The 144,179-nt window shown below is 39.7% G+C and overlaps 2 protein-coding genes across 5 annotated transcripts; one reads left to right on the forward strand and one right to left on the reverse strand.

Moving 5' to 3' along the window:
• Positions 1-8,700: 8,700 nt before the first annotated feature.
• Positions 8,701-94,203, reverse strand: PINX1 (PIN2 (TERF1) interacting telomerase inhibitor 1). Its single transcript, XM_041767650.1, has 7 exons — positions 94,073-94,203; positions 87,500-87,609; positions 85,561-85,653; positions 83,434-83,512; positions 70,026-70,118; positions 63,437-63,513; positions 8,701-9,415 (listed from the first exon to the last, which is right to left on the reverse strand). The coding sequence occupies exons 1-7, from the start codon at positions 94,089-94,091 to the stop codon at positions 8,945-8,947; spliced, it is 942 nt and encodes a 313-aa protein (XP_041623584.1). The 5' UTR covers positions 94,092-94,203; the 3' UTR covers positions 8,701-8,944.
• Positions 93,232-106,258, forward strand: LOC121497892. 4 transcript variants are annotated; one of them, XM_041767652.1, is made up of 3 exons: positions 93,232-94,191; positions 105,199-105,338; positions 105,906-106,258. In XM_041767652.1, exons 1-3 carry the CDS (start codon positions 93,525-93,527, stop codon positions 105,906-105,908), a joined length of 810 nt encoding a protein of 269 aa, XP_041623586.1. In that variant the 5' UTR covers positions 93,232-93,524; the 3' UTR covers positions 105,909-106,258. The 4 variants fall into 4 exon arrangements, 2 of the variants coding, with proteins under 2 accessions (XP_041623586.1, XP_041623585.1); XR_005989556.1 differs by having other exon boundaries at positions 94,099-94,233; XR_005989557.1 differs by lacking the exon at positions 93,232-94,191 and adding an exon at positions 94,282-94,386.
• Positions 106,259-144,179: the final 37,921 nt, after the last annotated feature.

Raw genomic sequence — 144,179 nt, forward strand, 5'->3', positions numbered from 1 at the left:
AAAAAAAAAAAAAAAAAAAGAATCCTCTGTACCTGCTATGGGCAAGGCATTGTCCTGGGTGCTGTAGAGATACAAAGCTTAACCTCACTTCAGAGACCCCAGGCTTGAAGGGAAAATCATACATCCCTAAGTTCTAATACAAGGTAGACTTTGGTAAGTCAGAAAGCAATACGAAAATTCAGAAAAGGGAGGGATTGTTTCTGGGAGCTTTTTGAGTAAAGGCTACAGAAATTATCGACAACACCTGAGGCAGGAGTTGAAGACCAACAGGTAAGAGAAATTTCAATTCAGCTGGGAAGTGAGCTCAGTGAGCATGTCTGTACAGCCTACACACTGTAACCATCCACGTTTTGGCAACCCAAATGCAACTCTGTTCCCATCTACCCTTTTCCTTATGCTGTCTCTCGCTTTCTGGCTCTCCTCAACCCACCCATTTCCCTTTACTGGTCCCATAAAGGCTTTGTGTAGGTTGTTAGTACATCCAATATTTCTTAACTAGTTTACTTTTATGCAAGGAATGTAGTCATCCATTTTCTAGGATATACTAACTTATTCAGTAATAACCGAGCACTATAAAACTACACATCAGAGCACCTGATCTGACCTTTCCATCCCCACATGTGAATACAACAGGCTCCATACTGCAGTGCCTGCAGAACCCACAGGATAAACAGGGTAACAGTAGAAACTTCTTACTTAAATCTAAATACAGCCACTGCTTGCTGGTCCAGGGACTGAGACTGCTTGGGCAAACTGTGCTGAAACATTTCTCTGACAGTTTCTAAAAAAAAGAAAGAAAAAAAAAAAAAAAAGGAAACAAGTCCCAGCTTGCTCCTACTAGAGTCAGCCAACAGGTGAGGGAAGAGAGAAGCAAAGGTATGCACTGTGATCTAAGGCAAATGTTTCATTTTTCAGAAGCATTAATATTTTCTGTAAATTAGAAGAACTTTTTTTTTTAATTGGCAAACAGGTTTTAAGAAGCTGAGTGACTTACTCAATTTCCCAATAACTTGGAAAGGAAAATCCACTGAGAATTTCTAATGTGCAGTGTACCCTAAAATATTTTCTATAGTTCATACTAATAGTAACTCAAACTAACTGTAACTCTTTACGTTGTCAATTGCTTTCAAATATATTCTCATTGTAGATATAAGTTGTTATGTGTAAGCCTCACTGGTAACCACCAAGCAAAAATGTATAGTAAATACACAAAAGATTAAGAGAAATAAATATTTAGAGAAAGCTTAAAGAGAGAGAGAGAGAGAGAGAGAGAGAGAGAGAGAGAAAGCTTACCACTGAAGGGAGTCATCAAACCACAAAGCAAGAAAAGAAAAGAAGAAAGCAACAGGGAAACACTACAAAAACAGCCAAAAAAATAATTAACAAAGTAGCAATAAACATACCTTATCAGTTACTTTAAATATAAATGGATTAAATTCTCCAATTGAAAGACACAGAATGTCTGGGTGAAAAAAAAAAGACCTGTCTATATACTAGCTGCTAGAGATATACCTTTTTTTCCTTCAAATTTTTACTTTAATTCTAGTTAGTTAACATATAGTATAATACTGGTTTCAGGAGTAGAATTCATCACTTACACATAACACTCAATACTCATCTTAATAAGAGATACATTTTAGATATACAGACACACAACACACACAGACTGAAAGTTAAGGGCTGGGAAAAGGTATTCCATGCAAATTAGAAACAAAAAAAGAAAGCTGGAGTAGCTGTACTTCTATCAGACAAAATAGACCTTAAAACAAAGACCTTGTAAGAGACAAAGAAGGGCATCACATGATAAAGGGGTCCATTCAACAAGAGAATATAATTTTGGAAATATTTATGCACCCAGCACAGAAGCACCTAAATATATAAAGCAAATATTAACAGACTTGAAGGGAGAAATAGACAGTAATATAATAATAGTAGAGGACTTTAATACCTCACTTACAACAATGGATATATAATCCACACAGAAAATCAGTAAGGAAATATTAGCCTTAAGTGACCACAAAACAAATCTTCATTCCGTTAAGAGGAATAAAATCATATCAAGCATCTTTTCGAACCACAATGGTATGGAACCATACATTAATTACATTTTTCATGAATGTAACGGAAAAATTCAAATACACGGAGATTATACAACATGTGGCTGAACAAAATGGGTCAAAGAAATTAAAAGAAAAAAAAATATCTTGAGACAAATGTAAATGAAAATGTAACATACCAAAATTTATAGGATGCAGCAAAAGCAATTGAGAGTTCATAATTATGAATGAGCTTACCTCCATAAATAAAAGTCTCAGATAAACAACTTTACCCCTCAAGGAGCTAGAAAAAGAAGAATGAAGCCCAAATTTAGCAGAAGGAAGGAAATAACAAATAGAGCAGAAATAAATTAAATAGAGACTATATTAACAATAGAAAAAAAGATCAATGAAACTAAGAGGTTCTTTGAAAAGATAAAATTGACATAACTTTAGCTAGGCTCACCAAGAAAAAAAGGGAGAAGACTCAAATAAAATCATAAAATTAAAAGGAGATATTACAATTGGTAACAAAGAAATACAAAAGATAAGGGACTACTATGAACAATTATATGACAATAAATGGGACAACTTAAAAAAAATGGATAAATTCCTAGAAACATACAACGTGCCAAGGTTGAATCATCATGAAATAGGAAATTTGAACAGGATGATTACTAGGAGAAAATCTGAACACAAAGGTTACCAGGAGATTGAATCAGTAACAAAAAACCTGGTAACAAACAAAAGTTCAGGACCAGATAGCATCACTGGTGAATGCTACCAAACATTCAAAGAAGAATTAAGACCAATTTTTCTGGGGATCCCTGGGTGGCTCCGCAGTTGAGCACCTGCCTTTGGCCCAGGGAGTGATCCTGGAGACCTGGGATCGAGTCCCACACTGGGCTCCCTGCATGGAGCCTGCTTCTCCAACTCTGCCTGTGTCTCAGCCTCTCTCTGTGTCTCTCATTAATAAATAAATAAAATCTTAAAAAAAAAATTTTTTTTTTAATTTAAAAAGACAATTTTTCTCAAGCTCTTCACAAAATAGAAGATGGCAAAACTCTTTCAAACACATTTTACAAGGCCAGCATTACCCTGATACCAAGATCAGATGAGGATGCCACAAACACAAAAATAATTACTGGCCAATATCCTCAATGATCAGAGATGCAAAAATTCTCAGCAAAATGTGAGCAAACTTAACAACATTAACAGGATCATACACCATGATCAAGGTGGATTTATTGCAGGAATGTGAGGATGGTTCAACAACTGTAGCTCAGGCAATGTGATACTTCATTAACAAAATGAAGGAAAACAAATATAGGATCATTTCAATAGATGCAGGAAAAGCATTTGACAAAACTCAGTATGATAAACTCTCAAAAACTGGGTATAGAGGGAACATAACTCAGCATAATAAAGGACATATTGACAGGGCCACAGCTAACATTAGACTCAACAGTTAAAAGCTGAAAGCTTTTCCTCTGAGATCAGGGACAAGATAAGGATGTCCACTCTCACCACTTTTATCCTACATAGTATTGGAAGTTCTAGCCGGGGAATTAGGCATGAAAAAAAAAAAGCACTCAAAATTGGTAAGAAAGAAGTAAAACTAACTATTTGCAGATGCTGTAATATTACATATAAAACCCCCTAAGGACTCCACCAAAAAGCTTTTAGGGTTAATAAACAAAGTTGGTAAAGTTGCAGAATACAAAATCAATACATAAAAATCTGTTGCATTTCTTTCCACTAATAACAAGTTATCAGAAAGAGAAATTAATAAATAATCCCATTTACAACTGCATCCAAAAGAATAAAATACCTGGAAATAAATTTAACCTAGGTGAAAGGCCTATGTATCAAAAAGTACAGGACATTAACAAAAGAAATAGAAGAAGACACAAATAAATGGAAGGATATTCTATGTTCATGGATTGGAAGAATTATTAAAATAACGTACAGATTCAATGTAGTCCCTATCAAAAGTTCTAGGTATGCTTCACAGAAATAGAACAAACAATTCTAAAATTTGCACGGAACCACCAAAGACTTTGAATAGCCAAGCAATTTTAAGAAAGAAGAACAAAGCTGGAGGCAAAACATTCCCTGATTTTTAAGTCTATTAACAAAGTTACTTTAATTAAAAATGTATGATACTGACATAAAAACAGAAACACATCAACAGAAGAGAGCCCAGAAATAAGCCCACACATATATGGCCAATTTATGAAAGAGGAGCCAAGAATATACAATGGAGAAAGGACAGTGTCCTCAAAAAATGGTTTTGAGGAAACTGGATAGCTACACAGAAGAATGAAACTGGACCACTATCTCACACCATACACAAAAATTAACTCAAAATGGATTAAAGACTTGAACGTAAGACCTGAAATCATAAAGCTCCAGAAGAAAACACAGGCAGTAAGCTCCTTGATGTAGATCTTGGCAATGGTTTTTAAAATCTGATATCGAAACCAAAACAACAAAAGCAAAAGTAAACAAGTGGGAATACATCAAACTAAAAGGAAGCAAAGGAAGCTATCAACAAAATGAAAAGGCAACCTACTGAATGGGAGAAAACAGCTGAAAATCATACATCTGATAAGGGGCTAATATCCAAAACATATAAAGTACTCAATGGCAACTCATACAACTCAATAGAAAAAAAAAATCTAATTAAACAATGGGCAGAAGATCTGAACTGGTATTTTTCCAAAGAAGACATATAGATGGCCAACGGGTATCTCCCAAAAATGTTTGACATCATTAACCAGGGAAATGGAAATCAAAACCACAATGAGATATCACCCCAAACCTGTTAGAATGGCTATGATAAAAAAAAGATTAGAAATAGCACATGTTGGTGAGGAAGTACGGAAAAAGGGGAACACCTGGGCAGTGCTGGTGGAAATATAAACTGGTGAACTACTATGAAAAACAGTATAGAAGTTCCTCAAAAAATTAAAAATATAACTGCCATATGATCCTGCATTTCCATTTCTGAGCATTTATGTAAAGAAAACAAAACACTGCTTTGAAAAGATATACGCACTCCCATGTTCACTACAGCATTATTTACAATGGCTAAAATAGGAGGAAAACCTGTGTCCATCAAGGGATGGATAAAGAAATTTATACAGAGAGGAATATTATTTGGCCATAAAAAAGAATGAAATTTTGCCATTTGCAACAACATGGATGAACCTCAAGATTATTATGTGAAGTGAAAGAAGTCAGAGAAAAACAAATACCATATGATCTCTCTTACATGTGGAATCTAAAAAACATAAGTAAACAAAAAAAGAAAAAACAAAATCAAGCTAATAGATACAGAAAACAGATTGGTGGTTGCAAGATATGGGAGTGTAAAAAAATGGGTGACTGGTGCTATTCTTTTAAAACAGAGAATATATAAATAAAAGTAACAGTGATATGTGAAGTAAGAGCACCAGCAATAGAAAGTTTTGCTAACAACAGGTGAAACTGGATGTGGTAAAGGAGCATGGATTTGTGACCAGGGCAAAAGGTCAGTAGACCCTTGGGCTTTCTAGTTCCTGCTACCCTGTGACCATCTCGGAGTCAGGTGGAGAGACGACTGATTCATCTGGTTCTCTGGGAGCAGCATTAATCTAGCTACACAAATTGAAGGAGGCCCTTTTAAAAACAATTTATCTGTAAAACGGAATTACAATAGCGGTTATCTTACTGAGTGTTGTGAGGACTACATGAATTATTTAAACTGCTTGGAATAGGGGCCAGGCACATAGGATTTCATGTAGTAGTAATTATTATCTATTAAAATTAAAAATTATTATCTATTAAAATTATTATCTATTAAAATCTATTAAAATTATTATCTATTAAAATTATTATCTATTAAAATTATCTATCTATTAAAAGGAAAGAAGGGGACTATAAGACAACATTTATGAATCTCCTTGTTAGATAAATCTTCAATCTACTTGCCCTCTTAAAACCTGCAGAAAGCACTGAATACAAAATCTACTTTTATCCAGATAATATAAAGCAAAAAATAGGATTTATATGTTAACAATTTAAAAATATGCCTAAGAAATGCAGTTCTCAAGAGGATTTATTCCATTGTTCTGACTTCCACTTACATCCAGAAAACTAAGTGTCCTGAAAAAGAGACTTGGGAAAAATAAAAGCTAAGGATGTCCAGAGAAAATAAAGATTTTTTCCTTCAAAGCAAATGGTCACACAGTTTGTTCTTTGCTGATGGTGTGCCTTTTACTCAGGGTAAAATGTACCCACTTGGTCATTAAAATCATTTAGAAGTTCTGCAGCCCATTAAAATAATAATCATCACAAAAAAATAAAAATAATAAAAAATAATAATCATCATCATCATAGTCTACAGGCTTGCTCTATGGAAGCTGCACTTCATCTTGCAGTGTGATTGCCTTGGAATGCCAAAGAATGTCCCTTCAGCACCTCTGGCCTCTGGTCTTCCCAACTGGCCCCTTCACTCCATTTGACCTAGATGCATTGCACCTGCATCCTAAATACCTATGTGTTTCCTCTGCCTACACACAATTCAGTGTATTCTCTGGCACTGATTTTTATCAGTAAAATAAGTTTAATAACATATGTATATGTACAGACACACACATACATATATACACACACATAAAACTATATATATATTTAAAAGATAGCTCCCTTTAGGTTTCATACATTCCAACTCCCTTCTGGAACTCTAGTTTCATTGACGAGACAGGGCAGAGACAACTCAAGCCTCCGAAAAAAAAAATGACTTTAAACATTTTGGGTATTTTGGGGCACCTAGGTAGCTCAGTCGGTTAAGCATCTACCTTCAACTCAGGTCATGATCCCAGGGTCGTGGGTGGAGCCCTGCACTGGGTTTCCTGCTCAGCAGGAAGTTTCCTTCTCCCTCTCCTAAGCTCTGGAAAGAAAGAAAGAAAAGAAAGAAAAGAAAAAAGAAAAGAAAAGAAAGAAAAAGAAAAAAAGAAAGAAAAGAAGAGAAGAGAAGAGAAGAGAAGAGAAGAGAAGAAGGAAGGAAGGAAGGAAGGAAGGAAGGAAGGAAGGAAGGAAGGAGGAAGGAAGGAAGGAAGGAGAAAGAAAGAAAAAGAAAGAAAGAAAGAAAGAAAGAGAGAAAGAAAGAAAGAAAGAAAAAGAAAAAAAAGAAAGAACAAGGAAGGAAGGAAGAAAAGAAAAGAAAAAGAAAGAAAGAAAGAAAGAAAGAAAGAAAGAAAGAAAGAAAGAAAGAAAGAAAGAAAGTTAGTTAAAAAAGAAAAAGAAAAAGAAAAGAAAAACCCTGGGTGTTTTATTAGCCTGGATCAAAGCCTGGGACCTAAATTCTGGGAGCCAAGATAAATCTCAGAAACTAGACCTCAGGCTCTGAATTCCTAAGAATTTTCTCTGTGGGGTGTGTGTGTGTGTGTGTGTGTGTGTGTGTGTGGGTGTGTGTGTGTTTAAACAATTAGCCCTGTTCAGAATCTTTAAGGGACTTAAAAACCAAACATTCTTTATAGATTTTTTTTTTCAATTTTAAGCACCTCCAGGGTTCCTATGTAATGCATGACGAGAGTTAGAATCAAGGGCAAAAGGTCAGCAGACCGTTGTGCGTTCTAGTTCCTGCTACCCCGTGGCCATCTCGGAGTCAGGTGGAGGGGAACACACAGCCTCTAGAGCCCCAGCGCCCCCTACACCTGTGGTCACAGGCCTGGCAGAGTGGGCCAAAATGGCAACCCGCGAGAGCAGTGGGGGGAGCAGGCAGCCAGAAATGGGGTTCAAGAAAGCAGAGGGCTGAAAGTAAAAGGAGGGCAAGGAAAAGGGAGTAGAAGAGGAAAAGGATGGAGAAGGAACAGATGAGTAGAAAGAAGACAGAGGGCAAACAAGCTGCAAATGCAGTAGGGACGGACCTCTAAACTTGAAGCAAGCAAACTTTTTCACTGTGTCCCAAAGAGGGCATGGGGAGGCTTGAGGTAAAGCTGCACAAGGAGATTAACTAGCACACAGGGAGACTGAACTTCGCCAGGGTGTGGCAGAAGGCAGGATGAACACAAAGAGGTGAGACCACTTGGTGTGAGCAGGATGGAAAGAAAACTATTTATACTTTAAAGTGCTTTCATGAGGCAGTCCTAATCTAGAGACTGCCTGATTTCCAGAGGAAATTAACCTCATGCTCTTAGAGCCTCAGCATTTTTGAACCTTCTGAGGACCTCCTCATCACTACAAGTCAGTCAGACCCATGACAGGGGACCATCCCCGAGCACTAGCACATGGGAACAGATCTGACTGCCCACATTCAGTGAGGAACGGCTGGTTGGAGGCCTCCTAGAGAGAAGACCTCCAAACACACAGCCACCACCACTCAGTGGATATTAAAAGTTTCCTCATCAAAACCAAAAACACTCTGATTTGAGAATGTAATCATATAATACCTGCTTGGCAAAAATGTACGGTTGGCTATAGAACAAAAAGAACTATCTGAATCCAAACTATTGCCTCTTAATCCTTTAATTAGACTAAGTCCTTGAGAAGGAAGCACAATTCATTGTTACACAAAGAAATCAAGAGCAAATACAGACTATGACAAACCTACACACACACACACACGTGCATACACACATAACGATGCTTTCATATACAAATGAATCAACACTCATGCTGAAGGGCTTGCAATCTAACAAGAAATATATTTGTTTATGAGAGCCATAATTTGGGACATTACAAAGTTCTCCAGAGATGTGGTAGGAAAACTGTGGTAAGAGGGCGAGACTCGGCAACCCCCGGGCATGTCAAAAGATGTGCACAAACTCTCTCGGGTGAACTCTGCTCTGACTTCAATCCCAAAGGGTTTGCACACAGGGCCCGACAGCTTTAGTGGCTGGAAGGCCCCAGCTCGAGAGAATTTATTCGGAACCTTTCTTCTTTTTCTTCTTTTTCTTCACAGGTGTGTCATGTAATGTAGCGTCCATAGCTACTTCAACTTGGTTTTGTAGCTTTTTCTTTTCTCTCCTTTTCTTGGACTTTAGGGTAATGTCCTGGACATGAGGTGGCCACACACAATCTTCTCCATTTTCGGCAGAAACATCAGAATTCTTGTCCCAACAAGGGTCTCCAAGCTGCCACTCAACTTGGTGTCTCTTCTTCTTGGCCTTGGGTACTGTGTAAGTCTCCACTTTTCTATCTTTTGCCTCTTTCTTTTTCTTTCCCTTTTTTCTTTCCATTTGGGTCTCTGCAAAGTCAGGCCCTGATGCTATGACCTGTGGCTTGTTCTTTAGCTCTGCCATCCGCTTGGCAAAGTACTCCTGGATGGTGAAGGCACTGGTCGTTGTAGTGGAGGATGTGTTCCCATCTGGAGTGGCAGGGCTGGAATCATCCTAAGGTGGGGGAAAAAAGTAAAACCAATTAAGCATCAACTGCCTATTCCTCACAGCATCCCAGAGGATGCACAAGGAGCTACTTACACTCAGGAGGCAGCCAGGCTGACTGCCCAGCTGCCACCTTGTCTCTTTGTCCCTCACTTTGAGAGAGCTGAACTGCAAAGCACAGAACAAGGTGGCTAGACACTGGCTGAATACTACATGTATTCAAACAGAAGCTAACTTTGTAAGTGAGCTGGCAAGTCACCTACATGGAATACTGAGTAAACAGCTCCTTAGCAACAATGTTAGAACTGATGACTAAGTACCCAGAATCTCCCTTAAAAAAACAAGGACATTGAAGTCCTCCGGCTCTTTGATTTTGTTGGATACCTACTTCAGCTCTGTTATGGATTACACAAGTCTCTGTGCATTGACCTAGAAGCAAAGATGACACATGCATATGTTAACCCTTCCTGTAACAGGAGCCCAATGCCAATCCAGAACCTGGTATGTCAGAAACACCTGTCTCCTCACCCAGAAGAGATCACATCAAGGTTTGAAGTCCAAGTGTTCCTTCTCCACCCACCACAGGTTAGCATGGGGAACACTTCTTCTCTCGGCTAGGGGTGGGGAGAAGGGAGATGGCCCCATCCCTACTCTAACATGGACTAGACACTCATGGCTGTATTAGTCTTGTTTCCAAATGTAAGGAATTACTCACTCATTAACAGCTGGGATTGAGTGAGGTTTACATTTTAATTTTAAATAAATGTATTCAGCTATAGGCTTTAGAAGTGAGAAAATTCCTAACTCAACAGGCTGGGATAAAAAATGAAATGCCACTATCATCATATGGGTTGTGGCTGGCTGGCAGTAAGATGATGAAAACCTGTGAGAGAAAAGTAAGTACCTACAAGATGAAGAATACAAAGACTATGCTTTAAGTCAAGTCAATGTCCAGAGTAACTATGCCCACAGAAACCTTTAAACTAATTGAGTCATTAGACAATAATTCTAAGCTTGGTTTTTCATAATTACCTAGCTTCTTCCATCATATTTACTTATTTGCACAGAAGATTGATTGATCCTTTCACATTGGGAGAGTGCGAAATGGGTTTTCTGAATAAATTCGTTACTAAATTAGGATTCTACAAATTATTCTGAACTTGTCAAGTAAAGATCTGCCTATGCAGCTAACTTTATTACAAACCAACATATAAATGGACCATGCATTTTCTTGATACAGAACTCAAAAACCAGGTCAGTGGAATCCATGTAGCATCCTTTCTGAAACCCCAGCAGAATCAATATTCCATCAATGAGCAATTGGGCCTTGAGTGGTCACTGCCCCCAGAGAGTTCTCACCAAAAGGTACCTTGCCAACAACATCACAACGTATCCAATTAACACAAATCACATTTTGGGCTAAAAACACAAAATCATGTGGTCAATTTTTAAAATTTCAAAATGTAAAATGCAGAACATATGGAACAAACCAACTAAGCCTTGGGAAAAAGTTCAAATGTTACCTATCAGCATTAATTCTGGCTACAATCCCAACAGGTAATTTCACACACAAAAAAATTTAAATACCGCTGCCCCAGGAGGGAGGAAAAAAGTCACTTGTCTTTTCACTCTTAAATGTTGAAAAAGCTGAAATTCTGCATAGAATGAAAAATCTCAAGGTCTCTTGGTACTAGCTAATCCCAGTTTGATGGACAAGAATCCTCTTGCCCGCCTTTTAAGGGCACACAGCCACACCCAGACAGCAGACCGTCTGTGAAGGTAAGGTGGCCCATTTATGTAAAACAGGTCTCATTTAGTTTCATGGCATTGAAAGGAGTTTATCTTATGTGGGCCAACTCTTCTGATGTCTGAGGAACTGAAATTTAAATCCTATGGCTCCTTACCTTGCTCATCCTATGTATTTTTACTTCCTGAATTCCCTCTTTGAACAGTTAAATCATAGGAACTAATTGCTCATATTAATCACACTTTTAATTATTAGGAAATATAAAACTATTTTTGAGTCACTTGTTGAATTCAGCAGGCCTCTCTAATCCCAGAAAATAACTATGCTCATAATCAACTCCTTATGGTGATAAGGATTTTAATAACCACGGGCCACTGCACACCAAGCTTAGCAGGGCATGGAGACAATCAAGAGGTGCCAGCACCCAAATCCTATTGATCTCAAAGAAAGTGTAGGCAAAACAATGGCTTGCTGAGGGCCATTTACTGCCAAGGGCAGCCACCCTCCCACATGGTAGGAATGTATGTGTCTGTTTCAAAAACCACGGAAACAGCAGTAATCAGTTGCAGATCTGATAGTTTTAAGAGCAGTGCCCAGGACTCCTACTTCATAAACTCCTATTTTATGATTTTACACAGCATAAACCTAGTTTTACTATAGTGATTGTAATCCCCGTATTCTATATTCTTGGCCATGAATATAAAAGATGTACACCTTTTTAAGAAAATGAAAACTTTTTCATGTTTGGATTTACTTCAACGTGAAAATGTACTGAGAAAAGCAGATGACTTTCTAGTCATTTGAAATAGAGACAACTTGCATTGCTCTACATTTTCATTAATCATATAATACAACCTCAAAAAAAATCTGTAATGCCACATGTGACTTCGTCTATGACTTTGTAAACTTTTGAGAATGCACCAATTTGCTAGCAGTGTTCTAAAAACTAGCCAAATAAATTACAAATAGCTTGAAAACTTCCAGTTCCATACAAAATACTACAAAGGGAGGTATGATTAGCTAATCATCTTACTAAACATTTGATCTAAGCCTAGAAATTCAGGAAAGTTTTTTTTTCTTTCCCTAATTCTTGCTATTAACTAATGTAGGTCCTTAGGTGAATCCCATAGCCTCTCTAGGCCTCAGTTGGCTACCATCAAGTCAAAGTAGGTTAAACAAGGTCACTTCTAAGGTCCCTTGAGGGTCTACAACTTACTCATCTCTGAAATGACATTTATGATGGCCATTCCTGTGATAGAAGAGAGCAGAGAAGGTACAGGGAGGCAGTATAAGCAGCAGAAGAGATGAACTCTGTTCACAGAAAATCACCACCCCAACTGTCAAGCCAAGATACCGCAGTGAGACCAATGTTCCCACAGTGTACTCACAGAAAAAACATTTCTACACCACCTGTAAGAAAGCATGTAGCCGAAAAGTAGATCCAGTAATATCATTTGGAAGAGCTGAAAGAGCCAAATACTATTTGTATTGAAGAGCTGTTCAGAATTTGTTTAAAACAACAGACACTATATAGAGGCTAAAATCAATAAAAGCAAAAAATTGGAGCAACTATTAACTGGAGGATGAATCTATTTTATACCTATATCCCGGAAATCATCCCAAATACCTCTAAGAAAGGTAGTAACAATCTATAACTTTTAAAAATGATAATAAATTCTTTCTGTACTTAACAATTTTGAAGGTTCTTTTTCTATGCCTTGGCTTGAAGATCTCCACTGATCCTTCAACTGATGGGGTTTCAAAGGCACTGATCCTGCCCGATGCAGGATCTCCACTGAGCCTTTACATACCCTAAATTTGTGCTCTCCAAAGGCAGAGAGCATGGGGGATGTGTTAATGATTTTACCTGAGTGGAATCAAAACTGTGGTGGGCTTCTGGAATAAATCATGGGCAACCTCTCTCTTGGCTTTTATGCCTTCACAGATTCTTTAAGTCCCGGCTTGAGTGGGCCAAGAGTTTGAATAGCTGCCTAGTAACGCTAAGTCCAAGGAGAAATGCAGGCTTTCACTTCGGTCTAGTGAAGGATACAGGTAGCACCGTCATCTGTGGGAGCTGGGCTCCGTCATGTGCAATCCCCCCAGCCTTTGTGCTGACCACAGTCTCCTGTCAGTTCACATCGGGCAGGGACGTGTCCGAAGTAACCATGCATGTTCAGGACAAAGCAGGACACCTAAGATGAAGAAGCTTTTCAAAGAAAGAAGTCCGTGAATGAGGAGGGGGGGGGGGGGGGCGGCGGGGGGGAACAGTAAGGGAATAACAAAGCAGTTTTAAAATAAACCTCTCCCTAAATTTGTAATATATCCACCGTAATGCCTTCCTTTTTGTCACTCAGAAAGACCCAAGGGTACATTTAGAGTTTTGAAATATTTTACAAGTATTTTAGAAGCTACTCTTTTGAAAATATAAAGTGAAACAGTTTCTTGAGTTGTTTCATGAGTTAGTATGGTCTGTCCCCAGAAAAACCTCAGTCTTCTCATTTCTCTCAGAGCTTATGAGTATGTGTTTAAAAAAAAAAAAAAAATCTGGTAATCAGTTTTCCCAAATGATGGCTAGGGTCTGAATTTTTACCCAAGCAAGAAATATTCTGTGGGTTAGGCTCAGGAGGCTTGTTCCTCACTTCACAGAACCTCAATGTGTTATTTTATAATTTTTTAAGATTTATTTATTCATGAGAGACACAGAGAGAAAGGCAGAAAAGGCAGAGATATAGGCAGAGGAAGAAGCAGGCTCCCTGTGGGAAGCCAGATGCAGAACTCAATCCCAGGACCCTGGGTTCAAGACCTGAGCCTAAGGCAGACGTTCAACCACCGAGCCACCCAGGTGTCCTGAACCTCAATGCTTTAAAGTCAGAAAGGCACCGTGGGAATGCTCCACTCAATCGCAGAAGGAAAACTTGATGCAATGTGGCCATACCTGGATGTACTGAAGAAAGCAGCCATCATTTCTTACTTAGACACCTTCAACATGCCAGTCACTTATTATCTTAAGTCAGCCCATGTGACCCTCACAGCAACCTGAGGAGCATCATTCTGCAGGTCTTGTGGCAGGACCTGGCAGCAGGAGGACTCAGATCCAAGGCTGCCAGACATGACGTCCTTTCTCTTTCCACCACGGCATTCTAACTTTTAGCCTGTGTCACACAGACTCACTTGTCACTGATTCTCTCCTTAGATTTGTATAGCAGCTGGTCATATAATCCATGGACAAAGATCCATGCTCAACTGACAGAGGGCAGAAAGTGATGCAAAAGCTTCGTGTAGAAAAAAAGATCAGAAATAGGTACCACTTTCTAAACAGAAAAAAACTGCTTATCTAGTTTGCGGTTTATATAAATAAAAAATAGCCCAAAGCCAGGCTGAAGAGTTTTATAATTAGTCAAAGTAGCATGTAAATTCACTTAGCAAAGTCTGAGGGTTTTGAAGCAGGAAGTAAAAGCCAAGTCCAACCTTCCACCTAAGGCAAGACTCCCTCATGGATCGATGTCTTAGGACTTCCACCCAGACACCTCCAATACAGACAGTGATTATTTAGTGAGACGGGCAGTCAGTCCCTCCTATTGTTAACTTGCTTTGTCTCTGTTTTCTCATCAGCAACAATTAGATTCTAGTGATTCAAGCCTATACACTTTGTGCCATCCTGAGAGCTGGAGAATCTTAGGACCTAAACCCATCTTTGACATTCTGAATTACCACTGGGATTGGGGTTTGCAGGGCAGAGGGATGCAAAGGAAACAAGACCTTGTGGAGAGAGATCCTTGGGACATCAATTATAATATTCCACAATCATCTCAGGTGCCTGAAAGATGCCTACAACTATGCATGTCAACTTTTCTTCAATATCCACAGAATTGTGAGTTTGTTGTTTCCCTCTGTTATTTCTCTCCAGAGACTCTGCAGCTCAATGAGCTATCTGCTCAAGCACTTCTTGGTTCAGAATCTTCTGTATCTTTCAAACATGTATAGTAAGATTAACAGCAAAATGCCCAAATAAAGAGGATTCTCTATTGTTCTCTGAAGAATGTTGTTAGTATTTTTCAGGGCAGGAAAACAGAGCAGTTTGGGTTGAGAATTCAGTGAGGTGTCTGGGGCAAACACACTCTAAGTATAAAATCTTAACTTATGATAGCAGATTAGTTCAATGATGGGGTTTCAAAGGCAAAAGCCTTTCAGCTCACAGGCCTTTATCATATGTCACTGCTGACCTTAAGTGACAAGATGGTTGAAGCCTTTTTTTTTTTTTTTTTTTTTTTTTGGTTGAAGCCTTTTGATTTCCATGTTAAAACACAAGAGATCATGCTGTAACAGTAATCCTTCAATGAACCTTCTTTCCTCATTGAAAGAAAAAGTAGACACCCCAGAGCTCAAAAGTAATGGTTTAGCAACTGGAGTTATTAGCTCTGACAGCTGTTGCCTGTGATGAACAAATGCTCGCTTCTACTATCCTCTCTTGTCAGCTTGTGCTGGATTAGTCTGTGAAAAGTTAAGAAAGCCTGGCAAGTGAGTGGTTTGAAAGAACATTTTGTATCTTTTCCAAATTTTTCAGCAGGACAGCTTTGACAAATACAAATTATGTCTTGATGTACTCCTGGGGTGTAGAAATTGCACCCATTCATTTTGGACAGAAATAAAGTCATGAAGTAATTTCATCACTTATCAGGAAGAAGGCACTGCTAGATTTGTATGCACTAAACCCTCTGCCAACAGATGGAGAATGGGCTGATGGAGTCACTCATTATGCGGGCCTATGATATTCCTGCAGATCCTTTATACATAGCCAGGGGCATCACCTTCTTGAAGATGGAGCGTAAAATTCCCTCCTTCAACAAGCCTGATCCCTTGTGGAACATCTTCTCTTGTCTGTCTGTGGCTAGCAATAAATTAGTTACTTCTATTTTCTGATTTTGCACAATTTGCTGTGTTTAAGTGTCTTCCCAAGAAAATGTTAAGTTCCTTGAGGGCAGAGATTGTTTCTATTTCATTTATATTTGGTACACACTCTCCAAGGAGGAACAATCGCATGATAAGTGCTCAAGGAAAGCACATAAGACACCAAGTCCAAGTGGATCAAGGCTGGGAGATACTCCCACTGCTACTCACTGAGCCACAAGCTTTGTGTTTATTGGTATAAATTTGTCTGCATATCAGGCAAGCCTAATGACTAGAAGGTGCTTGGAAGGGTAGGAAGGAGTCTGCATTTTGTAGTATACATTCTTCCCATCCAGATGAAACCATTTCCTTCTCATCAAATGTCACCATGCCTCATGGTACACACAGCTTCTTCAATTACTGCAAGGTACAGTTGAGTGCCTTTTAGAGTGATCACCCAGTTACCCTCTATGGTCCTTAGTGATGCAGAGGAGTTCAGTCAGCCGATGCACACTTCTCCTCTGGTCTATTACTCTACATGTTACCACAGTCACCTCCCAGGAGATAAGTAAATCGGGAAAGAAAAACCATAGGTGCTGTGTTGTATGAGAATTTTCACATGCACTGTGAGACTGGCTGAACAAATTAAATTAAAAGAACAGCCTGCATGGGCTGAATTGCTCTTGTCATCAAAAGAAAAGGTTGGACAGCAAAAAAGTTCTAGGGCCTATCAGCGGCAAAAGTAGGACCTTATTCTGAAAAACAATTGGATGAAAGTTCCACTATAAGCTCCAGTTGCAAGTTATTAAGGGTACAGCCTATGTTGCATCCTGAGCTAAAGATATAACCTGGGAAAGCCTCTGATTCTAGACAGTCATCAAAACGGGTTTGTCTCCAAAGGTTAAGCTAAACAGTGATCAATACTGCTAATCAGAAAGCAGGAATTGTGCCATTGTGCCGGCACTTCTCTTCCTGCTTTCCAAATGTACCTTTGTGGTTTCCATATAATTGAAAACATTTAGTGTTTTACTGACAAAGAACTGTTTCTGCATTCACAAAGTTTATTTAGTGTGAAGTCTTGTGTTTTTTCTTGTTTTTTTTTTTTTTTCTTTTCTTCAATATCTTCATCATTCACATCTGGAGTTAGGCTAAACAAAGTTTCAGTTTTAACCAATATGAGGAATCTGCCAGGGAAACACAACTGCTTTTATTTATTTGTTTTTATTTATAAAATATTTTATTTATTTATTCATGAGAGACACAGAGACAGAGAGAGAGGCAGAGACACAGGCAGAGGGAGAAGCAGGCTCCATGCGGGGAGCCTGACGTGGGACTCAATCCCAGGTCCCCGGGATCAGGCCCTGGGCCGAAGGCAGGCGCTGAACTGCTGAGCCACCCGTCTGCCCCACAACTGCTTTTAGAGTTAAAAACAAAAAAACTCACCCTGACTGAAAAGAAATTTTGATTAAAAGTTGGGTTAAAAATAAAAAATATTGGCAGAATTATGCAGCAACTCAACTGGAAAGCATATACAGACACTGTGTATTTTGGGGGACAGGTTGCCAAGTGTGCAGATACAAACAGGCTCTAGGAACCCATGGCACGTGTTAGAAGCCCACTGTGCAGGGGTTCCAAGAGAGCGCTGTCTGCAAAAGGGTTGGCAAACTATGGCCCACAGGCCAAATCCAGCCTGTTGATCTCTGAACACCTCACAAACTAAAGAAAGATTTTTACAGGGCATTTGGGTGGCTTAGTTGGTTAGGTGTGAGGCTTCAGCTCAGGTCATGGTTTCAGGATCCTGTAATCGAGTCTCACATCAGGCTCCGTACTTGGTGGGGAGCCTGCTTCTCCCTCTCCCACTCTCCCCTGAGGTTGTTCTCTCTTGCTGTCAAATAAATAAAATCTTTAAAAAAAAAAAAAAAGGTTGTTACATTTTAAAGGCACCTGGGTGGCACAGTTAGTTAAGTGTCTGACTCTTGATTTCGGCTCAGGTCATGATTATAAGGTTGGGAGACTGAGCCCTAATTTGCGCTCTGCACTCAGCATGGAGTCTACATCAGATTCTCTTTCTCCCTCTGCACCTTCCCACTCTTCTCTCAATAAATAAATAAAAAAATTTTTTTTTTAAAAAAAAAAGGTTTTTACATCTTATATGGTTAGGGGGAAAAAATCAAAAGACTATCTCATGACTTGTGAAAATTATGTGAATTTTAAATATCAGTGTCCATAAATAATGTTTTGAATTTCATCAGTAAAGAATTTGTGGAAGTTTGTTTTCTCTCTAGTATATAAATAAACATAATAGATGCTAAGCAAGTATTTGCTGGACAAATGAGTCAATTTATTATGAAGTATTTGCTTTTTGAAAGTGTTAGATGCTTTTGAGGTATACACATACATATACACACACATATATATATGGAATTGGGGGGTTTTGAGTTTGATGGTAATTCTCAGTGTCCTTCACTTGCTACCTTCCTGAATTAATGCCAGTGAATGGCAGAGAGGCTGCTTATTGAGGTCTGATTTCAAGCAGCAAAAGATAGTAGACGAGGACAAAGTTTGGTGGTGAAAGTTTTATCATATATCAAAAAAAGTTTGATCATATATCAAAGTGAACTTTCAACACCCTATAGTCTTAAAGAGATATCTTTCTAATAACTTTGCTTGCAATTTACAAACTCAGACAAATTAACTGGACATCTCAGAAAAGACAATGGAGAATCGGAAGGGACAAAATATCTTGTTCTGCACTGGACAACAGTAGAGCAATACAAATAATCCCAAATTCCCCATATTAAGGCCAACGCTAACAAAGCTGTTCATTTCTACTTTTCTCCTTTTGCCTTATCAGCTGCTCCAATTACCATTCATTAAGAAAAGCCAACATAAACATGTTTTAAAAGGATGGTTCTCTATGGCAACACCTTCTCAAGTAACTGACATCAAAACTACTGACAAGAGTCATACAGCCTCTGGGGGAAAAGAGAGGAAAGAAAAAAGGAGCAGGTTTCCTGCCTCCCTGAAAGGTCCTAAGGCTTGGAAAGTTGCAGTGACTCATGTGACAACATTTCACAACATACTAGCCCTTATAAGATAAATGAGGCTCCTCCAAAGTTAGAAATGATCAATGTGACATAGACACCAAGTTCTTTGAATGAAGTCTAAAAATAACCCAAACGGACTATATTTTATAATTCTAGGTCAATTGGTTCTCTTTGCTGTTCACTGGAGGCAGGACAAATAGCTTTTATCCATAGTTGAAAGCTAGTATCTGAATTGTAAAGAACAGAAGCAGAGGCTACCAGAGGATCTGTCTCTTCCATCTTTATGCCACAGAAGACTTGAAAATTGTTTAGAAATCATGAAAACTCAAACTTAGGCTACCTATTATAGAACGCATAGCATTTCCTGAAGAACTCAGAGAACCTAGTATTTTCGAACTGGGATTAGAATAGGAATAGTTATCTGGAATAGTCAAGATTATTTTTAAGAGAAAGATAAATTAAGTAAATGAAGTCACTAACAAAGGTTCTTCCCTTATTTCTTGTGTATTATGTAAAGTTAACCTTTCTATACTCTTTTTAATTGACCAGAAATCAAAATAATAATTAAAAACATATACTTCTTAGGAGTAAATGTGGTAGGGTAAATAATTCTATATTTAAAGGACATTTAAGTTACTAGTAAGACTAAATAAAATTGTAAACTCATGAAGCAAGTAATAAAAGTAAATGACACAAAAATGCAATCTTGAAAGGCTCAGGTCCAATGATTTGGCCATTCTGTCCCTCATGAACAGCCACCGAGCAGCTACTATTTACCTGACCAGGGTTGGTACCCAGATAAGATAGTCTGTCTCCTATTCCAAGGCAGACAGACTAAAAAATAATAATAAAAAATGAGGCAGTGGTAGATCTCAAGTAAGTGGTCTTCCCACCACCAAAAAAATTAAAATAAAAAAAAATACATTGGAAGAATTTGTTTTTAGAAGAAAAACTAAATGATAAGAAAACCAACAACAAAACAACTTTCAACAAACCCCTAACTGATTATATGGAGATCACAATTTTAAAGAGCTCATAGCATGTAAACATTACTACTATTAAATACACAACTCTTCTGTGTTATTATACATATTAAACATATAATCTCTTATTTTTATGTAGGCTATAATAATTATTTTTAGTTGGTAAGGAAGAATGATAATATATTAAAAGTTTAAGCAAAAAAGAACAAGTAATGCCTCCTCCCTACCTGCTTGGAATCTAAAAAGGTTCTATAAAGTAAGACCTGCTTCCTGTTTCTGCCCCGAACTGGCTCCACCTCTGGAAATTCAATGCCCTGTTGCACAGTGCTTCTCAAACTATCAGGGGTGAAGGGCCAACTATTTTTCTTTTTAAAATCTCCAGTCCATTGTGGAAGGAGACTTTTATACATAGACCAGGACTATTTACTAAGTAAATAAAATACAGTATACAGTAACATAGAATACAATAAAATATTTAAGAATACTGGGAAGGTGAAATTTTAAAAAGACATAGGAAACACAAGTTCTTATTTATGAAACGTAGTATCAAGCTATAAAAGTTTCCAGATGCCTACCCTAACTTCTTTTTTATTCCTTAGTAATTATTTTATTGTTTATTTTTTAATTTTTTTATTGGAGTTCAATTTGCCAACATATAGCATAACACCCAGTGCTCATCCCACCAAGTGCCCCCCTCAGTGCCCATCACCCAGTCACCCAACCCCCCCCGCCCAACTCCCCTTCTACTACCCCTTGTTCATTTCCCAGAGTTAGGTGTCTCTCATGTTTTGTCACTCTCACTGATATTTTCACTCATTTTCTCTCCTCCATCTTTATTTATTCCCTTTCACTAATTTGTATATTCCCCAAATGAATGAGACCATGTAATGTTTGTCCTTTTCCGACTGACTCATTTCACTCAGCATAATACCCTCCAGGTCCCTCCACATCAAAGCAAATGATGGGTATTAGTCGTTTCTAATGGCTGAGTAATATTCCATTGTATACATAGACCACAGCTTCTTTATCCATTTATCTTTCGACGGACACCGAGGCTCCTTCCACAGTTTGGCTATTATGGACATTGCTGCTATAAACATCGAAGTGCAGGTGTCCCAGCGTTTTACTGAATCTATATCTTTAACCTACCCTAACTCTGTCCTTGCCATGGGCTGGTCTGTGACCACACTGTGAGGGGCAGCGGTATAAAGTATTAGCTACCAAAAGAAAGAAAGGTGATGACTCAATGTAGGGCAAGTGGCAATCACCTAAGTGTCAAAAATTGGACTCACATCTGACAGAATGTGTGATCTTAGACAAGTCACTGGCCTTTCTGCATCTCACAATAAGTCATTTGCAAATGAGGAAGGATGGCTACTGAGTGACTTTTCTCAAACAGTTTTGCACTGTGTGTCATTCTTCAAATGGAATCTTAAACAAAGGCCAAAAGGTAACACATCAGAACTGTGGCTGAGGCAGGGCTAGGGAAATTCAAAGCTCATGTCCTAAACCTCCTCTCTCCTGGAAAGGCCCCGGACGCATCTCTGGAGAAACTCCGAGGGCTCTATGCGGAATTGGAAAAAAACAGCTATGGTTTTTAAGGTCCATTGAAATTCTAACATTCTACCACATAGCCTTGATAATTTCACAGCACTCAGAGTCAGGAGACTAAGCTTTCAAGAATAAAATCAGACCTTCACTGTTATATAATATACACAATTCTTAAACTTGTCATTAACGTTTAGAATTCCAGCAACTGGCTGTCAGAAGTGTCCAGTGAAAATTTCTTCCAAAAATGGTAACAAAGTATTAAGCCCGGTCTCCTCAATACTGTAAAGTCCTAAGTTGCAAACTGGGTGCTGAGGATCCAGATGATTCAGAATGATGCCATTCTTCCCGCTTCACCTGGTGAGGCTCCAAAGAGGACCCAGAGGGAGATGGTAATGCCCAGATGCACATCACTGGTGCCCCTTCAAACTATAACATGAGAGGCAAAGCATTGCCTTCTCACCAACCATGGCCATGCTCTAACCCAAAGGAAGGTTCCTCTTCATCCTATTTTCATTACATCACAGGATGAAAATCTGGCAGAGAATGTCATTTCTGTTTTCCTGGCAGGACAGAAGGATAGAAGGAAAAATGAGCCAATATTTCACTCTTTTCTTCCAACACTGGGCTATCTGTGTGTCAATTTCTTATTATCACAAAAGCTCTCAAAACCATTTGCTTGATCTGTCAACAAACAAAAAGCCAAATAAATCTAATCCTTTCAGTCCAAACCTATGCCCTGGCAAAAGTCTAACCAAACAAAACAGTCCAGTGACTTACAACTCTTGGGTTGTTCTGGTAGTCCTTCCCTTCACCCTCCACTTTTTTCTTCTTCTTTTTTAATGAGCGTTTTATTCTAAATTAGGTTTGTTAACTATAAGACGATATAAATTTTTACTGCATTAAAACAACTTTCAAAAAAGCAATGACCCACTTTCTCCTTTCTGGCTCATATAGAAAGTAGAGGAAGGCCCCCAATCCCTGTTTGAAGTCCCTGCTGCCAGGAGCTGGTCGGTTTATGTCTCTTGTCCTAGGACAGGAAAAGGATGCACTCTCGGCACCATGTGCTAGAGAGAGATAAGGCCAGAGATTTCTGTCCTCAGCACCTTATCAGCTCTTCCTGCTACTTTCCAGAGCAGACAGCACCAGGACTGGCAATAAACTAAACTAGTCTAAGGCCCGGGGGGTAGAGGTGGGGGTGCGCGGGTGGGTGAGCAGCTTGAGATTGGAGGGTGGGAGGAAGGGGAAGGGGTATAAAATAGAGAAAAGAGTTGAGGTTTTTAATATATCTTAAAATGCTTCAGCCTACATAAAATTGCCCTCTCCCCCACCCCATTTTAAACACATTTGTTTTATATCTCTTTTTGCTAAAACTGCAGTCACAGGGATAAAAGTTTTTATAAGAACTTCCTCTCTGGTTGGAATGCACCACCACTTTCCTTGCTTTGAGCCCTGCCCCTCACTGCCTTGTGCTACTGGCTCCTGGGCACGTAGCACAGGATCCATCTGCCGTTGATGCTCTGACAGGGGCCTATAAACCACAGGCTGCAGAGAGAGTACTTTCTAGCTTTCTATGGGCACCCATGCTTCATTTACACAACTAGCGTTTTCTGGGCCCAATTCCATTTCCATGTTGCAAAGAAACAAGCAGGGCTATGAGACACACCCCCCAATACAGAAGGAGGTCGGTCACTGATGGCCTCTTTCATTCTGCAACAAATCACACCTGCGAATCCAAGAAGGTAGCCATGCATTAGAAATCCTGGTCCTTTTTGGGCTGGGGAACAAATATCACTGCTGGAGAAGAATCTAGACCAAGCAGGGAAATTAAAAATTAGTTATGGCCTCAGTTATTTCTAATAAACTAATATGAAAATAATACAAATTTAGTGGTCTTCTTTTTAAAACTATTACCATGGAAATTTCCAAACATCTAGAAAAGTTGAGAAAACAGTAAAATGAATATAATAATAATATCCAATACCAAGCTTTAACCATTATCAACACATAACCATTAACAACTCTATTCCCATTAATTCAAAGCAAATCAAAGATATACTTCCATCTATTAATGTCTTAGTATATATGTTTAAAAGATAACAGCTCCAAGAAAAATCCACAACTAGAGTACTATTATCACATAAAAAGATTAATAGAAATTCTTTCACATCACTAAATATTTATAGTCTGTGTTCACACTGCTTTTATGGTCTTTTAAGTTATTTCTTATTATGGTTCATTTGTCATCTATTGTGATTAGTTGATGTGTCTCTTGTCTTTTAGGCTATTCGTTCTCATTCCTTTTTTCGTTGTTTCAATTTCTTATTGATGAAACCAACTCATTTGTGCTATAGGCTTCTCCCAGAATCTGAATTTTGCTGACTGGATCCCTGTGGTACAGTATGGGTTAACATGTTCCTGTCTCATGGATGTCCTGTAAAGTTAAATCTAGAGGCATCTTTCTTTTCTAATGCAGTGCTTCTTCAATACAGCATGTTGTTTTATGAAAAACTGGGATGCATTCATGATTAAGTAAGCTTGGGAAAACAAATTCATGCTATTCCTCCCTTTGATTCATAATGTACACTATTATCTGAGATATCTAGCATACAGATATACAGATATATACAGTATACAGATACTGCCATAATCTATTAAGATGAGTAGTTAGTTCTCTCGATTATATCTTACAGCTAAATCTTTGATTTACCTTGTTCCAAGGGGGTGGGCTTTTACCCCCCCCCTTTTATGCGAAACTGGCAGACACCTGGTAGAAAAGTGACAAGAGTACCAGACAAGCATTCTGTTAGGAAAACCAGCTTGCTAAGTGACTTTGGAAGAAGAGGCTAGCTCTTCTCTAGATATCTCATTATTAAAATGGTAGTAACCATTCCCAGATTTAGTCAGAAATATCACTCTTCCATCTTCGAAAGGAAGGCAGCAGAGAAATAACATGTCTTAAATCACACAAGTATGTATATGTCAAGTTTTAAGACTGCCTACAATCTATTTTCTTTTTAGCATTATGTGCAAGCCGTCAGAACTATATATATTCAGAAAGTTGGATAACCAGGGTGAAGAAAGATCTTAGAACCAGGCTCCACTTAAAAGTTTGTGCAGAGTTCAAACTATAGAATGATGAATAATTTCTAATATAATCAAGAGGATGAAAATGGAGAACATAATTAAGAATCAATGAACATATAACAAAATGAAAGTTTTAGAAAGCAATCCCTAAAAATAAAATGAAACATATACATCTGATTATTCATTAGTGTTGAATACCTACACAGAATGGAATTCCAATGACTTTAAAACAGCATAATTTGACTGTACATACCCTAATGGGATACCCTGAGGACAAAAAGAACTGGTAAAACAGAACCAAAAAAAAAAACACCTCAACCTGTTTTGATAATCGAGTTACTGCTGTTATTCTGTAATGGGAAATAAACAAATGAGTAAATAATAGTATAATGGTTTCATTTCTAGAATCCATAGATTTCAAGAATTCTTATTGTGGGGAAATAAAGAAAAAAGAAAAATGATTAATATAATGTTAAGTCCTATGGTTCTGAATTTGAATCAGTAATACAAATATAAATTCATAATATGTTTTATTATTTAAAAATATATATTTCTATCCATGTAACAAGGCCTAGGTACAAAGACCAAACCTAATGGCAATGAGCAAACCTACTGCCCAGACTATAGTCTCTAAACATTATTTACCACAAAAAGGAACCAGGAAGAAATGGATAACTCCAAGTCTGAGGCAGCAAATATAAAATGTAAGCCTGGAAAATCTCTTACAAGGTAGGAAGGAATGATGAAATACCACTATAGGGTCATGTCAAAAGAATTCAGGAACCAACTTGAAGAGGCTTCCACTGGGCAAAGATGGAAAATCTGATCATCAATAAAAATAATAAAGGTAACACACTGAAACAACAGATATATTTCACTCCATGAGCAATAGAAAAAAGGAAAACTCAATTGGTCACTTTCAGACAATGCTAGAGAACCTTTCATTTGAACACTGGTAAATAAAAGTAAAATATCATTTATTTATTACCTCAGGGTAAACAGATGTGTGGAAATTTCTATTCTAAATTTCATTCTAAAATTGAAAAAAAAAACAAGATATGAAGGGAATCCATAGATTGAAAGAAACGTAAAAATATGTATCAACTGTTATATGTGAGCCTTATTTGGATCATGATTCAAAGAAATGTAAAGAGAGCCAAAACGAGGGGTGCCTGGGTGGCTCAGTTAGTTAAGAGTCTGCCTTCAGCTAGGGTCATGATCTCAGGGTCCCCGGGAATTGATCCCTGAGTCTGGCTACCTACTCAGTGGGGAGTCTGCTTCTCTCCTTCCCTCTGCCACTCCCATGTGCACTCTCTCTAGCTCCCCTGCCATCTCGTATAGATAAAATCTTTTTCAAAAAAAGAAAGCCAAAATCTATAACATTTTTGAAAACTGAAATTGAACACTTATTGATTATTAGCACACAATTATTAAGAGTATAATAATGGTCTTGGAATTATACATTTTTAAAAAGTCCTTTAGCTTTTAGACATACAAGCTGAAGTACTAAAATACTTATGGATGAAATGTTATGAGTTCAGGAATTTATTTTAGACTAACACAGGGGAGAAGTGTCTGGGGCCCCTCTCTATCCACCTTCATAGTCTAGCCATATAAGTATGTTAGCTGTCCCCCAAAAGGCCCTTTGCTTTTTCAAGGATCTGTGTCGTTGTGGAAATGCTCTTCTCTCCTCCTGAGGCCTTTCAACCTGGCCAACTACTACTCCTTTAAGATGTCACACATAAGTTACTTTCTTTAATGTCTGCAAGCTGAATGCATCACTACATTACATATGTTCCAATGCCTTTGTTCCAGTTGATCATGTACATCTTGACTTCCCAACTGGACTGTGTATAGGAACTTTGTCTTATTTATTCATTTAATCATTTGTCATGCAACAATGCTACTGGGTGACAAGGTCAAATATCCGAGTTAAATAGAAGAAGGAATTAGAAAAGTCTCAAGGAGGGGAAAAAGAAAACAAAGAAAAAAGAAAACAATTAAAATAATATTTCTTAGCAGAAAAATGATGAAATAATGAGAGATTATTACCTGGAAGGAGTCACAACCACGACTCTAGGCTGAGCCTGATCCTATAGTTTCAAAACACAGATAAATAGAAAACAGTCTCTGTTTATGGCTCACTCATAAGTTCAAGACATAAACATCTAACTTTATCTATTAATTTTAAGAAAGTGCCAAGGTATCAGTTCTACATCTTTATAAGGAAAAAGGAGCCTAAAATAAAATGTGACCAATGATGATAATGTGTCATGTATCAAGATCAATCCAATTCCAAGTAACTGAGATCCATTAAAAAACAGAGTAATATGAATGCCATGCCTTTGCCTCCTTAACAATATATTTATCCTCTTAAAAGGGAAGAAGGGATGAGGTGAGAATAAGGATGAGAATCTAAAATTAAAAATTTTTTTTTTTCAGAGAGAGAGAGAGGCAGCAAGTTCTCTGACTTCAGCTATAGCAACTTCTTGCTAGTCACGTCTCCAAAGGTAAGGGAAACAAAGGCAAAAATGAAGTATTGGGACTTCATCAAGATAAAAAGCACCGCAAAGGAAATAGTCAACTTTTCCAACAAAACCAAAAGACATCTGACAGAATGGGAAAAGATATTTGTAAATGTCTTATCAGATAAAGGGCTAGTATCTAAAATCTATAAAGAACTCATCAAACTCAACACCCAAAGAACAAATGATCCAGTCAAAAAATGGACATGAACAGACATTTCTTCAAAGAAGACATACAAATGGCCAACAGACACATGAAAAAAATGTTTAACTTTATTACTTGGTATCAGGGAAATACAAATCAAAACCACAATGAGATACCACTTCATACCAGTAAGAATGGCTAAAATTAATACATTAGAAAACAACAAATGCTGACAAGGATGAGGAGAAAGGAGGAACCCTCTTACACTGCTGGTGGGAATGCTAGCTGGTCACTCTGGAAAACAGTATGGAGGTTCCACAAAAAGTTAAAAATAGAGCTACTCTATGACATAGCAATTGCACTACTATGTATTTACCCAAAGACACAAACGTAGTAATCCAAAGGGGCACTTGCACCCCAATGTTTATAGCACCAATGTCCACAATAGCCAAACTATGGAAAGAGCCCAGATGTCCATCAACAGATGAATGGACAAAGAAGATGTTAATCAGTCATCAAAAAAAAAAAAAAAAAGAAAAGAAAAGAAAAGAAAAGAAATCTTACCATTTGCAACAATGTGGATGTAATTAGAAGATATTATGCTTAGTGAAATAAGTCAATCAGAGAAAGACAATTATATGATCTCACTCATATGTGGAATTTAAGAAAACAGAGGATCATAGAGGAAGGGAGGGAAAAATAAGACGAAATCAGAGAGGGAGATAAACCATAAGAGATTCTTAATTATAGGAAACAGGCTCAGAGTTGCTGGAAGGGAGGTTGGGGGGATGGGGTAACTGGGTGATGGACATCATGAAGGCACATGATTTAAAGAGCACTGGGTATTATATACAACTCATGAATCAGTGACCTCTACCTCTAAAACTAATACCATACATTAATTAACTGAATTTAAATAAAATAAAATAAAATTTAATAAAGAGAGAGAGAGGGATCCCTGGGTGGCGCAGTGGTTTGGGGCCTGCCTTTGGCCCAGGGCGCGATCCTGGAGACCCGGGATCGAATCCCACATCAGGCTCCCGGTGCATGGAGCCTGCTTCTCCCTCTGCCTATGTCTCTGCCTCTCTCTCTCTCTCTCTGTGACTATCATAAATAAATAAAAATTAAAAAAAAAATAAAGAGAGAGAGAGTACATACATAAATAAGCAGAGAGGCAAGGGGCATAGAGGGGCAGGAGAAGAAGAGAATCTTGGAGCCCAACGCAGTGCTCAATCTCAAGACTCTGATATCATGACCTGAGCCAAATCAAGAGTTAGATGTTTCACTGACTGAGCCACGCAGGCACCCCAAAATTAAATGGTTGATTTAACTAAGTGAAATGTCAATATTTAACTTTAAAAGAATAGCATAAATTTTTGAAAAGATTTTCTTAGGATCATACAGAAATAGGCACACCATTTCCAAACCAGAACTTCAACAACTTTGGAATAAGAACTAGGTAAATATCTAAAGTTTACACTCTATTTACAAGCTTTAGTGATCTGTAGAAATAAAACTAACTTTACTGCTTTCCAGAGTCTACTCAGCAATTCCTGTAATTTAAAGCTACCCTCCTTTTAGAAAGGGCCTTGATATGAATGTTTAGATTTTACTTTAGTAAAGTAGCTTCTGCAAGTTGGCTTTCTTGTTTGTAGAAATAAAAACCCAACTAAATCTAGGTTGTTGAAATCAAGACAAAATAAGTGTAAGCACTTATTAAAAAGTGATTTGGAGTTCAGGCTCACAAAATGCTTCAAGACCAGTCAAGTAAAACTTAGAACCTCCATATGATTTTAAGAGTTGGAATGAGAATTACAGAAATCCTGGATGTCAGGGCACAGAATTGACTGGAGGCTGGTTGCCATTATTGCTACTACTGCTTGAAACAACTCTGATGCAGAAAAGATAAACTTGTCAAAGAACAACAGCTGACAAATCAAAACCCAACCATTTCAGTCCTGTGCTGTTTGCGGAGATTGAGAGCCATTTGAAGAAATAAACCTCTGAGTGAACTTCCTAGAGGCTCAGTTGGCTTCAGATAAGAATTAACAGAACCTAGACAATCAGAAAGACCTACCAGCACTCTGATTCCTGATAAGCGAACTTATAATTTATATCTTGGGGGGGGGGAGGATTATTTAGAAAATCCTTATAAAGGTAAGTCTCTTTAGATTAAAGACTGAGTTTAAAACAGAATTTTCGGGTTGTTATAAAGCAGTTCCAATGGAATTACTTACGATTACAATTTAATGACTGACAAGTATCAAAAAATATGCTAAACTACACTGAGAGCTATTAGTGAGATCCTATTAATTTAGGGCCAGGTTTAAGCTTCTCACATTCTAGGGAAGAAATGACCCAGCAAATTAACAAGTAAGAGTCCTCCTTAAGAGTTTACTTTAGAACCAAAGTCCACAGAAGACAAGATTCTTAAAGTTCATCCAATAGTGTTTCAGTGATAAATTATTCAAATGACATAATTACAAAATAGCTTGAATTACAAAGCATTCCTAAGGCTAAGGAAAATAAATTACTTAAAAGAAAGGCTTTCAGGTAGCCTCATGGAATTTAATGATGCTCACTTAGATACAAACATTTGCTGTACTAATTACAATTAGTTCTTAACAAATAATAGTATTTTTTTTTCCTGTGGCACAAAGTTTCTTTAACTCCAAGCTTCAACAAGGAATTAAAGAAAATCTTGAATTTTCACAACACTGAACAAAACAGTGTTGAAAGGTCCACTTGCAAATCCCTGATTTAGAATGTAGGTTGCCTGCCTGTCTATGTGTATCTGCATCTATACACACACATACCCTATTTAAGGCTGGAGTAACACATTGTTACAAAGGTACACAAACAGTGCTGTGACTAGTTCCTTCCTCCTTAGCTAGACAAGTATTTAGATTTATTGGCCAGGCATATCAAATTGCAGATGGTAGAATTAGTTACCTAAAAAGATTCTGGGCTGTGCATACTACTAGAGGAAGGGATTTTACATGGTTAGGATTGCAGATCTAGAACATAATAAGTAGAAAGATAAAGCTGTCCATTTTATCACTGAAAGTGCACAGATTCTATGGGACATGAAACATTCGGGTTGTACTTTGAGTCAAGTAACTTCTGCAGGTCAGCTTTTCTGTGTGTAGAAACAGAACCCTCCCGCCTCAGCCTAGTTTATTGAGGTCAAGACATAATTTTTTTTTCAAGACATAAATTTAAGCATTTGTTAAAATGGTATTTAGAGTTCATGATCCCAGTCATTTCCCCCCTCATTTTCATTAATCCAAAATGCCTTGTAATGTATATATACAATAATCATTTGTTTCTTTGTCACTATACTCATTAAAAGTAATTAGTCAGCTGAATTTGATGGCCAGAGAAATCTAATATTTTTTCAGCCTTTCTGTTGTTTTGTAGTCAACTAACCTTAGTGTAAGTTTGTGATACTCTGATGGGACAGTAAGGTGGTGAATAAATTAGGTACAATTTACCATGTGCCACCATGGGAAGAGCCTTAAACTGTAGGCGATTTTCTTGAGGCAAATTGAATCTGGTAGTTAGTGGCCAGCCCAAGTCTGTGAATGGTGTGGCCATTTTCTAAAGTCCATGAGAACGTGAAGAGGCCCTTACGTCATTGCTTCCTCTTCTCACCTAGTCTGTTCTGGGACATCTGTTTAACACCAAGTAGCTCATCCATCTCTGATAAGCAGGGGAAACAAAATGTGGAAGCTGTGTGATTTTTTCCTAGGCCAGGGGAGCCAGGGCCATGTGGGCAGAATCACACCCCCAGAAGGAAAATGGAAAAACCCCCCAAACCTCTCCATTTGGCTGCTGTACAGGCAGGATCCCTTTGGTTCTATTTTCAGGAAATTAAAATGAGCACAGGTAACAAATGCTGTGCTGTGCCCCCCAAATTCACCCTTCAGACCAACAAGTCTGTTCCCCAAGGAGCTGCTAACTCTCAGCTGTCAGGCCTCTGTGGGAACCTGTCCTAAGGTCACACTCCCACTCCAGGGGGATAGGGAGGCTGGACCCAGTGACTGGTCAATGCAGGGCCATAAAACCCAGCTTCTGTCAAAGATCTAGGGTGGCTTTGAAGAGGCCCCTGTGGAGTCAGCTAAGGACATGTGACTGTATCATAGCAGGCCAACTTCTCTCCTTGCCCAATCCTGCTTCCTCTTCTTTGCACCCCACCTCCCTCCCCAACTAGTAGCCCTGAAAACACCTCTCAAAGCATTTCCTACATGCTAATTAGTGTCCATTTTTAGACTAGGCTTCCCAAACTGATCTGCAACAACACTGGCCTCCAGGGCTTTCTCCAAAAAGAGTTCTCAGCTGGTAGCAGATTGCATGTCTCTGTTTGCCTTAATGGTGGCCCACAGCTCAGAGCTCCACTTCCACCCTTAGTAACTCAGTGCCTACAAGCCAATGTGTACATTCTATTGTTTTGGAACATTTTTAAGATTCCTAAGTAGTCTCCCCGGTCTGAGTGAATTACCTCATGAGCCAACGATTACTCTGTGTGTGAGTGTGCGAGAGAGAGAGAGAGAGAGAGATAGAGGTGGGGGGGGGGGGTAAGAAACATGTGTATTCTTGGTTACAAAACTGCAGAGACTTTAGCAGTCTACCTGTTACCTGATTTTTTTTCCCCATAAACTCTACTGTTTTTAATGTGAATTTGCAAAATGTGACATTTTTCATGAACATGTACTTTGTGTTATACCAGAAATGCCCAGGCACTAAGCATCTGCCTTGGGCTCAGGTCATGTTCCCAGGGCCCTGGGATTGAGTCCCATGTGGGCTCCCTGCACAGTGGGGAATCTGTTTCTCCCTCTCCCTCTACCCCTCTCTCTCTGCTCTTTCTCAATTATTAAAATCTTAAAAAAAAAAAAAAAATTCTGTATTTGATGTGATATTTTATTTATGTTTGACATTAATTATTTTGAAGAGCTTACAAGTCTTTCAGATTACATTGTAAATCACATAAAGGCAGGAACCATATACCTGGTAAAGAGCCATGCAAGGAAAATTAATGATAAACAGGGGGTCCAGGAGGGATTAGTAATTTATGTTATAAAACGATCTTGTGTAGCATTTCTTTAAAAAGTGAATGTATTATTTTTTTTAAAAAAGTAAACATACTAAAGGACACTATAAAGATAAAATCAACAACATCCAGAATATGGAAAATTCTGTAAGACAAGGAACTCGAAGTTTTCTTTAACAATAAATTCCAAAGAAGAAGTAAGAAATGGGAACCTATAGGTTAAGAGAGCAAAAAATCATTATCAATCAATCGCAATATATAGATGTTGTTAGAATTCTAATTCACACATACACACAAACTAAAAAATTCTAAGACAGCTGGGGAAATGTGAACACTAACTGGATTTGATGACATCCAGGGACTGCAGTTTTTATTTTATTTTTTTTAGAGTGTAATAATAATGGTACTGTGGTTATGTGTTTAAGAGTTATCTTTTTAAAAAAAAGATATCTTTTAAGAAAAAAGTCCTTATCTTTCAGAGATGTATAATGAAATGCTAAAATAAGATAGTAAGATAAAACGATATGTCATCTAGGATTGCTTCAGTAACTGGAGCGGAGAATGGAATACAGCTGACACAAGACTGACCATGAACTGATCATGTGAAGATGGGAATGGGTAGGCAGGAACTCTTTTACTTGATTTTTTCTTTTACATTTTGGGCTTTCCACAATGTTTTTAAAAGAGAATGTAGGCCTGCTAGTCTATAAGGAGAAGTTTTCCTCGAGTGCAGTAAGAAACCCAAGGCATCTGTGCATAAGTGAAAGTGATCACAAACTAACTGGCCCAACTGACGCCAGCAGTTCAATTATCATAAGAGAAATCATCATGAACTCCCATAGAAGAAACAAGGCAGAGGGGAACCCAACCAAAGCAACAAGGTAATCCCATATGTGCGCTGACTCAGACAGGAACAGAGAAGCCAGCAAAGTGATGTGTTTCCCATATGAGATCATGATTGGCCACCAGCAGCCACTACTAATGTTAGAACAGGGTTTTTCCCTTAAAGAGTCACAATTCCTCTTGCTAGCAAAACAGGAACTGATCCTTACAGGAATATTATGTAATACCAGAGAACTGAGGCAATTGGGAAAAGCAGGATGAGGGGTAGAGAAGAGTGACAGGATGAAGGTGGAGGCTGGAATGGAAAGCCTCTCAGGGGCCCTTAAAGGGATCAAGCCCAGGACAATTTCTGCAGCCTCATCCCTTCCAGTTTCTTCGTTCCCTCGATTACCAGGCAACCTACAGGCCATCAGAACATGACAAGGGAATGAAAAACCTTGTCTTTTCCACAGAGAATGAGCAGAACTAAGGAGATACTAGGTAAAGAGAAGAATAATGAGCCAATGAAACAGGGGATGAGGTGGAGCATTCTGGGCAAGCTCCCTTTCACTGTAGAGAGCAGTGGTCAAGTGAGGAACATTTTAGGAATGCAGCCAATCAACAGAGTCCATAAGCAACATACTTCACAGGCTCAGTGGCAGAGCTAAAAATGCAAGTCCTAAAGAGGTAATATGTATGAATTTTGAAAAGGTCATAATACAGTACGCATACATTATGATCCTGCCTCTGAGACAGCCAGGAAGCAGTAGACTATTTCTACCAAACCCACTCACTTCCCCATGCCAAGATTATAATTATGGTTATCCCTGGGTATCTAGATCATGGTTTTTTTCCTCCTTCTTAGTGCTTATCTATAGGCAATAATTTTTCTGCAGTGACTACTGTTTTTACAGTTAAAAAATAATTTGAAATTAACACACACACACACAGGAAAAAAAACTTACAAGCTTAGGGCAGAGTGCTCTTTCCTCCAGAATGATCACATTTGGACCAGAATGCTGTTATGCCCAAGAGGCAACTGCACTAATCATAGGAGGGGGCATTTTCGGAGCTCTCTATAGTACTGGATCCATGCTCTTTCACTTCCAGATGGTCCTAATGCCTCTCTCAAGGTCCTTCCCCCCATTAAACCACACCAGCTTGTGTCTAGAGGGATTCTAATGAGGCCAAATGAAAAAGGTTTCTGCCACATGTAGTGATAGCAGAAAGTAGCCAAATAATAAGAAAGCTTAGCAAGAAGACAAGGTTCAAGAGGGAGAATGGGCTTTGGCAGATGTGTCCATGACAAAAGTCAAGCAAGGAGCTCATAGTATCAAATGAAGTATGAAAAAAACTAGTTAATAGTAATGGCAATGAAATGACAGGCAAGTGAAATGTACAGTAAGTGGGAACGAAATAAAGGAATGAAGTAAACTGCATGGAAGGCCGAGGGTGGTACATACATTTTGTTAGCTAATGTTTCATTACTGATCAGTACCTACAGACTTGCTCCTCCCTTACATCTTTCTAAATTGCAAAACTAAACATACACCACCCACCCCTGCTTCAAATCCTTTGGTTACTTCCAAATGTTTGCAGAGACTACAGTCTAAGCTCCTAGTACGTGTCTTATTAGGATTCTCTAGGAACCTACAGAATCTTCCAACCCCTGGTCCAAAAGTCAAAACTAATCTACAGGGAGACTTTCTTTTCTTTTGATATCAAACCCCTCAGTAGTGGTTTCCAACACTTTTCAGTGGAGCACGTACTGGCAATAATATATATATAGCATCCAAGGGTAAATGCATACAGTTGCTTGCTAGGAGCTGCTGTAGGTGACCTGCCCTGGGACAGCAGCTACTTCAGGCCCCACCTGACTGTTCCAAAGGCTCAGGGAATCAGTATCTTGGCACACCTGCAATCCATTCGTGCACACTGGCTGCTAAACTCGGCCTCAGAAATCTGCTGGCCTCATAGGACTTTCTAGCAAGAGTTTGACTTAGCAGGTGGAAGAAAGGCAAGGCTGGTCACGGCCTCTCTCCAACAGTGACCAGGGCAAAAGGACTTGTACTGGCCTGTGATACTGCTATAGTCCCCAACTGGGCCGCCTAGTGGAAGTCCTCTTCTAGCCCGACCTGAATAAAGATAGGTTTTAGAAGTCCTGTGGCTCTCAGGACAACCTCTTCCAATCTCAAACTCTACTCAGAGGTGCCCTTTACACCTTGCCTGATGTGGGGAGAAACACAAACCTCCCTGTCCTGGCCAGGGCTTCCCCTTTCTTCCCTTCTATAACTCAGACTGAACAAGGGGTAGGACTGAAATTTATTTATATTGTATCATAGTCAGAGTCTCTGGATAAAGGTCCATTTATTTAGAAACCTAGACAACCAGTTTCTAATCAGACTAGCACATTTCCCATACAAGTTGGCTTGTGCCTGACCTCCTAATGCCCTCTCCTGGCACTCTGCAGCTCTCCATGCTTTCTTTCAACTTTGTGTCTGCACTCATTGCTACTTCTGCTTGAAAAACCTTCCCTGCCTCTTCTCTTACTAACCCATTTGTCCCTGACGGATAAGCTATGACACCACCACCCCCAGGAAGGTGGGCGCCCACGTGTGCTCCTCTAGCGTGCATTACCAAACTGCACTGAAATGATGAACCACTTCTCTCCTCCATGCCATTGTGAGCTGGGAGGCTGGACTATGCCTTATCTTCCCAGCCCAATGCTTTGTAGAGTGCCTGGCACACAGCTGATGCTCAAGAACTGTTTATGGGATTAATGAATAAGATAAAGCAGATTTATAGTAAAAAGAAATAATCTTAGTGATTAAATTAATGAGACATTTGCAAATGGTGTGCCATATGCAGACCATGGGCTCAGATAAGGTTTAATGATATTTTTAGGATCTTCAGATGAACAGTTGTATTGACAGGTCAATGTAATAGGAAAAAAGAGAATTAGTTAAGGAACATGATTGCTTTCATGTTGTGATATAGAGTTCACAGTATATTCAACTCTGAATTAGAAACAAATTGCATTCAAATCTACATCTGTAAGTGTATCATATATATATCATATACATATGATATACACAATATATGATATGGCTACAACCTGTATTATTTTCATTATAATATGTGCTATATAGCTGTAATATACAGTATGCATGATTAAACAAAATAAACCATTTTATTATTTAAGACTCCCATCTTATAGGCCATTTTGGGTATTGCTCAACCTTTTCTCCAATCAGGCATCTCTCACTGCCATGTGGAAGCTGATTCTCCATTCACACTCCCAGTTCTGTTTCACACCATCCTCTTCCTACTTCCATGTTTTTGCCATATCAGACTCCCTAGATGTGAACCTCAGCGGACTAGTCAAACCATTATGAACATCTGTTGAGTGTGTACTATATACCAGTACTTTGCTAGGGATGGAGATCTTAGTCTTGAGGAGCTTTTAGAAGCATGAGTTTGAGGTAAGTACCTGCCCTCAAATCTTTTGAGTGTCTGAGCTTTCCTTAAACTATTTTAAAGAGCATTTTATCTAGAGAATCCTCTATTTGCTGGTATACATAAAAACTTCAAATTATTATTTATGGCAAAGACTCTTCTAAGCCAAGAGTTGTGTTACTGAGCTTGGTTTGTTCAAATGTTTTAACTAGATAATTATATCCCCACCAAAAACTTCAAATGGGCTCATGCTAAAGGAAGAATACATGTGTCCACTAGAATGTAGGCACTTGTTTTAAGTATTATTATGAAAGGTTATTAATTTCAATAATCAAACAAAAAGGATTCTACTTTCCAAAATAAAAGTAGGGTGTGTTTATAAGTCATTTAGCCTCAGGGATATCTGTCAAAGCAACATGAATGCAGTTAATATTGTTATAACAAATCATGATAACGTGAGTCACTTATGAGCGTTTTAGTGTATTCCTTATTACCTGCAGAGATTTAACTTAAGATAAATGTAAAACAAATATTATTGAAAGGAGTATCTATTAACAGATTCAAACAAGAGGCAAAAATAATTCAGCTGGGGTGTGTGAAAGTTATACAGCCTAGAATAGCTTTAACATAAGAGGACAACTGCATTCAGTGATTTACAAATAGTTCTAAATTTGAACAAGTGTAAACTGTTAAAAAAAAAAAATTTGCTAATTGCTTAGCAGTTCTTTGTCATTAAACATAATAACCACTCATTTTTCTCTTCAAAAATGAGAATGTTATGGGAAGGCAATGAGGAGTATTTCTAGGAAGGAGCTCAGAAGGACCAAAATATTAATGCCCATTCACTGGTAATTTAACATCAACTAAAATTTGTAATTACAAATATATTTTAAAATACATAGATCCTAGTGGTGCCTGGGTGGCTGAGTCAGCTTAGAGGCCTGCCTTTGGCTCAGGTTGTCATCTTAAGGTCCTAGGATCAAGTCCTATGTTAGGGAGTCTGCTTCTTCCTCCCCCTGCTCGACTCTCTCTCTTGCTTCTAAATAGATAGATAGATAGATAGATAGATAGATAGATAGATAGATAGATCTTTAAAAAATTTAAAAATATATAGATCCTATAAACATTCATACAAACACCTCCATTAACCTATGAAGAAAGCAACTTTGTTTTCTCACAAAAAGCAGCTTTATTATGTATTTGCTGAAGGCTGAAATAGTCTTACAGCCATACCTTGCTTCACTGTATTTCATGTTCATGCACTTCACAAATACTGTGTTTTTTACGAATTAAAGGTTTGTGGCAACCCTGTGGAACAAATCTATGGGTGCCATTTTTCCAACAGCATTTGCTCACTTCGTGTCTCTGTGTCACATTTTGGTAATTTTTGCAATATTTCAAAGGTTTTCATAATTGTATTTGTTATGGTTATCTGTGATAGTGATTATGACTTATTGAAAATGATTCTCAGCATTTTTTTAGCAATAAAATATTTTTTAAGGTATGTATGCTTTTTCTTAGACATAATGCTATTGCACACTTAACAGATCACAGCATAGTGTAAACGTAACTTTTATATGCACTGGGAAACCAAAACAGACTTGCTTTATAGTGATATTTGATTTACTGTAGTTGTCTGCAAACGAAGCCTTAATATTGCTGAGGTATGCCTATACAAAGTGAAAAGGATCAAAGTTTTTGCTTGTTATTACTTTCAAATGAGAAGATAATGGATGCCTTCAAATCATACTTTTAGGATTTAAAACTAAAATCTAAGTGCATGAATATTTTTAAAGCATTTTGGTTTTAGTGACATCAGATACATAAAGTGCTCTGAATATTCCCAGGATCAGAAAGACCATTTATCTACTGTATTTATTTGGGGCAAGCTTCCTTGTTCATGTCAGAATGGGAAATTTAACATTACCAAAAAAGAGAAATGGTGATAAAGGAGGTAGAAACGAATATATCACATGCTCCCAAATATTTACAGAGGGTAAATGTTATGCTCCTCTAGAAAGTGGGTATTCATTTAGAGAACGAGAAAATAAAACTCAAAAGCATCTTGATTTTACAAGTGCAAAATTCTAAGATGAAGTCACTCAACAACACAAATTACTCAGGCTGGGTGAAAGTGGTAATATCAAAGTAAGAAAATTCACCAGACCTGCATGGCTAAGGGCTATCAAACCTCAACCCCAGCCAATTAAGTTCACAGAATTTCTCTAACCTGGCCACTGACCACGAAGTTGGCTCTACTCCCATGCTCTCTTTCTTAGCTGCTATAATCAATGAGGTAGAAAGGGTCCTTTCTAAAAGTGCCAATAGAAATTTTCAACAATCAATGTCACCTCAAGTAAAAAAGTCTCTACCTCATAACTTCATGACTTACTTTCTAGTCACTGCTTGTAACCAAAAAAACCCCCAAGACTCTTAAAGTTTTATTACCTAAATAGGTAAAGTTAAAATGCATATGACCTCACTTTTTTATCTACTCTATGATAGGGAGTTCCAAATATTAGGACAGTCACCAAAACCAACAAAAATGCCCTTATTTATTCACAAGTATCATTTGTCTCTTTTTCATGCTGCCTAAGCAGTCGTTCTCTTTCAAATGAACACAGAATTTATACAGGTGAGTAAAACAGAGCAATTGCATTATCCTCACAGAAGAAAGGATATTTCAAAATGGTATTTTGAGTAAAGGTATTTGAGTAAGGGTATTTCAAAATGGGAACTGGCTGAGGACTTTGGATGCCAAGTGGTGAAAGAGCTCTGAAATTTGGGGAACTAGTAGATTCAGATGAGAAGGAGACAAGATTTCTAGGGTTACAGATACTGATGGTGAGAAAAAAACACACCCATTAAGTGCTAAATGTGTGGAACTGGTGTGTCTGCTCACATAAGAAAAGCTCCTAAGGAACTGCAGGGAAAAACCAGGTAGAGGGGCAAGGAGTGCTCCCATCTGAAGTCAAAGACCCCAGGCAGGTGAAAGGCACAGGTGTTCCCTGGGCCCAATGGAGCTTAAAGGACTTTTGATTTGGTTAATTTCAACCAGCGTGGAGATGAAGAACCAATGCATTTTATCTTTTCTACCCTGTACTCCAGCCTCCATCATAGAGTCACTTGGCCACCGTATCAAGTTTCAGAGAGTAGAATGGGAAAAAGGATGACAGTAATTTTCTATTATCTTGATGATTCATCTAGCTAGGCATGTCTCGACACTGCTGTTGTATTTGTTTTGTTTTGTTCTGGGAATACATTTTCCTTAAATTCATAAAATGTTTAGGACACAAGGAGTCCAAGAAAATGAACTTGCTAACTTCTGATAGGTTATAAAAACTCATTATTCTGTCTACATTTTTTAATTGGTAATTTCTTCTCTTAGTGACCTAGAGCAGCTTTCTCCAATGTGTTCTAAGAGATGTCAACAGGTAGTTTTTCAAAAGAGGGGTCCACAGTCCAATAAGTAACAGAAACTTCGGTGATTTATTACTACATAAAAGGCTCTAAAAAAGATGCAGTTTAAAAACAAAGTTACATAATTGTATGTTTAATGTTTCCCAAATGTATTTGAACACTTGACATGACAACCATTAGCCCCTTCCCCTCCTTTCCCCCAGTATCTATTCATACTGTCTCTTGTTCCATGGAACACCTTGGGAAAACCCTGCCCTACAGCAACGCTGACAGTAAGAATCCACCAGAAGAAACAGTACCACAACCTGAACTGAAGCTGATCCAGTCCCTGTCTCCCTGATCCCACTGTGACCCACCAATCAGTTTGCAGCACAGTAAAGCAAAACAACAGCAAGTAGGCTGCTGAGCTATGGTCAAAAAGATCTGTTGTTTTTTCTTTTAACACACTCGTGACGCTTACAAGTTATTTTACTTAACCTCTCCAAATCTTCCTCATATTTAATACCTGTCTTGTCTACCTCTCAGGGTTGGAGTGTCTAATGGTTAATAACATTGAGACTGTACTCTCTACACCAAAATGATGATTATTGTTGAACCTCTTCCTGTTTAATCAAAAAGCCCCAGTTTAACACTATGCACCTTCAGTATTTAGCTCAAACCTGCAAGGCAGAGCTTGAAGTAGCCTACAGTGATGCTCTACTGATCTTAAGTTCTGAATACATGGTTATAGGAGGTTATAGCAAAATAGTTGTTAAACAACTTTCTGAAGACATAGTCTAAGTCACATGAATTACTGCAGTTTAAGGAGTATTAATAAACCATTATTTTATTCACAGTCAAAAGAAATCCTCTAAATCAGAGATTTAGAAAAAAATTTAACCATACGCACCTGGAGAAAGAGAAATCTGAAATTCACCTTTATTTCTAGTGCTTCATCATCATGACAAAAAATTCCCCAAATCATCTTCTGGTATTTTCTAATAATTTGCATTTAAACAAACTAATAACATGCAAAATAGTCACAAAGAAATTCACGGTAATTTCTTTAAAACATTTGGTCATTAGAAAATAGTAAAACAGCAATTAATATCCTTTCAGTTTCTGATGGAGAGAAGAAATATGCATTAATATATCCATACCAGAAAAATATCAGTCAACTTAATAATGCAACGAAGTATAAAGTTCTAAATGGTGAATTTATTCAAAACAACTGCTATTTTTCTTTAGTAGGAAATAAAAGCAAGTATTTTTAAGGGAGAGAAAAAATATATTTACCTTGATTTTTCAGGTATAAAAAAACTATACTGGGGGCAGCCCCAGTGGCTCAGCGGTTTAGCGCTGCCTTCAGCCCAGGGTGTGATCCTGGAGACCCGGGATCGAGTCCCATGTCGGGCTCCCTGCATGGAGCCTGCTTCTCCCTCTGCCCCCCCCCCCCTCTCTCTCTCTCTCAATCTCTCTCTCTTCTGTCTCTCATGAATAAATCAATAAAATAAAATAAAAAAACTATACTGGAAGTGAAGAATAGATCAGGTGAGACAGAATCCATTCTGGATTTGTCCTATCAATAGATGTGCGTCTAAGATAATTGCAGACACAGGCAGGCTTTCCTTGAATAAATTCAAAGAAACTTTAATAAAGGAATTTTAAATAAAGTTAAATTTCAGAAAATTTAATTGAACTTCTCCTAGAGTACATCTGACTTAGGTAACACTTAAGTGTCCACGAAAAGTGAGTGTTGTTCAAATAATGAAGAGAAACACAATGCTTAGCCTCAAGGAGTTACCACTTAAAGTTGACTTCTGTGCCCTCCCAAATCCATTTGCTTTAAACATAGCTGGAAAGAATTCAGAATGAATTACTGTGGCTACATACTACTTCTACCAGTTTTTAACAGGTGCATGGCTTAAAAGTCAATATAAAGGCACAGTTTCACTTGATGGACATTATTAAAGAGAAAAATATGTAATTTCTTGTTATCAATCAAGCTTGCAGCTAGGACTCCTGATTAATAAAAGCTAATCAGGCAATTCAAAACCTGTATTGGTGGGTATTTAGGAAAAGTCCTTTGGCAGTAAGCTGATTAAAACTAAAATCCTTCCATACCCTCCGCCCCATCAATTGCTTTTGTAACTCTTTCAAAAACGGAGAGCCACTCTTTCTTAGAAGCAAATTCTTTTGAGTCTAAATGCCTAGTCAGTGTTTTTAAATTGCACATCACAATCACCAGAGGCTTGTTAAAAATGTCTGTATCTAGAGTCCAGGTAAAGCCTATAATATGCATTTTTGACAAGCTCACCAGGTGATTCTTCTGCCTAAGAACTTAAGAACTGGAGGCAGTCAATAAATTACTGCTCAGTAGCTCCTCCTAGTGTCAGCTTTTCAGAAAATACTCGTTTTCCCAAATTGTGCACAAAAAGCGATTACAATAATAGCCCCTCATCTGTAGCTACTTCTAAGACCCCCAGTGGATGCCTGAAACTACAGACAGTACCAAACCCTACAGATATATATGTTTTTCATATACTTACAATGTTCTATTTATGGATTAGGTACAGTAAAAGATTAACACCAATAACTAATAATAAAGTACAACAATTATAACAATATACTGTAATAATAAAGGTTATGTAAATGTGGTCCCCTTCTCTTTTTCTCTCAAAATATCTTATTGTACTGTATTCACCCTTCTTCTTGTGAGGATGTGAAATGACAAAATGACTACATGATGAAGAGAGGTGGATGTGTGACAAAAGCATTGTGATGTAGCCAGTAGGCTACTTGTTGACCTCAAGACACATCAGAAGGCGATCATCTACTCTGGAACCAGAGTAAACTATGGATAACTGAAACCATGAAAAGCAAAGCCACAGATAAAGGAGGACTCCTGCATTTATTATCAGAACGGCAATCACCATCCAAATCTTCAATTACCAGGGGTCAGAGGAAAGGGTATTTGCTTCCACTAATGGGGAAAATACCTAAATACCTTTCCCTCTTCTTACCTATATTTGGTTAGGGATTATTTAGGCTGTTTGAGTTACATATTTGCCTGTACATCATTTTCTGCTTTCTGTTAAGAAAAACTGTCCCTTCCATCACATGAATTTTAAGAAAGTGAGTTTGTACACACACTTCTATGAAAAGGAAATTAAAGATGAAGACCCTTCCTACCTCCTTAGAAAACAGATACGTGCACAATGATACTGAAATTTTTGTCAATAAAAGACAACCTTTAGAAAAAGGTCTTTTATTTTTGCCTAATTTTAAAAATTTCAATGCATTTGGAACGTATTCTATTCCATTTGGACAGAAGAAAAAAACTATAGAAAATAGTAGGTTAATCAGTTAAATGTATGATAAACCTGCACTTATGTTTTCTACTATTAGCATATCTGAATACCGTTATCAATGTAAGATAGTCTTAATAAACTGACTTTAAAAGGTATGTTCATTCCTGAAGTGTTCTGATGTTACTGCTTTTACATTATAAGACAAACAGTCTCCTTCAGGCCCTAGAGGCCTGACAGTTGCCAGGGAGATGATGAACAGACGTGTCTGCTCCTGTTTCATTTTTCTCCAGCCTGGCTCTGGCTCATTCACCTTATTCTGCCTTCAATACCTGCCAAAAAAGATTCTAATTCTTTTCCCAACCAAATCTGCCTGGCTTATGAAAGTCCATCTTTGATAAGGTCTGAAATGCACAGGTGACTGGCCTACCCTGGAGCAAGTACACAGGAGCGGCCCAGCCACTCAGACCAAAGCCAGCTGGCTAGCGACAGCAGAGCTGTCTAACACCACTTGCCGCCCCTCTCTCAGTTGGGGTGCAGTAGACAAAAAAACATGATGTTTGCAGGTATCTGAGTGAGGGTGCATGGCATCTGAGCAAGCAGCCATGGGCCATAAGATAAGAGTCAGCTGGCTGGCAGATAAGAGAACAATATTTAAGGACTATGGATTTGAACATGGATCTTAGGAATTTTACTGGCAAAGTAGGTTTTTTCCAAGTAAGGGTGACTTGGGTGACTTCTGATGAAGCTGAACAGCGAACCTGTTCTGAATTAGGGTCAAGGTTAGTCCTTACTGGGCTATTTGTCTCTAACTGCCTCCTGAGGCTCAGAAAGATTAAATTCCTGCCTAACGCTGCATGAGTCCTAAGAGCCTCCTCAAGACTGAGGCCCAAGTATGCAAGGAGCCCATACTCTTCCCACTACTTGTGCTGTTTTTGCATTTGTTACTTCTGCTCTTTAGGATTTTTTGTCCTTCTTAGTTTTGATTTAAATTACATTTTTCTATCTACATTGTCACTTACACAAAGTTAGACCCTGGATTCAGGAACATTATCTAGTAAGAGCTTGATAGACAGAACCTGGTTACGGGTCTGTCTCATAGGTTAATGAAACATTTAGCACCACATATGTATAAAAGCACTTGCCCAATTTAAGGGTGACTCCGTTGCTCAACTGCAACAATGCAATCAGATGTTACTGCAGGGTTTTACAAAATGCCAATGATAATTACTTTGTGATTCTTTTATTGAAAGTGCTATTCTGAGTAAATTGGATTTCTCTTGATCATGGTTAACTAAAACAATAAAATGGAGTTTATCCATTTTATTGGTTGAGAATAGAGTACAAATTTCTAGTGTGACACTAGTCTCAAAAGAAAAGGACACTACTCTTTTCTCTGTACTTTCCCACAGCCTCCAACCAAAGCACTCAACCAAAGTGCTGACTTAGGAGGTCCCATGTATCTAAGTAAGTGGACAACGAATCTGGCCCAACTCTTCTTTCTGCACAGGCAAACCTTAAGTTTGTATAAGATAGTCATCTCCTTGCTGGATCCTTGGCATAGGTCTCTTCAGCTCTACATTTTATTGTCACAAACTCAGCAAGATATACACAAATATATGATATGTATGTACAGCTACTAAAAAAGTGAATCCTGGAATATACCACAGAATTCACAGATTAATCATGCCTCATGATTAATCAGAGAGCAAAGGAGGTGGGAGGAAATAAAGGAACAGAATGGGCTCCCATTGGTAGCTCATAGAATTGCCCCTTAAACTCTATTTCTCATGAAGTAGGAGACAATTAGTATGACTTCAGGTATTTACTTGTACTTATGCCTGCCATTTCAAAGATAATTGGACTCTTTACATCCACTTTATAACTTAATGAGTCTCACAGTGCTTTCACACAAGTTATTTTATCCACAGTTTCCAGATGATGAAGCAGAAGCCTAGAGCAGGTAAGTGGCCAGATAAGTGGTGCCTTTATTCATTACTTAAGACAGGAATTCTCTCAGCCCAGCCCTTTGGTGGTCAAGCTCAAACCCTATGGATCTCAGTTTCCTTTTCTTAAAGTCAAAGGAAGAACCAGATGGTCTCTTTCAGTTCTACACTTTTCCTACTCGCTCAAAGTCCCACTGAGGGTAAAGTGACAGAACCGGCATTTTCACCTAAATACTGTGGCTTTTAAATCAATCAATACTCCCTGAAATATGCTAAACCACTTCTAGTGAAACAGAACTTCTGTTATCATCGTAACCTCCCCTCCTGGATGCTTGTAATCAGGATCTCAAGAATCCTAACTGCTAGACCAATAATTTTGCCTAAAAGACTGAACACAGATATCATCACAGTCTCCCGAGAGACTCTGCTGGTCACAGACTGAAAGTGGTAAAGAAAACATCACATCATGTACAAGTGCCACTGAAATGTGGCCAACTTATAGTACTTTTCCTCCAGTGTGAAAAGTAAAAGACATTCTATAGGCCTTACAAGTCACAACTGTGTCCTACAAATAAACTGAGAAATGTACAGTGAAGGTAAAGAAAAGGACCCAAAGACTTCCAAGAAATGAACAAATAAAAAGGCAGCTTGGGCAATAGAAAAGGGAAGGAACAAGATTTAGAGTAATCAAGAAACTCCTTGGAATAAATCATAAATCCTAAAGTATACATTTCTGAGCATCTTCCTTCTCCAGAACATACAGAATAACTTCAGGTACGCTAAAGACAATTTCCTCAGAACTCCTCATTCCACACATATGCATACATGCACACACACACAATTCTTCACCCCACATAGAGTAAAGGGTAAACTTTACTCTATGAAAACAACTTTCATCCATGGAAAACCAATTAAATTTGGATACTCCAGATCTGGAAGAGCTTTGCCTTCCACTCCTTCCATCTCATAAAACGACTACTTTTTAAAACCTGATCCTATTCTGGGACTGTTGTCTCTCTGCCAGAATCTAAATGATGATGCAAACCTATTGGTGACCCTATATTCCTAAATCTTCCTCCTGGATCTAGATTTCCCAAGCCCTCATGAGTAGTCAGATGACAGTGGACTAAGGAAGAATCAGCTACTCTATCACCACACCACATTCTCCATTACATGCAATTGAGATGATGAACCATACATAAGTAAGGAATATGGTAGACCCGCAGCTGTGAGAGGATGACATGCTCAAAGAACAAAGGGATTTATATTCTGTAGAAGACTCAAACTAGCCATTACCTTTCATCTACCTTTATTGTGTCTCTCTGTTGGTTCCCATCCCTGATTTCTATTAATATTAGTATAGATGACAAGAAGACTTATTGAAAGGATTTGAGGAAAGAGTAAACTAGGACATATGAGGACAAAAATAAACAGGGTACTAACAACTATGCACTTGAAAGATGACCATGACATTTTGAACCTACCACACAAAATAATCACACCATTCTTTCAGTTGAGCTAAATTAAAGAATATTATAATTAGGAGATTCTTTACCAACTTTTAGATTATGAAAACTCTCAATTATATACACAGTGAGCCCCCAATATTATTATCAACAATTAACAAGGTTTTCCCACATTATTATATCATTTACAAATTCCAGATACCAAGTCATTTCACTCCTACTTCCTCCAGTATAGATCACTTAAAAAAAAAAAAAGACATTTTTTTACACAATCACATTAGACCATTGTGGGAAACTCTTTCATGAAGATGTTACTCCCTGAGGGCAGCGATTCTTGTCTGTTTTGCTCAATGATGCATCACCAGTGCCTAGAACACCAGTGCCCAGCACAGAGACATTTAATAACAATCTGAATACATGAACGAGCCACGACTTTAAATATATGCTTGTTTAATTGAACAACCTTGCATTCCTTGTCTCCCCTCCTCAATGGCGGAAGGCTGGACTTGGGCTGCACTGGACGACTCAGACAGGCAGAGTAGACAAGGCAAGGACAGTTAAAGGTGGAGGCAATGGTGTAGGGAAACAAAAATTTGAGAGGACAAAGGCTGTCTGGAGCTGACTGAGATGGTCCTGGTGATCTGTATTTTGGATCAGCGGGCATTAGCTCTTAGAACACAGACCAGGTGAGCTGGTAGAGGGCCTAATACACTCAGCTAAGGGACAGTGCATTTGTTAGACACAGGGGACTATTCGAGCAGGACAGTAAAGTCATAAAAGAGAGATTTCATGAAAATAAGTAAGAGGATGTCCTGATAATAGAAACTACTGGGGTCAGGCGGACCACTTAAAGAGAGTAATTCAGCGGTAATAACAATTGGTAGTAATAATGGCCATGACTTTGGAAGAAATGGAAAAGCAGAATGAATGTCATAGATATTAAAAATACAAAATCAACAAGAATTGGTGATGAACTGACTGGACACGAAGGTGTCGAAGGAGAGAAAGAAATCAAAGATCGTACTCAAGTTCATTATCTAACTATTCTGGATAAATACAACATACAATGATGGAAAAGATATTGGAGCTTTTACTTTTTCCCCATGCAACTCTGGGTACATTTAACATACTCACTGTCATTCTCAAATGAAGTGTTCCAACCAGTGCTTTAATCTAAGACTCAGGACCAGAGAATTTAAGGCTAGGTTCAAAGTCCCAAGGGCAGTTACCAACAGATCTAACACTGAAATGGAGATCTTCTCCTATCCTTCAGTTCATTACTCTTTCCACTTTGACATCATAACTAGTTTCCATTAATCCTCCTCAATAGTGCAACTGTAACTTCTAAGAAAGGCCAACCTGTCAGGACGTGAGGTCTGTCTCTCCTGGCAGAACACCTTGTATTCCTTCGGTGGGAGAGGAAAATGGGAACCAGGGACAGGATGTCTGAGCTATGGCTTCCTGTAATATGTGTCTGGAGAAAACATACAATGGATCCAGCTTGCTGGCTATAGGAATCACACCCAAAAGGCTTCCATGTTAGGGTGTTCACCATGTGTATTTCTGGAGGTTTCGGATACTTTCTGCCAACCACTCACACATTTCTATACAAGAAATTAGGAATTATATATTTCCATGATATACTAAGCAAATTACTTGTGCTTAACCCACAGAAGGAACCAATACTAGAGCTGAGGGAAAGAAAGAGGAGTGAGGAAAGTCACTTCCTTCACTTCACAGGAGGGAGGGCTTCTTCAGTCTTCCTCAGCCAAATATTCCAAAGGTGGGAGTAGGAGATAGTCATGAGAGGAAGGAGCAAGAGGCAAGTAGAAGAGAAAGTCCACATGAAAGACCAGGGATGATGTAAAATTTAGTTTATATCTAGGCCAGTCCTGTTTGAAAGCACCTTATAAGGAAACAAATCTGAGTAGCAAATAAGTGTTTGTTTGTTGTTTTGAAACAGGAATAATGCCAGGGCCAGGACTTGAAATCAACCCCAACCCCCCAGCCCAAGTCTTTTGAGATAAAATAGTTTACATTTGGAACTAATGGATAGGAAAAGGGGTTGTTAAATTTCCAAACAAATTTTTCTTTTGATGTGGAAGGGTTTCATTAACGTTTCTGATCTTCCTTCCTTTAGTAATGATTTGCTGAATATCCCTGTGTGTTTGGCCCTTGATGCACTTCCAGAATGGCGAACAAGAGCCATTTTTTTCTCTAAAATAAAAATGTGTAAGGAATACAAAGCGTTTAATCTCTGGGAAGACTGACCTTGAGTTCCACCAGGTGGGACTAAGCTGCAGCTGGAGGGCAGGATGAGATGTTCAGCTGGCAAGAAGGAGGCCAGACTCTGACGCAATGGCCTCCCCACCCCATCCCTCACCAGAACCCAGGCCATGGTCCCCAAGTAAGAACGCCTTTCTAGACAAACTGAACCTCACCAAAGGAAAGTCCTGGTGCCTGTGCAGAGCTTCCCATTGGCTGTTTGATGACGGACTCAAGTAACAGCCAGAGAGCAAAGGGACATCAGATTACAGGGAAATTCTCCAACATGAAAAAAGCCAAAACCAAAAGGAAAAAGGAGCTCAGAGGAAGAAGAGAAAAAACAACCTGGAGCTCTAATAAAACACTGTGCTCAGAGATAAGGGAGCACTCTGTATCTATGAAACAAGAACAGGATGCTATTTAAAAATAAACGAGGGCAGCCCGAGTGGCGCAGCGGTTTAGCACCGCCTGCAGCCTGGGGTGTGATCCTAGGGACCCGGGATGGAGTCTCATATCGGGCTCCCTGCATGGATGGAGGCTGCTTCTCCCTCTGCCTGTGTCTCTGTGTGTGTGTGTGTGTGTGTCTCTCTCTCTGTGTCTCTATGAATAAATAAGTAAAATCTTTTAAAAAAATAAAATAAAATAAAATAAAAAATAAAAAAATAAATGAATACAAAGGAACAATTGGATGATGAGAAATAGATCTTGGAAATTAAAAATAGGGAGAAAAAACTTAAAATTTTAATAGAAAAATTGCAAGAAAAAGTATCGAGAGGATCCTTACAAAAGTAGAAGATAGAGAAAAATAGGAGACAAAAGATGAAAAAAATCCGAAGAATAATCCAAGATGCCCACTGTGTCATTAATGACTTCCAGAGAAAATAGGAAAAAATTATCAAAGAATGAATAAAAGGTTAATTCTCCAGAACTGGTAAAAGGACATGGATCTTCACATTGGAAGATTTATCAAGTATCTAGTGAATAAAAATACCCAACTAACTCACACTTCCATGAGAATTTAGAAATCCAAGGATATCCAAGGATAAAAAGATTCTAAAAACTCCTAGCAGAGGTGAGACAAAACAGATATACGTAAAGCACTAAAATAGAAACAGCAGCAATGGAAATCAGAAGGAACTAGAGTAATACTTTAAAATCCTGCAAAGAAAATGCTTTTCAGTCCAGAATGCTATAATCCACCCAATCTGCCCTGGTATTAGGATAGAGGTTTTCAGAACTGTAGCCCTTCTCAGAAACCTGGAAGAAGATGAGTGAGGAGACACAGGACAGAAGAGGTAGTGGGAGCAGAATGAATGGAAAAGTCTGAGATGATAGTGGTAAAGCAAACAAACAGCCAGTCAGAGTAAGCAGGAAGTAGGGGGTCCTAGGAGGGAGATCCCTTGGGAAAAGACTGCACTGATTAGCTGGTGTACTTGACATGGCAGAAAGTTTTATATTATAAGGTTATTAGAGGGTATAAAAAAAAATACATGGACATACCCTTTGTTCCCTGCCAGAAAACAACACAAAATTATAAAAGGCAATGTACACTTATAAAAGAAATTATAGTACACTATTTGGCTTAACCAAGAATAGTACCTATATAGCCATAAAAATACAGATACCAAAAAAAAAAAAAAATACAGATACCAAATACCAAATTAACCAATACTTATGTCAGTACTTTTGAGTGGTAAAAAGGCATAACCTACCAAAACGGAAGTCCAGAAGATGTCAAAAAAATTAAGGCATCAAGAACATCAATGTAAGATATTTTACAATATGAAAATAAATACCATATAATTTTAAAAGAACTGGAAATTCTATAGGGAACACTTGGGAGGTGAAGCAGCGCGGGATGTGATGGAAGAATGCTGCTTTTCATTAGAAGCTGATGAGTGCAGCTCAATTTTTAAAATCAATATGTATCTATCACTTTGATTAAAAAAATAATAACAAACATTCAGTGAGTACTCCCTATCACTCTGTGCCAGGGACTACTTCAAATGCTTTATGGATGACCTTACTTAATCTCCAATCTAACAATCCTTTTAGGTAATACTATTATTAACCCATTTTAAGGATGAGGAAATTAAGCAGAGAGATGTTGGGTAACTGCCCCAGGAGCTCCCTGCTAGCAACTGATGGAGCCAGGTTTCAAAATCAGGCTGTGTAGACCAGAACCTGGAGATCTTAACTCTGAAGAAGACAAGAAAATATAATTTCACAAATTTTGGAAAAAGTGGATTTCTACCTATTGATAAACGTAGTCACAACCCATCAGACTAACAGACATGAGTAAGTGGAAAGCGTTTATTTTCTCATATCTAAAATTCTATATTTTTCTATCAACAATAAAAAACGCAGCCCAAACAGCAAGAGCAGCAGAAAAGAAAAAGTTGGAAAAAATTGCAGTCACACAAAGTATAGTTAAAAAATGACTAAGTTTCCTTGATATATGAATTTGTTGGAAAACCATTTATCAACAGCCTGTTTCTCTCTAGCAGAGTCCCTCAAGCCGAGAGCCATGTCATTCCCCTTTGACTGATTAATTAGCCAATCAGGGGACATTTTTCATTGTGAGGCATGATGGTTTATTCCAGCTAATGTTTGGTCTCTAATGGCGACATATTAAAGCCAACTCGGCTATTTTAGCCCTGTGGAGTGACCAAAAGGAAAGGATAGAAGATAAATCAAAAGAGCTCCCTTCAGTTTCCCTTCAGTCCTTAACAAAACCCCCAAGGAGCAAATGGCGGGAGGAAAGATCCTCTACCAATAAAGAGAAAAAAAACAAAGAAAAGAGAGGTGGAAATGCCTTCAAATCAAGGGGATCCTCTCCTGTGTCTGAGGAGCAATAATTTATCCTCTGTTGATTAACAGACCACTGATAGAACAGGCACCAAAAAGTCAATATCTAGCTCTTCTTCCTTTTATCAAAAGCTGTGCTCAATAGAAAATCTAGCTCTGCAATGCTTCTTACTCACTTGGAATGATTTCACTGGCACACTGAATGAGAAGAGGCCGAGAACAGCCTGATTTCAGGCACTATTCACACTAGGATCTCACTTCAGTCAAGCAGTTGCCCACTGTGCTGCAAATCCTCCAAGCTTCTCATCAGCCCTATGTCTGTGACAGGCACCAAAGCATAAAGAAGAGATGGTCATGTATCAGAGGAATACAAGTTCCTACAGAAGAGAGATGTGAATATTCACATATCCAGGAGACAGGAAGCACCTCTCAGATACATATATAGTATACTGCAGAGCCCAGTCAGCAAAGTGGTTCTAAGCAGCTACTCTGTGCTGCGCAATTCCACTTACATACATAAAACTACCTGGCTTTCTCACCTTCAACTAGGCCAAAGATTACAATTAACAGGCTGTGTCAAATGAGATCACAAACATGTTCCAGTTGCCTGGAACAAGATCTACCACCACCACCATCTTTAACATCATCCTCATTATTTTATGAATCTCAGAATCTTTCAGACAGGATATCAATTTTCCTGATTCCCTGTAATCTTAAAGTCAGACTAATTATACACTTACAGTCAGATGCCTGGACCCCCTTGACATTTCAGTTTGAGACCCAGGATACGTTGCTCATGTTACATCTTTTCTATGCCTTGTCCATTCAGAGACTCCTGCCCTTTGCACCAAGATCAACCATCAGTTCTCTGTAGATTTTTCTGGCATCATGGTAAAAATTAATGGTTCTCTGGTCTGTGTTTCCCTAATGTCTAAAATATAATTTCAACAACTGAGTTCAATTCAACAAAAACTTCACTGAGAACCTACTCCATACCAGGCATGGTTCTAGATGCTAGAGAGTACAAAAATTCCTGCCCTCATTGGGGCTTCCAATCCATTGAGGAAAAACAGTAAACAATTTAGTGTATCAGACGGCAGTAACTGCTATGGACAATAAAACAAAGGAGAGGGTATAAGAGTGTCAAGGTTTTTTGTTGTTACTGTTTGTGTTTTCAATTATAAGTAAGGTGACATTTGGATAAAAATGTGAAAGAGGCAGGTGTGAGCCATTCCACATAAAGGAGCCACCAAGTACTTAAACTTGGGGTGGGAGCATTCCTGAAATACTAGAGGAATAGCAAGGAAGCCAGTGTGATGAGGGCAGAGCGGATACAAAAAAAACAGAAGATGAGGTAAGGCAGTAGTATGTGTCTATGTGTATATGAGGGAGAGAAGACAGAGACTGGGTGGCAGGGCAGGGGGCATAACAAACAGAACTCCAGGCCATTGTAAAGATTTGCCTTTCATACTTGGGAGAGTTTTGAACATAGTGATATGATCTCAATTATACTTATTAAAACACTCAAGCTGCTATAGGAAAAATACTGTAGAAAAGACTCTTACACTCTCCTAGAGAATTTGTTACATTATATTCAATATATTTCTACATCTATCCCCTCTCACAGAAGACCATGAATTCCAAAAAGGAGGCCAAGTCCTACTGTCTTTGCAGCTTTAGCAATTAGAGTAATCATCAGGATATACTAGGTAAATTTTTATAACCACTGAAGTTTCTCCAGCTTTTCCATTATTAAATAAGTGCCAACAAACTATGTTTACTGTAGAAGAGAAGAAGAAATCGGAACTGTACATAACCTATAACAGGGTATCTTTTGTGTCTGGCTTCAAAAGCATTAACAGAAGTAAAGATTGTACTAGGTACAAAGAATCATCTTGGTTCAGATTTAATATCCTTGGTAAACTATTTACTATTTTGTCCTTTCATATCTCCAAGGATGTTATATTGTTCAGATGGACTTCACTGAAAGAAAAGGACAGGGTAATGGTCTCCTGTCTCTTCTCTTAGATGGCATTTAATTCCACTTGTAAATATCTCCAAATGTTAAATTTTCTATGATGTCTCTAAGTAATTCAAACTGTCCACTCCTTCTTTGAGGAACATTCTTTATATCTAACTTAATCTCTAAAACTCACATTATAAACCTGTTTTCCCTTTCTACTGTTAATAGAATCAGACTCATTTCCACTGTAATGACAGAAATAGTCCTGCTTGATACAGGGGCATAAACTAGATGATCCTAAGTGTCTATCTGTCCTTGAGATCCTATCATCTTTCCATAATCAGACTCCAACAGTACTAAAACACTGTAAATCTTTGGGGAATAAGGATAACATCAAATACATTTTGAAGCTTTTGAAACTTATTAAATTCAGTATCATCATCTCCATGAATACTCACACTAAGTGTTGATGGTAATGAAGAGCTTTTACCTTAGTTTATTTATGTGAAAGCAATAAATTCTTTGCACATTAAACAAATGCCAATACATCTACCCCAAACTATACAGGACATCCCATTAGAAGGAATATTACTGCTTTATTACTTATATTAAGTATTAATTTTAAAATTGATATGCTAAGAAATCCTCTATAATTGCTATGATGGCAAAATGGTAACAAAAAACCTCTTTGCTGGAGGACTTTAAAAGGGAAGATTTAATGCACCTGGGTGGTTCAGTCAGTTAAGCGTTCAACTCTTAGTGTGAAGAGCTGAGCTTAGATTTCAGCTTAAGTCATGATATCAGGGTCATGAAACTATCCCTCACATTCAGCTCCAGCTCCACGCTATGAAGCCTGCTTAGGAGTCCCTGCTACAACCCCACCCCACACACATTCTGCCTCAAAAAAAAAAAAAGAAAGAAAGAAAGAAAAGGAAGGACTTGTTGGCAATGAGTTTAGTCAGTACATATATTAATAAATACTGCTTAGCATATGACTATGTGCACATGGATTAAAATTTTCTCATTTCTATATTAGGTTTATTACTCACCACCTTAAATCTGTGTTAACAATTATAATGATGACAGTGATCTTGGCAGCCACAGCTAAGGTACGCTGGGCATTTACTGCATGCTAGCGACTTGCTAAGAACTTTACCTGGCTTTATTTAATTTTTGCTAGATAATTTATTATCCTCATTTTATGAATGAAGAAACTAAGGCTCAGAGAGGTTAAATAACTTGCCCCAAATCAGTCTTCACACTACTCATGGGCTCAAAAGCAGGCTTATCAAACTCTAAAGTTAAAGTGCCTATTCTCAATGCCATACTCCATTGAATGAGCCTCCCTTTAGAAGAAGCCCGAGAAAGAACAATTCATTAGATGACATCATTTCCTCATTCCACTGGTTAAGACAGATCTACCAGGTTCACCATCAATGCACAATCACAGAACCACAGAATGACAGCTCCTTAGAGAGCCATTTCAGTTTTCTAGGCAACAAACCACCGCAAAACTCAGCAGCTTAAAACAACAATCCTTTCCTTATCACACACTATTTCTGTGGGTCAGTAATTCAAGGAAGAGCTTGGCTGGGTGGCTCTGGCCCCAAGTCTCTCTAATGTGGTTATGACCAAAAAGTGATTAGAGCCAGCACAGCAGCGGGTGGCCAGGACCTTCTCTTCACATAGTCTTGGGCACCTGCAAAATTCTCTGTGCCATACTCTCTTAGTGGGCTAGTTTGGGCTTTGAGCATTCTAACAGCTGAAAGGCAACTGGACCGCTTAAATAAAGGCTGAAGCCTTGGAGAGCAACAAGCATTTTAGCCAGTAAGGCCTCGTAAGTCACACAGCATCCCCTCCTGTGACATTCTATCACTATAAGCAAGTCACAAGCCTTCCCAGATGGAAGGCTCTCATCTCCTGATGAGAAAGCTGCAAGGGTCGATCTGGAAGAGTATGTGGAATGGGAAATATCACTGAGGAAAATCTATGGAAAACAGAATCTAGTAAAGGACATATAATTCAACACCCTCACTTTATAGATAAGAAAACAGAGTTAACAGGCTGAAAAAGGGCCATCGAAGACAGCTAACTTCACCTTGACACTCAACATTTCTAGTAACTCTTTTAAGTCTTGGATTGCTAAAACAACTTACTATTTTACCTCAATATTATTCCATTTCCTGCTTTAAGACACCAAAGATTTTTCACATTCATCTCCTGGATAAGAACCTAAGTAGATAAAGCCAAAATTGTCCAAGTACAAGAGAATCAAGAAAAGGAATCCAAGAACGTTCCTTCCTTTTGTAGTCTATGAAAACGTAAAACTTCAAGTACCATTTCAAATATGAGTATTTCGTGTCTTCTCTTTACTTTAGAATCAGGAGACCTTAGCCTTGGAAGTACTCATGTGCAGTTAGTTCAGACTCTTATCAAGTACAAGAATTCCTCACAGAAACACACTGTGAGGCACATCCTACAGCTGACCAGCCCATGCTGCATCCTTTCTCTGAGGAGAAATCTTCCTGTATATTCCATCCATCAGTACTAGTTCTTCCTTATGAAGCATAACAAAACAATCTGTTCCTTTTCTAGAAGACCAGTAAAACCATTTGGACATTCAAAGTCAGGATTTCTCTGTAGGCAAGGCAGAGTTTCTGCACTGCTCACTTGCTAGTTGCTGTCCTGCTTTCCAGATACTTTGGTCCCTAATGCCAGTCTCTGACCACTTTCTTAAAATATGGCACGCAGGCTTCAAAGAACAGGCTTCAGCCTTTATTTCTGTCATGAGGGCAGAAAATAAGCAAAAAGGATGTTGCTTTCAGCATGATACAGCCCAAGCCTATGTGCAGGATGGCTGCCACACTACATACTTAGGCTTATGTGATACTATAGTCAGGTTACAAGTCCTAGCCTCCAAGTTAATGCTCATTTAACTTCTACCAAATGAGATCTTTCTGGGATTAAATGAGACTTTGCATATCTTCATAAAAGTTTATCTATTTCGTTTTGGTTAAAGTGTTTTCCAGCTTAGATTATTTTGGATCTTGATTTTGTTAGAAGTGGTCAAAATGATGACGAGAATTACTGAAGTCATGAATGCTGGTAAAAAAAACTTTAGACTAAAAAAAAAAAAAAAAAAAAAAAAAAACTTTAGACTGTAAATGTACTATTTGGCCTGTTTGTGGGCTTAAATTTCAATTTATCTCTAACTAAAAGGTTCTTCATTAGAAGACTGCTTTAGCAAATACTAGGCTGGGAAAGCTGCCCAGCTTTTGAATCCTGATGCCCAGACCTGGGGTGAAGATGGGGGAAGGCAGAGTGATAGAGGTTGCGGGGAAGGGGATAGATTCAAATTTAAGAGTTCACATCCTGTAAACCATTTACAAAACTCCACCTAATTCATGAAAATAGGTTATTAACACGAACATCTCGAACTAAGGAGGAATGACTTTTGATTCAAGGACGTTCCAAGAAAAAATGTTTAAAAAGGCCTTTTCCAATCATCTTCCCTTATGAGGAATTGAAGAAGTTTATAGAATTAAAACAATATCCCATGAAATCAACAAGAAAAAGAGAAAGGTCTGCTTGGAATTGACTTTTCAGATTTGACAATCAGTCAGAAATGGGAAAGAAAGGGGATTCATGATAACTGACAAGGAAGGGACATAAGTCATGCTTTGGTTCAAAAAGCAAAAGCCGTCAGATTATTCAAGCAAAGAGATCATTACCTAGGGTATCCGGGGAGCATGCAAGAAATCCAAGGTTTCTAATTCAATCAGGTTACAGAGGGGGAAGAAAGTGACAATGATTTTGCCAAGAGCTTATGCCAGAAACATGCTGTTTAGAGAAACAAAGTAGGAGGAATGCTGGTAACACATTCTCGATGCTTGATATGGTTTAGGAGTATTTTTGCTAGTGATAAGGCTGAATCAGGAAACAAGCTGGATAGAGGAAGGAAACTGGGAAGGTGGGGGAGGGAAAAAGTGAGAAGCAAAGAAAAAAAAAGGAGTATCAGGAAGTTCAACAAGATAGGAACTAGTGGAATTTGTTTTTCAGTGTCTCCAACTCCCACACCAAGTGAGAGAAGACACACACACACTCTCTCTCTCTCTCTCTCTCTCTCTCTCCCCTACAACTCCTGGCAGGCAGTGGCCAGCACAAGTACCTGCTGCAGGTCTCAGGGGGCTCCCTAGTAATTTCAGTTCAATATATTCGATCATTTCTTTGTCTCCATATAAAAAGTGCATACATCTCCAATTTAGGTGCACTCCAAACCAGAGTTATTGTCTTCCTAGTACAAAGATGATGGGGAAAGGAAGGGACTTGGAAATTAAAAATATACAACCAACCATTCCCAGACAGAGCAGTTTATTAAAAGTTTTCTGAGTAACTGGTAGCTTGTGATGATCTCTCATTATTTAAGCAAGTAGTTCTGAACAGCAAGATTCAAACAGGGCAACAGTGCCTCTAGATAGGCTCTGTGGCTGGAGGAAATACTGAACACCAAGAAAGAGTAAGGTTCCTGGAGACAGGAAGGCTCTGTTCCTCTACATGACATAAGGCTCCCTCCTACGACACAAAGAAAATTTCATTGTAAGTGATTTTTTTTTTAAACTAGGAAGAGATTTTTTTAATGCAAAGTACTGGATTTTAATGATTCTTTTTGGATCAAGGACTCCCTGGAAAATCTGATGAAAGTGTTGGACTTTATATATCCATACCTACATGTACATGTGCCCAAGAATTCTGCATGCAATTTAGAGGAGTTCACCAATCCACTATAAGAAGTGTACCCCAAGGAGCTCTGCTGTACTGACATGCCACAAACCTGTCAGGTAATAATGGTATCACTTTATAGATACACATCACTTTACAGTTTCATAGACTTCTGAAATTATACAAGTAAACAACTTAATTGATACATCTGGACTTTTTTTTTTTTCTTAAAAAAAGATTTTACTTATTTATTCATGAGAGACACAGAGACAGAGAGGCAGAGATATAGGCAGAGGGAGACATAGGCCGAGGGAGGTTCCTGCCAGAAGCCTGATGCAGGACTCGATCCTAGGATCCCAGGATCACACTCTGAGCCGAAGGCAGATGCTCAACCACCTGAGCCACTCAGGCTTCTGATACATTTTGGACTTTAAAGACATCAAACAATCTGATTTCTACAAGGCATTTTCTAAAGATATGTAAGATAGAAGACATAAAATCCAGCAGAAGACATAAAATCTAACCGGCCTAAGTGCCCAAGGTAGATCATAGAAACTATGCTCAGCCCTTAAAACCTGGGTATTGTTCATTATTGATGTGAGAAGACTCATCATATAATTGTGAGAGAATATGTGGTTCATACATACAATATTCAATTTTGATTTAGATAATTTTGTTGACAGTAGTGGCTGCAGAAGTTAAGGATGGTGCAGGGGATGGGGTGACTGGGAGTAGTCTGAGGAAGATCTTTGCAGTGAGGGAATAGTTCTGTAATTAACTGAGACAGTGGTTACAGGATCTATTTACGTGATAAAGTGACACAGAACTACACACACCAATTTCAATTTCCTGTTTTCACTTTGTGCTATAGTTATGTAAGATGTAACCCCTGGGATAACTGGATGAAGGGTACAAGAAACCCCTCTGAACTTTCTTGCAACTTTCTGTCCATCTGTAATTACTCCAAAATTAAAAGTTTTAAAGCAAAAAAACAGGAGAAAAAAAAAAATAAAGGGCTGCAGCTGTTTCTTGGATATAAATGTATTCAGATCCTTCAAATCATGAGACCAGAAAATGCACAAATAACATAACATCTATGCTCTAGAAACTCAAGCCAGCTCTCTTAATTCAGTTCCAACAGCAAAGTATAATTGTTTCCAAAGCTGGACCAAGCATTTGTAATATGCTTCTGAACCCATCAGAAAGGTAGTGATGTTTTGCAAACTGAACCACTATTTTCAGCAATATGAGAGTAACAGCCAACCAGTTTCCCACAAAATGATGATAAAGTATTAATGACTTATGCCTTTGACAAAAATCTCAAAGAAAACTTCTAAGGCATAACTAAAATCATTTAAACATAGATTTTTTTTGGGGGGGGGGCAGGAAAGTTAACTAACTTTGAGGTAGAGGAGAAAGGACAATGACTCTAGAGTCAGAGGCACCTGGATTTAAATCCTGTTTGTGCCACCTTGGACCTTCATAACAACAAGTCCTTCTGAGCATTGGTTTCCTCATTGCTAAAAAGGTGACAATAATGCCTATTTCATCGGACTGTTCTGGGGATAAATGAAACACTATCATAAGTGGATAGCAAGTGATTGGCACACAGATGCTTCATAAAGTTGTAGTTTCTTTTCTATCATTACAACTATCAGGAATTACAGATATCAGTAAGTTTGGCTTAACGTGAGAGATAGGATGTTGCCCAAGCCAGATGTGGTCAATGCCCAAGGTTCTTTAAATCTAGATGCAAAGACAAGATCAGTATCAGCTCCTTATCCAGAGCATCCACAAGGGATTATTGTGTTAACAATCAATACTGCCACAGTGTCTAGGATTCTTTAGGTATTTGACCTCCAGCAGCACCTTTACCTTGGCAATGCCAAATATAAATTCTAGGCCAATGTTGCTATGGGGGTCAAGGGAGTAAACACAAAGTGATACTCCTTCCAACTACAAACAGGAGCCAAAAGAGGTGGTTTTTTCAAACAAATCTGATCAAAGGCCTCCTGCCCTTGGCTGTAAGAACTGTTGTAACTAACATGGTAAGGTTTCATAGCAACAGCTTATTCAAGGAAGGTACGGGTGTGCCTCAAGAGAGCCAACTCCATATGAAAATCCAAACGTATCTAAAACTTAAACTACACAGAGAGGTAAACCAAGAAACTGACTCTCAACTATACAGAACAAACTGATGCTCACCAGAGAGGAGGTGGGTGGAGGGATGGATAAAATAGGGCTAGGGAGGGCCCTTGTGATGAGCACTGGGTGTTGTATGGAAGTGCCGAATCACTATATTGTATACTTGAAACTAATGTTACACGTGTGCTAACTAGAATTAAATAAAAACTAAAAAAAAGTGAATCTGCTTTACAGAAATACTTTTTAGTTGGCATCTTAAAATGTGATTAAAGACATTTCATCTTACATATGCCTATAGATATATGCTAAATGTAAAACATCACAGAGGCTTTGTCTGTTCATGTGGTACATGCAACAGTGTGACCAGTAGCATCAGCATCACCTGGGAGCTTCTCAGAAATGCAGACCTTTGGGCCCCAACCCACCCTCAAGAACTGGAATCTGCAATTTACTACAATTCCCAGATGGTCTGTGTACATATTAAGATTCCAGAAGCCCTGTCCTAGGCAATATTCATAACATGAAAGCCAGGAGCTCTCCCAAGTGTTACATACCAATCCTTACTCGATAGTATCACTTGAGTTGTCTGGGTAGGTTTTATTTTAAATTAAAACTGTTTTTCTTCTTCTGATACTTATTCCTGGGCTGTACCCCCAGGGGTACCTAACCCCAAATTTGGATTTAACTGGTCTGGGCTGGTACCCTGGTATTAGCATTTTTTTAAAGTTCCTCAGGGAACTCAGTGTAAGTTCTGTTACACTCTACAGACAGACCAAGCACCGCACCTTGATATAAAACTGCCTCACCAAACAATCAGGATTTTCAATGCAACAAGAGGAAAGTCTTAAGCTGAAATGAGAGATTAAGAAGTACCTGGATATAAATGCTACACGAAACACAGTATTATATCAAGGCTGGTCTCTTCCACATCAATTGCCCATAATAGATTTTTCCCTAGGCTAGTACCAGGGAATTGTTTCCGAAGCTCCTCAAATACAGGCTCACATCAACAAGGTCATGAATGACTACACCACAAAAAAGCCAAGAAATGCTCGATAGTACTGAAAAATCTCACGGCACCTAACATCAGGACTTACTGACAGACATCTGTCAGAGGATTAGAAACCTCTAATCTCCTTTAAGAAAAAGCTTTCCTGTGCTTACCCACATAAGTTCTTTAATTTTTTTTTCATTTTTTTTCACATAAGTTCTTTTAAAGTTCTACTTAAAGTCCATCTATAATACCCTTCCCTGATCTGTTCAACTGTAAAATTTCAAAGAGAGTGCTAAAAAAGACCAGGGTTGCAGGCAGAGGGGCTGACAGCAGGGAGGAAAAAGAAGGTCAAATAATCCAAGAATGCAAGGATTTGGAAATGCCAGCATAGTGGGGATCCAAGACTGAGAGACCTGGAACAGAAAGGTTATCATCAGAGATCCAGGGTGGGCCATGGGCTGATGCAAAGGTATAAGGTGTAGGGACCACGGGAGGGGATCGTTAGGGCAGGGCAAATGTGCTAGAACACCCTTGAGGATACTGAAATTACTGAGGAAGACCAAAGTAGAATGATTCAAGAGGAAGACTCATACAAGACTGATACAAAGTCTTGAGTGAACAAGGCAAAGGGCCCTATCCAATCCAGGTCACACAGTAACCACTGAAGGGCAGAGGTGTGACCAGAAGCAGAACTGTCTGATGATCCTTAGTTCTTTCCATCAGCTTCTCAGTGAATGAAGCATCCAGTGTGGCCTGATGTCAGAACACCTCCTCCCTAATGACCCACCTGCCTTTGACATGACTCAGCAGAGACTTACAGACACCGCCCCTGAGCGAGCCAATGGGGCCCAGGCCTGCCTCCTCAGTCCTCAACCGCTAAAGGTGTAGAGGCAGAAAAAGTGCTGAAAGATGGAATTTAATCCCAACCCACAGAGGAAATCACCGAGCACGATTTCTAATAACTAGAGTCTTTGAAAATAATATTAAGTAACAAATAGCTACTGTCCTGAAAAATTCCTGTCGGTCTAGAGAAAATCAGAAATAAATGACACAAGTCTTTTTTTTTTTTTTTTTTTGTTCTACACTCACCAAGGGCCTTGGCTAGGAGCCAATAAAGAAACTGTAAGTAGGACATATCAGATTAGTTGAGTAATAGCTATAGCAACCATAATGGCAGATTTTTGGAGACAACATCAATTTTAAAGTTTTATCCCTTTATCTCCAGAAACCCGTATTTCAAAACTTCTATTTTGATATCCAAACGACCTAACACTTTCAAATTGCTTTTAAAAGAGAATAGACCAGAAGAGGAGTACATACATGATATTGTTCCTCCCCAAGCCATATCCCAAATAGTTATACAGTCCAAGCAGAGCAAACAAAACCGCTACATGCAACCACCCCTCTCTCCTGGAATAGGAGAGACATTTTCCCCTTTGAATAAACCAGCAAAGACATTCCTCCCCAAGTTTATTCTAGTCCTCACACAAGGGAAAAAGCAGGTAACCATATCCTTTCTCAGAATTCTTGTAAAATATATTAATTAACTTCCAACTATTATTATTGAGAGGATCACATTTAGCTTCTATATGAAGCCTCTCAAAGTGTTTTTTGGTAAGTTTATCTAAAAAGTACTACCGGTAACATATAAATAGTTCTATGCACAGAAAGTCAAGCAGTGTTGAAACAGAACATATATCAAATGTATGTGGCTTAATACCTCAGGAGTCTTCTTACTCTGTCTTTTTCCAAAAATGCAGTCAAGATCTGTTTTGCTCCGACATGATAGATCCTTCCCTAGAAAAACAACATGGCGCCTTTCAGTAATGCCATTCTTCCTAAAATAAGGAACATAAATATAAACTAGGACAATCCTGAAAGCAAAATGGGTTTTGGAAAAGAAACAATTTTGTAAACTACTGATATTCTGCCTCCCCTGTGCAGACTACAACACCTTAATTAACAAATAAAATTAAATTTAAAACTCAGGTAAGTATTTTAGAACCAGAACCCCTGATATTCTCCTAATCACAGAAACAATCAAGAGCACGTAGCATGAGAAGAAAACTGGATTTTAAAGGTAACTCTACTACTGGTATGCCTTTAAGGTATGACTTCTGGGTCTCCAGATTCCCCATTTATAAACAGATACTATTTATAAAGAGACATGAGTTACTTAAGATTATGAAATCAGAATAAAACACTGCTAGCTACATAGCTTTTAAACACACAGGAATGAGGGCACACTGTATTTTTAACACATAGAAACTTAATAACTGAATGAATGAAAATTTTAGAAGAATAAATGCAAATAAAAATGACTATAGAAGGGTGAAAGGATTTCAGATTTTTCTCTTTAAAACGTTCTTTACTATTATAGCTCTATCATCTTTAAGTAAAAGGATACATAATAACAGCAGGAAATTAAATGGCTTCTGGCAAAGCACTGTCCAAAGGATCTATGATTCTTATTAAAAACACTAAACTCTTTCACTTAATTTCAAAACCCACAAACCAACTAATTTAAAATTCACTTCTTTGGAATTTCCTCTTCTACCAATAATACACTGTGAGCAGTCAACCAAATCTATTCCCATTTGTCAACTACATGGTAAATGCATTTTAAAATGTAACTGCTACATGTAAATTCTTGAGGCTCTGGGGGAGTGAGACTCTGGGTCAGACACAGGAATTTGTGTTCTGAGTAGGAAGCCTGAGTTCCAATGTCACAGACTCACTTGTCTTCTTAGTTTCCTGTAGCAAACTGACTTGGCAAAGTAATGGCATGACCCAGAAGGTTCTAGTTCACTGACTATCACTGGGGCATTCAAATATGATATTGCTCAGTGACTCCATGAAATTAAAAAACAAAACACCCTTCGATTTAATGCAAAGCCAGGCGCCATAACCAGTTTCATAGGCAGCAGTACTAGATTCAATGGTCCAGTCAGTACAACCTGTTCCTATCAGGAAGGATAGGCTCCTCTGGGGGCTCTGTGCTATTCCTTTCTCCCTGAGCTAGAAACAAAGCCTTCCTGGTTCTGATTATTAAGCAGACCCAGACAAAAGACTCCAAAGGAAACCTCCTTAAGAAATAAAAGAAACATATCCCAGAATGGAGCACAGAAAATGAATCAGAAAGTGGGGAATAAAATTGGTCATGGTGGGGAGAAGGGGACAAATCCTCAGGAGGTCTAGAGATCTATTCTGAGCTTTGTCATTGGCATAACCCATTTTGCACTGCTAAGCACATTCAGGGTGGCAATTTCTATTTCAGAAAAAGGAGCTATACTTAGTTCAAAATATGTATCGGCCATCTTTCCCTAACCTACCTTCTGGAATGGAACAGATACCTAAAACAGACTCAAATTAAGATTTCTTTTAAAGCAATTCAATTAAAAGGAATGTTAGAGGGACTGAGGAAGGGAGGGTACATGCAAGATCACAATTCTAGAACAGGATGTCACACTATGAATGTGCAGAGATTGAAAACAAATCTAAACATAGGGCAAACTGCCAAGCTGGGGGAGACGGTAAGCTGTACCAATGAAGGTGCAATTGTTTCTAAGGTTTTGGTGAGAGGTTCCTGTATCAGAAATATTTATCCTTTAGCAAAGTTCACTTAAGTAAGTGTAGAAACCAGGATTGCTACAGGCCTTGCTCTGGATTTGATCTGGAAAACAAAACACAGAGAAGAATTAAGAGTCAGAGACCAATGGAAAGAAACTTAAAGATCAAAATCTGAAGATAAAAAAAAAAAAAAAAAAAAAAAAAACAAAATCTGAAGATAGAAGTGATACTGAAACAGTTATTAGTTAATGGTACCTGTTGAATAGTTTATAAATGTTATAAAATTATGGCCACTTTTGAATAAATATTAATATACTAAAACTGAGTTTGAAAGCTTATTGGTCTCAGTTCTGAATTAAGGTCAACTCCCAGAAAATACTGCTGATAAACTTAGATGTTAAAGAAAATGACAATCAAAAACAGAACACAATAGGAATTACATGTTATCTGTCTGGATTTGGTTCATCTATCTGCTAGTCTTTAATTGGCCATAACATTTTGAGAACTAGGAAAAAATGCTTCCAGTGGCCAAGCTGATGTCACCAAGTCCATAAAAGGATGAGTGGGTGCTTTCACAGAAGAGTTCTTGATGATCTTTTTTGGCTGTGTTTCTAATAGTCATGATGAGGTTTTCCAGTCCATCAAAATGGCAAAGGAAGGGGGGATGGTACCGCTACATCTACCGCCAGATACATCTATGACACCAAGAGGTTCACATGGGAAGCAAATGAAACTACAAAAAAATATAAGGACTTAAGAAGCACAGAGATTTAAAAAAAAAAAGAAAGAAAAAGAAGAAGAAGAAGAAAGAGCACAGAGATTTAGAACCTCGTACTTTAAGGGCAAAACTCATATAGAACCCAAAACGTTCTAGAAAAAAAAACACAGTACTATAGTACCATATTAGAACAAAGCCTGGGGGGGAAAAAAGAAACTTGAGTTTTCTACTCAGGGTAATGGGGTGAGGGCCAGGAAATACAGGTGGGAGAAATACATACATTTGTTAAAATAAAAACAACAGTTTAGGTATTTGTAGGTAGCTTCACTTGCTTGGAAAATTCATTTGCATTCCCCAGTCAAGAAGGATACAACATATGTTATATTTTGAGTTCTGTTTTTAAGGAAAATACATGGGACCAATAATAAGCCCAGGTCAGAAGACTATGGCGGTAGCACTGAAAGGGTGACGTCAGAACACCAGGCAAGCTGAAGGAATCTGGAGTAGGGGGGGTGAAATAAGTGAGACCCTTACAACCAACAGAACAGCCAGAATTTTTTCACTGCCTGCAGTGGTGCTATTTTAGATTTAAACGGCAAAAGAATCTCAAGAGGAAAAGCTACACCCATCACTAGCAGAGGCTATGGGGAGGAAGCAAGCTAGGAGTACTATACAGTCTGTGTGTCCAGGCTAGGAGCCAGCCGCCAGGTCATGTGCTGTCCAGGCAGGTTCTGTGTTTAAGAAGCAAATATTGCCAATGGTCACAAGAGTAAGAAGTCTGAGTACAATCACCAGGATGAAGCTGCGCAACCACAGTTCCTGCCCCTTTCTTCCACCCACCATACAACTGCCAGGAGGCAGAGAGCAATGCTCTCTTGATAACTTTGCACTATATATTAAAACCTTTAAAAACGGTTTTGTAGAATTTGATCTTTTCCTCTCCCTAAGGAGAAGACAGGGCCCTGACAAACATTTTTCGAATTAAAAGAAACTGCATGCAAGTTTAGGCTTTTTAAACAAACATGAATGATACGAACTTTTGAATTAGATAATAAATTGTTTCATCATTAAATTAAAATCATAAATTTGGGACTCAAGAAAGAAACATGTATCAGAATGAAAATGATATAGCTGATAGGTAGGCGGTAGCAAATTTTACATTGCTATGTGCTACTGGAATCTCACTAAAGTCAAATTTTTGTCTTCATTCTTCCCACCAAGCTATGTATAATACCATCTTCCCATGTTTTAGTCTCTGGACCACGGATGCGAGTTACAGTATAAATCATCCTCATCAAAGAAGTGAATGAGTTACATTCACTAGGAGCCTACTGGCAGGCTAAAGTGTTTATCATCCATTATGCTGAACAACCAAAAGTTCCATAAAATGGGTCATTTCTGAGAAGTCATAAAATGGGACCTACTTTAGGACCCAATAATGATTTAAAAATCTTTCCTCATGTTGTAACAGTAGAAGCAGAGTCTGGAAGAAGGTAAATGCTGAAGTGATCTGAGAGAGTAATGCAGCACCCAGGATCCCTGTGATCTGAGAAGATCATCCACCTTAGAGACAACTTAAGGTTTCTCATTCATATCCAGAACAACTGCTGTACAAGGAAAGACTTTAAATGAGAGAACTCTATTCTTTCTCCATGGCTTGTTAAGATAGTAAATAATTATTTTCTTCAGTACCTGGATTTCTGCCTCATTTTCCCACCTTTTCCACTCATTCCCCAAACTGCATTTCCTCTATTTTCCCACTCAATCTCCTCTGCTTCCTTTCTGACTATGTATCTTGAACCCTCTTCCCTGTATACCAACGCCCCCCTTCTCCCCAAGCAAAGCTAATAAATCAGCAAACCTCATTCCAAGAAAGTGAAGGCATAACACACCAAACAGGCTGACAGGGTCACCTGGCAAGGGAGTGGCTTAACTAGAAATAGAAAGCAGATACTCCCAGCATCCATTAGATTAAAGTAGATTACAGAGGTTTATCCCAACTGCAGCAAATGCTTCAGGTGAAATCATGCATGTAGTTAGGTACTAAAGGGAAACTGGATTTGCTAAGGTGAAAGCTTAGAAGGCTGCCCTACCATCTAAAAGTTACAAGCCACTTTTAGTTTAATTGGCTCAGCATCTTTCTGCTATATCTTTTTCTCCTATAGATTCTAATGAAAAAAGAGGGATTATTTAAGGACTGGTTATAAAGTGGCAATTTAGCCTGTACTCAGAAAGACTGAGGAGCCAGCAGGAACTGTCTTCTGTTCTGCAGAGGGTCAGGAGTAGAGAGAAACCCTGATCAGAAACCATACAGGAAAACAACAAAAAAGGGCCTAGCCTGAGAGAAAGGAGAGGGGATAACATGAAGAGCCATACAAAAACCATACCGGCTGGGAGAGGGAAACAGAAAATGCCCATCTCTCCTTGTACATGTTCTGAAGCTATTCAGCTCCCAACTCCATTTAGCTCTGCCATGGGTTCTCACTTAAACCAAACCCAGACCAACCTTTTGGGGTTCTGACCCCAAATAAGAACCACCATTAACAGACTAGTGGGAATTCCAGCTCCCACTGCTATTCAGGCAGGTTCTAGGAGTCAGGGAATTCCCAATCATACTAACTAGACTAAAGCAAAGGGATGTGTGTTTCTCAGCCTATGGAGGTAGAAAGGCACATCCAGGGGGTACCTGGGTGGCTTAGCGGTTGAGCCTTCAACTCAGGGAGTGATCCTGGAGTTCCAGGATCAAGTCCCACATAGAGCTCCCTATAGGGATCCTGTTTCTCCCTCTGCCTATGTCTTTGCCTCTCTGTGTCTCTCATGAATAAATAAATAAAATCTTAAAAAAAAAAAAGGTGTGCCCCATAGAAGAGCCATCATATGGTATCTAGATTACCACAACAGGATTACATTCATATTTATACTTGAAGTATAGTATGTGATAAATAGGCTTTTACCTGGAAAGTGTACTTAATACACAATACTGTTTCATAGGAAAACATGGGGGGGAGGGTAGTTGAAAGGTTCAAGTTAAATTGTTTCTTACTAATACCAGACTGCCACCTCGTGGTTACACAGGACAACTACACTTGCAACTGGCTGCAATATTGGGAAGGGAGAGGGAAGGTGTTAATAGAGGACATTAGGATTCACTGGCTACCCAGTTCTCAAAAACATTTTCTAAAGCTACTTTGCAATGACCATGGAATGTCTAAGTTAACACTCCATTCAATGCCAGAATGGTGTAGAATAATGTGAGTCAGCTTGGGAGGGAGATTCCTCAAAAACAAGAAAATATAACTAAAGATGTTGAGCATGGAATTAAGATTATTTTCTGACCTAGCCACAAAAAGTCTCTGTTCTCCTTACACAGCAGGTTGACTTCTGCTTCCAGCTTTGCCAGAGGACTTGCATATAGTCTAAAGCTAAATATGGGGTCCCACGTCGGAGCTAATGAATCCGCACTTTAACTAGATCTCCAGGTGATTCACAATAGATGCTAAAACTTTAGCACTGCTTTAGATCAAACCAGTTAGTCCATCCCTACTTGTCCATTTTGCACGTAAAATATGAAAGTTGGAGCACCTAGGTGGCTCAGTGGTTGAATGTCTGCGTTTGGCTCAGGTTGTAATCCCAGGATCCTGGGATAAAGTCTTGCATCAGGTTCCCCATGGGGAGCCTACTTCTCCCTCTGCCTATGTCTCTGCCCCTCTCTCTCTGTCTCTCATAAATAATGAAATCTTAAAAAAAAAAGAAAGGGGGTAGCCCGGGTAGCTCAGCGGTTTGGCTCAGGGCATGATCCTGGGGACCTGGAATCAAGTCCCATGTCGGGCTCCCTGCATGGAGCCTGCTTCTCTCTCTGTGTCTCTGCACCTTTCTCTCTCTCTCTCTGTGTCTCTCATGAATAAATAAAATCTTTAAAAGGGGGGGGAGGAGCTAAAAATTTGGTGAAAGCTAAAAATGCTTTAAGAAACCTACCATGAACACAGATTTCAACAACAAATAAAGAACTGCTTAATTTTACCTTTTGTGAATTTCATATAATGAACACGGTTTTTGGAGATTTTGGACTTTTCTTCGAGGCTGAAAGTTTTCTTCTCTTTGTTGTCTGAGGAATCTTAAAAAAGAATGAAAAGTATTAAACTCTGACTCAATGTAATCCACTCTCATTTATTCTCTTACAATGACATGGTCTTATTTAAATGAAACCTTTAGGAGTCCTGTCATTTATTACTGAACTCCAATCAAATGATTAGAAATATTCTTCTTAAACTGTCTACTATGAATCAAGCATGACCATTCACACAAAATTTGTAAAATCCTCGAGGAAGAGAAATGAAAACTTGTGTTTACACAAAAGCCTACACACGAGGTTCATAGTAGCCTTATCTTTATCATAGTAAAATACTAGAAATTACCCAGAATTCCCTCAATGGGTGAATGGCTAAGCAAATTATGGTGCATCCTTCAACTGAAACATTACACAACAATAAAAAGGGTTTGGGGTGGACCTCAAGGGAGTCGTGCTTTGTGACAAAGGTCAATCTACCCACTGTATGTTCCATTTATATAACATTCTCAAAATGACGAAATTATAGAGCCAGACAGGGATGAGGAGTGCTGGGGTTGGAGGGGTGGAAAATGAGTGTGAATATGAAGGGGCAGCATGAGGCAGCTCTTTTGTGGTAATAAAACAATCCTGTATCTTAACCATGGTGATGATTACATGATTTTATACACGATAAATTCCATAGAACTACACACAGATACACACACATATATGCATGAAGGCTAAAAAAAAAGAACTACAGGGATCCCTGGGTGGCGCAGCGGTTTGGCGCCTGCCTTTGGCCCAGGGCGCGATCCTGGAGACCCGGGATCGAATCCCACGTCGGGCTCCCGGTGCACGGAGCCTGCTTCTCCCTCTGCCTGTGTCTCTGCCTCTCTCTCTCTCTCTCTCTCTCTCTCTCTGTGTGACTATCATAAGTAAATAAAAATTAAAAAAAAAAAAAAAGAACTGCAAAATGACATTTATTAAAAAAAAAAAAAAAAAAAAAAGAACTACAGACACAAAGTTAGAGAAAGGGGGGAAAGGAAATTTTCACCTTAATACTCGGGCAAAACCAGCACATGCCCACTGAATGTTATGGTAGTTAGCTGTAATCCTTTCCAGAAATTAGTGTTTTTTTAAAATTTTTTAAAGACTTATTTATTTATTCATGAGAGACATGGACTGAGAGAGAGAGGCACAGACACAGGCAGAGGGAGAAGCAGGCTCCTCGCAGGGAGCCCAATCCTGGATCCCAGGATCACAACCTGAGCCGAAGGCTGGCACCCAACTGCTGAGCCACCCAGGCATCCTGAAATTAGCGATTTTACAAACAATATGGATTATAAAGTAACGATCCAAAGGATGTAAAGACAGATATTTTAAGGTTTCAAACAATGCCTGGCATGGGTTAATTATAGCACCAACCTGAAACCTTCTCTTCTGCAGTCACTTTTCAAGAGCTTGGGTTTTTTTTCAGACATCCCACAAGTAAATTTTTCTCATCTTTTGGAGGTCAAACACTTAAGGCTCATAATATTCTTAATTCTGGTGTTCCAAACATAAGTCACTTAGTAAGTTCGGAGCTTAGATGATAGCTCTTATCAACTGAAAGCTTATTAATAAAGAAGTACAAGGCACTGAACTAAGAGCTTTCTATGCATTCTTGCAGTTCACTTCACAATCATCCTACAGGGTAGAAGCCATGATAATTAAATTGACTTCAAAGAAAGACACTGAAGCCCAGAGGGATTAAATATGGCACACATAGGAGGAGGCTCTGAAGGGATCCAAACCCAGGTGGGTATGAGTGATAGTCCACATTCTTACCACTACACTGCATCCCCAACAGAGCTGCTCCTGCACTTCAGAGGACAGTAAGCATCACCGGGGGAGCTTTTCCCTCTGCCAAGGACACAGACTTCCCACAGTATATGGAGCATAGACAGCTAGATCTTAGGGGAATCGGTCTCTATCTACTAGTCCATATGTATTCTTTCTCCAAGCTGCTCGGATTCTGAGTGGATGCAGCAATCTGCCTTTCCTCCTCCACTTCTCTCACATGTTCTTCCCTCACTTTTCAAGAGAGGTGTGACTCTTCTCTTACCAGGAATAAATAAGGCACAGGCCAAAGTACTAGGAAGCAACCTTTAGTCAAAGCAGCAAGACCAGCTCCCTCCCCACACCAATGTATCTCACCCAGAGATGCATTTCCATAAAGATTTTACTGTTATAATAATTATTTATCAAAATTTATAATGCCTCCCAGTTTTATTAATTGTAATCTACTGATATAATGACAACTTAATCCACAGAAAAAATATTCACTCCTAAAACCTTGGGGTCATTAGAAATAAACCAAAAATTTCTATGTATGTGTTTTGGGCATTGAAATAGAATACGATGATGAATTCTAAAAAGTTTAAGCAAAAAAAGGACATCTTAACATAAAATGCTATGGGGTATATGCAATGGAAACACTGTTTCAGAGGAAAGGGAATTAAGAAATATAATAGTTCTAACTACCAAAGGGCTTGCTGGGTGTATTTCTAAATACGTGACAATGGATATCAAATAGCTCTAGTATTTATCATCCACTGGATACATCTGAGACTGATGTAAGGGTTTTGTCTTAAAATGCCAATATTTCCCAATAGGCCAGAAATGATATTCTTTGCAACTATCTAAAACTATGATTAAAAACCTTACAGATGTTGCTCTAAAAAATGTGAGACAGGACATACTGGTTTTCAAAATGTATACAAAAAACCCTTGAAGATCCCTGTCCTTAACAAGAGATCGGCATCCCAGTTTATTTTCAGAAATCTTTAAAATCACAAAGGACAGACTATCTGAGGGAAGTAACAAACATTTCCTAAAGCCATGAAGTCAGTCTGCCAAAAAAGCGAAGTTCAGTCTGGTAGAGAGAACTAATTAATAAAATATTCCTAAAAATGAAATTTTGAAGGATATACGGAGTTTTATGCCCCACCAGAAAATAAGGGTTATGTCTAGAATCTTTGCAGGATTCTAGGAAGAGGATGGTATGGAATCTCTGCTTAGTTAAAAGGCGTACTGTGTGAATTTGTAAACAGTCTTAAGGAAGTAAAAATATTATGGTAGAAAAATGTTAAGAGGTTATTGGGCCATCTGCTTTTCAGCTTGAATACGTGTAATATGAACAAAAATTCACTTGAATGAAGATATTGTATTTACTAAGGATTACATGGCAGAAAAATAACCTATTAGTTCTTCAGGTCCATTCCTCGGCCAGGTCTTCCCTTAAAGGAATATTCTAAAGGCATTCCAGCACCTGGTTTCTGACAGGCTCTGTGCCTGCTGCAAGGCTACTGGCACCCTCTAGTGGTCTCGAGGTGGAACTACTTCCCCTCTGCCTTCTACTTGTCTTATGCACAGAAGAATCAACCTGCACAGATGGACCTGTGGACAGGGCTGCATGAGGACAAAGGGCTACCACCTGGAAGTCCTTACTCACTCTCTGCCTTCTTGACAAATAATACAGGGTTCCCTGGGTCATTTCGCTGACTGTATTTCTGGGAATACACCACGAAGGCCTGTCTGTGCTTAGCCTCAGCAATTAGCACATAGAACAGTGATTCTATCCCAAGCCAGAGTTTTTGCAACTACAATGCTATTTCTCAGAAAAAAGTAATCATGATACCATCAAAGAGAAAAGGTAATTTATTAGCTATCACTGTTAAATCTCAAAAGCAAGTTGCTCAAAAAGCTTTCTTTCCTTAGTACCTACAAAAAAAAAAAAAAAGAATCTCGTGGCTTTCTTTTTGGAATCTTGAAGCTGCTAATTTCTTAATAATTCTATCACCTAGTAAGTTACAAAGTTTTCTCTAATTCAGTACATGAAGGAGAAAGTTATAATACCAAAGTGTGAAGTCAGCTCTTTTTCCCTCTTCAAGGATGAATGTGTGGATCCCTTGAAGAAGAAAGAGAGCCCCAGACTCAAAAGCTTCTGCCTCAATGACTATAGTCATGCAAAGCCAAAGCCAGCTCAAGACTATCTGACACACTAATCAGGTCACTGAACCTGTGTAGGAAAAGTGACTGCCATTTATATGTCACCAGATACTCATTAAGGTAGAAGGTGTTCCCTGATATTCAAATCAGGTTACTCTTTAGTTAACCTTCATTACAGGTTTAATAAGTCTTAAATTACTTAAGTAACTAAGTCTACCAGAAAGGGACCCAGGTAATTTTTAGATTTCTTTTACTGTGACAAATATCATCACATATAGGAGCATCTGAAGTCTGCACAGTTAGTCATAAAGCAATCTCTCTCCCTGCCAGCACTTCCTAGATTAGAAAACAGAACACTGCCTGAATCAAGAAGTATCCAGCAATCCTGTGCCCCCTCTTCCTAGAATAGGGTTTCTCAACCTCTAAACTATTGACAGTTTGGGATGAATAATAATTTGTTTGAGGAGAGAGGGGCATAGCTATGCTGTGTACTATAGTATGTTTAGTTGCATTTCTGGCCTCTACCCACTAGATAGAAATAACATCTCCCCAGCTATGACAATGAAAAATGTCTTCAGACATTGCCAAATGTTCCATGAGTGCCAAAATTGCCTCCAGTTGAGAACCACTGTCCTAATAGCTACCATTATCCTGATTTTTGTAATAATCATCCTTCCTCTTGCTTTTTGTTTTGGTTTTAACCATTTATTTTTTGGCGGGGAGGGGGACAGTAAGAACCACAGCAAGTTCATAAAATATAATGTCACAAATAACCTATGTAATTGCCAACCAGAAAAAAAAAAAAAACAGAACCCTAATATCCCCCCAACGTTCCCCATGGGTCCCTTCTCAATCTCATCCCCTTTCTTCTCCCCTTAAGTAATCACGATTGTGACTTTCATAGTAATTGCTTCCTTGTGTTTTAAAATAATTTGACCACCCCGGTATGGTACCTAAATCCCAAATTTTTGCCTGCCATCTTTTCTAAAAGTGGAATCATACTGGGTATTATCCCTGTGTCTTCTTTCAGTCAACATTAAGTTAATGAGATCCTTCTACACCAGTGAACATACAATAGCCTATGGGCCAAATCCGACTTACCACCTGTTTTTATAAATAACATTTCACAGGAACACAGCCTACACCCCGGAGTTTATATACTGTACTGTATATTGCTGATTTCACACTCCAAGAGCCGAACTGAGTGGTTGTGACAGACACTATGGTCTGCAAAGTAGTTCTCTCTGGTGCTTTACAGAAAAAGTTTGCCAACCTCTGCTTTGGACTCTTGCATGTAAGTATACTTCATTTCTGTGCATTTACAAACAGAACAGTTTACTTCTCCATTCTATGGTTGATGGACATTTGGGTTATTGCAAGTTTGGGGATACTGCAGATTATAAGTATTCTTTCCTTCGGACTGAAGTGCATCCTTTAAAATTTCCTTTATTGAAGGTCTACTGGTGGTAAAGTTTTGTCTGAAAACATCCCATCCACTTTCTTGAAAAATATATTTATCGAGTGTAAAATTCTAGGTTGCCAGTTATATTTCCCTCAGTATATTTACTCCAATGTCTTTTGGGTTCCACTGTTAGGAACTCTGCTTTCATTTATAACTGTTGCTTCTTTGAAGGGAATCAGTATATTTTCTCTGGCTGCATTAACATTCTTCTCTCTTTTGTGTGCATGCCTGTATGTGTGTGTGTTTGTGTGTGATGTTCTGCTACAATGTTACACTATTACATCTGCTATTATGTTTGCAAGTGAAGTTTTTTTTTAATGTAATCTGCTTGAATTAAGTTTTCTGGATCTGTGGATGTGTTTTATCACTAATTCTAGACCATCTTCAGCCCTTCTGCTCTTAAATTCTGCCTCTGCCCTATTCTCTCTTCTCTGCACTGCTGAACTCCTATTAGATATTAGATCTTCTCACTTTATCTTCCAACTAAACTTCTGTTTTGTATTTCCATCCTTTCCTCTTTCAGGGTTGCATTCTGGATAACTGTCTTCTGATCTATTTTCTAGACTTTCTTCAGCTGTGTCTACTTTGTTATTAAACCCAATAGCACACTCAGTATCCAAGCCTGTGTGTGCTAGAAACTGGTTCCATTCATCAATAATGCAAACTTAGCAAAACCTGATAGGACAGAAAAAGCTTAGGAAACAAAGAGATTTGGATAAATATTCAAAGAAAACCCTCACCTTCCAAAGCTTTGCTACTTTCAATTATTTGGGAACTGAGAAAGTGAGGGGAACAATTTATTTTGGTATTTGTTTCATTTCTTTCTTTTGCACTAGATTTTAAGCTTCTTCAGAGAAGGGAATGAGTCTTTTTACCCATTTCTGCAACCTCAGTCTTCAAACAATACCATCAAGAAAGTGAAAAAACCAAACTGAAGAAAATATTTGTAGATCATATACCTGATAAGGGACTGACACTTGAATATATGAGAAAGCTTTACTAAACAATAAAGACCCATAACCCAACTAAACATTGGACAAAGGATCTGAATATCTATTTCTCCAAAGATGACATACAAATGGCCAATAATCACATGACAAATTGGCCAACATCTCCAGCTGACATGGAAATGTAAATCAAAAGCACAAGTAGATACTACTTTGTAGCCACTAGCATAGCTATAATCAAAAAACAGATAATAACAAGTGTTGACAAAGATGAAGAGAAATTAAAGTCCTCCTACACTGCTGGTGGGAATGTAAACTGGTGTAGCTCCTTTGGAAAGCAGTCCAGCAGTTACTCAAAAAGTTAAACAAGTAACCACATCACCCAATAACTCCACTCTATGTATATACCTTAAAGAAATGAAAAAGCCACACAAATACTGACAATGTTCACAGCTGCATTATTCATAATAGACAAAATAATAGAAACAACCCAAATGACCATTGACTAATGAATGGATAAATCATGGTATATTCACACAATGGAGTATTATTTGGCAACAAAAAGGGATGAAGTACTGACACAGGCTAAAGGATGAACCTTAGAAACATCATGCTAAGTGGTACATCACTCACAAAAGACCACATGTTGTAGAATTCCATTTATATGAGATGTCCTGAATAGGCAAATCCTTAGAGACAGAAAGTAAATCAGCAGTTGCCTAGGCTGGTTGGGGGGCTCATGGGGGATGATGGCCACTGGGTAAAGAGGTGATGAAATGTTTTAAAATAGGTTCTGGTGAAAATTCTGTGAATATACTCAAAGTCTTTGAACTGTACATTATAAATGGGTAAATTATATGGCATGTGAATCATATCTCAACAAAGCTGTTAAAACACACACACACATCAAGTCCTTGCCCTAGCTCTCTCCAGACTCTTAGCTGTTTCTTCTGGGTCTTACTTCCTTCCTATTTCTACATAATATCCTTATATTGCTATGTCTTACCAATTTCCTATTGACTTCTGAAAATGGCACTGAGGAACAGGATGCAATTTTCAGCTGGCAGTAAGTGTGGACCTTGCTGAGACAATGCAAAGAAGCTAACTGGGGGAAGAGTGTTCTAGAGAGATGGAGATACTAGTGCAAAATCCTAAGGCAAGAGGATGCTTGTTATATTCACAAACCAGCACAGGGATCAGTGGCTAGGATGGAATGGGTAAGAAGGGGAATGGCAGGAGATAAGGTCACAAAGGGAAAAGGTTCATATTATGAGATTCTACAAGGACTTTGGCTTTTATTCTGAATGAAAAGGAGGCAACAATGGTGGGGGGGAGGGGTGGTTGGGGCAGGGGTCTGAGTAGGAGCAGCACAGACTTACACTTTGAAAGGATCACTCTATTATGCTGAAGGAGACCATGGATGGATGAAGAAAGAGAAATTGAGGAGAATAGCTCCTAACCAGGGGTATTTTGCTCAGGAGACATCTAGCAATGTCTGCAGATATTTTTGGTTGCCACAACTGGGCAGAGGGAGAGATACAAACGACACCTAGCAGGAAGAGGTCAGGAATGCTGTTAATCATCCTAAAATGCATATGACATGCCTCACAGCAGGGAGTTATCTAGCCCAAAACATCAGCAGTGCCATGGCTGAGAAAACCAGTTTTAGAGGCTGCTATAATAATCTCTACAAGAAATAACAGTTGCTCAGACACTAGCTACAGTGCAGGGGACATGAAGCAGTCAGGGGTTGGGTATATTCCGAAGGTAGAACCAACATTTCCTAGTGAACACAGGTCCTTGGCTTCAACAACTAGAAGGAGGGGACTGACATCAACTAAAATGGGGAAGACTGTGGATAAAACCATTTGTGGGGCAGGGGTGGGAAAGTAGCCAGAACTGGAGTTTGAGTATATTAAGTTTGAGAAGTTGATAGCTGATGACACCTCAAATGAAGATACTGAGCTGGGGGTTCAATACAAATCTGGAGTTTAGGAGAGAAGGTAATGCAGTCTCAATAAATTACCAAACATTCCAGCCATGGTTTATATCCAGCCATCATGTAATAAAGAACTGGTGTAGCTAAAAGATGAGAGAGGTCCCAGGACTGAACTGGAGGGCCCCCAGACATGACAAAGCTGGGTAAGAGAATTGCAGCAGAGATTAAAGAGGAGTGGCCAGTGAAGCAGGAAGAAAAGCAGGAGATGGTGGGGTCTCGGAAGCTATGGAAAGCGAGTGATTCAAGAAAGGGTGAACATCACCTGTGGCAGGTTACCTTACCTGCCACAGGTGAGGTAAAATGAAGATTAAAAAAGTGCCCACAGGATCTAGTAACATGAAGTCGCTAGTAACTTTGCCAAGGGCAGTTTCTGTGGAGCAATAAGGCAAAGTCTGACTGAAGTGGGCTTAAAAGAGACAGGAGGAAGATTCCCTATCTTCTGCCCATGAAAGGGTAACTGCTATGAGTCATGCCCCTCTACTACAAGTAATGGGAAAACAAAAGATATGAACCAACTCATCAGACACTGGACAACAGGCAGTACAGGACTGTCATCCTTGACAGATGGGCAACAAAATGATGTGAGCTCTAGGACTGCCTGGCTTTCTGTCAAGAGGCAATTTCTGGATGTGGCATAAGGAGGGGAACCCACAAAGTGCACAGGGTTGGGGGAGGTCTTACTGAAATGAAAACACATGTCCACAAAAAGATATATACACAAATGGTCACAGTGGCTTTGGGTACAGTAAGCAAAAACTGGAAACAACCAAACGTCCATCATCAGGTGAATGCATAAACAAATTATGGCACACTCAATGGCAAACTATTCAGGAATGAAATGAACTATTAATAAATGCAACATGGATAAATCTCAGAATCATGCTGGGAAAAATATGCCAGGCAGAAAAGAAAACAGAAACCTAATCAATATGGATAAATCAGGGGTTGACTGGGGCCAGAGAATGAAGTAGGGGGCGGGGGTGGGCGGGGAGGGAGGAGCAGGGGGCTGACTGGGAAGTGACCCAAGATAATTTTTTCTAATGATGAAAATTTCCTTATCAAGGTTACTACAATTACAAAAGTATATACATTGACCAAAACTCACGGAAATGTACCCTCAAAAATGAGTACATTGTATTGTATTTATTTTTTAAAAATATTCTAGGTAGAGTCCTGCTTCTAGTAATGGTGAACTGGCTCATTTCAACTGTCTCTCTTGCAAAGAAAACTACAACACATATTGGAGGGGCAGGGTAGATGGCCCAAAGACATGACAGTGGAGCAAAGCAGAGAATTACAGTCCCAATTAACGGTACAGAAATCCAGAGAAGTGAGTGTGATGTTTGGGGCTCCTCCTCCTGCACCCCCACTGAGAGTCTGTCAATTCTAGAAGATGCAAAAGAGAGGTGAACAACTAAGCAGACCATCCACATGACTCAAGGCATATTACAAGTTTTTAAAAGAAGAGAATTAGAACTGAAATCAGTGGATAGAAAATTTAGAGTTTTGTGGCAAAAGGGAGCAGAAGTATAGAGAAGTGGCAGTAAATGAGATAAATGGGCTCAAGGAACAGTTTTAAAATTAGGTTTTAAACAGTTTTTTGAGTAGGACATAACACAGGTGGTACAAAGTCATGAAGGTACAAAAGGACTACAGTAAAAGCGAAGTCGTCCTGTCATCCCTCTGCCCCAGTACTTAGCTCCCTTCCTAAAAGCAATCACTCTTACCAGTTTCTTCAGTATTTTTCTGCAGATATTTTATGTATATAAAATATTTACAGAATAGATATTCTGAAGCTATTCTAGGTATATCAACCTCAGCACCACTGATATTTGGAGCCAGCACCACTGATATTTGGAGCCAGTTAAGTCTTTATCAGTGGGGGCTATCCACGTGCACAACAGGATACTAAACAGCTTCACTGGCCAGTATCTGGATGCCAGAAGCAACCCCACCTCCAGTTGTAACAACCAAAATGTCTCCAAACATTGTCAAAATCACTCCTAAGTGAAAGTCACTGATATGTATACCCAACCACACACACACATGCATTTCCTCTCTATATTTTTCTACAAATGCATGCCATACATACGGTTCTTCATCTTTCTTTTTTACCTTAAAATAACTGGAGATCATCCATCAGTCGTATAAAGATTTCAAATTGTATTTACATCTTGCTGCCACCAAGTACAGCTATTTATAATGTTCATTATCGTAAGAGCATTCTATTTTTTTTAATCTGGGGAGAAAGCACATTATTGCCTTTGATTTCATTAATGACAACTAGGAATAGCCTAAGTATCAAGCCCAAATGCATCACTTTTTACTTTTACAAGTATCACTTTTTATTCATGGCACTATATTCTAATTACTAAAAGTAATCAGAGGAAATATTCTACTTTGGAGTTCCATCTATACACATAACAATAATAATAAAGACCATAGCAGCTAAAGTATATTAAGTACTTACTACAGAATAGGCAGTGTTCAAAATATTTTAGTCATAGTAATATATTTAATTCTCACAAACACCTTTCAAGGATGGTACTATTATCTCCCTTTCACCAAAGAAGAAACCAAGAGACAGAGATGTTCAGTAATTTACTTAAGGTCACATAAGTACAGACATCAGAATCAAGATTCAAATCCAGGCAGTATGGCTTGAGTGCTCATCTCTAAACCATGACACTCCATTACTCTTCAGTCAAAACCTTTTAAGTCTTATATGATCACATTTGCACTCATATCTGTCTTTCTACTGATTTCAACTGACATCCTGAATATAAAGATGTCTCTGGGTCCTTGAGTTTTACTACTGCATAAATCCCACATTCCTAACACCAATCTAGGTAGTGTTTTCACAAAACATTTCCCTTATGTTCTTCTCTAACAAATTAGCATCTTTTATATTAGGACCACATATCTTTTTACAGAGAACTATTAGGATACTTCTAATAGTTATTCCATGGATAAGGGAAACTATCCAACTTACAGATTCCAACAAGAAGGAATCAGGGAAAATACAAACAGCACCTTTCCCTGCATGCCTTTGGACTCAGTCCCACATGCCGCACTGCAAATCTTCCTAGAGTTGGATCTGCACTATGATTTTACCAATGACCAGCATATCCTGCTAGCTACCTAAGCAAGGATTGCCCCATATAGCTACATATCCTCATGCCTAACTTGGGATCCAGCATGCAGCTCAACGAATGTTTGCTGAACTTGGCTAATTTTTAATTTCATTCCACAAAGTTCTTCCTCTTTTAATTTAACAAACATCTTTTGATAGTTCACTATGTGCCAAACATTGTGCACGGGGAACAGAAAGAAATTCCTTTTAAAACTATTTGCAGAATACAACTCAACAACAAAAAACCCAGTTCAAAACGGGTAAAGGAATTGAAGACATTTTTCCAAAGAAGACATAGAAATAGCCAACAAGTATATGAAAAGATGTTGAATGTAATTAATCACTAGGGAAATGCAAATCAAAACCATAATGAGATATTGCCTCACACCCATCAGGATGCCTATTATCAAAAAAACGAAACAAAAACTACACAAAATAAAAAACCCAGAAAATAACAAGCATTCAACAAGGATACAGAGAAACTGGAAGCCTTGTGCACTGTTGGTGCAAATTTGAAATGGTGTAGTCGTTATAGAAAATACAATGGCAGTTGCTCAGAAACTTAAAAATAGAATTACCATGAGATCCAGCAATACCACTTCTAGATATATACCCAAAAGAACTGAAAGCAGGGACTTGAAGAGATGTTTATACATTCACGTTCACAGCAGCATTATCCACAAGAGCCAAGATGTACAACCGAAGTACACACTGAAGGATGAATGATAAACAAAACGTGGTCTATACATACAATGAAACACTACTGAACCTTAAAAGAAAGGCAATGATACAACATGGATGAACCTTGAGAACATTATGCTAAGTAAGATAACCCAGACACAGAAGGACAGATACTGCATGATTCCACTTATATGAGATATCTAGAGTAGTCAAATTCAGAGACAGAAAGTAGAATGGCTGCCAAGGGTCTGAGAAAGAGAAAAATGAGGAGTTTATATTTAAAGAGGACAGAGTTTCAATTTTACAAGATGAAGGGTTTTATGGATAGATGGTGTGGTAGTTGCACAACAGTATGAATGTACTTAATGTCACTGATCTGTACACTTAAGAATGGTTAAGATGGTTAATTTTATATTATGTATATTTTACCAATGTTTTTTAAAAACCTGTTTGCAGAAGAGCTAACAGTCAATATTTCTTCAGTGAATATCCAGCAAAATTAACTGAAGTTACATCTCTGCCTTCCTAAGAGCCATGTGACAAAAAACTTCCCTTAAACGCTAAAATTAAACCAAAGGCCCACAAGTTTGAGGATTCTACCATCCATGTCCTTCCCCTCAACAGTATTATCTTTCTCTTAATTTAATGTGTAATGCTCAATATTCAATGGTTTCATTTCCAGTTTCTAGGCCTTAGATACACAATTTCTAGTACTGATCCCCTGTAACAAATTTTACTATACCAGAGTATTCTGAATTTCTGACATACATTCAAAGATACAATGCACTTCACTAGGTAGAATCAATACAAAAAGGCTTTTCTATGAAGAAAAGCTGGCTTCGGTTTGTGGTCCCACTTGGTACTTCTTGCTTTCTATTTTTTTCTCTTGTTTTGTATTTTAAAAGCAACTTTTTAATCACAACTCAAGGATCCCTGGGAATCACTTCACTAGTTGAGGTGGTAAACTGATTTACCTTGCTATTCTTAAACTCCTACTGAGAAAATAGTATTTGCTTTCAATGGTGAGAGCACCATTAAACATATACAGAAATGGCTATCTGTAATACCTTCAATTTCAGACATTATGCTTACAGTAAAAGGAGTTGGTAAAAACTGAGACATTACATCTTCTATAAACCTAATGGATAACAAAGCAAAGGTTTTTCTACCTGTTGTTTCCTGCCCATGGCAAGTGTTCAGGTCAGCCAAAAGCTGGTTAAAATCATCCTGATGAGCAATCCAGTTATCCTAAAAATACCCCAAAAAATCAATTAAAGGCAAGCCTGGAGTTTAAATACACTGGTTGAGATAAGATACACTTTAGAAGCAAGGAAATACGGTTGTTAATGTGAAATTTTAAATGTTTCATGAAAATATTATACTATAAATTTGAATGATGAAATTAATACAAAATTGAAATCTAATTTATCTATATTAATATGAAAAATAGGCTTTGGGGTGCTTGGGTGGCTCGGCTAGTTAAGCATCCAACTCAATTTCAGCTTGCGTCATGATCTCAGTGAAGTACTCCATACTCAGCAGGCAATCTGCTTGAGATTCTCTTTCTCTCTCTGCACCTCCCCAACCACACACTGAAATAAATATTTTTTAAAATTCAGAATATTTTAAAAAATCAAATTTAAATTTTTTTAATTTTTTAATTTAAATTCAATTGGCAACATACAGAACATCATTAGTTTCAGAGACAGAGTTCAGTAATTCATCAGTTGCGTATAACAAACACCCAGTGCTCATCATATCACATGCTCTCCTTAATGCCTGTTACCTAGTTACCCCATTCCCTCTCCTACCTCCCCTCCAGCCCTCAGTTTTTCCCATAGTTAAGAGTCTCTTATGGTTTGTCTCCCTATCTGATTTCTTCCCATTCCATTTCCTTACCTCATGGTCCTCTGCACTGTTTCTTTCTTATACTCCTCGTGAAGGAAACTATATGATAATTGTCTTTATCTGACTTACAAGATTAAAAAAAAAATTTAAAAATAGGCTTCTTGGAAGCCTTCAAATGTGGATAACTTATCAATAGTCCACTTATAACCAAATAATCAACAGGCAACCTCTTTGCTAAATACTATAATAAAGCAAAATAAAATTATTATTTTTCTCTCACTATGAGAATATTATGTAAGTCAAAGGGAAAAAAGCAGCAACAGACTTCAGGGCTCTCTTCTTTGCTCATTTGCACTTAAAATATTTTGCCTAACTCTATCTGTTCGTGTTGACCCCACTTTTACAAAAGAACACAGAGGAAGGGAGTAGGAAAGACTCCCAAGTACGCTGGAGCACCCTCGCAGTACTAACACATTCATTATAACAAAAACAACTGGACTTTAAAAGAGAATAGGCATCTCCAAAACAATCTAAACCAACAGGAAGCACGGTATCAATGTTGGAACTTGCCTCATACACACTTCTGAAGATGATGAAGGTTAAGGTATATTAAATAGGCATACTGGGCAATGCTTCTTCTAAAAAATTAAGTGCATCTATCCATCTATCTCTAAACAACCACCTTCAAAGCCAACCTCATATAAACTCTTTCTTTAGTGGTTTAAAATTTTAGCTACTCTATCAGCATGATTACTATTTCTAGTCCATTACTTAGTATACTGAATCAAAATAATTTGGTTTACCTAAAACAGTTCTCCAGATTTCCTATCAGATTCTGTTGCCGTAAAAATATAAAACAAAGCTTTCAGCTTAGGCACTTTATAAGGTAAACAGTAATACTGAAAATGAAAAGCATGTTGGGCCATTAATTTTTAATTACAGTGTTATGTTTTCAAAGTATCAGTATTTAAGGGGAAATGTGAATAAATTCAACTGCTGAACACCAAGAGTCAGAACTAGACAACTGGTACAGAGATAGGTCACCACTTTCTTGCAGAAAAGACATTTAGTTTCTTTCTGAAACTAAACACTACCAACTTTTAATAATATAAACAAATATCAAAACACAGGTAAAGATGAAAATTCCTTACTGTAACCAAAATTAGTGTTTTTATAAAAAGAAAATTCTTTTCAAAGTTTAGCAATAAAACTAATTTGGATCTCTCAGACATAAACAAGTAAAGAATCCCATAAGGACAACAAGGGAAGGTGGAGGCATGTGATATGATGAAGAGCCAGCTTAGTTATGGGCTCTTTAGTTAACCATAACATGGAGGATACACCCTTGAACAGTTGAAAGCTGATCAATCTGATTGGATTAAAATGTTTCTATTTATAAAAAAGCAAATAGTGCAGAAAAAAACGCCAGTAGACACAGTGTTGCTCACTTCATTATTGATTGTAGCTCCAAGTCCCAGGTGGTTATTTTTAACTTGAACTTTAATATGATCTGTTGCTCCTTGCTCCTGAGCCCCTAAACCCTGTGGAGATCAAACACAAAGAGAATTAGCATTTTTATTAGGTATAAAGACAGATTGCATCTTTCTTCATCAACCATTCAATTATTAAATATCCAGGAGTGAGGCACTATCCTTACCCTCAAAGAGGACACAGTCTAATAGATGTATGTCTTCCAAAGTATGTCTGTAATACCAATACACACAGTAACAAATGCTAATTCTTCAACCTGACACCCACCTTACAGACCATGTAAACACTGTAGAGAACATGCCTTTTTGTGATGCTCACAATCAGAGTACCTCCACCAAACTAATCGAAGCCCATTAGAGATATTACAAATCTACGGCTCTCTCCATTAAATAATTTTATAAGACAACACTGAGAAAGTGGAGAAAGGGGACCCCAAGTCCCCTGCATCAAATAACACTCATATTGTTAAGTGTCCCAGAGAACTTAAGTGTACTGAAGAAACTAAAAGGCAACCAGGGTGGCTCTAGGTTAATGGATAAAGAGAAAATAGGATGATATAAAAGAGACAGACCTCACAAGACCTTGAATATTATGGAAGGAATTTGGATTTAATTTTTTAAAACAACAGGAAACCGCTGAACTTCTAAGCAAGGAAATGCCATGATCTAATTTTTGTATTTTAAAAGGTATTGTGGCTGTTGTTTGGCAAATGGCCCAGAGGAAGAACAGAAGGAGGGGAGGGAAGCAGCTGTGAGGCTGCAGCAGTGACTGGGGCCAGCGATGATGGTATGTAGCCCAGGACAGGGCCCTGGGGAGGGAGAAGTAATGACTGGGGATGCGAGAAGTGAGAGAGCTAGAGGAACCAAGCATGACCATTTGCACAAATGGGGAAGACTTGAGAAGCAAAAGATTGAAGGGAGGGGGGGTGGATCAAGAGTTTTATAACAAAAATGATAAACTTGAGGTGCTTACTCAAGTGGAAATGTCAAGCAGGCTGGTGAATTTACAAATGTGAAACTCAGAGGACAGATCTGGACCACGTATAGAAAAGGGACAGCAAAAAAAAAAAAAAAGAAAGAAAGAAAGAAAGAAAAAAGAAAAGAAAAGAAAAGAAAAGAAAAGAAAAGAAAAGAAAAGAAAAGAAAAGAAAAGAAAAAAGAAAAGAGAAAAAAAAAAGAAAAAGAAAAGGGACAGCTCTCAGAATTTAGAAAATTCAAAGCATGGTATGGAATGAAAGTGCTCACCTGAGCAGACCACAAAAAAAGCCCAGGGCTGAACCCTGAGGAGCTCCAAAGCTCAAAAGCCTGGAGGAGGAAGAGCCAGCAACACATTCAGGAGTGGCCAGTGAGGCAAAAGGAAAAAACAGATGGGAGGGCAGTATTCCGGAAGGCAAGACAGAAGTATTTCAAGAGTAGAGTAATCAATTACGTCCAATCTGCTAAGGGACTGAATAACATGAGAACAAAAAGAGGAGCTACTGGATTTGTCAACAAGATCATCAAAGTCCTTCAAAGGAACCATTTAAACACAAAGTTAACAGAAATCATATTTCAGTCAAGAATAAATGGAGTGTGAGGAAAACAAGAAAATGTGTATTCTAAGCTATAAAGGGGAACAAAATTACTCTTAGCAACATAAAACACTGAAGGTTAAGTATGACTCTAAGTGCAGCTAATTAGTAGGTACAATTTATGAAAGATGCCAATCATGGCAGTTTAAATGATAAAGAGAATTGACTTTCCTGTTCAATTCTAACTTTATCATTAAATTCAGTTATTTCTCCAAAATAACTTATTTATCTAAAATACAAATTTCTCCCAGTCTCCAAAGAAAGATGTGTCCTCCTGATTTGCCTCTTTTTTTTGCTCCAATTTCTTTTGCTCTTCTCCAACATACCTTTCCTTTAGACCACCCCATTTTTTCTAGCATCCTCTGGCCAAACTTGGAATCATCATTGCTCCACGCAGTGTTTCTTGGATCCACAGCCCACTTCTGCTTCCTCCGACCTGTAAATAACAAAGTATCTCATCGGCAACTCATCTTTCAAACCTGGAAAATACTACACAAATATACAGGAGACCTAATATGTACACACATACTTGCAAAAAATGTGACAAACAATATGTTTTATTACATACAGATACTGGATTCATCATTTGATGAAATATCATAAGACTGGATCACTTACCCTGGCTTTCCCAATAACTGTATATTCTCAATATACAAATTGGCCTAAGATAAGAATAACAATGTTCCCTCCATATGTGACAAACAAAAATAAATGATCTACCATCACCTGGCCTTCCACACTCAACTAAAGGTAGAAACTGAAAGCACCTGTCAACACGGGTGTCACCATCACCAGTAGCAACAGCAGCCACTACAGCTTTCCTTCCCATACGTCACATACCAAATGGTATCCATACGTTGTACTCAATTTGCAGTAACCCAATGAGGATGGACATCCTGATCTCCATTTTTCAGACAAGAAAAATCTGAGATTTAAAGAAATGTGTCTAATGCCCCCAAGCAAAACTCGGAGCCTCCATACAAAGCAAGGTTCAACTGACGTCAAAGCTTATATTCTTAATCCACAGTCATTATGATCTTGAGGAGAGTCAACTATACCCTCCATATCTGTGATCGACAGACACTTGTGATACCATCCCTCGTCACTGAAATGCCCTAAAGCCACATGCCCCCTTCTCTGAACTTCCAGAAAAAATTATCTGCTGCTTTTCTGGCATTTAACTCACATTCTTCTGTACTGTGGCTTTTATATCCATCTCTTATGTTTTCTATTAGACCATCATTTTCTTATGGCTCATATTTGTGTGTTTTTCTTTTTTATGCCTCAAGAAACAGAAAATACTGTGCCCATAGCAGGCACTCAGTAAACATGTAAATGGAGGTATGACTGAGTTAGAAAGAGAAGAAATGAAAAAAGAAGAGGAAAGGAAGGAAGGAAGATAATTAAGGGAACTGCTTTGAATTCCTTCATATTAAGTATTTTTAAAATGCATATCAATAACTGACCATTAGGAACTCAAATTTATAACTGTAGTTTCAAGGAAAATGGCCAGAGATACAGAACCTCAAAAGTTCATAGAACAAGAACATAAAGCCTCAAAGTTAATTATGGCCAAGTAAGAAATTTGGAGGTCCTCATTATTATTCACCTACTGCAACAACCAAAGCGCAGTGTCTCACTATTAACAGTCTTGTAATTTCATCCTCCCTCCTCCCCTCCCTTCTTTCTTTAAGAAAGGTAGGCTGATACATACAGCACCTCACTTAGATGTGTCTGGAATCTTAGAAGCTGGACTACCCTACATCCTCCTACAAATGGACCTTGAAAGCTTATTTAAAGGTTCTAGCAGGGAAGCGTAGCCATTCATATACCCTTGACCAAAGAAAGGTCCTCCTCATCCCTCCTGTATTGAGGAAGGTCGTCCTCTTCAACCTAGCATGCAGTTTCAGGAGAGGCAAACATGGAGCAGTGAGGAAGGGGACTCCCGCCTAGATCAGCCCAATCAACCCTGGCAATCAATGGAGTAACAGATGTCACAGCCAGATCACCCTCACACCTTCACAACATAATGTAAAAATAACACAACTTCCAGTCAGAGGGCTAATTTTACTCCACGTAAAATCAATAAAGAGACCCAAACTACATACATCCTAGCAAAAATAAGTAAACCTTTTACAAGCATGCAGAAAAAGGCTACTTATAAAGCAAAACAAGTTGGGCTCAAATCTACAGTTTTGCAGGAAAAATGTGACCCAAAAGTGCTAACCATGGCTAAGTTACTTTTTTTGGTTAACATTTATTTATTTATTCATGAGAGATACAGATAGGGAGAGAGGCAGAGACACAGGCAGAAGAAGAAGTAAGCCCCCCAAAGGGAGCCCAATGTGGGATTTGATCCCGGATCCTGTGAGCTGAAGGCAGACGTTCAACAGCGGAGCCCCCCAGGCATCCCTAAGTTACTACTTTACTATCTTAGCAAATATACAGCTTAACGCTGCCTCTGCTAATAAACAACATACTAGATCAGAGCCTTGTTAACCAGTGTTCTCTCCATAAGGCTGCTTACTGGTGTATCAGAATTCATGCCTCCATACAGTAAGTAGTGCTTGCCAGGGGGTTCTGAATAGGGCTTAAACATTTCTGAGAATGAATGAGGCCACCCCTTGCAATAAAAACTCTAACAGTTTATGTTACATATGTGTACGCAGCAGATAATAAATAGTGCTTATACAAAAGACCCCCGAGGTCAGTTCCGGCAGAAGTGTCAGATATCCTCAACCAATGGGGATAGGGCTTCCTCAATAAGGATGTTAAATGGAGGGGGAACGGTGCCTTCCCTTTAAATAAAAAAAGGGCAACAATGGGTGAAACGAAATTTAATAGTATTCCATATTAGAGACTTTCCCAGAATCTTTACTACTCAGACATGTAGATCCTCCTAGGGCAAGTAGGCATGCCATGTTTCCCAAATTTATTTAATCAGAACCCTACTTTCCTGAAACACTTTCTGGCTCTATGCTGTAGAAGTTTCCAGGTTGGAGAAATCCTGGCAAGAGAAAGACTGTCACTGGTCTGTTCAGATTGGATCAACATTTACATATGTGTTGTTATTCTTATTCCAGTTACTCAGCTTTGCTAACTCTATGTGCAAAACGGAGCATTGCAGGCCTCCCTGCTAGTGTTTGGAAGGTTTGCTTACAAGGTTAGCAACTTGGCTGGGAACTTGGGTTTCAGGAAGGTTCCTAGCATTCTCAGAACTGATGAAGGGTTCACTATGCCTGTTTATATAAACAATATGGTTTATACTGAATATTCGGTTTTCCTTCTGGGAGTCAGGAATTTTGGTACATGCCAGCAGAGCCTGCCTAAAGACCAGCCCCCAGTAAACATAACAGCAGTCCCTAACAAACTTCCCTGGTTTGCAACACTTCACAAGTGTTGTCACAACTTGTACTGGGGTAATGAAGAATGTCCTATCTGACTTCACCGAGAAAAGACTCTGGAAGCTTGTGTCTGGTTTGCCTTGGACTTTGCTCCATGTATCTTTTCCACTTGCTGATTTTGTTCTGCATCCTGTAGCTGTAATAAATCTTAGCCATGAGTACAACTTTCTGCTGAGTCATATGTCCTGAATCTGAGCAAATCACTGAATCTGGGGTGGTCTTGGGATGCCTGACACTATGTGGAACAGCAGTATAAGTGACAGACGTGGGCCTCAGGGGAGAGTACCCTAAATTTGCAGAATCACTACTTGGGATGATCTATTTATTCTCTAGCAGGGACTCCCCCTATGTGGAGACCTAACTGTAGATGGTTCCATCAGGACACTTTTGGGGTAACCCCAATAAACAACCCTCCTTACAAGAGCTGTAAGAGATTTCACTTTTCAATCACTCCATGCCTAATACCACCTGGTTTATGCCAGGATTCAGCTTACTCTGAAAGGTATGTTGAGTCCTAAGAGCCAGGAACAGTTTTGTCTTTTTGTCTTGAGATATTCAGGAGCTCAAAATATACCATCCACGTACCATGTATTCCTATTTAAAAATTCAAGACAATAATCAAACTAAAGGAAACTAAAAAAAAAAAAAAAAAAAACTAAAGGAAACTGCAGTACAAAATCTTAATGCAATGAGCATTATAATCCATTAATTATAGTGTGATTTGACTACAAACATAATTGGAAGTATCCAAAAATGGTCTTAAAAAGAAAAGAATCTATGAAAAAAGTAGTAACTTGATAAAAATCCATGTCTAAAACTCCAAATAACGTAACGACTGGGAAGTGAGTAAATTCTTGTCTTACATAGGGGGAGGTTTATCTAAGCTAGATTCCTTGTCTTACCTAAGGGAGACTCAATAAAATAACACTTGATAATTACAGAAATACTAATAAAAAATATATTTTTTTTTAATAAAAAATATTTTTGAGACACCAAAAGAGAACTATTCGATTTTAAAAACAGGTTAAGTGCCTATGGCGAAAACAAAACAAAATATAGTCAAAATGGCAAAGGAAAACAGAGGAAACAGCACGCTTAATGAATTGAAAATGTTCACTGTTAAGTGGGGGGAGACTGTACCTACAGAATTACCCCAATTTTATAAACTAGAAGAAAAAAATAATTGCTAGGAAGTGAAATTATGAGACTAGCATATTTCTTTGCTCCTATTTTCTTATTTCTAAAATAAGAACAGCAATCCTGGGGCACCTGGGTGGCTCAGTTGGTTGAGCATCAATTGGTTTTGGCTCAGGTTATGATCTCAGGATTTGAGATTTTCACTCCACACCCAGCAGGGAGTCAGCTTCAGATTTTCTCCCTCCCCCTTTGCCCTCCAACCCCTACCTCGCTTGCTCGTGCTCGCATGCTCTCTCTCTCTCTGCCGAATAAATAAATCTTTAAAAAACCAAAATAAATTAAGAACACCAATCTTTTGTTTAGTATTTTTTTTAAGATTTTATTTATTTGAAAGAGCTAGAGAGCGCGAAGAGAGCACAAGCAGGGGGAGTGGCAGAGAGGAGGAGAAGCCGACTCCCCACTGAGCAAGGAGCCCAGCAGGGCTCAAACAACAGGACCCTGGAAAAATGACTTGAGCCAAAGGCAGCCGCTTAACGCACTGAGTCACCCAGGTGCCCCAAGAACACCAGTCTTATTAAAATAAAATAAGAACATCTAATCACAAGGGATGCCAAAGACAAACAGCAAGTTATTTTAAAAGACAACACAAAATATCATATATTGTCATGGCAAAGATTTCAAAATTTGGAGTCACAGTGCGGAGAGAGGAACTGAAAATATTCCCTTGAAATCATGTAATTTGAATTACTGATGTCTACAAACAGCATTTCACACCTTTATGATAAGCATTTCATATTTCGAAACGTTTCATGTTCACTATCTCATGGATTTTTTTTAAAAGCCAATCTAGTAATGAAGATAATAAAAGAAGTTTTTTAGTAGCCCGGAAGAAACTGATCATGGAAGAGACAAAAATGAACAGCGGAGCCAGGCCCAATGTGTATGCTGAAATAATCATATCAGAGAATATTAAAACCAGAAAAGATCCTAGCAGCCCTAGTTCCACAAATGAAGAAACAGAGCTGAGTCCGTCTAAAACATATTCTTTTCCAGAAGTCTCTGTTTTAAAACAATAAACTGCTGGCCCAGTGACAAAAAAGACAACAACAACAAAAAAAAGGTAAAGACACAGAGATAACTAGATCAAATTTGTCACTTTCTAGCTCAAAGACTCCGGACAAAATATTTTCTTCTGAACCTGGATTTCAACTGCTGTAAAAAGGGAACGGTGCCTTCCTCCTTGTGTTTTGGGCTCCCATTCTTCCACTTTCTTAGATAAGAGGATGCTGACAGCATTTATTTCATTGAACCCCTGTGTGATTGCTGTTGGTCTGTTAAACAAGCTGTTTCTGTTCATTGCCCATTACACACTTTGAAAAAAAGTGATGGGCCGGCTTTTCTTGAGCAAAGCTCGACTGCCATCTGGTGACAGGCAACTTTTAGCTACAGATACGTCCCGAAAAAGTCAAACTGCCTCTCCGAGAGAGAGAGAGAGAGAGAGAGAGAGAGAGAGAGAGAGAGAGAATATTCAGGAACTTCACGAAGTGAAGACAACAGTCAAATTGAAGCGAGCTGCGGCGTTGCAGCCAACACTTCTGTCGTGCAAGAATGTGAACAATTCCAGCCAAGTCCGAACGGCCAGTCTTACTCAGAATCACTCGTTAGTCCTGCATCCTCTTAAAAAAAAAAGAAAAGAAAAAAGAAAAAAAAAAAAAGCTAACTTCTTGCGTTTGATGTCTTCGAGAGCAGGATTTCACGGTCTGAAGAGATTCTGCTGGCCCAACCGCCTGTTTTTTTTTTTTTTTTAAAGATGATTTATTTATTTATTCATGATAGAGAGAGAGGCAGAGACACAGGCAGAGGGAGAAGCAGGCTCCACGCAGGGAGCCCGACGCGGGACTCGATCCCGGGTCTCCAGGATCGCGCCTTGGGCCGAAGGCGGCGCCAAACCGCTGAGCCACCCAGGGATCCCCCCCAACCGCCTCTTCGTAAGCAGAAGCAGCTGAGGCCCCGCGAAGTGAGCGAACGGCTCAGGGTTTGCACGCCCGGCGTCCGGGCTCCCGGTCGACCCACCGCGCGCGCGTGCCCGGATCCGAGCGCACGGACAGGAGTCCCACGTGGACACTCCGTCTCTTTCACCAGCCGACCGGTAGCTAACTTCCGGGAAGGCTGCGTTGGAAATCTCCGCGGCAGGCGGGGCGAGGCGAGCCGAGCCGACCCGGGCTTCCCCGTCCCCCCCCGCCCGCCCCCGAGGGGCGTCCTCTCGCCCCGCCGCGCGCCGGCGACCCGCATCCCCGCGCCCCTCAGCCCGCCCCGGGGGCGTCGCCTGGAACCTTCAGCCTCGCGCCCTCCACTCACGCTCAGCCAGCATCGACATGTCGACAGCCGGGAACGCCGCGAGCCTCCGGACCTGAGCGGCGGCGGCTACCGAGCAGCCGGCTCGCGGAGAAGCGAGGAGCGTGGGGCCGGCAGACCAGGTGGACCGCGGCGGCCCGGCGCGTGCTGGTGACGTAGTCGAGGTGCGCCCGGCCCTCGACCACGTGGCGGCGAGTGGGCGGGGCGAAGGAGTTCGGGAGGTGCGCGAGCGCAGCCGCTCTGGGGCGCAGGTCGGAGGGCGGCGGAGCCGAGGTCCTGGGCTGGTTGGCGGTGAATGCCCCGGGGCAAGCGCGCGGGTGGGTTACCTGTGTCGTTCTCTGTTGATTCCTAAATGCCAAGCACGGTGCTTTCTGGAAGTAAAACATGATCTTGCCCTCTGTTAGCTCACAAGAAATATGTAAACAACAGGAGTTAGGGCGGTCCGCGTTTTAAAACGGTGCATTTGAGGAGTTTGAGAAACTCACCTGGAGGGGAACACCTTGCACTAGGGTGTCTTTTCATAATGTCCTACCTCTACCCTCTGGGATAGGTAGGTAGGTAAAGCAGGTACCTAAGCACCTATCTATGGGATCCCAACTTAGGAAGGGAACTAAATGTGGCCAAAATGTTTGTCTCTTTGTAACATGACGTCTTCCGCAAGACTAAGTTGCTCTGAGCTTTGCCTTTATCATAGTTCTCTCTGTATCCACACCAATACCTAGCAAAATAATTTGAAGATGATAGGGGCTCTGCAGCCATCTGTGACTTTTACCTGCAGTGTCTCAGTCTCCAGGGGAGCGCTAATGAGATTCTGGCGATGAGACTCGAAGGCAGTTAGGAAGGATGTGTTTTTGCACAGGTGGCCCTCCCGCGGAAGTTCAGGTGACGGTATAGATAGAAGGTTTTCGGGGGTGGCTCAGCGGTTTGGCGCCTGCCTTTGGCCCAGGGCGCGATCCTGGAGTCCCCGAGATCGAGTCCCGCGTCTGGCTCCCAGCGTGGAGCCTGCTTCTCGCTCTGCCTGTGTCTCTGCCCACCCCTCCTCTCTCTATGTCTATCATGAATAAATAAAAATAAAATAAAGAAGGCTTTCCCCTCCTAGAACATAAAGAGAGCAGCCAGGTGCCATGAGAAGCTGTATGAAGGACTCGACTCCTGTTCTAGATGAATTTGCCCTTTAACTAGGAGTCCTGACAAACAGGGTTAACTTCTCTAGTTTCATAAAAATCAGAAAAAAGAAACACAAAAGAATAGTTACCTCTATCAGTGAATATCCAGGAGCTGAGGGGAGTGAGGAGATGCAAAATTAATGGAATTTTTATAGCTAAGTCTGGGACCCCATAAGTTGTGACACGGAGAACAGGATTTAAGTGGGGAGTTGGACTTGCACAAAATTCGAAAGGCAGGATCACCCAAGTCTTTGGGTAATTAGCTGATCCGTTTGATGAGACCGGAGAAAACAGAAGGTAGTTACATAAGAGTGGACAGTAGTGAATTGATAAGGAAGTCAGAATTTTCAAGCACCAAAGATGTTGGTATGTGACTGCAGAAGATGGTTCTGTCTCTTGGATAATTAGGAAGATTGAGACAACTTTTCAATACTGTTTCCGTGGTCCGGGCGATAGGTTGTCAAAACTAAACTAAGATTGTTAAGTGTAGCAGTGAATGGCAAGGAATGGTTATGCCTTGTGATCTGGTGAGCTTCTGCCTTTCCAGGAAATGTTCAGTCAGAGGCCACAAAGGAATCCTATAGAAGGTATTATCCATTTGAGTGAAGGCAGGATAGACTAATGGATTCCAAGGTTTGTTCCAACTCCAGCATTTCTTGTGTTTGTGAAATATCAATGAGGATTATCTATTGAAAAAACTATTGTCAAGTTTGGAATTTAAAAAATAATATATAGAATCCTATTTATATGTTTTAAATTGTCAGCTGAGAGTGAATATTATGCTTATAAAAGTAAGGGGATTCAGTATAAGACATTCAGTCTTATTCTTCAGTCTCTTTCTTGGCAGACCCTCTCAGAGCAGTACTTCTCAACCTTTAATGTGCATGTGAATCATCTGAGGATCTTATTAAAATGCAGTTTCTGGTTCAACAGGTCTGGGATAGGGCCAGAAATTCTGCATATCTAACAACCTTCCAAGAATGTGGGTGCTGATGATCCACAGACCTTACTTTGTGCACAGGTCATCAAACAACCAAAGGTATAAATGAACTCAGGGTTAAAGTATATTTTTTTTCTTCTGTTCAAGCAAAGTACTTGATGAAAAACACCTTTAGGTAAAGGCGACAAACACTTTCAATATACTTTAAAGAACTGAACCTGGATCCATCCTAGTCCTTTCCTTCAGGCAATCAAAGACCAAGATAAGAGACAGATGATTGTTAATTCTTTAGCTTTTTTTTAATGTATATTTTTTATTGGAGTTCGATTTGCCAACATATAGTATAAAACCCAGTGCTCATCGTCTAGTGCCCCCCACAGTGCCTGTCACCCAGTCACCCCATCCCCCAACCCACCTTCCCTTTGGCTACCCCTTGTTCATTTCCCAGAGTTAGGAGTCTCTCATGTTTTGTCACCCTCTCTGATTTTTCCCACTCATTTTCTCTCCTTTCTCCTATAACCCCTTTCACTATTTTTTATATTCCCCGTTTCTTTAGCTCTAGTGAATCACAATCAGCACCCACCCCCGCTGCCCCACTCCACACACACACACACACACACACACACACACACTATAAAAGCTAGTTACACATTCTGTACAGTTGCAAAAAAGAATTCTCACACGTTGTACTACATCTTTATACTATATGTCAGGTATATCACTAAAATTTTTGTCTATTAAATAGAACTGAATGTTTCCAGTTAATCTGAGCTCATTCCTAAGAGGCACCAGGCTGATATAAGGCAAGGAAAAAAGCAGAAAACATGACAGAGTCTAAATTCTGCTACCAGCTTACAGTGTGATCTTGGGCAAGTCATGGTGGGGAGGGCAAATATTTCACTTCTTTTGATATCACTGATCCAATCTATGAAGAAAGGATGATCACTGAGATTATTTCCAGGTCTGAAAGACTCTCATAAAATTACTCTAATCAGAAAAGCATAACTTGGGATGCCTGGGTGGCTCAGTGGTTAAGCGCCTGCCTTTGGCTCAGGGCATGATCCTGGAGTCCTGGGATCGAGTCCCACATCAGGCTCCTTGCACGGAGCCTCCTCCCTCTGCCTGTGTCTCTGCCTTTCTCTCTGTGTCTTTCATGAATAAATAAAAACCTAAAAGAAAAGAAAAGCGTAAGTCAGTGATATGAGCATTAAAAAGAATATAATAATATTTAAGAAGTTGGATTCTGAAGCCAGACTTCCTGGGTTCAAATCTTAGTTCTGTCACTTACTAGCTGGTAACCTGCTGTGTCTTTGGGCAGATTACATTACCTCCCCATTCCTCTATTAAGAGGAATAATGAGATGATTTGATATATGTCAAGTGCTTAAAATGGCACCTGGCACATAGAAAGCACTCAATACAGTATTCAATAAAGCACTGTTATAATTTTAAAGGAAGTAGAAGTTAGAATGATTATTTCAACAAATATTTGTTTCAGACATTGTGCTTTCTGCTGGAGTTACAAAGGTGAACAAAAACAGTCATGACCCTTACCCTTTTGAGTTTGCAGAGAAGATAGACATGAATCAAGTAACTACATACATAAATATAAAATTAGACCTGAGATAAATACTGGAAAGAGAAAGACATGAGGCTAGGATAGAATATAAGAGAGGATTTAGGGAAATTCAAGAAAGCTTCCACAAGGAAGTGAGGAGTATACAGTGGCCAGGAAGCCAAAGGTGCCATTATGAACCCAGAGAGTCTGGAACTTGAACAAACCTGGGAGACTAATATCCATGAGCAGTCAGTAACCAATGCCTTCCTCATCTGTGGCTACTTGTACAGTGTCAGCAGCTACTTATTACCTGATGCCACCATCGGCTTTGTCTATTACACAGGCATGGGGCACAGCAAGGCCCTGACCATCCCATTCAAGAACCGCTACAACAGCATGCTTGACTATAACCGCCTGGAGAAGAAGCTCTTTCCCTGGGACAACTTCAACATGGTCACCTATGACATCAGGCTCTCCAAGATGTGAAAAGCCTCTCATATCAGGAAAAGCAACAGAAGATGATGTTTAGGGCTCCTGAGGGGAGAGCCAGCTAGCCAAAGCCCACACAGCTTTTCTCTGCTTTGTAAACCTTCATTATTAATCCAAAAGAATGTGCTTTCTCACCATGTCTGACTGTGAGGAAATAACATTCAAGGGATTTAGACAGTTTCACAATAGGTTTCTTTCTTCTGTCGGCTTTTAAAGGGTTATTTAACCAAAATAGTTCAAGTTTTGTGGTGATTTGGGGCAAAAGCTATAATGCGTAATAGTTTTTTGTTTTTGTTTTTTTTTTTTTCATGAAAACCACAAGGCTTTTTATAAAAATCCCTGACTGGCTAAAGAAGGTATATTTGGAGGAGGAGAGTTAGGACAAAACAGCTTGCCCCATGTGGCCTCCAGGGTCACCCCCTGCATTTTGCATGGTTGCCATAAGCCACAATAAAAAACAGAACTTCTAGAAGAGGAACATCTCTGCGGCCTGCCCTGAACATATGTATCAGTTGGCTTCTAATGCTTCACGTAGTGTCCAGTTACATAACCTCTGCCCTGTGAAATAAAGTGATATTATATGCCATCCTCGGAAAAAAAGAAAGAAAGTGAGAAGTGAATTAAACCATGGCCTATTCCAAGGCTTGATATGGCTGAATGCAGAGCAAGGGAAAGTAAGAGCACATAATTGAGTAAGAGGCCAGTTCTTATAAGGCCTTGTGGATCATAATTAGGATTTGGATCTTTATCTCAAGAACTATGGGAAGCCATTGAAAACTTTTTAAGCTGGGGAGTAATACACATTATAGTTTCTGAAAGCTCCCTATGGTTTGTTGTATGAACAGAACAGATTGAAGGTGGAAATGTATTTATAGGGAATCCAATTAGCAGGCAATTGTAGTTAAGGTGAAAAATGAAGGTGGTTGTAAAAGTGATGATTAGTTGTTTTTTTTATATTCAAAAGACTTTTAGAAGGTAAGGTCAATAGAAATTTATGATAACCTGGATATTTGGGAGTTGAGAGAGAAAGCTGTCAAGAATCTCAAAATTTCTGTAACTGAAATGGTGGCATTTGGGCATAAGGGATAAAACAAACTAAGTATCAGACATGATATGATTGAGATGTCTTTGAGTATGAGCATCATCAATTAGACATAGGAGTCTAGAGCTCAGGGGACAACTTTGGGCTAGAGATAAAAGCTGGGAATCATGCAAATTCGACATTAAACAAAGCCATGGACAGTGAAGTGTGCATCCAGAAGGAATATGGAATGAGAAGAGCAAAAGGCCAGGCTTTGAGGAAGTCTAACATTTAATGGCCAGAAGAGAAGAATGAGACTCCTAGGAGAGATGGAAGGTTTTGCATCAGAAGTAAGATGAAAAGCAGGGGGGGAATATTTAAGAGAATGATGAAGTGGTCAACAATGTTGAAAGCAGCCAGAGATCAAGTATGAATACTGATGATTCTATGTAGCAATGAACCAATTTAATTGTGTCTGAAAGTCTCTTTGGAAACTAGGTGATTAAAAAAAAAAAAAAGAGTAAGTGGAGGGAATTTAGAGTCCTGCAAGATAAAAGAGAATTTGAAAGAATTAAGGAACACATATTTTTTTCTCCAATTTCCCCCTTCACACACTCTAAAAAGAGAACCACCATTTGAAAGGGCACTTTGCCACACTGAGATCAGGTAGTGCTCTTGAAGTAGAAGTCTTAAAAACTACCTCTTGGGGCACCTGATGGCTCAGTGGTTGAGCACCTGCATTTGGCTCAGGTCATGATCCCAGGGTCCTGGGATCGAGTCCCACATCAGGCTTTCTGCGGGGATCCTGCTTGTCCCTATGCCTATGTCTCTGCCTCTCTCTGTGTGTCTTTCAAAAATAAAATAAAATATTAAAAAAAAAAACCTGCCTCTTAACAAAGAGCCTGTCCATGAAGTTAATAAACAAAAATAGTCTTCATCTATACAAGGTTTCTTTTTTTAAAAAAAGATTTTTTATTATTTATTTATTCATTCATGAATAATAGTAATTATTATTATCCTGAGGTCCTCAATCTCAGGACCCTGGGATCACGACCTGAGCCAAAGGCAGGTGCTCAACCACTGAACCACCCCGGTGCCCCTATATGAGGCTTCTATAAGAAGAAAACAGAAAGTGAAAATGGAAACATTTCAGCTGATGAAAATCTACACCTGCAAAAACAACCAAAAACAGAAGACAACTGTAGAAAAAAAAAAAGAAGAAAACTGTAGATAAAATTCCATATCAAATTAATTACTTGGTGATTTGGAGGGGACAAAACAAGTTTGAGTCAGAAATTCAGACTAACAGAAATGCACACACACACACACACAAAAGAAAAAACAGGAAGAAATTAAATGCGAATTGATTGAACACAGGAAGGAAATGGAAGTAAAATAGCAAAAGCATATCAGAAATGAGAACAAAATTACAAGGTGCCTAAAGGAATATATTCAAATTAAAAGTTAATAGGAGATATTGAAGAAAGCTAAGCAAACAACTGAGAAAGTGAAAATGAAATAAAGAAAAAGTTTAATCAGTGCCGGATAGCTGTTGAGATAGAAGAGACTATTACTCAAGAAAACTCTCCAGAAATAAAAGAGGATCTGATTCTTCATATTTTAAAAGTCCATCAAGTACTTGGGAAAATTGAGCTACAACAATCAACTCCAAGACATATTCTAGCAAAATTATTAGACTTTCTTACAGAGAAAAATCCCTAAGTAAAATAATAAAATTATTGGACATTATAATAAGTGTGTAATACATACATAATATAAAATTATTAGATGTTAATTAATAGACATAATTAATTTTTAAAAATAAGGGCAAAATAATTAGGTCATCAGACCTCTCAATGTCAATGTAGAAAGCAAGGCAACCAGAAAGCAGCAATTTTTAAGAAACTCAACGAAAGAAAATATGAATCACGAATTTTATATCCAGCCTAGTTATCCATCGAGTGTCAAGTCTGTAGAAAACCAGTTTTAAACATGCCACAACTCATGATCCTTTTTTGAGAAATCTAGTAGAGGACAAGCTTCATCCTATCAAGCTGGGAAAACTTTGTGAAAAAAGATGGTAAGTGGAGTACCTGGGTAGCTCAATCAGTTGAGCAGACCACTGTTGGTTTCAGCTCAGGTCATGATCTCTGGGCCCTGGGATTGAGCCTTTCATTGGGCTACATGCTCACTGGGGAGTCTACTGAAGATTCTCTCTTTCCTTCTCTCTCTGCCCCTCCCCCACTTGTGGGCATGTGCTCTCTCTCTCTCTCAAATCTTTTTTTTTATTTTTAAGGATAGTGAGCATTTCATATACATAATTGCAAACAGGTTCTTTCCTTGGTGCATTGACCTTATACCAAAAACAAATCTAGGAAGTGGATTGTAGGTCCTGCTTTAGATAACATACCTTGGATGAAGGAGGTTGTAGGATCAGGTGAAATAAACCAGAGAGGAAGATTCCCACTTAAAGATGTTCTGAGGCAATTAGGGTCAGTTCATTCAAAACATTTTGCCTTTATTCTGTTGGGTGTGGAAATAATGCAAATCTGAGTCAGAGGAACCTTTCCAGTTCCTGTAATACAAACTCATGGGGACTCTCATAACTTTGGTCTGACCATGCCATTTATCCATTTTTTTTGTTTCTGCATTTTGGTTCAAATGTTCTAAATATGTCTTGAGTTTTATCTCTGTGATCTGTGACAGGGATAGTGTTGGGCAAGTTACTTTCAAAATGTTTTCCTCTCCTCTGTAAATTATATGACCTAGGGTGTCATATTAAAAGTTTGATAATTTAGGGACACCTGCTCAGTGTCACAGTGACACATGGCTCAGTTGGTTAAGCATCTGCCTTTGGCTCAGGTCATGATCTCAGGGTCCTAGGATTGAGCCTTGCCTCAGGCTTTCTGCTAAGTGGGGAGCTTGCTTCTCTGTCTCTCTCTCTGTCTCTTTCTCTCTCTCTCAAATAAATAAATATATAAATAAATAAATCATTTTTAAAATTCCATAATTTGGAGAGGGCTTTACTACTTTCAAAGTCTTTTATAAATATCTCATTTTTATTTTAAGGATGCTAATGGTAAAATTTAATTTTAAGGTCTTAGCTTAGACCTTTTTGGCACGTTTAAGCTAAGCCAAGCCATCCTATCTTCATTCACAACCTCCTTCCACTATCACCCATACCAAGGAAAATGTAAATCAAGGGTACTTAATGACAAGAGGGGGTGTAAAATCCAGGCATGTAAAATTACAGCTATTGCTTATCAGAAATTGAAGCAAGCAAACAAAATTTAAGTGGCAACTAGTTTTAAGTGTCTGCAAATAAAATTGGGGGAACTTGGGACAGCATTAATACTACAAGAAGACAATAACAAGGAAATTAGGTGGCAGATTAACAACATAACAAGCTTTTTTGTTTTTAACACTATTCTTGCTTAGCACTTTAGAGCATACAAAGATAAACAATACAATACAGAACAATAAACAATACAGAACCTATGGAGCTCCTGTTCTAGGGAGGAAATGAATATGGGCAAACTTAATTCTCAGGCAAGGCAGATTGTGTTAAATATTTTTTAATTTAATTTTTATTTATTTATTCAGGATAGACACAGAGAGCAAGAGAGGCAGAGACACAGGCAGAGGAAGAAGCAGGCTCCATGCAGGGAGCCTTACGTGGGACCTGATCCTGGGACTCCAGGACCATGCCCCAGGCCGAAGGCAGGCGCTAAACCTGCTGAGCCACTCAGGGATCCCAGAATGTGTTAAATATTTTAAAGTGGCACAGAGTGCTATAAAAGCATCAGAAGGAGAGAAAAAATCCTCTTCCCATGTCAGCATCACCTGGGAACTTGTTAGAAATGCAAATTCTCATGCTCCACACTAGACCTCCTAAAACAGAAACTCTAGGATGGGTCCCAGCCCTGTGTGTTTTACTGAGCCCTGCAGGTAATGTTTATGCCAAAGTGGGAAAATTGTTGATGTCAGATATTTACACCCAGTAATATAGTTTCTAGGGAGTCTAGAAGGAAATGTTACCAATTTTATGTAAATATTTGTATTCCAAAGTATCTTGCAGCCTAAGATGTGAGATGAAAAATTGAAAACAATGTAAGTACCCAACAATAGGGGAATTATTAATTGTTATATTTATATGTCAGTTAAGACACCAGCCACATTTACCATCCTTGCTATGGGAAACTGCTCAGCTAGGAGTGGCAGCCCTGGGTTGTTTCCTTTATAGAAGCCCCATCTTTCATCTCTGAACCACTTTGCCAGGCCAGAACTTATTGGATGAGGTATGCAGCCACTCCATAAGAAACAAATACCCAGTGGTGCGTAGCACCATAAAAAGCTGGCCAAGCATGGGATGATGGTGATGAGCTGAACTAATCAGTCTTCCTCTTGGCAGTTCGAGCTAGGAAATAGGAAGAAGCAGCCAGGTTATAGAGGTAAAGAATGTTTTAAAAGTTCTGTTTGTGGTGACCCCCCCTTTGGAAGTAAGGAAAGGGGGATGTCTGAATGGCTCAGTGGTTTAGCACCTGTCTTTAGCCCAGGGCATGGTCCTGGAGGCCCAGGATCGAGTCCCACACCGGGCTCCCTGCATGGAGCCTGCTGCTCCCTCTGCCTATGTCTCTGACTCTGTGTGTCTCTCATGAATAAATAAATTTTTTTAAAAAGTAAGGAAAGGACAAGAGGGAGAGAAAAGTTTCAGTGAGCGAAGAAAATTCTAAAGAACATGGTTATAATTATCTCTCTCTGGCAAAAAAAAGAAAGAAAGTAATAGTGATGCCTGGTAGCTATTTTGTTGGGTTGTTTTTTTTTTATGTATTTAGAATAAAGGTAAAAATAAACCTACCCTATGAGCCAGCAATTCCACTTCTAGGTATTTACTTTTTACAAAAACACTTACACAAGAATGTTCATAGAGGCTTTATTCATAATAATTAAAAACTAGAACCAGTCCTAGTGATCAGCACCTGGCAGATGGATAAATAAAGTGGCACATTCCTGCAATGGGATACTGAGCAGTGGGGAAAAAGAAACTACTGACACATACAACAACATTCAATGGGATTGACAAACCATGGCCTATGGGCTGGCTACCTGTGTTTGTAAATGGAGTTTTATTGGAACAGCCACCCTCACTTAATGATAACTCTTGTTGAGCTGTTTTCTGGCTACATCAGCAGAATTCAGTAGCTTCAAGAGACTGTATGGTCCCAAAGGCTAAAATATTTACTACCTAAAGATATTAGGAAAAAGTTTGCTGTCCCCTGAATTAATCAAGAAAACATGATGCTCAGGGAAAGAAGTATATACTCTATGATTCCACTCATGAAATTCTAGAAGAGCAAAACAAATCCAGGTGTGAAAAAATCAGAACAACTGTTGTCTCTGGGGAGTGGAGCACAAATTGGGAAGAGGCACAAGGAAACTCTCAGGGGTGATAATGGTGTGATAGATTTTGATCACCATTTCAGTTATGCGGTTTAATGCCTCTTTGGGGGGAACTCAGAGGTGGACTCTTATGATTTTACATTTTATTGTGTAGACATGGAAAAACCTGTTAACAAACATTGAAACTTAGGTAACACAATTTGTGCTGAACTATTTAAGGGAACATATTCTGATGTCTGCCACTTACTTTGAGATGCACCCCACATACGTGGGATTGATGGACGGAGAGAGGATAGATGTGTGAATGTGTGATAGAACAAGTGTAGTAAAACTTTGGTGGATATTCACTATAAGATTCTTCCAGTTTTACTTTATGCTTGAAAAGTTTCATAATGGATTGTTGGGGACAAAAAACAACACTGATAATGTTTAAGATAAGATGTTGGGGATGTTTTTATTTACATAAATACAAGGACTTGAAAGTAATGTTGTACCAACCTCTAAATAAGATAGAGTAACAAATCCAATAGTAAATAGACTCTCATTTCTTTTACAGGATTTTATGGAGAAATGATCCATGAAAAACAATTCCCTGCTTCTACTAAAGCAAATTTGCTGGATGTGGATGGCCCTGTCTTGACGGCCAAGAGCTGGAAGTTGAGCCCTGTGATCATGAAGGATGTTGCTGTAGTCCATGTATCCTTTCTGTTCAGATGATGGTCACATATATATGCCAACATTTGACTTTTTCTTGGATAGTCATCCAGTGCAGGCAAGTTTTGATTGGAGGAGGCTTACCCACACTGCCTTTGCTTTCAGCCAGAGCTTCCTGAACTGGAAGAAATGGGAAGAATGTCCTAACCATGCTAGCTAGGGTCCTTGTCATGGGATCACAACCAAGAGAATGGGTGTCATTGTCATCTCTGCTCTCAAACTCTTAATGTAAAGTGTTCTCAATTTGGTTGAAGTCAGGTGGTTTGAATGATCCATTCAAACCATTCTGTACAACAGAAGCAGCAAGTTGGTGTATAAAAGGAATACTGAGAACATGAGGGGCAAACCTTGTTAAGGTGGGGCAATGGAGGGAATAGTCACAGGTCTGGCTGATGTGCTGGAGCTTCTCTGGTTCTGAGCAATTCTCGTCCCTTCAGTTCCTGCAAGGCCCAGTTATTTGTCTTTTTTCTCCCTTGGTCAATTTAGATAAGACCCTTCATTCCTTATTACCTGGTGGTCTCCTTACAATATGCTTCCTATTATTTGAAGTAACCCAAATGAGTGCTGGTTCTTATCAAAAGAAGAAGAAGAAGGAGAAGGAGAAGGAGAAGGAGAAGAAGAAAAGAAGAAGAAGAAGGAAGAAGAAGGAAGAAGAAGAAGAAAGGAAGGGAGAGAGGGAGGAAGAAAGGGAGGAAGGAAGGGAGGGAGGAAGAAAGAAAGAAAACACATGGGGAAGTACTTAACCAAGTTGTACCTACATCTGATCATCTATAGTTCATGTAATTTTAGTAATTTAAAAAGTATGTACCAAGGGGCACCTGGGTGGCTCAGTTGATTGTGCCCAACTCTTGGTTTCACCTCAGGTCATGGTTTCACGAATGTGACATCAAGCCCTGCATGGGGTTCTGCACTCAGTGTGGAGTCTGCTTCAGATTCTCTCTCCCCATCCCTCCCTCCCTCCCTTCCTCCTTCCCCCCTTCTCCTTCTTTCTTTCTCTCTCTCTCTCCCCCCCAATACATGCATACGTACATACATACATACATACATAAAATCTTAAAAGAAATATATGTACCAAATAAAAGCCTAAAAGGTCAAAATACCTGAACCATTAAGCTTATTTCTTGTTGGTAAGGTTATACTTATTTTTTGATCCTCCAAATGCCTGTTAAAATTTCTTCCTGGTTATGGTTCATATATTCTTGCTTCTTTACACAACTAATAATGTTTTTATGTCATGACACGAATTCTGTGTCATATTGTTGGCTGTTGGAGATTCGTATTCCTTTACATATTTTGTTCTCAGGTTAGGTTTTTGGGGAACAATATGATCTTCTTGAGACTTTCTCTTAATTTTTGTTAGGTGGGTGCCCACTGGTCTTTTAGTTTAGGTGTAATCTGGTCCCACAACTGAGAGAAGACTCTTCTGAGGATACCACTTAATGCTCCATGTGTTCAGACTTCTTCCTGCTCGGGAAACACAGGTTATTCTTGGCCTTGCATAGGCTCTGGGGGTTTTTCTGCCTACTTTTCTCAGGTAGTTCTTCCCCAGCAGTTTCTGTACATGGGTTCCCTGCTCAGTGCTCACTGGAAGACTGGACGGGCCCCCACTGATGGTATGGGGAGCCTTCAGTATAGTTCTCTTTTCTCCAAAGATAGCTCTGTGGTTTCTAGCTACCTTGATCTGTGTCTCCCCAACTCTGTGAGACCTCTGGGTTCTGCTGGGGTCCCTCCTCCATCCATGTGCAGCCTGAAAACTCTTTCCAGGCAGGAAACAATATCAATCATAAGGCTCACATCCCTTACATCCCATCTTTCAGGACAAGGGGCACAATTATTCACTGCCTACCACTCAGTGTCTGACAACCGGTGTTTTGTATCTTTTGTCCACTTTTGTGTTGTTCCAGATGGATGGATAAATCCAGTCCCTGTTATTCCATTGTGGCTGGAAGTAGACATTCCTAATACTTTCTGAATGTTTCAAGTTTTCTACAATTTGTGTGCCAGCTATGTATACTCACAAAAGTCTTTAAAAAGTAAAATTATCCTACACAGTAGCAAACTAGTACCATGAAAGTTTTAAGTTAACAAACCAGATTTGACCTTCAAATCAATTTTCACCAGTGAAGACAGATGAACCTAACATGGCATAAAGCAGAAAATGAGATATGTGCTCTGAATTACTTCTCTTACAAAACAAAACAAAACAAAACACAAAAAACAAACAAACAAAAAAAAACGCCACCCATCACCACCACTGTCTGTCACCAAAAACAAACTGTAAACATTTCAAAGAGCATCCAGAATTTCCACAGAACTGTACACTGTGGCCATGGAGGGAGGGGAGCCTGGAAGCAGGCTGATGGAAATAGCTTTGTTTTCTTATTTATTTAAAGCTAATTCTGCCCCAGAACGTCACTGTAGGCCTCTCCTCCACCCTCCCTCCACCAGCCTTTGGGGATACACAGCCTATGGAGTCTGTTTTTGTCAGTTAGCAGGGGAGCTTTGTCTATTATAAACTCACCAAATGTACCAATACAGTTATGCAAACAATGGAAGACTCATCCCCTCTCCAGAGGGTTTCTCCTGCAGTCCTGCCAAAGCCTGCCTCAGGCCATTGAGGAACACAAGCTAAGAAGCACCTTCCCACTCTCAGATCCAAAACACCAGAAATGGGTGCTTGATATGATATCTTGCTGAGACTTATCTGCCCATTCCCTGGTAGGGTGTATATGTGAGGGGGGAGAGTATCTTATCTTGCTACGTTATTCCCCCTGTAATCTCCTCCAAACTCAACCTGATTTCTGTTGCCTGACTTTTGAGTCAGGAGAATGTATCTGACTTTTTTTTGTTAAGTCGACATGCCCAGATAATACCAATTCAGGGCTCTCATCTTCTAGGCCTCCTTTAATTGATTTTCTTGTCCTCTCTTGCAGTATTTGTATGTTATAGAAGCTCAAATAGGAAGACAAAACCTAGCTAAGAGCTGTGTGAAGGGAAGGCTCTCTATTGATCCCAGTCCAGAAATGCCTTCTGGCTTTCTGGCAGCAGTTCTGTCCTGAAATTTCTCCTCTGTTTATACTTCCTATCAAAATGTTAGGACTTCAAGCTTTAGCCTTTACAAAATCTGTAAAACTCAGCAGTGGAAAAATCACTTCCAGAGATCAAATTCACACAATAATGTCAAAAAAAAAAAAAAATCTGACTTCCTTGGTGCCTTACAGTTCTTTTCTTTATTGTCTTAGATTAGCCTTCTCTAGCACTTGAGTGAGGTGGTGACACTTTAGTTTCTTATATCTTAAGATGTTTTCAGGGCTGCAGGTGGGAGAGGGGAGGGTGATAGGGATGAGGGCAGGGAGATGCTTGCAAAGGGAATGAGTAGACCTCACAAGGTGGGAGTCAGGGTGATGGAAAAGGATGTGTGGTAGCCTACCTAGTCAGTGCTTGAGTGGGTTTCCAGACCTGAGCTGCTAGCTGAGCTCCCCAACACCCTGCCCCATCCTGAGAGTGGGAAAGCATCCTGTCAGGCAGGGACCATGGCAGTTATGAGTAGAGATTCTGAAATCTCCCAAAGAGGTTTCCCAAGCCTCATTCTTGCCTCTCCCTGATGCCTTCTAGAATCTTCTTTCTGGCTTCTGCTTCTCTCTAGGTAAGCAGTCCATAGTCAATGAAACTCTATTGATGTAATCTGCCCTCCCCATGGTGATCCTCTGGAGTGCAGCAATTAACAGAGTAAGTTCCAAAGTTAGAGGATTCAAATCTAGCTCTGACACCTGCAAATTAATGTCCTCTCTCCGATTCCGTATCTGTTATCCAAAGGGGTTGCTATAAGAAAAACCTACCAGGACGCATAATGAGCTGTAGCACTGTAATACCCCAGGTGGCCACTGCTGTTTGCCCTGAGAAGTATAGGCAGTTCTTGGGGCTCAATCTGCCCCTTCCTTATTTTTCATGTCTCTGTCCCTCTTTCATCTTTTTTGGTCCTTTACCAGTTGCTGACCCTGGGCAAGCTACTAAATGTTCTGTGCCTTGTTTGTTAAGGACAATAATGGTACCTCTTTCAATGGGTTGTGGTGCTGGTTAAATGGAGCAATTTAATGAATGCCCTAAATGAAGTTCTCACATGACAACACCTGATGTGGAAAAGGAACTAAAGAAATCCTGTTTGTGTTGGAGTGCATACAGTTTTGTTTTTTCATTGCACACCAAGGGCACCATCTTAATCTGTCCCGTAGTGATCTCAGCATGGGTAACAGATGAGAGAGATTCCTGGGTGGTGGCTATCTTTGGACGTAGAATCCCATAGAATTGTAGACCTGTTAAGCTACCAGCTGGGGTCATTGATGATTGAGGAGATGGTGAAGAGGAGGCCATGATCATGGAACACAAGTACTCACACTAGGTTTTTGTTGTTGTTGTTGTTTTAAGGAAATCTCTAGAAGTCTTTTCAGACATTTTTGACTTACATAGAGTTAATTCATGTTTAAAGTCCCTTTAAAAAACTTTCTTTTTAGAGACAGTAAGTACTACCATTTGCAAAATTATAGGCACCCCATTTTTAAAAATCCCACTTTTAAAAATAAAAAGTATTGGTAATAATCTACATATACATAACATATACAGTTAGCATATGCACGGAAAAATTTGAGACTATATTCCAAACTGCCAATATTGGCATTTTCAGTGGAATAGGAAAGGAATTACAGAAGATTTTATTTTTTGCAATATATATTTTTATATTATCAGAACTTTTAAATCGTAATGACACATTTTTCTTTATTATATCAGAATAATTTAAGTACATATGTTCTGTTTATTAATGCAAAAAGGGCCATGCATGCTCCCTTTAAAAGTATTGTCTGTATGTGAAATAGGACAAAGTATTTTGCTGGAAAACTTAGGTCGACTTTATCCACTCAGTCCAAGGCATGCTGGAAACCCATTATAGGCACAGATGACAGAAGTTTGTTGAAGTATCAGAAACCATGGGACACAGTTAGCATTCTCCTGAGGCAGAAAAGTGGGAATGACATCCATCTGCCTGTGTTTGGGGTCCCATGTGGACACCGTTTGTCCTAACATGCCTGCCTGTTCCGAGCAGCGCTGCCCTGCCACAGAGCTTTGATTCTCCTGATGTCCCACAGTTTTGATTCTCATGATGTCCCAGTTCCTACTTCCAGATTTATCTCTTTTAGGCCTCTAGGCTCCCACTTCTTGATCCTGGCTTGAATTTCTTTCTTTCTTTTTTTTTTTTTAAATTGCTTTCTGGCCCCAACTGTCCATCACCTCTCCTATCCCAGACACTCAGATACCATGACCACCTTTCTAGGTCCATCTGGACAGCCCTGCCTGGCATTGGCCTATGACACAACTCTGGAAATTCCTAGATATCTGAGAGGGGAACTTTGAAGAAGTTAATATGGCTTTGAAACTCCCTTCTGATGAAAATGACAACTGCAACAACTGTGGCATTTGCAGGCAGGCTAGCCATCTATGGCCTTGGTTTTTAGATTCATCCAAGATGTGTGTATCAACAGTCTGTACCTTTTATAATTGCTGAGCAGGATTCCAAGGTCCAGGTGTACTACTGTTTAACCATTCATCTGTTGAAGGGTGTCTGGGATGTTTTCATTTTTGAACCATCACTACAAACATCCCTGTACAGGTTTTTGTGTGAACATGAATATCCATTACCTTAAGATAAATGCCCAAGAGCTCAATTGCTGAGTCATCATGTAATTGGACATTTAAATTTATAAGAGATTGACAAAATATTTTCCAGAGTAGCTGTACCATTTCACTTTCCCATCCACAGTGTATGAATGGTCCAGTTTCTCGGCATCCTCTCCAGCATTTGGTGTTGTCATTATTTTCTGGTGGTATTTGGTATTTCATGTAGTTTTATTTTGCATTTCCCTGATGGCTGATGATGCTGAACATCTTTTCATGTGTTCATTGACCACCTGTATATCCTCTTTGCAGAAATGTTGGTTTGAGTCTTTTGCTCATATCTAACTACTTCTAAAAAATTAACTCTATAGAAAGTCCAGTGATGTGAATCACAGAGCCATAGGAAGCATCATTTTACATTTGTTAGCAGCTTTTGTGGGGGCTGAGGGGTCAAGAAGATATACACTGTGCCCTGCCCTCTAACTTCTTCCTCCAAAAGACAAATATATACTGAGCTAATGGGGTCCGGGTTTCAAGATACCAGCTGGATCACATTTTCTAGTGGTCATGGTCACCATATGTGGTGAAAATCATGTGTCCTACACAGATGTGGCTTTCTTCCTGAAGGCAGAAGGAACAGGCTAAACCAGGGTTGTCTCTCCGGGATGGGCTTGCCCAACTTGCTGTCTCTCTATGCCTCTCTGCATGTGCCCTTGTGACAGCCCTTGCCCTTCAGCCAGCTAGGGAAGTAGATACATGTAAGGCAGAGAAGCCTCACTTAGAGGCACCGGCTCCAATCTTGTTTACCAGACCCAGTGCACTGGGGTAAACATCACATTCCCAGGTAATGATGAAGCGCAGTTAAAAGAACCTCATTTGGTGCTATCAGGATCTTGCTTGAGCCACTTCCTTTTTCATGGAGCTATTAATTCTTTGAGTAAGACTCAGCATGGGGAAGCCAAAGGCAGTGAATGATAAAGGGAATATCTATTGATGAGATTTGGCTTTTAATGGGGGATGAGGTTGACAGACCCTATTCCTTTGTGCACCCAGGCTGGGTGAATCTTAATTCTTCCACTGTCTTCCCAGGGTAAGGACATTATGATACCTTCCTAAGGTCACTAGTAATCTCCTTCCAAACCCTAAGGCCTTCCCCAGCTCTCACTGTACTCTCTCCCTGTCACTGCCTGACATTCGCTAATTGCTTTCTTTGTCATATTCTGCTTTCCCCATATTTTATTTTCTCCCCTGCACTATCATTTCTTCCTCCTCCAGATGTCTAACATTAGCTATCACCTAAGGTTCTTTTTTGGTCTTCTCCTCTTCTCCCTATAGTCTCACTCCCTTCTAGGACTCATTCTTTCTCAGAATTTCAGCCACCTCCCCTTTTAGATGTCGCCCAAGAGGACTTCCCTCCTGGACTTCTGTATTCTTTCATGTCCTCTGCAGCTCTTTGCTTTGCTATCAGTATGCCTCCATCTCCATGGCTCTTTCTGCCTCAGGAGCTCTTCTTCCTGGTTTCCTGTTCCTAATACTGGCAAATCCACAGTTAACTAGACCCAACAGGGTTCTGTTCAGACCCCTGTTGCAGTCAATGTATCCTGTTTTGCTTTGGCAGAGAGGAGGTTTGTTAGGATTGAATGTGTACATGAAGTGGTATAGTGACAGTCTGGTGTGGTGGGAAGAGCACAGGTTTGGGGGGCCAAGAGTCCTAGAAATCATGTGTAGTTCTGCCACATATAGGACAAGGAGGTCAATTGACCTCTCTGAGGTTTAGTTTCTGTATCTATGAAATGGAGAAGATATGAATACCTAGCCAAATGGAGTGATATGCTAGAAAGTGAGTTATAAATGATAAGTAGTTGTATAGTTGTAATAATTGTGATAATAATTCTGTGTTTAACCTAGTTATCGAATGCCTTAGCTAAAATCCAAGTATTTTTCATCTTAAACTTTTCTTCTTCTTGGTCCAGGGATCCTATGTGGTTTTACCCATTGTCTATATAACAAAACCCAGATGAATGTTGAGTTCAGAATAAGAGGGCATGTGAGAGTTCTCCATTTGGAGAAGAACTACCTTTGGCATAGTTCAAGGCATTGTCTCCAGCTTTTTTCTAAGAATAAAGACTAAGGTCATGGGAGTCTAGTGAGTGGGAAAGGAGGGATGCCAGGATGTCAGCTAAACTAGTGCTGAGCTCAGCATATTTTTATTCAAATAAGTTAGGAAAGAGGATTGGATGGATGGTTGTGGAGGGAATTGGGAAAGAAGTCTCCAAGGTCCAAGAGAGAGCTATGCTAGCTGCATAGGTTCTCCATTGAGCCGAGTATTAACTCTCTTTATTCAGAGTAATCTAGGAGTTGATTTCTATAGCATCCTTTATGTCTCTCCAATTGTGCAGTTAAATAGGTTTCCTTTCTCTTGTCTTCTTTCCCAAAATTCACCAGCTTTTGCTTAGTTTTACCTCAGTGAGCTCCAGGGGTTTGGTAAAGACAGAATGTCTATTCCAGGGGAGAAGGAAGGCAACAAGGGACCCTCTCTAATCACATACTTATGTAAGAACAGAAAAGCACTGGGTAGGTAGTGGTGACTTTCGTCCGTGACTTAGTGACTTGACAGAGCTCAATCTAAACACACACAAATTGCTCCTGAAATTGTAGTCTCTGCAAATGGTTTCTGGCTGTTAGACTTCATGAGTTCTCATCCTTATTAGTTGGTGAGATGGGAAGGTGACAGACATTAAGTTTTCCTTCTAGGCCTCAACCTCCATAATATATTTGTAGGAAACATAAGCAAATATTAAAACCCACAAAAAGCCAGCTTTGAGCAATTGATCTTCTAGCTTACTATATTTACTTTTTATTATTTTTATTTTATTTTTAGAATGTATTGTTTCATCAGGAAAATCTGAGGTGCTATGCAAAAATACATAGGCCACAGATATTTTAAAAATATGAAGAAATCCAGTCAAAGGGAGAAAATACAGGTAGGAAAAATAAGATAAGTCAAGGGTAAAGTTAGTGTATAGAAATACATACAATAAACATGAGCTAAGAGTCCAAAGTGGCCTTAAGCTTGTAGCAGCCAGTGTAAAAAGGAAAGTATTATATAATGCTAAGTGACTAGTATTTCTTGAGTGTTACTATGTAGTGTCAAAGATAAACAAAGCTGGACAGTATTTAAAGTGCTTAGGACAGACTTTAATCAGTACTATGTGCATTAGGGCAATAGGGAAAAAGAGTCCCTCCAGCATGAACTAAACTCAACTTTGAACTGTACAGAGGTGACTGGACATTATAAAGGGAGAATGAGGGGATAGTGAGGAGGATTAATGAGGTCTCAGTAGGGTCAGGAAAGTGAAAAATTTTGAAAAGCAGGAAGGGGGTTGGCACGTGTGAAACCCTTCTGGGTTTGCTAACTGGTTCTTATCCTTCTGTTCCTCCCCTCCCACAGAGGCTGGGAGACAGGGCCCTATCTTCAGGTGTTGCCTGGGCCAAACAGTGAATTCTTTTGGAAGCCTTGAGTTTTTCAGGCAGGCACTTTAAGAGGGGGACTAGGGTCATCCAGGGGATGAAGACTTGAGCCATTAGAAACTGTGTTAATATTTTGCTCAAGTCTTTGTAGGCCAAGGTTGAAGCCCAGTGGATGAGAGCACTCAGGGGAGCCTGCCCACAATTTGGTCAAGGAGAGAATCATTGTCAGGAGCAGGCATTGTTCTACATTTTTTAAAACATGTATTATCCTATTTATTGTTCACAAAATCCTGCAAGGTGGGTGATGTTGTCCCTGCTTTACAGATGAGAAAACTGGGGTGCAGGGGTATTAACAAGTTTATACGGACAGTAAAAGCCAAGAATTAAGTCCAGGCATTCTGATAGCACAGCTGAAACTAATATCTTAATACTTAATTATTGCCATTATAAGGATAGGGCTGCCTCTGTGGATTGGGGGTTTCACCTAAAAGGTGAGATTATTTACTACATCAGACACCAAAGAGAAGAATCCTGGCTCTGAGAGGAAACAGAAAAGGAGCAGAGAAACTCCTGGAACACTGTCCAGGGGGATTCAGCTCTCTTGGACTTACTAAAAAAGTAGACAAGCTCTTGTTAAGGGAGCTTGGTTGGGGAGGGGAGGGGAGGGGAGCCCACAACAAATAACCATCAGACAATAAAATACAAAGAGCTGAGCCCCCATGTCCTGTCCACCGCCACTGTTTTTTCAGTTCTGGTTCTAGAGATTTAAGTATGGTGTCTGGAGGCTGTGCCAATCTACTAGGACCAGAGCTGAAATAGCTCAGATCATGTGTAGAACACAGTGATAGGGGACAGGACATGGAGGCTCAGCTCTTTGTATTTTATTGTCTGATGGTTGTTTCCCTTTCACTCTTACCTGATATTTAGTAAGGACATTTGGAAAGCAAATCTGGGGACTATCCCTCACCAAGTAGGAGAATCAGGTGGAAGGGGGGAAAAAAAAGCCCACTTGGGAATCTATGCTCTAAGCAGAGCTGAGATTCCAGAGTTATAGATATGTTTTCTTGAAGTCATGCAGCATCATTTTATGATTCTAGGCTCTTGGTTCACAGTCTAAAAGGGAACAGCTACTCCCAAAAAACAAACAGAAAATGAAAAATTTCCCATGTTTTCCTTCCTTCTCTCTGTTGATGTTGATGTGCATTTCCAGGCAGAGGGCAAGACACAGCAGATTTTCCATTTTCCTAATGCAGCTTCTAAAATTCCTCCCTACACTCCATAAAAGGGGTGCCTGCGTGGCTCAGTTGGCAAAGCATCTGACTCCTGATTTTGGCTCAAGTCATGGTCTCAGGGTTGTAAGATTGAGCTCCACATGGGGCTCCTTGCTGGGTGTGGAACCTGCTTAAGATTCTCTCTCTCTCTCTCTAAAAATAATAATAATAATAATAAAATTCCTTCCCTAGTGCCCAAAGCCCTTCTTCTTCAGAAGAATATAGATGGGGAGAGTTTGCATAACAGGATGAGTATATAATTCAAATAGAGTTGGGGGGTTTTCAATGTACATATAAATACTGTTAACTATTACTTTGTGTTCTACATTTTTCCTAAGTATTGTGTCATGTGTCCTTTTGAAGGAGCCCCCTAAACCTTGGCCCCTTTTGTACATGAGACCAGACCAGCCCCCATTGGCCAGAAGCCTCACAGGCTGCAGTGTGGTCTGAAAATTCAGCACTGATTAGTGCTCCCTTTCCAGCATCTGAGAAGGGGAGTGCTGAAGGGATCTGAAAAGCAGCCCTGAAGGACAAGGCTGTTCCAGGTAGCCCAGTGTTGTTTATCAAAGATTCTGGCCCCTCTCTTTCTCTGCATTTGTCTCTCCTGTGCCCGTTATAGGCTTCATATTTCTGCCATCCTTGTATATGCCGGTGGGAGGTAGAAAGAGGGATTCCTTTACTAAAGGTGCTGCAGCAACATATGCTTCCTTGGCTTGATATATATTAAGTGAGGGGCTGGTGTGTGGGTCTGCCCCATTCAAGAAGTCATTAGAAGAGGATTATGAGTGTGTTTGACTGAATATGCCCCAAAACCCAGTCTGCACAAGACAAAAGAACCTCTCCTAAGGGTGGAGAATGCCTCAAGGCAAGCAAACAGCTGGAGGTCTACTCTCAGAGGTGTCAGTCAAAGAGTTTAAGGGGGACTCAGGCCACCTGGACTTCTTTTCCACTCTGCCCTAGTCTGGAGCAGAGAGGATGAAGAATTCCACTCCCAGTCCCATGGGTGATCTCCTCCTTCTTGTGGCGTTGAAGGGAGGAAATCAGGCCAGGTCTGAGAGAGAGTAAACAAAAGAAGAGACCAGAAGGAAGAAGCTAGGTGGAAAGATGAGGTGCAGGGCAGGACACAGAGGAAAGGTGGCTCAACTTCTGCCTCTCTTGGCTTTAGAAGAGTATGTCCAAATAGGCCTCTGTAGACCTTGACTGGATGCCTGGGTCCAGGGGCTGATGGGTGGTGCACCGGGGCCTCCCGGAAGTAGGGTGTCATGCACATGTGTGTCTCTGTGTGTCTGTGTGTGGCCAGCAAGTGTGAACTTGACAGAACACACCGTTAGCTATGGGGATTGTTTGCAATAGCCTCTCACCTAGATCCAACTGTCAGGGACTAAGGTGTTCCAAACTTCTCTTTACAAGTTAAGGAGAAAAGAGGGTCTAGAATCACAAATCCCCAAATGCAAATACACATCGGCACAGGGGAAGAATGAAATTCTGGACTCACATTCCCTAAGAGCAAATTTCTCACACATCTGAAAAGGGTCTTCTGCATTGCCTTTGATGAACTGGGTTAGCAAAGCAGATCGACTCAATTTAGAAAGGATTTTAGTTTAAGGTAATAAGCACCTCCCACATCCTTTCTTTAGAACCCAAGCTCTCTTTAAACAGCTAAATCCTCTGCAAGCTCAAGATTACCAGCCAGTTTCATAGGAGTTTTGGAAAAGAGTTTTGGAAAGGATTGGATTGAGTGTGTGTGGCGTGGGAGGGAGGGGGGTTTCTATGCCTTTCCTGGTAGGTGAGTCTTCATAGCGCTGAAGAGCTACTTATTTTATATAATTGGCAACTGATCATTTCTAAAGTATTGACTTAGGACTTAAAATATCTGATAATGAATCTCCTGTGTGGGACACACAAATGTTCCCAGAAGAAGAGGCCAAAGATAGAGTGGGGGCAATTAAGGAATCAAAGGGAGGTCCCTTGACTCACCAGCATGAGTTGCCTTCCTCTGATGTGTTCTTGCTGGCTGAGATAAGCTTGTACTCAAGGAGCCTAGGCCAGAGGGGAGGTGCCCAAAAAGGGCAGAAGGAGATCAATCAAGTGGCTGATTGCTGAGAATGTCCATCTCTCCTCCCAGAGTCCTAGACATAAAATCTCTCTCATTCTCTCCCTTCTCAGAGGAGTGCCACATTGAGCCAAACTTCTACTGGGAAGAAAGGGCTGATGGATCTCTTTCACGTGGTGTTTCTCTGCTCCGAGATGACACCTTTTAAAATTAGAACATGTTCAAACATACAGAGAAGACTAGAGATTAATATCATGAGGCTTGTAGAATTACCACCCCCTTTGCCAAATATGCTTGGAAAAAGTTTTCAATAAAGCCCTGTGGATGCAATTGCATTTGACACCTCCTCCCTCTTTCTCTAGGTTCCCCCTTTCCTGCTTCCACCTGTCCCCACTTCTGCCCACCTGTTCTCCCACCCTCCAGAAATAGCCTCAAAAGAGTACAATTGTATTCAATTTTGTGTTTATAAGCCCTAAGAAATTATACTAAGGAAGCAATATGAAAACATTTAGTTGGTTGTCAGTGGGCTTTGTTTGAAGGCACCTTGCCCCAGGGATTCATTTGCAGAATTTCTAGCATGAGGTACTGGGGGGAAACAAGTGTTATGTCCAGGAAATATAACCCAGAAGTTTTCTGTTTCTTCCCACCCCTCACTCCCCAATACTTTTAACACTGATTTTTCTCCCTAGCTGCTTCTTATCTCATCTGCTTTGGACTTTTCCCTTATCTGGCCCTTATCCCAGCCTTTGATTGCTAGCCTGCATTTAGGCTCCATGAGCAAGTAGTGGCATCTCAATGGTGCTCCCTATGTGCAAATGTGGGTGTCAGTATATCAGGAGGCAGTTATTTGATGCCTGGAGGGCCCACCCACTTACCTCCTCATTTCCCCAGTAAAGTCTCTTCCACTCCCCGGGGGTCTCCAGCTGTTGCCAAGAAGCCTTTGGTTGAGTCAGAGGCAACGCTCTGCTCACATTGATGCCAATAAGCCCCAGAATTTTCCACTCCATGATTATTTGTCCCTCCCTGACCATGAATAAAGGAAAAGCCACACACACACATGTTATTAAAATGAACTGTTTATATTATCTCAGTTGAGTCAATACATTATAATGTATTAAAATGGAAAGGTACAAAATTGAAATAAATACTTTCTGATTCATGTATAAATCTTTTTTTTTGTCAAGATGACTTTTATCGTCAGTACATGTCACAAGAAAACATTTAAAATGACATTGAAACAATCATTTAAATCATGGTGCATGGAGGAAAAAGGTAAAGAAAACAACTTTTGGCTTGTTTTGGCATGAGACCTTGATACAATTTGGGTTCCCCAAAACCATGTGAAGGGTGGTAAAATAGAAATGCTCAAAACTGACTTAAAAAAATAAACAGGCTTTACAAAAACCCTCTTTTTGATAAACCCAGCCACTTCTCTACATGGTCTGCACTTACAGGAGATACATTCATTATTGTCCATGGGAAGACAGCAACTGCCTTTCGTTTTAAAGAGCTTGGTGGAGAGGCTGACGAAATACGCTGCAGCTGAAGGTGATAGAGAATGTTCAGGAGAACAAAAGTCTAGATGGTCTTCAGGAACGGCACTGAGAATGACGGGGTGTGGAGGGTCTCTGGAACAAGAGGTGGAGGGAAGGGAGCATGAGGAGTCCAGATCTGAAGCAAAGCCAAGTCTGAAGGATAGCCACGGTTGTCAGCAGTGAAAGCATGGTATGGGGATCTCTCCCCATCTGAGCAGTTCTGGGTTTGTCCTTAGCCTGGGCATAGTTCTGTTTCAGCAGAGGCTAACCCAGTGCTTTGGAGATGGGGCTGGGACTCTTTTCAGGCACAGCAGCAATGGGGAGACAGGGACAAGTGTAGGGGTTAACAATGAATGCCAACAAAGGGGCTTTATCTTCTGGTTCTGACTGCTTATTAGGTGGTTGTTAAGGCAATAAGGACTTTAGCAAACTAGAAGTTAAGGGCAGCTAAAATTCAGCCAGATTGAAGGTAAACAAAAGGTGAGAAGGAGTCCCTTTCTCCTCAGCTACCTTTCCCCCCAAGCCCAGGAGGCCTCAGCTCCTGAAGCTCTGAATTTACAGTACGCAGTAGCAGAGGGTGTGCCCTTTGGAAGGCTCCATAGAAAAGAAGGCTTATCCCTGACTTGGGGCATTCTATTCTCCAGACTCTTTCTTGAAGTTCTTTCAGGAAGGTGGGCTATGCTCACCCAGCTATCGAGCAAAAAGTGGAAGCACCAAGGTTTGTGCAGTTAAGGTAAATCCTTTGCTATAGACTGTTTCTGGCCCGTCTCAACAGCCTTGAACACCGTATGTCCTAGAAAGGCAGGCCTGATGCTCATATGCTTTAGGGAGACCTGTGCTCATGTGGAAAACAGTACTAGCCTTTCAGGGTTCAGGAATATTTTCCCTGTGTCAGATTGAATGACGGCTACAAAGTCCATGGAAGCGTGAGATCCTTGAAAGGTTTGTGAGCCCATGGGTGGGTTCTTAGGGGAGTAATAGAAGCTCCTTTAAATCCACTTACAAAGAGATGTACAAAAGACTAGAGAGAAAAGATGGAAGAATCTTTTCCTTTCTTCTTGGTCTGGAGTAAAGGAGATGGACCTTGAAATGCAATAGGATAAATCTTGACAGTTGCCTGCCACTCTGAGCAGCTTCAGGCAAGATGCTGGACGATCAGACTACTGAGACCCTGGAATTGAAGGACTGGCTCTTGAGCAGTTGCTAAAACCACTTCACTCCAGCAAATGGACCACGTGTGGTCTCGGTGAACAAGACAGATATCCCCTCATCCTGTAGAATGAGATTGCAGTCTGATGCAAGAGCCCTCCAGGGAATGCCTGGGGCCTGAGGATTCGATGTCTTATGCTCTAATTACTGAAGACCCCCTCCACAGGGAGCATTCTTGGGGACAAGATGTTCAGAAAGAAATGCTGGTTGTTATGGCCAGCCATCTGAGGACTTGTGCTCTGAGTGACCTTTCTCTGGTAGAAGCTGTCTTGTTTTGGTCCTAAAAATAGGGGGCAACATTTCATCCAGGAATCCAAGGATTATGACAAGTCTATATGAAGCAAACGTGATCATCAAGCTGTGGGAGTACAGATGAAACAAGATTGGCCATGGGTTGATCATTACTGAAATCGATTGGTAGATCTGTAGGACTTCACTGAACAATTTGACTCTAATATATATTTAAATATATGGTTTGAAATCATCCATAATACAAAACAAGTCCCCTTGGAGATTATCTAGCTTAATCCTTCATTTTAAAGGCAGAACCCAGTGGTGAAGTGCCCAAAGTCACATGGGAAGTTAATGCATAGCCCGTACTAAACCCTAGGACTCTTTCTGCAGGGATTAGGATATTTTGGTTAGCTTTACATGTTTAAACAAATGTCATATTCTTCAGCTCTGCTCTTACCACCTTGAAAAGCAGGTGTCTGTTTTCACAACTCCTGTCAGTTAGCCTTAAGAATATATTAATAACATACGTACCGTACCTTCTCTCATGAAGCCCTAGGGGGATTTTCTTTGAAGGCTCTCATCAGCCCCAACATTTCAAAGGGAGACCCCCACCCTAAAGTTTGATAGCACAAAGCAGTCACTGTAGCCACTTCTCAGGGGAACTACCACAAAGAAGGACACTGAATGTGTCCTTCCTGAGTCTCTGGCAGCATCCAGTTTCCTCTAGAACCTGATAGAAGGCTTGGTGGGGGAAGGGGAACATCACATTTATGACAGTGGTAGGGGCAGAAAGGGGTAGGAGTGTCAGTCCTTTAAAGGAATACATTTCTATAAAAATCTTCAACTCAGGGTACTTGATCTCTTTAGAGAAACAGCACTGTGATCTAATTGGAGTTAAAGACATCTCTCCATCGAATGAGAGTAAGACTTTTAAGAACTGGAGGCTGGGAGAAAGGAAAGCAGGACTCATTGGGCCCTTCTCAGTGATAACACTGAGAGGGAATCAAGGGGCTTCAGTAGCAAATCATAAACTTTATTTTACAAATTAAAATATAAACATTCTAGATACATCCTCATAAGCTTATGGGACAAACCTCAAAGAGTCCTCCCAAAGGAAAACAGACCAGTTAAGCCAGATGCTTCTAGACTCCAATAAGGGGGAATGTGAGGTCAGAAAACCTCTAGAAGAATGACACCCAAGGAAGTCCCTGGGCCCACCATTTTGTATAAGGAAAACATACTTTGGGTTCTGGTAGCTTGACTGAGATAAAAGTTACCAGAGAGGGGCACCGTCTGGCTCGTTTAGTGGAGCATGCATCTCTTAATCTTCAGGTTGTGAGTTCAAGCTCTACATTGGGCAAAAAGCTTACTTTAAAAAAAAAAAATTAGCAGAGAGAGGTGCATATTAAAAAAAAAATTATGAAGACTTGCTTGGATTAAAAAGTTGTGGGCTTCCTGAAACACATAGCCAAAAGCAGCCGTGGAAGGTTTTTCTGGAGCAATCAAATGCCCTGGGAATGGAAGAAATCCAAGAAAGTCAAAATGACTGCACAAGATGGGGTAGCTAGGTGGATGAACAGATTACTCTGATTATTAAGAAAAATCCATTCTAGCAAAAGACTTAGTAGGGCAGTTTATAGATTCTGCTGTTTCTTATTCTCATTGTTCTTCCTTGCCCCTCAAAAATATAGGTAAATAAGATAACGGCTCATTTCTCATTCAAAATCCTAACTCTCTTAGCTTGGCTTACAGGAAGGTAGATTTGGAGAGGGAGTGTGTATATGTGTGCGTTCACATTGCTTGCCATCATGAAAAAATAAGCTCCTCTCTCTCAAAGACTTATATAAAGCATGACAGCATGGGAAATATCTGAATTTCACAAATTAAAAGAGAAACACTGAGCTACTGGTTATAAGTCAGGAGAGGGACGAAAGAGCATTTCAACATGGGATCTGATTCTGGCTCTGTGAATTTCTAGCTGCATTTCTTTGGAAAAATTCCTTCATCTCTCTCTGGGCTTCAATCTCCTCATCTGTACAGGGGGGAAATTGGGCCTCACTGACATTCATAATCTGTGGATCTAGGGAGCTGATTAGTAGTCTGGAATAGATATGAGGTAGGGGCTGAATTCTAGGATCAAGAAGTTCTCTGCTAGCTTTGCATCAAAGGGAACAAATTTTGTCTTTAGGAATAATGAGTAAATTTTCTAACAGGTTTCTGGGACTCCTGGCTAATGTCACTGTAGGAGAGGGTTTGGGAGAGAGAGATCCATTCCCCGCACAAGGTCAACATGTTCATGCCACTCTATCTGGTAAATTCTGGCCTTGGAACAGCCAGGCAGGAAAAGAGCAGAACTGGCCATATCTGTGGAGTCCTGCCCCTTTGCAGTCAGCCTTGACTCTGAGGAAAAGTAGCAAGTGCTATTTAAACCTAATGAAAATTTCAATAAATTTTGAAAGATATCCACTACCAATGGTCAGTAATGAAGTCAATACTCATGGTCACATACATCACAGGAGGTTGAAATGCCCATGACAAGATGCTTATGAAGTGTTTGAGCTCTGAGGTCTTCCCTCTGAAGAGTGAGAAAAGCACTAGTTTTCTCCCTGGTCGGCTGTCAGGATTGACATTTCACTACAGAGCCAAGAAGCCTGAAGACCTTAAAGGACTTGCTATGTCTCTAGATCTGAGGAGGAAGGGAAAGCCCATTTGGAGACATGTTGCATCTGTCTGCCAAAGACCAGTGTCTGCAAAACCCCCAATACTGGAAATATAGGTGCTTCTAATACAACTATGTATGTTGGTTCCTAGCAGTGGGAGTGGGGTATCTATCAGAGTTTTGAGTAGGAAAATAGAAGATGGCAAACTCCTTTGTATGCCCTGAAGAAAACAAGCCCACAGATTCTGATTGGATTAGAGGAAAGGGCAGAAGCTCAGTTCCATTGGTCAGAAACACTGCCTATTGCCAAGCTGCGTGGGAGCCACCTAGCTGAAGAGACTTTGGATGCCAGGGTAACCTCAACCTGGAACAGCTCTTGACTTTAAAGATGTGCCTTCTCAACCCCCACCTCCTGCACCCCCCAAGCAGGTCCAGATGCCCTGAGGAGGAGAAAGGATGTTGTAAGCATGGTCTCTGAACACACAGCAATTAAATCTCTTAGGTAGTAAAAGACCCACTCTTGCTCTAAGTGGACTGAAGACTCAAGAATGTATTGTTGCCTCCCTTCCCCAAAAACCCAGCACTTCCTCATCTTACATATGATGAAACTGAGGCACAAGGAAGGACAGACAGTTCTTCTGCATCTTTCATATTGATCTAGTTACACACCTGGGAGGAAAACCCAGGACCTCTACCTCAGAGTCCTTCAACATTTTCCACTGCCTTTCTCCATACTTCACGGTTAAAGTCTGTCTTCCTGTCTATCTATAATATATTATATGTACTATTATGTATAAAATATAAATAATTCTCAGATTCCTAACTAACTTCCTGTCCTCCTCTCCTCCTTTATATAACTAAGTTTGAGAGAGGGGTGGAAAAGGAAAGATGTTCCATGATGAGGGAAAACCACAGTACTGCTCAAAGGAATAGGCTTCTGGAAGGAGAGATGACAGGCTTTGTCTATGGGGCCGGGGTGCTTCAGATCTGGACTGTACAGCAAATTAAATGGAATACAACTCAACAGAAATTGGCAATGTAGACATCTGTGCCAGACGAAGTGAACTTCCACAACCTGGTTTTAAGGAACAGTAAATACAATAGAGATAGATAGATACACTATGCTGAATCTTGAGTAATAAAACAAGTTATAAATAGAAGTATGCTAAATTAAAGACGGACATCATAGGGAATAGTCTGGTCAACAACCAATCACCGTTAGAATCAAAAAGTAAACCGGCCTTTTCACTGAGTACCTCCACAACGTTTCTCAATGCACTAAGTACATTTTAACCATGCAAAAATACACAAACATCTTAACTAGGTTGTTTTTTTTTTTTGTAAAAAAAATCAAACACCAACATTATGCATTTTTGTTAATTATATTGGTTAAAGTTACAGCCAGTGGCTGCCAAATATCAGATACATCATATACATATTTTTATACAGAATCTGGACAACACAACATTACACATCAGAGAGAGAAAGAGCGAAAAAGAGAAAGAGATTATTTGTTCCTTTGTGGGTTTGTTGTTGTTGTTCAGTAAAGAAATAAAGTAAAATATGAGAAGCAATGCTAAGAAGGAAAACACTTCAACAAGTCAGGAATACAGAGGGAGAATCGCTAATCAGAAATACAGGAGGAAAAGAGTTCATAGTTAGATCTGTGTCTAGAATTTTCTTCACTAAGAAACAAAAGAGCACAACAGGTGTATTGTTTTGGAAAAGCCGAAAGAGCGATAACATCATGCTGTCTGGTTCCCAGCACGTTTCCAGCAAGAAGAAAAAAAATCATAATCACAAATTAATTTCACAAGTTTTGTTTTCAAAAATGTCCTCCCTTACCCAGGAAGCTGGGTATTGCAGGGGTGGGGGCAGCTCAGTTTCGAGAGTCCTTGGCAAAGGTTTGGCCAAAACCATTGGCCTGAAATTAGTTGGAGATATGAGCTGTCTGTGGAAATTCACGCAATGAAATGCAACGTCGGCTTGCTCCAGTCTAGGCAAGGATTCCCGTTGCCAGCTAGTGATCTGGCAGCGGAAGGACACACCCCCATGACAGGTTCTGCTAACCAGGCCCCATTCCTGCCCCTTAAACATTTGGTGTCAACACAATCCTAAGAATTCAACCTGGAAAGAAACAAGACCTTGAACACAAGCTATGGAAGCACTATCGTGGTCACGGTTAGATACAAAAATGTGAAAATTCAGATGTAATCAAAAATACAAAATCAGTTTCAATAAGATTTGCTTTTTTTTTTAAACCATTACAGTGCAAGGTTTTTCAAATTACAGTAAAAGGTATGTGTCTGCTTACAGTAACTAGAGTAAGTAGCTGATTTTGTTCTGCTAGAATCAGAGGTCCCTGATAAGTGAGAATGCACCAATCTGAAATCAACCCAGCACAAGAAATGGATATCTTAACATAAACACAGTTCACTAAGGTCTTTACCCCTTCAAATAACAACAAAGGAATGGTGGTGTTTGCACAACTCACAACTCATTAGCATGAGGTTCTTTCTCCATTACAAAAAAGCAATAATAGACAAGATGGTATTAAAATTCCAACAGGAAAAGAACTGGAGATCTGGGGCTGAAGGGTGGAGCATCTGAGGGAGTTTCCCATGTCACTGAGCTTTCCCACTGTAGTTAAAAATAAAAAGAATCATTTTAGCGTGAGCCTCATTGGGCAATGCTGCTCTGTGCTTCAAACCCCTGTTCCAGGGAAAAGGAATGGCACCACCTCATGGGATTAAAGGAAACCACAATGGAGTCATGCCTTATTGTGCCATCAAGAATCACCCCCCAGGAAAGAAAAATAGAACTGTAAAAACAGGGACTAGGAGGTGGGGGGGGGGCAAGAGGGGGCAGGGACAGAGTAGTAAAAGTGTAGCCCTCATCAAGACCACTGTGCCTCTTAGAGTCTTGTGTTCTGGAAAGGAAGAAGAGGAAAGAGTTAAGAACCCTAAATTACACGGAAGAGAAAGAACCACCATTCCCCTAGAGCTTTGCCTTTGGGAGTGGGCAAATGACTAAAAAGAGAGCAATGTGGCTAAATGAAATGATAAGGTGACAGTTTGTGTCATGGGACAGGAGAAGAGAGACAAGGGTAACTGAGGAATCATCCCCTTTTGAGATTTGTAGAGCCAACCAGTCCGGGATGAGTTAGGAAATGCAAGACACACTGGAAGGCTTCAAGGAGCCCTTCTCTCTGTGTCCAAAGGAAAGGGGCAGATGTTTGGCAACCTTGGGCACAGCCATTGGTTCAGAAGACTTTGGAAGCCACAGGGAGCCCCTCTTCTTCATGCAGCCCCTCCCCTGCCTCATCCTGGTGCCCATGAACCCCCCAAAACTACTCTTTGAACTTATTGACTGGCCCCTTCCTTGGTCCCTCTGAGTTCTTCTGAAGAGTATATGGCAAACTGTTTCTGGATTTGTTGAAATTAAAAGGGGATCATTTTATGCTGTCAGAAGCATATTATTTAGGACCTGGAATCTGCCAGTCCTTTGTAAGGCATGGGCAGCACCCATTCATCTCCTGTGGGATGAGCTTGGATCCATGTGCTTCAGGAGAGCAAACCCTTTACTCACACCCACAGCCTGAGAAAGGGAAGAAACATGAATTCCTCTGCCATGTTAGAAAGTTTCCCTCCCTTTGAAATAGAGTGTGAGATGCTGTGAGCCTTAAAAACATTCAATAACTTTGTTTATGGTCTGGCCCCTGGAGGAGATTTGGGCTTCCTCTACAAATTTCACTACATTCCTCAAGGAGAAAAGACCGTTCTGGCAGACATTGCCTCTACACTGTTCTGGTTCCTGCTGTCATGTGTGGATAGGGACGGCCTTAGCACATGGCTTCCTACAGCAGCTGTCCCATGGTTTGTTCTGCCCCAGCAAGTTGTGGAATCAGGAAGAACCTGAATATATGTGTGTCCATCACTTTTTGCATAAGGTATTCACACTTTCTTATTCCTTTAGCCATATGAGATCCTGCACCTTCCCAGGCTTCCTAATCACATTTCCTCCCTAGCTCTCCCAGAGTTCAGAATCCTTCCTGGATCTATTAGAGCAAGGTGGATGCCCTAGAAACATTCTTTGTGCTCCCCACCCAGCTCTGACTCAAAATGCAGTCCAACACCTGGTCCTCTGGAGTACCAGAGGGGGTGACCCCCAAATAAGCCTTCTGCTCATGGCTCTGGGTGTCACTAAGTGGGTTCCCTCCCTGTCAGCTAAGGGACCACTGACCATGGGTCTTCCCTCAAATGAAGGATTTTGAAAAGGTACAAGCTGTTTTGTCTCAATGGCCTTACAAACACCTATGTTTTTCTTGAAATAATCTTCAGAGCTCTGCTTAGTTAGATCTGCTTTCTCTAAATGATGTGTTTCTAATCTGGTGGTTGATGGATGAAATAACACTTGAAGATATATGGTCACAGATGTATTCACATGAATGAAGCAACAGAATGAAGTTAAGGAATGACCTGCTAGGTCATGTGCCTTAAAGGCTTAAGAAATGTGCTAAGATCCTTCTGTTCTAAGCTCTCATTGCTGTCCCCAGGCAAATGTGAAGCCCAGTGAAAATGCCCCATAACTGGGCTGTAACACCCCCATTTTTGGTACCTGGGACTATTTAATACTATTTACTATTAATGATGGAGCTGCATCTGTCTGGAAGAGATTCCCAGAAATGGTGTTTTGGAGAGCAGGAACATTTAGTCCAGGGACATTGGTGGGAAGCAGGCTGCTGCTCTCCTACCTCCCAGGGGGATGGAGATTAGACATCACTGACTGGGGCATCAGATTCCCAGGTCAGACCCTCACTTCCTTGTAGTGGTGTGACCTTGGGCAGCCTAACCTTTCAGAACCTGTTTCGTCATTTGCATGTTGGGTGGACACTACTTTACTCAGGGTTGTTGAGAAGATCACATGAGATATTGTGTGTGAAAGCACTCTGCAGACATTCAGGAGGTGTGGATAGATAGCCTTATTCACCTCTATGAGAAGCATCACAACTACTACATGAAATGAATTAGATAACATTCTGTGTCCAGAGTGTTCTTAGTAAGGTGGTAATCTGCTGTAAGCAGAGCCCAAAAGATAGTAGGGCTTGGGGGATTTCTTTGCTTGCTTTGATTTTTTTTTTTTTTTTTTTTTTTTTTTGCTCAATAATCTCTGTACATCCAATATGGCTGATTCTTGTCTCATGATGAGTGGTGGATGCTCTGGTCTTTAACCCAGTCCACATAAATCATTTGACATCAACAACAAAGAAAGGATTTTTAAAAAAAGAAAGAAAGGATTGAAGGAAGCAAAATGGTTTTTACCTTCAAGATATATATATTGTGAATGTTTAGTAGGATGATGAGAAGTTGGTTTCATCTTATCAAGTAAGAGAAGAGTATAGTTGAATTGATTTAGGGGATGTTTACTTTTGATTTAAGGGCGATCTCTGTGGGCTCTTAACACTCATAACCATTAGGATGGGTTAAAAAGGGAGGAGCTAAACTTTTTTCAGGTTTCTTAGAAGTTTAGAGTCTAGAGACAGTTATTTGTCTCATTTGTTGGTTGAGTGTGTGCACTGATAACATGATTTTAGGATGGACAGAGCTTAGAAAGTATCATTTTCATTTTGCAGAAGAGAGCTGGTATAATGGGACAGTGGTGAATCTGGTGCTCCTGCTGCTACACCTGGATTGCAAGGAGGTATGACCCTGCTTGGCGGCGGGGGGGGAATGGGGCTGGAAGACAGGCCGTGTGATGTAACAGCACAGCTTCTTAAACAATCCATCTCTCTCCTACAGAAGTCCTTCCAACCTGCTCTCACCCAGCCATGTATAGAGAAAAGTGCTGGATAAACCACAGGTGAACTTCTGTGGTCTAATTTGCTGATTCAACTAGGAGATTAAGGAATTACTATTTCCTATCGGTAAAAACAAAACAAAACAAAACAAAACAAAACTTTGTCTCATCACTGTTAAACAATGAGGACTTTTTAAATAATCACCACCTATGAACATAATCTGTAGCTTTAAAATAGACCTATGTTAAAATTATGTAGGTGGGATCCCTGGGTGGCACAGTGGTTTAGCGCCTGCCTTTGGCCCAGGGCGCAATCCTGGAGACCCGGGATCAAATCCCACGTCGGGCTCCCAGTGCATGGAGCCTGCTTCTCCCTCTGCCTATGTCTCTGCCCCTCTCTCTCTCTCTCTCTCTGTGTAACTATCATAAATAAATTAAAATAAAATAAATAAAATTATGTAGGTAATGCAATGTGAGTTAAGGTAATATACATACACATACTATATATCTAATATTTTGAAATTGGGAAAATGGTTGATGAATACAATAGATGTGATATGTCTTGACTTCAGAAACTCTTGATAATGCATCTCAAGACGTATGTTAGAATTCATCATGAGAATAGAACAGTGCCAAAGAATTATTCTTAACAGAAATTAATGACAAATCACTGTTGAACTAATAGGACATTATGAGAATGTTTTGGGGGATGACCCAAGGGCTTCTTGTCTCACAATGAAAACTTAAAGGTTAGTTGACTGATCCAAGGCCAGTGCCATGCTATTGGGCCCCATCTCTCTCTTGGCCATTCTTAAGAAAATGGCCTTCTCTCTAGTTCTCTGTAACTAGAGAACTAGACATTTATAGCATGTACACATTTATAGCATCTTGCTTAACCTAACCTCTGTAAGTCCATGAACTCAAGATGGAGTCATATGCTCTGTGGACATAAAGTAATGATGGCTAAGAGCAATAGTTTGAATGGTGTAAAGATGTTGAGTTTCAGGTCTCTCATGTTTCTTGGAGGCAAGGCAGTAAAGAGGTTTTCTATGGACCAAATATTTGTGTCCACCCAAATCCATATATTGAAGCCCTGCCCCTAACACAATGGTACTTGGAGGTGTGGCCCTTGAGAGATAATTGTTTCAATGGGGTCATGAGGATGAAGCCCCTATGGTGGGATTAGTGCCCTTGTAAAACAGAAGTGACTAGAGATCTCTTTCTGCCATGTAAGGATAAACCAGAAGGCAACCATCTGCAAACCAGCAAGAGACCTCTCACCAGACATCATATCTGCTGGCACTGATTGATCAGGGACTTCTCAACCATAAGCAGTAAATATTTGTTGTTTCAGCCACTCAGTCTGTGTTATTTTGTTATAGCATCCAGCACTGACTAAGACAGACTCCATTTCTAACTTTCCTGATGTACATCACTTTCGAGTCTCCAGATCAAGGCTAACATGATTATGGGTGAACCAACCTTCTTTCTTTTTATCTGAAGGAAAGAGGAATCATCTTATCCCTGTCCTCTCTCTCTCTTTGTCTCGTCTTCTAGTCAAGCTACTTTTCCTAAGGCAGCATTGATTTTTGAGAAGGGATCCTAGTGATCTTACAGGAGAAATCTGCTAAAAATGGCTGTCAAGGGACCTAATATATTGGTACATGCTGGCAGTTACTTTAGGATAGGAGGGGAGGAAAAGGAGACACGTTGTTTTCAGGTCCTAAACCCAGGTGTGCCATCCATGAGGAATGTTTAGAAGTCCTTCAGAAAGATGGATGCAAGGAGATACCTCACAATGTTCCGGGTCATCACCTCTTCCTTTATGCTCAGAGAGCTGTTACCTATGCTTATCACTTTCAGTCTTATCTTCCAGCCTTGAAGCATAGGTTTTAGCTCTTCAATCAGACTGTGGAAGCTTAAGAACAGGATCTAGTCAAGTACCTGGGATATTTTCTGGGTGGATGTTGAGTTAGAAGACTAAGTTAATGAGCACAATGAAGATACATGGTATGAGTTCATGAGTCTGCCTGGGCCCTTGGTTCTCAAGGGAGATTTCCTTTAACATCAGGAGAGATTGCTTTGGTTTGGGGAACTGACATGAGGCAAAGCAAGATATTCACAAGCTTCCTAAAGCTAAGTTAGAGCCAGAGCTATCCCAGTTCTTCAGGTTAGTCAGTTTGAAGCAGCAACTCTTATTAGATACAAAGTGTTGCTGTTTGCTTTCTTTTTTAGCACCTTGGGCTCCAAAAACTAATGGTGCCACTCAATGCCCTGATTTCTTCTCTACAACATGGATGGATCCCGCCCTAAGGGCCTTTTGGGAATAATCAGATGAACATTAACTGACTTAAAAAGTAAATTCTCATAGTATATATATTTTAGGTACTTTTTTTTTCAGGGAAAATCATAGAAAATAAGAGAAAGAGTTTATTTTCCATATGTGAGATATAAGATGATTCCTCAAAGCCCCTGTTCTTAGGCCATATCAATATGAGTGGTTTATGCACTGGCTAAGCCATTTGGAGCTGCTGTAGGCTTAGATAAATGCGCCATTGTAGGGGTGAGCCCTCAAAGTTCAAGTAGGCAGAAGGAAAGAAAAGGAAGGTAAGATGCCCTCACCAATTTAAGCCAGGGGTACAGTGAGATGGAATAAAAAAGGCAGAGGACTTTTAATCAAGACACCTGAGCCCACATCATGGTTTTGTCATTAATCAGAGAAAGCTGGGCAAAACATTCAACCCCCTAAGTCTCATATTTCTTTTCTGTGAAATAAAGCTTTATATTAAGTACCCCTTGGATAATAAAGTTACTATGAAAAATAAGTTAGGTAAACTAAATAAAAATATATAGAAAAACACTAAAAAAAAAAAAGAAAGAACAAAGAAAAACATTGAGCAAAGTTCCTGGTATGAGCTAAAACTGAGATGAATGATAATTTGGACAACACATTCTTGAACAGATGACTGGAGTGTGAAATACATGGGAGCCAGTGAGTATCAGGATATCACCTTCACTCAGCCTGGGCCATACAGATAGTCAGGCTCAGCAGAACCACAACTAGTGGTGGGAGGTAAAGGGAATACTCAAAATTTAACATCTTGAAGCTTAGAGTCAAAAATGACTTGTGCAAAATAGAAGCCCCCCTTTTCTGAATGGATACTGGGCTGATATACTTTGTCGACCCAGGGGTGCAGGGGGTCAGCATCCACTTGTTCTGAAGAGATTCTGGGTTATGGACTGGCAACAACACAGTTATTTTAAGAAGGGTAAAGAAAGAATGACTACAATGGACTAGACCTAGGAAATGAGGGGTTTCCAATTGGGAGGCCAAGCCTGTTTATCCTGTTAATTGGTTCTAATGTTCAGAACAGCCACCCCCTGCCTTTCCACTGAGATGTGCTGAGAGTCTGAGGTTTTTATAAAAGGCCAGGCCACTCTTTGAATCAGAAATATGAATTCCAGGAATGGATCCATCAGTGGTTCATTGCTCTGCTTCTTTGTACCTTACATCACTCATCCAATGTCTAAATGTCTAATTTTTTTTAAAGTCTCAGAACATGAAGTTAAAATGAACAAATTGTGGAATAATCTGTGTGTAGGACTGAGAGAATTAGGTGCCACTGGGGAAAGTTCAGAAAAAGCCCAATTTTTCTTGGCCTTCTTTTCCATCTATACTCATTTTGTGGTATCTGGGAGGGCCCAGAATCACTCTAATTATAGGAGCAACTAGGTCTTTGTTCAGATTCCAAAGACTTAGTCTCCATTAGGGTATGCTGTGCCCACAGTGACCAGCTTCTAGGCCGCTACAATGAGCACCCAGAGCTTAATGAGGTCTGCAGAGCTTGAGCTCTGGGAAGTTGCAGTGGTCTCAACTATTCCGGAAGATTGGTGTGACCAGAGTTGAACTGAAACCTTATTAAGAAACAGAGAGTGGGCTCTTCTGTGTCTCTTGGGAAGCATTAAGCTTTAAGAAATTCCATTCATTATTCAAGACTTCCTCCCCTTTGACCTTAAAAACTCAGTGGTTCCAGACATCAAACCTGGAATGGTCCATTGACACCTTCCAGTCCTTCTGATTTCCCTTCACCAATGGAGATACCCACATCATCACCACTTTAAGGTTTCATCTCTTCTGGCTTCTGCCATGTGGGAAGGACCAGATGAATGGGTTTTAAACACAGCAAAGTTACAGGGAATTAAATTTTGAGCCAAGGCATGCACATCAACGTATATGAGCACCCACAAGCCCTGCTGCAGGGAAGGTATGGGGAAGCCTTGGAAAGGGAAAAGCTATCTAGAACGGGAAGCCATTCTCTGGATCACTTTACCAATCAAAGAGAAACTGGTTGCAGCTTGAAGGGCCATTCTTTCAACAAAATTGGGTGAATGGTAACAGACAGTGAATGTTAATATTAACAGGCAGTATAGTTGAAACATAAGTTTCTGGAAATTATCTTGCTTTCTCATAAGAAAGCAATCAATGTGAATGAATAATGTAACATGACTATAATAAGCATGACCATCTTTGTGCATCCTATGGATCCTTCAAAACTCAACTCAAATGCCAATCTTTGTAAAGCCTTCTCCTTCACCTCAACTTGGACGTATTGCTTCCTGTTTTGGATGCCCAGAACACCTCACTTAGGACTTCAATTCTCACTGTATTATGGTTATTTATGTAAATTTCTTGCCTCATATTTAATTCCTTGGGGTTTGTTTCATCTTTAGAGCCACTTCAGTCCTAGCTTTGCACTAGACAAAGTAGGTGTTCAATAAACATTTGATAGCCAAGTAAATGATTGAATTTAAAGAGGGAATCTGGAAGGAAAGCTCAAGTGGGATAAAATAAATCCATGATCTGCCACCTTGTTCTTGCAAAAAGGATCAGTGAATGGAAGAACCAGTGCTTTGAGAAATCCAAGGTTAAAGAGTCTTTACCATGACTGTACCACATCTTGAATTTAGGTATCATTTATATCACTCAAATTCTTGTATCATTTACCACATCCCATTGAAATACACCTCCTGCCTCTGACTTCAAAGTTCTTCAAGCATAGAAGCTGTTCCTATTTCAAAGCAGGGTACCCAGAAAGCAGCTAGGGAGTCAAGTGGATTTCAAATTGAAGATTTCTCTGGAAGTTCAAGACCAATTAACAACCATGAACTGGACTGAAAGCATCTCTGTCTAGAATAATCACATCCCAAGACAACCTTCAAAGGGGGCAGAGAAACGTCGTCCAGACTAGTAATAATGAAAGAAAAATCACAGCCTCCTCATGGCAGTATAAAAAACTTCCCACAACAGCCCTACAACAATAGTCAAGCCCTCAAATTAAGACACCTTGCAGAGACCTGCTCTCTGTTCAGAAAAGAAAAAGGAGAAAATAACACATTTCCACAAACAAGGTCAGGTTCACTACCCTTTCCCCATTCCCATGCTTGCTCTGACATGTCTGGAATTCCCTCTCAACCAAGGGAGTTTTTGCTCATAAATCAGCAGTGGGGCACTACATGGACAAAACTGGGTAGTCTGGGTCAGAAGTCATGTCATGCCCTCTACTAGGGTTACTTTTAGAGATTGATTCACTCAGATCCTTCCCCTATAAGAAAAGGCTTAAATCTAGTGCTTAGGGCTACCAACACATACACCTAAAAGGTCTCTACTTCTAATGCAGCAAGAAGTTCCTTCTATTTATTCTGAAATCTCCTAGTTTTCTGTGTCTTGGTAGTGATTTGGAGGTGCAATAGGTGTGGGCATCCAGAAAGATTGGCACCAACTATGAAAATGGCCCAGAACTTGCATTGAGAGTGAAGTCAGTCTAGTATTCAAACTTCAGAAGGGTCTCTAGTAAACAAGGTGTCTCCTATGGGGAAACTGAGGGCCTAGAGATGTTAGAAAGATGGAACAAAAATAAGATGGTGTGGATAGCTCTGTACTGAATTTCTCTTGGCACTGGGTAGGCTGGAGGGTGATGGCGCAAGAAACCCACCTAAAACCAGGTTCCTCTGAATCTGCAATAGTTATGTCACCAAAAGAACAGTGAATAATAAGAATTGTGCTCTCTAATCCCTAAAAAAAAAAAAAAAAAAAAAAGCAAAACATTTAAAAATATTTAGTTATTTCAAAAGAAATCTTGGAATCTGGGGAAGCTCAGTGAGATGGTAAATTCCTCAGAATCAAAAACCAACTTTGGAAGCATATTGTCATTGTGCCTTGTGGGTATGTGTTGTGTTTGTGTGCATGTGAGTGATTATATCATATATTCCCACTCACCTACTTAACAAGTATATATATAAATATATATTTATCATTAGATTTTCCTCCCTTCAAATCAACACCAGTGTGTTCTACCTTCAGTACACATATATTATCTGAATTCCAATTCATAAGCAGACTATTAATACCATAAAAATGAGAAATAGCTGAGAATAGGCAAAGTATAGCCTAGCCAGAATTGTTTTAAATGCTGGTTCAGCATTGCTAAAGAACAAAGCAAACCTCCCCAAATACAAGCTTAAATGTCTGTTATTAATACACGCTCATAGTTCTTTAAGATCATCAGAAGAAAAAAGGGAGAAAAAAGGGACATATATGAAATTAAATCTTAAGTGTTTTCCTTTTTTGTAGTCACCATACACATTTTTAAGGGAAAACTTGCCATTTGTAGAAATGATTCTCCCCCCTTCAATTACTTTTCCCTAGCTTTCTCTAGAGCTAGAGAATAATAAAACATGCACAGAGTTTTGCTGATTTTTCATTTTTAAGGATATTTCACTCTAAATTATAGATCTTTCCTTGTCCCATTTAAAACATATTTAATGAGTTTGAGAAATATCTTACATATTTTGGCAAAAGACACAGAAAAACAAGGGTTGTTGAACCATACAAAGTATCTAGGGCTCACGACCTAGATGTGCTTAGCTTAAGGAAAATAATTGTATTTAACACGTAGAAAAAGGGAATCAGTTGCAGACAATCCACCTTGCATTTTCTATTTAAGATTCTTTCACCCTGTACTGTAATTGGTCAGGATTCTTCTGAAAAATTAGTCTTTATGGCATCGCTGGCTTGTAGACTACAAATGTTTCCAAATCACCATCTCTCTTAACACATGGTATGGAAAGAGAGTTCCAGAAAGTTTAGAGAAGATGTGAGGGCTGGGCACAGGGTAGTTACCACTAAATAGCATAACACATAAGATCAACCTGGAGAAAATGGCAAAATCAAAAAGTCAAAAGCAGCCATATCAGATAAGAATGTCAGTGAGTACCATATTCCATGCCAAGAAATTGAAATTTAAAAAAAAAAAAAGAAAAAGAAAAAAAGAAGAAAGAAAGAAAAAGTTGGACATAAATCAATATTGAAAGCTTCAAAAAGTCAAAGCCAAACCAATGTTTTCTTTTTCCCCCTATGCACAAACCTTTTTTTCTAAACCCAATGGCATTGAGATTAGTGATTTTATCTGGAAGATTCAAGTCTGCAGAGACACTTCCCTTCCATTTGCTCACTTGAGTCCACAGAAATAAAGCACCTTTGAAACCAAGAGTTGTTCAAGAATCCTAGTGTCTTATTCAATGTGTCGAAAAAGTACAGTTAAAATAATTAGAATAATTCATCAAATGACAAATACAATTATATTGACTCTAGTGAATAGGCAAAAGGGCTCCCCAGGACAATTCACAACTAAGAAGATAGAGCACAATAAAAGGCTATGACATTTCATGAATATTCTGTGTTATAGCTTTGAACTTTATTGCAAAGCAAAAAATATATATTTTTATATATATATATTTTTATCTACATTTCACCTCTGACATTGTACACAACACGAAAGCACAGAAAACCAAAAAAATCATAATGAGGTAGATACATAACACTTACAGATGGAGGAGACTAAAGAGTTTAAATTTGGCTTAATACTGTGGTCACCAATGTATGCATTTTTAACACAGCAGCAAGCATTGATTCACGGGCCAAGAAGCCCAGTGATCTCAAACCCAAAAATAAGCCCCATTTAAAAATACCTGCTTCAAAATGAAAAAATATATATATGTATATATATATTTTTTTAAGTCAGGGAATCAGATGTGTTCAATTGCAAACCCTGGTGAAACTAAAAAAAAAAAAAAAAAAAAAAAAAGTTTTTTGTTTTTGCTTTTGTGCCAGGGTGAAAAAATGTTATTTTCACCTATCCAGTAAGGAGTAACCTGTCCCATGGGATTCTTTTCTGCATACCTGCTGGGCGGGGTTGGGGCAGCCTCAGGAGCTCTGCCCCCAGCTGTTGATTGTAAGGGAGCAGGGTTTCTTCCTTTTCCCTGGAGTAATGCTGACCTCTGCAGCTAAAGTAATGGGACCTCTAGCCTTTGAGGGCCCTTGAAACGCCTGAAAATGGCTGGAAGTCTCTGGTCTCTACCTTTCTGGGATCATGTGCTCTCCTAGAAGGTGAGGCAAAGAGTACTGACAGTTTGGGGACACTGGGATCATCCCATTTGCCTCATCTTTCCTACTTACAGCCTTTCCAATGGTGAGCTGAGAAGGCCATCTTCAGCCTCAATTTTAATTATGAATGCATTTTCACTGTAAAATGTGATGTCAGGCAGTGGTGGCTGCTGCAGAAACCAACTCCTTCCTTGTCTGCTGTCTTGAATGGAAGGTGGATGGAGTGAAGAGAGAGAACACTTGGCTGGTTGAGGCAGCAGCTGGGAGGGCAGAACAATGAAATGATCAACCAAGGAAGGAACAGCTCAGGCAAGTGCAGATGGCCAATGGAGACCTCAGGGGGTTCAACTAGAAAGCAAAGGAGTGACTTGGGTTTGTTGACAGTGCCTAGAAGACCCCAGAAACCCTAAAAGGAATTCAAGAGAAGAGAGGCCCAGAGACATTAATAGGGATAAAAGTGGAATTGAATCAAAGTGCCTTGGATTGTTTCATTATCATTTTTACTGTAGATACAATCTGCTTTTAGTAGGGAAATAGCTGGGAACAGCTGCAGGACAGGCCAGCCTCAGGCAAGAGAGGAGACAGAGGGTCCTGGAGGAATGCTTGGTGAACTGGAGATAGTGGGAAGATAGGCACAGGAACTGATAAACAGGTGAGAAGATTGTCACACAAGCAAATTATATCTCAAGGAAGCTTGAAGTCAGCCTATGCTGGGCAGAGGCCAAGCACTGTTCTCCAGAAGCCAGAGTGTTAACTGTACTGTCCATGTGTTTGTGTATCATCTCCTCTGCTGGACCATCCTTCTTCTCTTTGTCTTCTCAATGCCTACCACAGGGCCTGGCACATAGAGGGCATCATCGAGGTTGGATTGCATTTTTGGAAAATGCAACATGGGATGGTTTGGGAAAGAAGAAAAAGTGTCCACAGTGTTATAAGAGTTTTGAAGACCCTATATTCCCCCTCCTGGTAATATATAGAGCATTTTCCTGCCTTCCTAGATGCATCTCAAGTGAAGACTCATATTTGAATTTTGAACATAAGACATCATAATGAGAGGAAATAATACAGTAGCAGGGCCCAATGAGAAAGGAACTGAACACAATTCATCTGAATATGTGTCAAAACTGAGGTTGCAGTGAAGCAACTCAGTGAGGCAACTGCCTCTGTCCTGGCTGGGCTGGAAGATTGGGGGGTGGGGTGTGCAATCTGTCTTGAGCACTTAATTCCAGAAGGCAAAGACAAAGTGGGCTTGCAACCACCACTCTTAAGTGATTCCCAGGCTTACCTTACAGGAGTTCCTGGGCCAGGCCAGGCCATGGGCACTTCCAAAGGTCCCAAAGCTCATTAATCCAGAGGCTAGATCTCTGTCCCCTCAGAGACCCAAAGCCAAAGTCATCAATCTGGATCGCAATAGGCAGCATTCAAATAAGTATAAAATGAGGACTATCTGACTACCAGGCATTCAATAGTGAATGAAGGCAAGGAGATTTTTTTTTTCCCTTGGAGGTACTTGAGAAGAAATTTGATATCTTTTTGTCCATGACTGTGAGGATGAACAAAAATTAGGTTGTGTCTGAGTCTGCTTCAAACCCTGAGATTCCATTGTTCCTTTGTGCTCTGAAGAAGCTTCAGCTCTGCTCAAGGACTGAGGGATTTTTCTTTGTGTATAATTATTGGGACAATGGCAGGATTAGGATATCATGTGTGTATGTGTGCATGCATGCACACAGGTATGCTCAGAGGCTACCCAGAAGGCAATAAGCTGACAGAATTGTAAGCAAACATGTAAAGCATAAGGCCGACTCAAAGAAAGAATAAGTAGGGTTCATTGTTTCCTTCCCCTAGCTCTCTCATCTGTGCTTTCCTGCCCACTTCCTGTCCTTTGTACTCTTCCTCTCTCATTTTTAGTTTTTCTCCCCTAATCAGTTTGGGGAAAAACATGACAGGGAAAAACCATTCTCTTAAGCTTGATATTTTGATGTTGGTCATTTCACTCCCTGGTTTAGGCATTCATAATGTCTCCCAATGGCTTATCATCTCAAATCCAAATTTATCAGTTCATTTGTCAAGTCTTGTATCAAATGCATTTACCTATCTTGTTATTTTATTACCTTTCTGGTTTGGATCAATCACAGAGATCACCAGGCTCACCTCTGTGTTTTACACATGGGAAAACAGGCTCACAGAAGGCAAGCTACTGGCCCAGGAATGATGGGTACAAGAGCAGAATGCAAGTTCCCATGTTGCTTTTCCCCTGCCCTTCCCCTGGCCTTGCACGGGGAGCTTCTTGCAATGCCTGGCCTAGAATTGCTCTTACTCTCTGCCAGGTCATAGGCATTGTCTTCAGAAACCTACTCAGAATTTACCCTGTGAAGTTTAAATTTCTGAATTTGGCCATAAGTCCAACTGTTCAACTCTTCTCACAGATCCTTAGAGAAGTAATCCACTTATCTGGTAGTCAGCTCACCTTTCAAGACCACACACTTAAAAGCAACAACAAAACACAGAAAGAAGTTCTCAGGCCAACCAGAAAAGACATCTCAAAGTGCTTATCGAAAGGATCCAGTTCCATGGAAGTGTCCAAGAACTCATACTGAAGAGGTCACGCTCAGGGTGACTTGTGGGAAAAAGGCATCCTTTTTTATGGGGATACCTTATTGCATAACTCATCACTAAACTCATAAATGCCCTAAAACCTCCTGCACTCTTTTAGCCTCCCTGGCCATCCACAAGAAAAAAAAAAAAAAAAAAGCCAAGTCTGCCTTCATCCCAGCTAGTCCTTACTGGGTGCTCTGAGCTACCTGGTCTTTATGAGCTATTGGGACAGGGCACAAGGGGAGCCTGGACTTTGAAGAAGACTGACCCCTGGCTGTACCCCTACTGCCCATGAAATCCTGTGCAATCGTGGGGTCTCCCGAGCCTCAGTTTCCTTATCTGTAAAACAGGGCAGAGTTTCTTGCCTTTTGAGATTATTGCAAGGACTTAGCTGAGATCATTGTATGAAGGCACCTGAGATAGAGCCTTACCCATTACTTGCACTCAATCAAAGTTAGCCAAATCTCAGTTCTCCTCTCCTCCCACAAAGGGCTCTACTCCATCATGGCTGATGCCGCCTGTCCCAGGTTACATTGGCCTGACTCTGACATCCTGACATTCCTGAGATTCCAGTAATCCTAAATACTCCTTTCCTCTAAAGGAACCATTCCCTTCCTTCATAGGAGGAAACACATCTCTGATGGGACTTCTTCAGAATCAACCAGTCTGGGAGAGCTTGGGGCTATACCTGATTTCTCTGACCCTCGAACTTGGAACTCTAAATCTATGGGCCCCACAGGATCTCAGATGCCAATCAGTGGCAAGAACCTGTCTAAAAAAGAGTCAGCCCACACACTCCATCAGGAAGATCTTCCTCAACAAAGGTTCTATTTGTGCTGCTGATGAATTGTCAGGCCTCAAGACAGGTATGTTTCCCAGATCTAGATTTGTGGTGGAAATTCAAAAATGGCCATGTCCTTTCCCAGAGAGGCATGTTGTCATAGCCCCAAAATAGGTACTGAACACTCTGCTTTGGCCTTGGTCAAGGAGCAAGAGATCTAGAACACTTCCACCCTTTAGGCCCTATTCATTTTGAACCGAGCCCTGAACCTTATGGAAGATCTGCAGCCTCTGGATCCCTGAGGTCCTCTCCGGGCTGAGCACCAATGGGCAGGCCAGAGAAGAATGGGGTCATGGGGCTGGACCTTGGTAACCTCTGAAAAGCCCAGTTTCTCCACCTCCCCAGTCACTGTTTGAGGAGGATGAGGAGTTGGAAAATTGCACGGTGTTCTGGAAGTGATTCCCTTGATATTTTCTGAGCAGTAAAGACAAGTTGGCTTCTGGGAAAGACTCCTGGATCTGTGCATGCAGAACCATAACCCAGGATAGGCCTAAAGTTCTTCAGAATACTGCCTTTGAGGGTAAGAGTGCTCCCTTTTCACAAAGAGGAAGAAAGGATGAGTGATACATTTCGGGGATGGGTCTTAGCAGGTGTGACCTATGAAACAGGACAAAAGCAAATGAACAGTACTTCATTAAGATCCCCTGAGTAGCTAAGAGTATGTGTAGGAGTGAGGAGGCAAGCAATGAGGCCCACAGAGAAAATGCATTCTTGTCAAAGGACCAACTTCCTTTTTCACTCCAAAGGAATTCCGTCTAAGCTCCCACCAGCCATGGAGTGGAAGCATGTTGTGCTGGAGCAGTTAGGCAGGCAGTGTCAGAATTTATCTTTTCAAAACTGTCTCGGATGGCTCGGCCACCTTGTGCAAGGTTTGTAAACCGTGTGCAAAACTCAGACTTGTGCAGACAACCAAAGAAGTTGAGAAGCTGCCTTCTACGCGCAGGGCTTCCCCTGCCTGATTTTGTGCTTTGACTAACTCCATCATCTCTCTTCTTCCCAGCGGCTCTTTTTAAAGCCTGGTGAAGGCTTGAGAGCCCAAACTGGCTCCAGGGTAGAAACCGCTGTTCTCCCTATCCTGAGCATACGTTTCAAATACCTCTACAGGGCGTGCAGCCCGAGGGCTGATTTCGCGCATGCTTTTGATGCCAGGTTCTTGAAGATTCTCATTATATCTAACTCTCAAAAGGAAAGCAGGTGCAATAACCCCACTCAGCATGTTGCAGCCATTGGCTGGCAGGGGAGGAGGGGTCTTAGCTGAAAATGGTGCAAAGGTAGGGAGGTGGGATTTGGCACTGGGTAGAGCAGAGAGAGTTGTGGGAAGGAGGCAATTGGCATAAAGCGAGGATAGAAAATAGTCACCCTCTGGGGATAGGTTACTCCATACAGAAGACCACAAATAAGGAAACAAAGACACCTGGGTCAAATCCTTCCCAGAGTATGCCAGCTCCCCGGGGGGTGGGGGGGCAGTCTGCATTCAGGACCAGGGTGTAGGTGCTGATTGAGCTGAAGGTCCACATCCCTCCCCCACCCCTCAACCCCAGAGGTCACATGCTCATTGTCCCACTTAAGCCAAATTTTTTTCTTGCCTTAAGTCAACACATCCCCAAAACGTATCCTATAAAAGTAGACTTTATCAAGAAAGCAAATATTTTGAATCAAGAAGAGGATGCAAACAAGTTGTAAACATGTAACTGAAACATAAAAATACACATCAGTCCACTTACAGAACCAAACAGGGTTACATCGAATCATTTAAAATGAAAGCAAAGAAAAACTCATCTCGGGAGCTCTTAAATTTAGGAAAAGAATCACTGGAGCATGCTCACCTTGAACCAGGGATTGGATATTGTGGTTCTTGTACAAAGGGAAATCTGTGAGGGGGATGGAGGTCCGAGGTGAAGGAGGGAGGAAGATTGCATAGTTGTGAAACAGTGGCTTCTCATCAAGGTGAACAAGTGCGTCCTCTGATAAAATAGCGTTTGATTTTTTTTTCTGTTCATTTCTGTTCACGATATTTTTCTCTGTCCACCAAACATGTCATACATTGACACATATATACAGTACACACACACACATGCTAGTGTTAAACACCTGAATTACACAGCCATACTTGAAAACGACCCCTCACCACTTGTTCCGTGCAAAGTTTGCATCCACCATTACCCTTGTGCTACATCCTGACCCCATTTCTCATCAAAACTCATCTTTCGGATTCTTTCTTTCTTTAGCAAGGAAAGGGGTGGGTGACAACGGGGTGGTGGGTTGGGGGAGGAGGCTTCGGGGAAAGCACCGGAAATGGTTCTGTATTCTCACTGAACTTCTGTGGCAATGCCTCGCATTTTGGTTATGCGCATACTCATTTTTAAGAGATAGGAAAAACCAACTGCCTCTTTTTTTTTTTTTTTTAAGCTTTCTTGAGGTAAACATCATTTGCTAACACCTTAGGCAGCAGACACGTTTTACAGTGCCGTCAAGAAACTTTACAATAAGGAGGAAACAACACCAAAGGGTAACATCGATGCTCAAGGACATTTAGAAAGCACACCTGCATTTTAATTCATTTCCCCTTCATCTCATTTGGCCAACTCCTTCTAGTCACATATAGAGCAGAACAGAAATGTGATTAGTCGCGTATATCATACTGGGCGTCTCTTATCCCAACCCACCATAAACCTCTCTTGCTCACATACTAAAAACTGTGAGTCAATTGAAAAATTAAAACAAAGATGAACAGACTTTACATATTTTCATCCTTTCTATCTGCCTCAAGCATATATATATATATATATATATACACACATATATATATATGATAGTTTACATTAATATAGGAAATAGCAGAGGTCTTTTAGTTACATTTTATACAGAACCACTGCATCTTATCTTTTTTTTCTATGCTCTCTCTCTTTTTGGATAAACAATTGGCTATAACAATCTATAGTAAGGCTTCACAGAAAGAATTCTGCATGTTTTGTTTTTCTCTAAGAACCAAAGTTTATAAAATGAGGTTTGATTCTAGCACCTTATACAGTATTAGTGATGTTGTTCC

Source organism: Vulpes lagopus, chromosome 8, assembly GCF_018345385.1.
Source record: "Vulpes lagopus strain Blue_001 chromosome 8, ASM1834538v1, whole genome shotgun sequence".
Lineage (NCBI taxonomy): Eukaryota > Metazoa > Chordata > Mammalia > Carnivora > Canidae > Vulpes > Vulpes lagopus.

Bases quoted from the DNA above. Each gene is read 5' to 3' on its own strand.
- LOC121497892 (XM_041767651.1), top strand. From the start codon at position 93,525: ATGATTTATTTATTTATTCATGATAGAGAGAGAGGCAGAGACACAGGC. The intron at 94,192-105,198 runs GTGGACCGCGGC...TTTCTTTTACAG, and splicing joins GCGTGGGGCCGGCAGACCAG to GATTTTATGGAGAAATGATC.
- PINX1 (XM_041767650.1), bottom strand. The intron at 85,654-87,499 runs GTATGTTGGAGA...TGATCTCCACAG, and splicing joins TGGGGTGGTCTAAAGGAAAG to GGTTTAGGGGCTCAGGAGCA. The intron at 83,513-85,560 runs GTGAGCAACACT...GGGTATTTTTAG, and splicing joins GAGCTACAATCAATAATGAA to GATAACTGGATTGCTCATCA.